The following is a 144,179-nucleotide window of genomic DNA, read 5'->3' on the forward strand; positions in this document are numbered from 1 at the left end:
TTAATTTTTTTTCAATAATAGCAAAAAAAACTTTATAGTAAAATATAACAATAATATGAAAATGAACAAGGGGATCGGTTCGCAGCTGAGTGTGAAGCGACTGGGATGAGAATCAGCACCTCCAAGTCAGAGTCCATGGTTCTCGCCCGGAAAAGGGTGGAGTGCCATCTCCGGGTTGCGGGGGAGACCCTGCCCCAAGTGGAGGAGTTCAAGTACCTTGGAGTCTTGTTCACGAGTGAGGGAAGAGTGGATCGTGAGATCGACAGGCGGATCGGTGCGGCGTCTTCAGTAATGCGGACGCTGTATCGATCCGTTGTGGTGAAGAAGGAGCTGAGCCGGAAGGCAAAGCTCCCAATTTACCGGTCGATCTACATTCCCATCCTCACCTATGGTCATGAGCTTTGGGTCATGACCGAAAGGACAAGATCACGGGTACAAGCGGCCGAAATGAGTTTCCTCCGCCGGGTGGCGGGGCTCTCCCTTAGAGATAGGGTGAGAAGCTCTGCCATCCGGGGGGAGCTCAAAGTAAAGCCGCTGCTCCTCCACATCGAGAGGAGCCAGATGAGGTGGTTCGGGCATCTGGTCAGGATGCCACCCGAATGCCTCCCTAGGGAGGTGTTTAGGGCACGTCCGACCGGTAGGAGGCCACGGGGAAGACCCAGGACACGTTGGGAAGACTATGTCTCCCGGCTGGCCTGGGAACGCCTCGGGATGCCCCGGGAAGAGCTGGACAAAGTGGCTGGGGAGAGGGATGTCTGGGCTTCCCTGCTTAGGCTGCTGCCCCCGCGACCCGACCTCGGATAAGCGGAAGAAGATGGATGGATGGATGGATGAACAAGGGGTAGATTTTACAAAATCTGAGTTTTATCGCCCCAATTTCATCAACTTTCACCAGCAACATAACATTATCTGGCAATTTTCAATGAATGACACACGAGGGTCCCACTGATTACCCTCGCGTAATTTCGTTTTTTAATATTGATTTTATTTAAACGTGGCACTTAACCTAAATCTTTATCTGCGGCCGAACAAAAAGTAGACTTTTAAATTGTCAGTATTGTGGACCGATGTATTTGACTTAAATAAAGCACTAAAAAAGATGGATTTATTTGCATTTTAAAGGCCTACTGAAACCCACTACTACCGACCACGCAGTCTGATTTATAACTGATATATCAGTTTATATATCATTGATGAAATCTTAACATTGCAGCACATGCCAATACGGCCGGGTTAGATTAGTAAAGTGCAATTTTAAATTTCCCGCAAAATATATTGCTGAAAACGTCTCGGTATGATGTTTGCGCGTGACGTCACGGATTGTGCGGACATATTGGGACACCATTGTGGCCAGCTATCAAGTCATCTGTTTTCATCGCAAAATTTCACAGTATTCTGGACATCTGTGTTGGTGAATCTTTTGCAATTTGTTTAATGAACAATGAAGTCAGCAAAGAAGAAAGCTGTAGGTGGGAAGCGGTGTATTAGCGGCTGGCTACAGCAACACGACCAGGAGGACTTTGAGTTGGATAGCAGACGCGCTACCGTGAGTATGCAGCTTTGGCTTCCAAACATTTGATCGCTTGCCCGTACGTGCGTGCCGCTATGTGCATGTCATGTACGTAACTTTGGGGAAATATATGTGCTGTATGAACTTTACAGAGGTGAACGGTACTTTGGGCTTTGGGATTGAGTGTGTTGTGCGGGTGTTTGAGTTGTATTGGTGGGTTATATGGACGGGAGGGGGGAGGTGTTTGTTATGCGGATTAATTTGTGGCATATTAAATACAAGCCTGGTTGTGTTGTGGCTAATAGAGTATATATATGTCTTGTGTTTACAGTTTTAGTCATTCCCAGCTGAATATCAGGTCCCACCCGCCTATCACAGCATCTTCCCTATCTGAATCGCTTCCACTGCCTTCTAATCCTTCACTCACACTTTCCTCATCCACAAATCTTTCATCCTCGCTCAAATTAATGGGGTAATCGTCGCTTTCTCGGTCCGAATCGCTCTCGCTGCTGGTGGGAATGAGTGTAAACAATGTACAGATGTGAGGAGCTCCACAACCTGTGACGTCACGCTACTTCCGGTACAGGCAAGGCTTTTTTTATCAGCGACCAAAAGTTCGAACTTTATCGTCGATGTTCTCTACTAAATCATTTCAGCAAAAATATGGCAATATCGCGAAATGATCAAGTATGATACATAGAATGGACCTGCTATCCCCGTTTATATAAGAAAATGTCATTTCAGTAGGCCTTTAAGGCAGCTGAGCACATTGTTTAGGTTCCTGTATGGATCTGTACGGTTTATAAGTCAACAATGTATCCTTAAATAACGTGTGTTTTATTTTGTATGTAATATTCTATATAACATTATTCTTGAAATAAAGATTCCAACAAAAAAAAAAGAATTAAAAAACCATGATAAACAGTGAATGAACATAACTGCCGTAAAACAAAGTTGACATCGTCTTTGCGCATGCGTAGACCAATCAGGTCTTCTGATACCGGTCGGGTAGTGACAGCCCACACGGACCAGAGCTGAGTAACAGATATTTTTTGTTGGGCCTTTAAGAAGCGCTCACTAAAGTGCCTTATAGTTAAAAAACACTGATTGAGACCACAAGAAAGTGTTTTAAGAATACATTCATCACAGGTCCCGGTTAAAGGAAATGTGCATTTACTTGGTATTATCATGTTAACTTTTACAGCCATAAACCTTTTTTTTTTTTGTAGTGAAAGTTTCGACTGCCAACAGGTAAAAGGAGCACTCACTTTGGCTCCACCTAGTGGTACGCCAAATAATCACTGAATTAAATATTGTAATGAGGTGACTTTAGCCGTTATCACAGTCAAGATGTTTCCATGCACTAAATTAGTCTGATTTATCAAAAAGTTTTTTTTTTTGTATTTTCACACCTACGTGTGAAGTCCAAGTGTCCATGCACTGTGTCAAACTCATTTTAGATCGGGGGCCGCATGGAGAAGAATCTACTCCCAAGTGGGCCGGACTGGTATGGTTACTTAAGAATAAAGACAAATTCAGATTGTTTTCTTTGTTTAAAAATAGAACAAGCACATTCTGAAAATGTACAAATCATTATGTTGTTGTGTTTTTTTACACTTACATGTCACGGTTAATATTATTCTATATTTATCGTTATTTATACTTTGTCAGTCAACTCATTGGTGGTAATTTTCCATCTATCAAGATAAAAAAAATAATATAAAAATCAAACTACAGTATGTTATTTATGTAGTTTGCTCATTTTCCTCGACTGGTGCACTAACATGTCGTATTTTTTTTTTAAACAAATGTAGCATCATCTACAAAGATACAAATAATTGCTATCGGGACATCTAGTGGAAATATTTATAACAGCAGTTAATTTCATTAAAAAAATGTGGCTCATTTTTATACTTAGCAAACTCATCCCGCAGGCCGGATAAAACCTGTTCCGCACGTTTGACACCCTTGCTCTAATGCGACTATTGGTCAAACGCTGTGTCCCTCCCGTACACTGGGGGGCGCTTATTTCCTTTTGGCGCGGATTAATTTATTCATTTTCCGGTTGACCTACGACGTCTGTGGCTTCCAACAAGTTAACAGCCCAACTCTGTTGTGATGTCCGCTGTAATAATGGCACAGATTAGAAATATAATGTTTCTAATAGATGTTAAAATAGCAAACAGCATCAAGAAATGATCCTGGATTGCGCTACGAACATGACCCTACTACCAAGAATGTATCGGAGTGAATGCAGGTCCGAAGGAATTTTTGGACCAGCATTCATGAAAACAAAACTTTTGAATGTCTCGGAGTTCATTCATAAGGGAGAAAAGACTCTTTGGATTGATGGAAGGAGTTTTAAATCCGAAGGAAAAGACTGTTCGTGCCCCATCCGATATTGTTCCAGATTACCTCGGTTGTTATTTTTCTGGACTATCTTGCCAATTGTGTGGAATACAGAGTTATTGTTCATCAGTTTGGAGTGCACAAATGCTGCGTGAAGAGGTTTGCTTATGCTTTATTATTATCTTTGTAATTTGTAATACATGCTTCATTCTCTTTCATATCTATCGTATTCCGTTCGAGAGTTCAAATTAAGCCAGCATTCTACATTTCCTTAGTTACCTTATTAAATAAATCTTGTTTATTTTTTTCTACCAACGATACACTTGAAAATGCAATGAAGCAAATAAACAGTCTCCCCTTCATGCTGTTTTTTTTTTTAATGGTATCTGCTTCCGGGGTATATCCCGGGTATCCCGGGCGTTGAGACTGACGCATGCGTGACACGAAGTGTCCCCTTTAGACCAGGCCTGGGCAATTATTTTGACTCGGGGGCCAAATTTAGAGAAAAAAAGTGTGTCTGGGGGCCGGTATATCAATAATACACAATCGGATTAAGGTGTTTCCATGGGCTGTAGAATGCTTATTTAGAGACTAAATATTCAAGAAATCGGACTCATTTAGTTTATAGACACGTACTGAGTGTTACTGTGTGTAATGTTACAGCGGCCAATAATATTAAATAAAACCATGCCTTGTTTTTAAATAATAATTAGGCCTACTACTGTATTTTTATTTTTATTTTTATTTTTTTTTATAATGTCCTGCCCAGCTTCTCAGGCAAATCATATAGTAGATGCCCATATCGGCTGTTCAGATTTACTTTACAAAAGAGAAGTGTAGGATACTTCTCTTGTTGCCTTATTTGTATTTTGACTTTATTAAATGTATTTATATTATCATTTGGTGCAGCCGGCCCGGAGCAGGAGGGGATAGAAAGAGAGAAAAAAGGAAGACAGAGGGGGTAATTGTGGGGACAAGAGGGGGATTAGACAGAGAGACAAAAACAACAACAGCAAACACAACAACAACAACAACAACAACAGAGCAACATCAGCAAATACGACATGTACAAATATGATGGTAAAAGTAATAGCAAATAAGCAGTTAGCGAAAATAAAAAATAATACAGAAATGACAATGAGCATTATTACACTAAAAATGGAGCAATATGAATACCAATAGAAATAGTGCTATTGAAGAACCTTTATTTAACCAGATAAGAAAACCCATTGAGATCAAGATCTCTTTCACAAGGGTGACCTGGCCAAGAGGTCAACAGCACATGTCACAGAGCAGTTTCAAAAATAATACATTAAGACGTACATTTTAAAATACATAAGAGAACTGTAAAACAACAGAGATTTACATCTTTAAAAACACAGGCACTGTGCAAACGTCTCTCGCTGTTTGTCCCTCAGGACAGAACGGAAAGCTCCAAATGGAAGTAGTTCTGTAAGTTTCAGTTTCGTCTGCAATGCATTCCATGCCATAGGGGCAGCAATGCCAAAAGCTCTTTTGCCAAATTCAGTCCGTACATGAGGAACAGTTAAAACATACAAATTGTTAGAACGCAATGCGTAAGAGCTGCTTTTTCTTTGTAACAGAGTACACAAGTATGGAGGTATTAAACCTAAAAGAGCCTTATAAATGATAGTCAGCCAATGTGTGTATCTGCGTGCACTCAATGAAGATAAGTCTGACTTCATATACAGTTGACAATGGTGGGTGAGACTACGACAGCCAGTAACAAATCTTAGTGCTGAATGAAAAACAGTGTCCAAGGACTGGAGGCATTTAGATGAAGCACTAAAATAATAATAGTGCTATTGATAATAAACAATACTAATACTTTACCTTCATTATCAACAATACAATTGTTCAAATGCAACAATACATATACGTAATGATAACTTGACATACGAAAGAATGCAGAAAAATGGAGGGGAAGAAAGAGAAGCAACCTACATTAACCTTGTAGATTGTTATAGTAACAATAGATTAAGCTTTGTCAGTGTGCCATGTGTTATACCCAGTTTACCCTAGGGCAACAACGTTAATATATGTTTGATGAAACGTGATTATGTGCATGAGTGTATGTGTGTATATGTACTTGTATATGTACAGTATGTGTATATGTGTGCTTGTACAGTCAATCAATCAATCAATGTTTATTTATATAGCCCTAAATCACAAGTGTCTCAAAGGGCTGTACAAGCCACAACGACATCCTCGGTACAGAGCCCACATACGGGCAAGGAAAACTCACCCCAGTGGGACGTCAATGTGAATGACTATGAGAAACCTTGGAGAGGACCGCATATGTGGGTAACCCCCCCCCCCCCCGGGAAACCCCCCCCCCCTCTAGGGGAGACCGAAAGCAATGGATGTCGAGTGGGTCTGACATAATATTGTGAAAGTCCAACACATCAGCGAAAGTCCAGTCCATGGTGGGGCCAGCAGGAACCATCCCGAGCGGAGACGGGTCAGCAGCGTAGAGATGTCCCCATCCGATGAACAGGCTAGCGGTCCACCCCGGAGCAGAGTAGAAAAGAAAAGAAAAGAAACGGCAGATCAACTGGTCTAAAAAGGGAGTCTATTTAAAGGCTAGAGTATACAAATGAGTTTTAAGATGAGACTTAAATGCTTCTACTGAGGTAGCATCTCTAACTTTTACCGGGAGGGCATTCCATAATATTGGAGCCCGAATAGACAACGCTCTATAGCCCGCAGACTTTTTTGGGGCTCTGGGAATCACTAATAAGCCGGAGTTCTTTGAACGCAGATTTCTTGCCGGGACATATGGTACAATACAATCGGCAAGACAGGCAGGAGCTCGACCGTGTAGTATTTTATACGTAAGTAGTAAAACCTTAAAGTCGCATCTTAGGTGCACAGGAAGCCAGTGCAAGTGAGCCAGTATAGGCGTAATATGATCAAACTTTCTTGTTTTTGTCAAAAGTCTAGCAGCCGCATTTTGTACCATCTGTAATCTTTTAATGCTAGACATAGGGAGGCCCGAAAATAAAACGTTACAGTAATCGAGACGAGATGTAACGAACGCATGGATAATGATCTCAGCATCGTTTGTGGACAAAATGGAACGCATTTTAGCGATATTACGGAGATGAAAGAAGGCCGTTTTAGTAACACTCTTAATGTGTGACTCAAACGAGAGAGTTGGGTCGAAGATAATACCCAGATTCTTTACCGAGTCGCCTTGTTTAATTGTTTGGTTGTCAAATGTTAAGGTGGTATTATTAAATAGATGTCGGTGTTGAGCAGGACCGATAATCAGCATTTCCGTTTTCTTAGCGTTGAGTTGCAAAAAGTTATCGGACATCCATTGTTTAATTTCATTAAGACACGCCTCCAGCTGACTACAATCCGGCGTGTTGGTCAGCTTTAGGGGCATGTAGAGTTGGGTGTCATCCGCATAACAGTGAAAGCTAACACCGTATTTGCGTATGATGTCACCTAGCGGCAGCATGTAAATACTAAAGAGTGCAGGGCCAAGAACCGAACCCTGGGGAACTCCGCACGTTACCTTAACGTAGTCCGAGGTCACATTGTTATGGGAGACAGACTGCATCCTGTCAGTAAGATAAGAGTTAAACCAAGACAAGGCTAAGTCTGACATCCCAATACGCGTTTTGATACGCTCTAATAAAATATTATGATCAACAGTATCGAAAACGGCGCTAAGATCAAGAAGCAGCAACATAGATGATGCATCAGAATCCATCGTTAGCAATAGATCATTAGTCATTAGTCATGAATGTATATGTACAGTATGTGTATATGTGTGCTTGTACAGTAAATGTATTTGTACAGTATGTGTATACAGTATGTGTGTTTGTACAGTGAATGTATATGTACAGTATGTGTATATGTGTGTTTGTACAGTGAATGTATATGTACTGTATATGTATGTGTGTGTTTGTACAGTGAATGTGTATGTACAGTATGTGTATGTGTGTGTTTGTACAGTGAGTGTATATGTACAGTATGTGTATATGTATGTTTTTACAGTGAATGTATATGTACAGTATGTGTATACAGTATGTGTGTTTGTACAGTGAATGTATATGTACAGTATGTGTATGTGTGTGTTTGTACAGTGAATGTATATGTACAGTATGTGTATATGTGTGTTTGTACAGTGAGTGTATATGTACAGTATGTGTATATGTATGTTTTTACAGTGAATGTATATGTACAGTATGTGTATACAGTATGTTTGTATAATGAATGTGCGTGTGGATGTACGAACGAAAAGTGTGTCTGGGGGCCGGTATATCAATAATACACAATCGGATTAAGGTGTTTCCATGGGCTGTAGAATGCTTATTTAGAGACAAAATAGTCAAGAAATCGGACTCATTTACTTTATAGACACGTACTGAGTGTTACTGTGTGTAATGTTACAGCGGCCAATAATATTAAATAAAACCATGCCTTGTTTTTAAATAATAATTAGGCCTACTACTGTATTTTAATGTTGATCATGATGGTGATTCTTGAAGAGCCAAGTGTTTTCTGAGGTGGTACGCGGTGAAAACATTTTGAGAACCACTGCACTAGCCACATTCGGCACGTTGACTGATTGATCGATAAATTGATCTAAAACAGGTGTGTCAAACGTACGGCCCGAGGGCAGGATCAGGCCCGTGAACCGGTTTTATCCGGCCCGCGGGATGAGTTTGCTAAGTATGAAAATTAACCTGAAATCTTTGAATGAAAGAAACAGCTGTTCTAAATGGGTCCACTGGATGTCGCAATAGCAATTCTTTGTATCTTTGCAGATTATGCTACATGCTGTATGTACAAAATAAACCGCGTGATGTTGGTACATCAGTCGAGGAAAATTATCAAACTACATAAATAACATCCTGTAATTTGATTTTGATATATTGAAAATGAACACCAACGAGTTGACTGATGAACATTATCCCATAATTTATTCAGAAAATATAAATAACATACCCGTGAAAGAAAGGCACCGCCTGCATGTTGGGAGAACGACCACACAGTAAGATGCGACCCTGACGTGACAACTCCGGACAAAGCTTGCAGGTAGGGGATTATGTATTTGTCATAAATCATATAAGAGATACAAACATGCAGGAAACAAACAAAGGGGATGCGTGCCGATCGCATGCGGAAGCTAAGGTAAAAACTTCACACAGGAATCAAACATAACTGTTGCATATAGCAAACAACTGAGCCAGACAGTGTGTGGCGAGCAATGTGAATAAATAGCTCTCTTATTAGTGCCCGGCAGCAGGTGAGCATCCCGGACACTAATCAGAGGCAGGTGATACTAATTTGCACCCATGGCAACTAAAACAAACCCAGGAGGAGCACAAAACAGGAACTCAGGGAGTCCAAAACTAAACAGAACATGACTAATAGAAACATGATCCAGGCCATGGATCATGACAGAAGTTGTCTTTATTCTTAAATTATGCTGCCGTGATTTTACCAGCCCGGCCCACTTGGGAGTAGATATTTTTCTCCACGTGGCCCCCGATCTAAAATTAGTTTGACACCCCTGATCTAAAGCAAAGATGTTGGTTTTACAAAGATAATACATCTCCGTTGTCAGAAATGCAACAAGGTGTTCAATATTGTGATTTGCTGCACTGCATCACACACAGAGAGAGAGATAGAGAGAGAGAGAGGTGTTTTGAAGGGTGGGATTTAATTTGATCCATTTTAATTTCACATCTGATCCAGCTCTTCACTGGAGTGACCGCATGTTGCGTTCATTGATCTAGTCCCTCATCCTCCAGTGCACATCTTTGTGTGTCTGGAGCAACATCCACCAGCACCACCGGCGTGTTCTTTCTCTTCTCCCCTTTTTTTTTTCTTTCATTCCCTGCCCATGCACTGACACTGCGCGCACATCAGTAAATGCATCACGTAGCATTAGTACAGCCTTCCTCCATGCCATCCGCCGCTCCACCTAGAAGGCGAGATCTGTCACCGCTCACTCATTTGGCTGCAAAAGGAGCACTAAAGTGCGCGCACGTATACGCGCGGGAGTGTGCGGCAAAGGGAGGAGGAGGAGGAAGGAGGGAGCGAGGAAGGGAGGCAGCTTTCAACAGTTGAGGAGGAGACGCGACTCATTCAGATTATCTTCAATCATCTCGCACCTTATTTTCTCTCCGCGACTCGTCTTCTCCGCCGTGCAACAGATAAGCCTGGCCGCTGATGGATGCAAAGAGGAGCGCCTTCAAATCGGACTGGATTATGGGATTAGTGGACTGATTAGTGGACCCCCAAAAAAAGGGAAAAAAAAGTGGCCGCTGTGGATGCTCCTCGGCGGAGAAAGGGCAGGAACACACAAAAGGTTGCGCCGGAGAGAGAGAGCGGGGAGGAGGGGGAGAAGCGAGCCGCTGCAGCCCGGGCTCCATGCACACTTTCCTGGAGGAGGAGAGACGATCAGCCCCCCGTATGCAACAGTGTGCCGCACCGGAGACAAAAGTCACAATGAACGGTAACACGGAGCGATGGTGCATTTTGGAGCTTTGCAGGGTGTAGATGTCGCATGAGGGCAATGCGCCGGTTTTTTCCACCTTTTCCCCTCTCTTTTTCCCATTTAAAAAGCCACGCTCTTAACCTTCACCATGCTTTAACCTTGGACGCAGAGGGGAATATTAATACTTTATTCTCATCGATTATTCATTGTGGGAGCCCCCCCGGAGAGGGAAAACAAAGCATTCCGATGTTGAATTTGATCTTTAATTCATGCACGGGGTGTCGTCGGTCGGTCATCTTTGTTTACAGAAAGAGTTCATCATCGCAAAGCGGCATGTGAGAGAGCTAATGCCCATTAAAGGGGGTCCACAAATCGATTTTCTATCCAATTAGTCCTGCAGCCACAGTCCTGCTTTGGATTTAGTGCTCTAAAGGTTTTGCGGAATAATCAACAGGTTGAAAGTCAAGATTTTTTTCCTCCCTTCTTTCCTGTGTGCCAGTACTGCATATCAAGCTGAAGGGATGCGTCTCTCTGTTCCCATATTCCTTCTGCTGTGGGTTAAAGCCCTGACATTGAAAAACCTCAGTTATTCTGTCCCGGAGGAGCAAGGACCCGGCACAATCATAGGTAATATTGCAAAAGATGGCAGCTACGGGACCCTGGAGAGAGGGAAAAAATCGAACTTTAGAGTCCTGGAAAATTCTGCACCACACCTGGTGGACGTTGACCCGGAGAGTGGACTTATTTTCACCAAACAAAGGATCGATCGGGAGACCTTATGCAGGCGGAACCCAAAGTGCCAGCTCTCCATGGAGGTGTTTGCCAACGACAAGGAAATATGCATGATAAAGATTGACATACAGGACATAAATGACAATTCTCCCAGTTTCCCCTCTGATCACGTTAACATTGATATCTCAGAGAATGCAGCCGCGGGCACACGCTTCCCGCTGACTATTGCACATGACTTGGATACCGGGGAGAACGGGATAAAGACTTATCAGGTCACCAGAGATGATTACAATACATTTTCATTGGATTTAAAAGTAAGGGGGGATGGAACTATTTATCCAGAGCTGGTGGTTCAGAGACCTCTGGATCGGGAGGACCAGAGCCATCACACCCTCCTCCTCACAGCAATTGATGGAGGGGAATATCCGAGATCAGGCTCCATGCAAATAAATGTCAGGGTGACTGATTCCAATGACAATAGCCCTATTTTTGAGAAATCCTCCTATGTACTGGAACTCCCGGAGAATTCCCCGCCTGGAAAAGTACTCCTTGATTTGAACGCCACTGACCACGATGAGGGAAGCAACGGCCAGGTGGTTTACTCCTTTACAGGATATGCGTCTGAGCGAATACAAGATTTGTTTGCTATAGACCCCAACACTGGTGTCATCAAGGTCCAAGGGGAAATTGACTATGAGCAGAATCCAATCATCGAGTTTGATGTGCAGGCGAAAGACCTTGGTCCCAACCCCATACCGGGCCATTGTAAAATTACTGTCAAAGTATTGGACAAAAATGACAACTCGCCAATAATTAGTTTTGTTTCAGTGCGGCAGGGGGCAATCAGCGAGGCGGCGCCCTCCGAATCTGTCATCGCCCTGGTGAGAGTGACGGATAAAGATTCTGGCCGAAACGGTCAGCTCCAGTGCCGCGTGCTGGGAAATGTTCCCTTTAGACTGCAGGAGAACAATGACAATTTCTACACGCTGCTCACCGACAGACCTTTGGACCGGGAATCGAAGGATGAATACAATGTCACCATTGTGGCCAGAGACAATGGTATCCCCTCTTTGAACTACACCAAGTCCTTCACTGTGAAAATCTTGGACGAGAATGACAATGCGCCCCGCTTTACAAAGGCCCTTTATGTGCTACAGGTGCCTGAAAATAACATCCCAGGGGAGTACTTAGGCTCTGTTCTGGCCCACGACCCAGACGTAGGCCGCAACGGAACGGTGACCTACTCCATTATGCCGTCGCACATAGGCGACGTGTCTGTCTATACATACGTGTCTGTTAACCCCACCAATGGAGCCATATACGCGTCACGCTCTTTTAACTACGAGCAGACTAAATCCTTTGAGTTCAAAGTTCAGGCTAAAGATGGAGGCTCCCCTCACATGGAGAGCACCTCCACCGTCAGGGTCAACATCCTTGATGTCAACGACAATCTCCCTGTGATTATTTTGCCTCTTCTGCAAAATGATACAGCGGAAATCCCAGTGCCTCGAAACGTCGGTATAGGGTACATTGTGGCTACGGTGAAAGCGGTCGACCACGATCACGGGGAAAGCGGACATTTGACCTACGAGATTACAGAGGGCAACGAAGACCACCTGTTTGAGATGGATCCGATCGGGGGCGAGGTCCGAACCACCCATGCTCTTTGGGAAGAGGTGTCACCTGTGGTGGAGTTGGTGGTTAAGGTAACGGACCACGGCAAACCGCCGTTATCCGCCGTGGCAAAGCTGGTCATTAAAGCAAACACGGAAACAGTGACAGGTGGTGGGGGCTCCGGCGTGAGCGGCGAGCAGCAACACTGGGACGTATCCCTACCCCTCATCATTACCCTCTGCATTATCTCTGTCTTGCTCTTAGCAGTCATGACCGCCATCGCTGTCAAGTCCAAGCATCAAGATAAGGAGATCGGGAATTATAACTGCCGCATGCCCGAGTACTCCAATCCTCCAACGGGGAAGGGCAAAAAGAAGCGGATCAACAAGAGTGACATCATGCTGGTGCAAAGCGAGATGGAGGAAAGAGATTCGGCCAGCCGCATGAACGTGGTGAGCAGCCCCTCGCTCATCACCTCTCCCATATGCTTCGACTACCAGACCCCCCTGCCGCTCACGCTGCCCAGGTCCGAGGTCATGTACCTGAAAACCACCCCCAACAGCCTGACGGTACCCAGAGCGGGCTGCCACTCCAGCTTTGCCGGGCTGAGCACCGACACTCCTGCAAACAGGATGTCAGTCATACAGGTAAGACATCCTCACTTGTTATTTACTTGCTCTCTATTTGTGCTTATCTTCCCCCCTCTGCTTAGCTGTGGAGCTCTGTGGGGGGAAAAAAAAAAAAAAAAACTGACATCATTATCACCTTTGGTTCCTCGCTTAAGGCAAGTGCTTTCTGCAAATGAAGCATGCTATGACAAGTTCGTTTTAGGATCTACTTGGTGGCATTTTACTAATAAGGTTAATGTTTTATCCACGTTTGTTCTTTCGCAAAGCGCTAGAGCTGCAGGCCAGGTAATGAGGAAGTGCTCTCTCCGTCTCCGTGTGTGGTAAAGGCAAACAGTGCAAGTCTTGAACAAGGCCTGCTGTGACCCCCAGCAGATCCGCAGCTATGGAGAGAAAACAAAACCTGGCCTGAAATGTTGGAGCGGACAGGTGTTTGAGCAGCTTGTCCTATCGTATTACCTAACCGGTGCGCGCCAGACAGCAAGATGCACATGGCGTAACCCTGACAATCGCTCCCCCCCCACTCCCTCTCTCTTCCAAATATGGGTCAGATCCGCCCAGCCGCAACCGAAGTTGGCACAAGGCTGCCCTTGACGGGGTCCATACGATCCTCGCCAGCTAACATGCTAATTGGCCAGCCCGGGCGTGTAGTGCCGCGTGGAAACATGCACTGAACGCGATGTAAATATCTGGGTCAGTCTCACATTTGGAGATGGCAACGCAGATGACAAGGCCTGGCGCTGTCACCAGTCGCCGTGCTACGTGGGTGTGATCAACACAAACACATTATTCTCAAGATGAAGGAAAAGGGCACTAATGAAAGCGGCTAATGCCTTCCTATCCTTTGCCTTGCCAAAGAGGAACATATGGTCACAATGGCGGTGTGTTTTGATTGTACCCCTTCTCTTTGCCAGGTGATGCTGTAGCTTTTACGCAGCCAATCAGCCTCATCAGATCTGTAACAGAACGTACGGCAATTAGGCAAATTACTACGGTAAATATTATTAAATAATTAGCCTACTCAGTGCTCTTGTGGTTGGTTTCCACCCTGAGATCGGTAGGTCGTGAGTTCAAACCCCGTAAGAGTCATACCAAAGACTATACAAATGGGACCCATTACCTCCCTGCTTGGCACTCAGCATCAAGGGTTGGAATTGGGGGTTAAATCACCAAAATGATTCCCGAGCGTGGCCACCGCTGCTGCTCACTGCTCCCTTCACCTCCCACGGGGTGGAACAAGGGGATGGGTCAAATGCAGAGGGTAATTTCACCACACCTAGTGTGTGTGTGACTATCAGTGGTACTTTAACTTTATCACTGCGTGTGCTTTCACCCAGGCGTTAAGTAAATGTATGTTTCATACCGTATATGTTCATTTACAGTATTTGACATGCCAGTTATTGATATATTGAGATAGACAATTCCTGATAATGTTTACATTTCTGCTTTGAGACCATTTTTTTTCTAAAGTCTCGAAAAGCCAACATTAAAATGTTTCACATTATAATGAAAAACTTCCTTATGGAAGAGGACTTTTAGTGATTTTAATCTACAGTACATTTAAAACATGTAACCTGTAAATTTTGCTCCACAGTCATATTTGTAATCCACTTTCTGCTTGGGTCTGCGATTTGTTTGTTTGTGGTGGCACTGTCACATTGCAAATGAAACCACACCCCACCCTCTACCAAAGTATTAAAGTTAAAGTTAAAGTCCCAACGATAGTCACACACACACACACACACACTAGGTGTGGTGAAATTACCCCCTGCATTTGACCCATCCCCATGTTCCACCTCCTGGGAAGTGAGGGGAGCAGTGAGCAGCAGTGGTGGCCGCTCTCGGGAATGATTTTTGGTGATGTATATTTTATATAAATATAATATATAAATATATGTAATATATATAAATATATTTATATGTAATATATAAATATAATATATATATATTTTTATTTATAATTCTGCTTTTGAATATACACTATTAAATATAAAACTTGAAAACAATCTTTTCCCAGACACGGTCAATTAATATAAAAATCATGAACAGTACATAGATTCACCCGGTGACAACGTGAGGTACACCGATCTCCGATCAATACAGTGCTGCATAAAAACAGCTGCTTTTGGCAGCACTTGTCACGGCTTTGTCGCATGTCAGTGTTATTGTGCGCATGCCAGGATTAGAGGAAAACCCTACTTTATCCTTTCTTTGTGTTTTTTCAAACTCCTCGGGTCTCATACAGAGCTCCACCCCCTCTGGCTGATAGATTTACATAACGTCTACCTCACAACGTAGCCAGACTTCAAAACACATCGGTCAGAGGCATTAAAAGAAAAAATGAATGAAAAGGGTGCTATCATACAAAAACAACTTTTCTTACCTATTTGGTAGCTGCTGTTGTGTATCTGGTATCTGCATAAGTTCCAAATATTTGAAATCAAACCACTGATGCATTGCGGAACAATTTATAAAACAATCTCGCCTTACTTCGTATTTCCTCCAAACCAGGGGTGTCAAACTCATTTTAAATCGGGGGCCACATGGAGAAAAATTTACTCCCAAGTGGGCTGTACTGGTGAAATCACGCACGATAACTTAAAAAATAAAGACAACTTCAGATTTTTTCTTTTGTTTAAAAATAGAACAGCACATTCTGAAATTGTACAAAACATGTATATATATATTATTTTTTTTTTAATTACCTGTTGCGGTTAATAGTATATATACTTTATTTGTCGTTATTTATATTTTCTAAGTAAATTATATGATCAACTGAACTCAAAATAAAAAAATGACATCAAAATCAAATTACAGTATGTTATTTATGTACCATATTTTTCGGAGTATAAGTCGCTCCGGAGTATAAGTCGCACTGGCCGAAAATGCATAATAAAGAAGGAAAAAAACATAAGTCGCACTGGAGTATAAGTCGCATTTTTGGGGGAAATTTATTTGATAAAACCCAACACCAAGAATAGACAATCGAAAGGCAATTTAAAATAAATAAAGAATAGTGAACAACAAGCTGAATAAGTGTACGTTATATGACGCATAAATAACCAACTGAGAACGCGCCTGGTATGTTAACGTAACATATTATGGTAAGAGTCATTCAAATAACTATAACATATAGAACATGCTATACGTTTACAATCTGTCACTCCTAATCGCTAAATCCGATTAAATCTTATACGTCTAGTCTCTTACGTGAATGAGCTAAATAATATTATTTGATATTTAACGGTAATGTGTTAATAATTTCACACATAAGTCGCTCCTGAGTATAAGTCGCACCCCTGGCCAAACTATGAAAAAAACTGCGACTTATAGTCCGAAAAATACGGTAGTTTGATCATTTTCCTCGACTGGTGTAATAACATAATGTGGTTTATTTTGTACATATGTAGCACCATCTACAAATATACTAAGAATTGCTACTGCGACATCCAGTGGACACTTTTAGAACAGCAGTTTCTTTCATTGAAAAATTTCAGGTAGATTTTTATACTTGGCAAACTCATCCTGCGGGCCGGATAAAACCTGATTGCGGGCCTGATCGGGCCGTAGGTTTGACACCCCTGTTCTAACCCATTGATGAAGTCAGCAGATTATCCATATATGGATTAAATTTCGTTGTTGTCAATAAGCTCCGGTTTCGATATCCTTTTGTCTTGAGGCAGACTGGCTCGTACATGGACATCCATGCTCTGCTGTTGCCATTTCTAACACAAAGTAGCGTATAGTTCTAACATATCTGTCAGTAGACTCGCTATGGAAGCGTTAAAAGCTTCCATGTGAATGACGGGGAGAAGATGCAGTCAAAGTGGAGGCACATAATAAGGTCTGTAAAACATAACCCATGCAAAAGGTTGACCTAAAAAAACGTTACATATTATGTAGACCAGTGGTCCCCCAACCACCGATTGGTACCGGGGCCGCAAAAGAAAAAAAAAAAAGTTTTTATTTTTTTATTTTTTTTATTAAATCAACATAAAAAACACAATATATACATTATATATCAATATAGATCAATACAGTCTGCAGGGATACAGTCCGTAAGCACACATGATTGTATTTCTTTATGAAAAAAATAAATAAAAAAATAAATAATAATAATACCCCCCCGGTCCGTGGGACAAATTTTCAAGCGTTGACCGGTCCGCAGCTACAAAAAGAGAGAAATGTCATCATAGGTCCCCTGTAAAGCAGTGGTCCCCAACCTTTTTGTAACTGCGGACCGGTCAACGCTTGAAAATGTATCCCACAGACCGGGTGGGGTAGTATGTTTTTTTTTGTTGTTGTCATAAATACAATCATGTGTGCTTATGGACTGTATCCCTGCAGACTGTATTGATCTATATTGATATATAATGTAGGAACCAGAAATATTAATAACAGAAAGAAACAACCCTTTTGTGCGAATGAGTGTGAATGAGTGTAAATGGGAGAGGGAGGTTTTTTGGGTTGGTGCACTAATTGTAAGTGGATCTTGTGTTTTTTATGTTGATTTAAAAAAAATATATATTTTTTTTTATTTTTTTATTTTTGTTTTTTAAATTTCTTGTACCAATCGATCCACGGACCGGTACCGGGCCGCAGCCCGGTGGTTGGGGACCACTGCTGTAAAGTACTTACGGCTCTGTTACTAAAATTTCTCCTTTCTACCCTTATTCCATGTCAGTGCCGTATATAAAGATCAGCAACGAGCAGGAAGGGTGGACATCGCTTCAATTTACACCTTTCACACACAGCCTGTTAAAGTAGGCCTATCATGCTCATTTAGGGGCTTTTAAAATGATATTGGATCCCAGTGGGGCGCTATAGTACGTTTCTTTTATTAGAATACTCCATAAATCTCAAGGTGGTCTACGGGGTAGATTCGCTCTGTTCTCCTCTTGGCCGTAACGGCTTCCTCTACCAACCACGCCTACTCTGTTGGGCTCGGTCAGGGGCCGAGGATCGGCTACAGCCTCTGTGTAAAAAGGGGTATTCCACAATAAAAGGTACTGGGGTGCATAGCCGCCGATTTACATTTCTGCCAGTGGGTGCTCGGATGGGCGGTAAATCTAATGCTACTTTTCTGAGGCTAAGTCTACACAAAGCTGGATAACCCCTTAAACAAATTATTATTTAGCCTAAGCCCCGTTTCAGCCACACTAAACCATCGTTTAAGGTTCCTCTCCTCGGACAAATTTTTACACGGGTAAGTGCGCCGTGTATTTCTTGAATCTCGGGCTCTTAGCTTTGTATGGACTCATTGATCGTTTACAAACTGAGTTCGGAGAGGAAGTGATGCCAGAAAGGCCGCGCCCCACATAGGAAGTGACATCAGAAAGAACGTGCCACAGCCAGCTTCATAATAAAGCGGTTTTGTAACTCGGAGCTAACCACTGGAATTTTGGAGGTGAGTCATCCAGACATGCCCGTGTTTCTCCTTCCGTCTGTACAGATGCTTGTGGAAATCACATATGAATACCTTAAGACAGGGGTGTCCAAATTTTTTCCACTGAGGGCCACACACTGAAAAATCAAAGCAAGCGGGGGCCATTTTGATATTTTTTACATTTAGGCCTCCACTCAAGCCTATAAAAAATGCGTCATTATTCAGTATTATTATTTTTATTATTATTACATTTTTAAATCTCTAGATCAGGGGTCACCAATGCGGTGCCCGCGGGCACCAGGTCGACCGTAAGGACCAGATGAGTCGCCCGCGGGCCTGTTCTAAAAAATAAAAAAATTAAAAAAAATAAATAAATAAAAAAATGTTTTTTTTATTTATTTATTTAAAAAAAAATTAAATCTACATAGAAAAAACACAAGATACACTTTCAATCAGTGCATCAACCCAAACAACCTCCCCCATGCACACTCATCCACACCCACTCACACAAAAGGGGTTATTTCTTTCTGCTACCAATATTCTGGTTCCCACAACATAGACAACACATCTGCAAGGGACACAGTCCCTGAAGCACACATGATTGTATAGGCTGCTGGTCCACTAACATTTTCATTAATTACTATTTTTTATGTAATTATTTTATATTGTTTTACTTTCTTTTTTATCCAAGAAAATGTTTTTTATTTATTTATTTAATTTTATTTCATTTTTTTAAAAAGGGCCTTATCTTCAACAGACCAGGTTGTCAATGAAATTAGATTTGTTTAAAGGGTTTTTTAAACCAGGCCCAGTCCAGATAATGTCCAAGTCGGACTCAGCAACACACACCTTCATTCATGTACACAGAAAAAAATTAGGGAACACAACAGATTGCATATAATTTATAAACAAAATTACATTTTCAAAATAAGCATTTATGTACAGTCCAGATTATGTCCAGGTCACTCAAATTAGGGAACACAACAACAGATATCATATAATCTATAAACATAATTATACTTTCAAAATAAGCCTTTGAAGGACTTCTCATCTTTTTTTTAATGTTTTTTGGCATCATTATCGTTTTCAACCATGTAACTTTCTAAAATTAGAAAATACTGAATAAATGTTTTAAAGAAAGTAATACTAAGTGAATATCTGTTTTTGGCCTTAAAAATAAACATTTTACCGAGTACTATAATTAAATTGACTAAATCATGATTGTCAATGAACTCTCCTAAAATAACAGAAACCACATTAAGCTTCATAAACAAACCAATCCTTAAACACATTTTTTCAACTTCCACCCAAAACAAAGACACAATATGACAATACCAAAACAAATGCAGGGTGGAGTCAGGCTCCTGACAACAAAATTGGCAATCATCTGACTCTGCCATATTCCATAATTTTAACATTTTCCCTGTGGGTAAGAAGTTATAAATAATTTTAATTTGAAAATAACGATTTTGCACATCAATAGTGGTTTTATAGATAAGTTTGAATATGGCATCCCATGGCAACGGGCAGTCAAAAAAGTCCTCCCATTTTCCATTTGTGTTGTATGAGGCAGCCTTCAAAGATTTCTTTATTAAATAAAAATTATATATTTTTCTATTTATTTTAGTTCCTTTTTGCCAACTAGAATTTCTTATTAGAGGTTTACAAACTAATAATTTAGTAGTTCCCTAATTAATTATTTGTTTCCATCTTTTCCCAATTACTCCAGTTAGTTGATAAAATGAAAAGCTTGAGCAAGCATCACCATACATAGCTCTAAATTCATCATACTTCATAATTTTACCATTCTCATCGATATCATTGACAAAAATGATTCCTCTTTCAAACATATTTCTCCAAAAGAAAGGCTTTCCATCTATTACAATATTAGAGTTCATCCATATTAACTGCTGCAAAATATCGTCTCTTTTTTCTGGCACATAAAATTGAAAACACCACTATGAGTGGAGTGTTTCCTTTATGAACCCCGCCATGTTTCCCAGCAGACTCTCTGGGAGGGGATCACTTGTAAAAAAGGATACAATTTCTTTTGATACAGTACATGTTTTTTGTCCAACAGGACATTTGTGTACCACTCAATGTTTAAATACATCTTTGGAACAATTGATGCTTTTAAAGACAGACACATAGCTTCAAGGTTGAGAAGTTTCAGGCCCCCATATTCACACTCTTTGTACAAAACCTTTCTTTTAATCTTTTCTGGTTTGCCGTTCCAGACAAAATCGAAGACCCTCCGCTCATAAATCTTAAAAAAGTTTTGTGATGGAGCTGGTAATGACAAAAACAAATAAATAAATTGAGGAATAATTAACGAGTTGGCAATAGACATTTTACCATACAAGGTTAGGGATTTCCCTTTCCATAATTGCATAATTTTGTCCAGCTTTCTTAGTCAATTATCATAATTTACTGAGCCTAGATCTTCCAGATTTTCTGGGACAACAACACCAAGTATGTTAACGGGTCCATCTGTCCACAAAACAGGCACTTTGCATTCCATTCGAAAGGACGTTCCCTTTAGATTTCCGATCCTTAACATTTTACATTTATCATAATTAAGCTTAAGGCCAGATTGCTGTGAAAATATGTCCAAAAGATTAAGAAGGTTCCGCAAACAATGAGGAAAAATCTTATCTTTGTGAATCAGCCTTTTCTGACATGAACTTCATCAAGAACAAACACAGAACACGCCTCACTGATGCACATCTGCAAGACTCACTCAGAGTTGCAGTGTCAAGTTACACACCAGAGTACAACACACTAGTTAACAGCATGCAATGCCAGGCTTCCCACTAACTGACAAAGAAACAGATAACAGATTTGGTGTCCAGTTCAAAGTGTGACATGATTTACAAATTTGAGAGTTTACTTTTGTATTTTACATGAGTTATTATTTGTACAAACATGGTGCAAAGTAAATCATGATTTGTTAAAAAATGTTAGTGGCTAGCTAGTTAAAATGGGATATTGTGATTTCACAAGACTGTCTTAGAAGTGATCACTTGAAAATGTTCAATTTGGAAAATGTGCACTTAGAGAAAACATAAAAATAAAGTGTTGCATATTGATATTTATCTGTTTCTATATATATTTATTGTGAGAAATCATTAAGATGATCAGTGTTTCCACAAAGATAAATATAATTAATTGTTAATAATAACAGAGTTAAAGGTAAATTGAGCAAATTGGCTACTTCTGGCAATTTATTTAAGTGTGTATCTAACTGGTAGCCCTTCGCATTAATCAGTACCCAAGAAGTAGCCCTTGGTTTCAAAAAGGTTGGTGACCCCTGCTCTAGATCAACAATAGGTATATACTGTATATCTGTCAATATAAAGTTTTTAAAGATTTAAGTTGTATGCTCTTTTTGTCAAAGAAAACTCTGTTTTTTTATGGAAAAAACAAAAAATATGCAATATTTTCACCCAATAAAACTTTTAAGTGGAATATTTGAAATTATATAATAATGGTAGCCTTAAAAAGGTCAATAACTCATAACAACATTGATTTTAATTCATGAGCAATGACACTTAAAAACAAATCACACTAAAATTATTGGGATCCAAAAGGGTTCTACTCATTAAAGTGTTAAAAAATAAATTATAATTTTTTTTTTACTGTTTACTTTTAACACAATAATCTCGAGATCCACTTCAGATCTATATGTCAATTTTTAAGTTGTATTGTTGTTTATGTTTTTTGTTTGTTCGTTTTAGGCCCTTCTTTAAAAGAAAAAAAACAGCTCAGTTTTTTATATGGCAAACACAAAATATTCAACATTTTCCCCAAAAAATATCTCAAAGTGGAATATTTAATGTGACGTAATTGGAGCCTTGAATAGGTCATTAATTCATAATGACACTGATTTTGATTCATATTATTTTTTAAAGAAAGAAACAGCCTGCAAGGCAGCTTTGTGTTATTAGAGTAAACATTGCAACATTTTCTTGTTACATTTCACCTGTTTGCTCTTTTATACCACTTTTTATGTTTTTTTATTTTTTTCCAATCGTATTTTTAAAATGTGCCGTGGGGCCGTTAAAAAATGACTTGCGGGCCGCACTTTGGACACCCCTGCCTTAAGAGAAATCGATTGCAGCTATTTGGGATACAACACTTCTCAGACGGCAAGAGAACTTTCAAATGTCCGGGTCAGCTGTGATTCTACTTACCAAAAAACTTTGTCCATTTGTCAAAGGAGAGACAACGAGAATGCGGGCTCCCGTGGATGTGATAAAAAAGGTAGCGTGTGCTTTGTATTACCTGGCCGTCGAGGGAAGACTACGGAAAACGGCGAATGCTTTTGGACTAGCAGAGCAGACTGTATCAGTTATTGTCCGCCATGTATGTCGCGGACTCAACGTCTAGGTCCAGAGTATATAAAGTCACCAAAAACCAATGGTGAAGGCAAAAGAGTGAGGAGTGTCCTGACCAGATATCTAGATCCCTAGATTGATTGATGTAAAATGTTCTTTGTCACATTGTGTACTTTCAGGTGTTTATTAAAGATTTGATTAATTCATGATGACTCAGGTGTGATTCACTACAATAGGGCCCCACAGCACACTGGATTCAAGTTAATTGAAATACCACAACACTGGATATTGTTCAGATAAGTTACATTTAAGAACTTGCACACAAAGCAACACTGGAGGTGACTATGGCGTGTGCATTTTCCGCACATGCGTACTAGGTCGCGTTGCGCCGGCGGACGGAGGGTGGGGGTGGGGGTCTTAAACGACCATTGTGTGGTGTGGACAAGGATAATGTTAGGTGGGATTTACCCTGGATACGTGTAGAAGAGGCCTGAGCATGCACGGTTTATGCTTGGTGGTGACTAATAATTTGCCATCAATCCCACGTGGGTGCTCGGGCCCTGAAGCATCGGCGCCTATGCTGGGGTGGCCTTGCGCCCTTCATTTCCCCAAATCTGTTGGAGGCGATCGGCGTGGTCAGAGGAGTTATATACACGTCGCACCTTAAAAATGAGGTTATTTGACCGCGCTGAGCGAAAGTAAACACAGTCTGGCGTGTTTTCCGGGCATTCAGTTGCAACTTTGATTCGGCCGTTTTACAGGGTTTCCGTGCGAGAGAGGTTATCAAAAACAGTATGAAGAAGCCCTCTGGATTTGTTTTGTTTTAATAAAAAAAAAACATTTTTCATGTCATTTCCAGACTGAAAACTTCCCCTCGGAGCCCAATTATGCTGGCAGCAGGCAGCCGTTTGTTCAAAGGTAAGAGCTCGCATGCAGACACTTTTTGACCGCATCTTTTGAGCTCCTTCATCCCAGTATCAAGCTCGCCCGGATATCAAACAGTGGCGCTCGCACAGAGAATGGCAACTTATGTTTTTTTTTTTTTTTCGTTTTTTTCCCTCTCCTTCTCCTTTTCTCCTCTTTTCTCTTGCCGCAGCTCTACATTTAAGGATGCAGAGCGAGCGAGCCTGCGAGACAGTGGCCATGGTGATAGCGACCAGGCTGATAGTGACCAGGATACTAATAGAGGCTCCCAGTGTGACACGTCTGCCAGGGAGGCCCTCAAGATGAAAGCCACATCAGTTAATGGGCAGCCTTTTGAGCAGGGTGAGTGGACTCCTCCCGACGTCGTCAAGATGCCTCGGCGGTCTCCTGCGGCGCACGTTGTTTATATTTTATGTGCTGGGCCTCGCCGGCGTTTAAGTGCAGCCTCGTCTGGCTCTGGGCACAGCCAAGGTAGACAAACATTTAACATGCAGGTGGTAAATCGGTGCCGCTTTTTTTATATATTTTTTTGGGGGGTGGGGGGCTGCGGCTGCTGGCTTTACATGTCAGGCGCCCTGAGCTTGTATCGCAGAGTGAAAGGTAAAGGCGTGCTTTAGAGAGGATAAAAGGTCTCCGCCGTGTGAAGACGGAATGTTCAAACACGCTGCACCTCATTTCACCATCAAAAAAACCCTCATATGCATTGCAAAGTGTGCGTCTTTTGATCACGCTTCATGCATGCCTCGACTTAACATGACAGGGACAAGAAAGCAGGATAGACAGCGACAGGTACACTATATTGCCAAAAGTATTTGGCCACCTGCCTTGACTCACATATGAACTTGAAGTGCCATCCCATTCCTAACCCATAGGGTTCAATATGATGTCGGCCCACCTTTTGCAGCTGTTACAGCTTCAACTCTTCCGGGAAGGCTGTCCACAAGGTTGGGGAGTGTGTTCATAGGAATTTTCTGCCATTTTTCCAAAAGCGCATTGGTGGGTTCACGCACTGATGTTGGTCGAAAAGGCCTGGCTCTCTGTCTCCGTTTTAATTCATCCCAAACGTGTTCTATCGGGTTCAGGTCAGGACTCTGTGCAGGCCAGTCAAGTTCTCTGTCATCCATGTCTTTATGGACCTTGCTTTGTGCACTGGTGCACAGTCATGTTGGAAGAGGAAGAGGCCCGCTCCAAACTATTCCCACAAGGTTGGGAGCATGGAATTGTCCAAAATGTTTTGGTATCCTGGAGCATTCAAAGTTCCTTTCACTGGAACTAACTCCTGAAAAACAACTCCACACCATAATTCCTCCTCCACCAAATTTCACACTCGGCACAATGCAGTCCGAAATGTAGCGTTCTCCTGGCAACTTCCAAACCCAGACTCGTCCATCAGATTGCCAGATGGAAAAGCGTGATTCATCACTCCAGAGAAGGCGTCTCCACTGCTCTAGAGTCCAGTGGCGACGTGCTTTACACCACTGCATCCCGCGCTTTGCATTGGACTTGGTGATGTATGGCTTAGATGCAGCTGCTGGGCCGTGGAAACCCATTCCATGAAGCTCTCTGCGTACTGTACGTGGGCTAATTGGAAGGTCACATGAAGTTTGGAGCTCTGTAGCAACTGACTGTGCAGAAAGTCTTTGCACTATGCGCTTCAGCATCCGCTGACCCCTCTCTGTCAGTTTTCATGGCCTAACACTTGGTGGCTGAGTTGCTGTTGTTCCCAAACTCTTCCATTTTCTTATAATAAAGCCGACAGTTGACTTTGGAACATTTAGGAGCGAGGAAATTTCACGACTGGATTTGTTGCTCAAGTGGCATCCTATGACAGTTCCACGCTGGAAATCACTGAGCTCCTGAGAGCGGCCCATTCTTTCACAAATGTATGTAGAAACAGTCTCCATGCCTAAAGTGCTTGATTTTATACACCTGATTCTTATCATTTGGATGGTTGGCCAAATACTTTTGGCAATATAGTGTTTTTCGGGTGCCTGCACCGTTTGCGCCTTAAAGTGCCTGTAAGTTATTATTGGTTTGGTTTACAACTAAAAATAGTAATATTAAAGTTTAATTAGGACTGAAATGACTGCCAAGAGTGTAATCACAAATGATTGCCAAGCTTTTTTGTGACCCGCCCGACCTGCTCGGGATTGATATATTTAGCCGTAGCGCAGACAAACAGCAAATATGAGAGCGAGCCTCGCAGGTGAGATAAAGGATAACGGCGGGCTTGAGTGAGGAGGCGATGGCTTTCATTTGCTTGTACGAGCCTTGGAGGAGAACGGCTCTGGTCATCGAGCCCCAATGCGCTACTTTCCACGCCATTTACATCGCTATGAACTGCCTGTACGCGGCGGGCTCGAGAGGGCACGGACAGAAACACTCTTGAGGCCGCCAGAGAGAGAGAGAGAGAGAGAGAGAGAGAGAGTGTGAATCCCTCCTCTGTCCATGTGCGCGCGCTGTGGGGAATTATGGCAGACCTCGCTTGTCTCCGTGGGAGGTGTAAATTCAATCACAATTTTTTGCAGCACATTTCTTGAAAGTGATTGAGCGCAGGTTCAATCATACAGCGAGATATTGAAAGAGATGTCTTGCACAAGCACGTTGACAGAATATTTACTGTACGTGGCGGCGCCAGTGTGGCGCCTGTAAGATAAGGGTGATGTCGAGTGGTGGCGATTAATAACAGGGGCTGCTTTACTTGGTAGTAGGTTGAAAAGGTCATGTGGTTATATATATATATATATATATATATATATATATATATATATATATATATATATATATATATATATATATATATATATATATATATATATATATATATATATATACACAGCAGTGGCGTGCAGTCACTAGAGGCAGGGGAGGCGGGGCCTCACCTGCCATCATGGAAAGAAAAAAAAAAGGAAAAAGAAAAAAAATTAATTAAATTGTTATATGTATCCAGTGATTATACTAAAGTTATTTTCCATTTAACTTCACCAGTTTTAGATTATTTTTATTTTTATTTTCACATTTGCCGTTCAAATACTGAGAAGAGACGGTGCGGCGATCAGCAGCCAGTTGAGGCACGTCACTGATTTGTGCCTCAACATGGATTGTGCGCAATGACTCGGCTAACTGCTGGCCTGCTGTGCAGTGAGACTGTATTGCTATATGAATTATATTATACATTTCCATAGTTTAGTTAGCTGAGGTATATAATGTACAGTGTATTTTGTCAACAACTGTATGTGTGTAACGTATCTCTTGTGCTGAGCGATCATAAAACTGGAGGCTCGTCTCATAACCCCGCCTCCTGGTGCCAAGCAGCTCCGCCGCAGAATGCACCGCCCGACGGGAGCGCCACACCAACCAAAGCCCACACCCAAACCCTCCACGTGCAAGACCGAATCCACCCAAAAAAAGTCACTTAACAAGAAGCCAAAAAGTGCAAAAACAACAATGCTCGCGCGGCGCACCGGAGGAGCCGTGAACAGGGACACAACATTAGGTACACCTGCAGAATGCAGTGCGGATTTCATATTTCATTCATTTACAACTCCTCCAACACAAACACCACTGCTCCCGCACTTATAAGTAAAGGTAAGACCATAATAACGTTTTTTTAAATTAAATGTGCTTTTTTGTGTGCTACAGTTTGTAAGTGTAAAGTTAAGTATACCAATGATTGTCACACACACACTAGGTGTGGTGAAATGTGTTCTCTGCATTTGACCATCCCCTTGTTCACCCCCTGGGAGGTGAGGGGAGCAGTGGGCAGCAGCGGCGCCGTGCCTGGGAATAATTTTTGGTGATTTAACCCCCAATTCCAAACCTTGATGCTGAGTGCCAAGCAGGGAAGAATGCTGGTATGAGCTTTTAAACATAACCCATTAACTGCTGCCTCACCGCACGCCACTGATATACAGTATATATATATATATATATATATATATATATATATATATATATATATATATATATATATATATATATATATATATATATATATATATATATATATATATATATATATATATATATATATATATATATAAATGAGTGTTGTCCCGATACCAATATTTTGGTACCGGTACCAAAAATTTGCATTATTGGCTTTATTTGAACAAAAAAATCTTAGGGTACATTAAACGTATGTTTCTTATTGCAATGTTGTCCTTAAATAAAATACTGAACATACAAGACAACTTGTCTTTTAGTAGTAAGTAAACAAACAAAGGCTGACATATGCAGTAACATATCATTTCCCATTCTATTATTTTGTCAACGTTATTAAGGACAAGTGGTAGAAAATGAATTATGAATCGACTTGTTCATTTACTGTTAATATCTGCTTACTTTCTCTTTTAACATGTTCTATCGACACTTCTGTTCAAATGTAATAATCACTTATTCTTTTGTTGTTTGGATGCTTTACATTAGTTTTGGATGATACCACAAATTTGGGAATCAATCCGATACAAAGTAGTTACAGGATCATACATTGGTCATATTCAAAGTCCTCATGTGTCCAGGGACATATTTACTGAATCCATAAACATAATATAATTATTTTAAAAACAAAAGAAGATGTTGTGATGCCAAAACATATTGATGTAATCATAGTAGTATCGACTAGATATCCTCTTGTACTTGGTATCATTACAGTGGATGTTAGGTGTAGATCCACCAATGGCGTTTGTTTACATTGTGACGCCGGTGAGCTACGGTGTGTAGTGAAGCATGTTTGACTATTCCTAACAGTAAATGAACAAGTAAATTAATAATTCATTTTCTACCAGTTTTTCTTAATAATGTTAACAAATTAATAGAATGATAAATGACATAATATGTTACAGCATAAGTCAGCAGCTAAATTAGGAGCCTCTGTTAGCTTACTTACTAATAAAAGACAAGTTGTCTCGTAGGTTCACTATTTTATTTAAGGACAAAGTTGCAATAAAAAGATATGTTTAAGGTATTGTAATATTTTTTGTTAAAATAAAGCCAATAATGCAGTTTTTTGTGGTCCCCTTTATTTAGAAAAGTATCAAAGTACCGAAAAGTATCGAAATAATTTTGGTACCGATACCGGTAAGGTCGACAGCCCTAATATCTATCTATCTATCTATGTATAATATATATATATATATATATATATATATATATATATATATATATATATATATATATATATATATATATATATATATATATATATATATATATATATATATATATATATATATATATATATATATATATATAAATAAATACATAAATATATATATATATATATAAATATATATACATATACATATATATATATATATAAATATATATACATATACATATATATATATATATATATATATATATATATATATATATATATATATATATATATATATATATATATATATATATATATATATATATATATTATATATATATATATATATATATAGCCTCTAAAGTCACACCGCATGTTGAGTTTAATTTCTGCTTCTACTGCTACTTTCCAGGTGAGAGACATGATTTATGATCTACAATAACTTTTCACCAGCAAAAGAATCGAGGAAGCATCTTACCAATCAATGATGCCAACATTGGCACATAATCTCTTGATCAGAGTGTCGCTCTAAAAAGTCTGTCTGTGTTAGCGCTTATAACAGCAAGAACACTAATACATGGTTAATATTCAAGTCAAGTTTGGATGTTTTTTTAAATTGTGTTTTATGGGCGGAATTGAAGACCTCCCATTGACTTTTTTTAATGTTTATTTGCGAGTTAGAATGCATGAAAAAATGCATCCGTCGTCATGTCTTTCATATTAATTGTGAGCGATAGATGAACATTAAACAACAAAGTGTAGTTCCCTTTTAAATTAGAAATGACAAATCTACCAACTTGAGGTTGTTTATTGATAGTCTCCACAATTAAATTCCTGTAAACCAGGGGTCGGCAACCAAAATTGTTGAAAAAGCCATATTGGACCAAAAATACAAAAAACACATCTGTCTGGAGCCGCAAAAAATGAAAAGCTGTATATAAGTCTTATAATGTAGGCAACATATGACATAAGTGTCTATATTAGCTATAATAGCCTACTATCAAAATGACTATGCGTCGCAGGCTGAAGCAAATCTTTGTTGACAGAAATGTTGAAATGTAATTTTTATTCTACACATTTTTACTACATTAGAAAACATTAGTAAATCAGAGGCTACTCAGAAGGTGAGATACTGTAACTCCTGGAAATTACTGGCTTTTAATGGCCAAAGGTATAGATGTGTGTGTCCAAGTTAAGGGAAATGGCAGGCTGTCTTCTTCTAATGGATTTATTCCAATCTTTGCTGTGGTCTGGAACAACTATCTGAAATGCAGCCAATATTACATACAGATAAGATGTCATGAGACATGCATAACTAAATGATATACAAAAAGGATAAAAGTAAAGGATATTAAATTAGCTCAAATATACCTACAAATGAGGCACAATGATGCAATATGTACATACAGCTAGCCTAAATAGCATTTTAGCATTGATTAGCTTGCAGTCATGCACTGACCAAATATGCCTGATTAGACCTCCAACAAGTCAATAACATCAACATTCACGCCATGAATTGATTAACGTGGACTTAAACATGTTGAAAAACTTATTCGGGTGTTACCATTTAGTGGTCAATTGTACGGAATATGTACTGTACTGTGCAATGTACTAATAAAAGTTTCAATCAATCAATCAAACGCACAGCATAAAACCTTTGGTGGACAAAATGAGACAAAGGAGGAGTGGAAGATTTGACATGTAAACAAACTGTTGCGTCACAGTCCACACTATGGTGAGTTCAAGAACCGCCGAAATGAGTAGGAAAAAACGATGTTCACCAAATACTCTCATCAGTGACGCATACACACAAACATATTAAACAGTGGGCTTTCTAACATTTGGGAAGGTTTGTGTCATGTTTCTCCTCAAACAAAAACATACTAAAACCAAATAATTATTTTTCCCCTCCCATCTTTTTCCATTTCCAATCCTTTTGTAAAAATGCTCCTGGGAGCCACTGGGGCGGCAATAAAGAGTCGCATGCGGCACGAGAGCCGCGGGTTGCTGACCCCCGCTGTAAACTAAGGACACAAAGGAAAGTACATGAATATATACACATGAAGTGCACATACACGTAATAATCATGTTCAAGCAACAATTCAGTTTGCATAGACTAAAAAAAGCAATGCAAAATTTGGCTCTTACGCCGCTAGCTTAATGCTAACACTAAACGGACAAGCCCTTTGACAGGCTAACGGAAATTAGCATTGCGATCGTTTTGAACTTGTAACAAACGTCAAGCAAATTACACTTTAATGCACCAAAATTGACAAGATGTAAAGCAAATGCATTTCTGCTTACAAGTACTTTCAATCAATCAATCAATCAATCAATGTTTATTTATATAGCCCTAAATCACAAGTGTCTCAAAGGGCTGTACAAGCCACAACGACATCCTCGGTACAGAGCCCACATACGGGCAAGGAAAAACTCACCCCAGTGGGACGTCGGTGAATGACTATGAGAAACCTTGGAGAGGACCGCATATGTGGGTAACCCCCCCCCCTCTAGGGGAGACCGAAAGCAACGGATGTCGAGTGGGTCTGACATAACATTGTGAAAGTCCAGTCCACAGTGGATCCAACACATCAGCGGGAGTCCAGTCCACAGCGGGGCCAACAGGAAACCATCCCGAGCGGAGACGGGTCAGCAGCGCAGAGATGTCCCCAACCGATGCACAGGCTAGTGGTCCACCCGGGGTCCCGGCTCTGGACAGCCAGCACTTCATCCATGGCCACCGGACCTATGCAACTCCCCCTCGCAAGGGACAGGGGAGAAGAGGAGAGAAGAAAAGAAACGGCAGATCAACTGGTCTAAAAAAGGGGGGGTCTATTTAAAGGCTAGATTATACAAATGAGTTTTAAGATGGGACTTAAATGCTTCTACTGAGGTAGCATCTCTAACTGTTACCGGGAGGGCATTCCAGAGTACTGGAGCCCGAATAGAAAACGCTCTATAGCCCGCAGACTTTTTTTTTTGGCTCTGGGAATCACTAATAAGCCGGAGTTCTTTGAACGCAGATTTCTTGTCGGGACATATGGTACTTTGGCACCAAACTCTGCTGCACTGCGTGAGTGTGTGTGTGTGTGTGTGTGTGTGTGTGTGTGTGTGTGTGTGTGTGTGTGTGTGTGTGTGTGTGTGTGTGTGTGTGTGTGTGTGTGTGTGTGTGTGTGTGTGTGTGTGTGTGTGTGTGTGTGTGTGTGTGTGTGTTTATGTTGCATAGCTACAGAAGTCTTTTGCACAAATTTCAAACCACTTGAAGCGTAGTCAGTGTTTTCTGGAACATCAATCACTTATCACCTTAAAGATAAAGGGTTAACTCCCTGCATCGCAAAATATAATGAAAAAAAAAATAATCTAAATTTTCACATGCATGTAAACAAAGGTTTTTGTCCTGAAAAACAAAGCTTTTTTAAAGTTAAAGTTAAAGTACCACTGATAGTCACACACACACACACACACTAGGTGTGGTGAAATTAGCCTCTGCATTTGACCCATCCCCCTGGGAGGTGAGGGGAGCAGTGAGCAGCAGCGGTGGCCGCGCTCGGGAATCATTTTGGTGAATTTGAAAAGGTTTTTCAAAAACTCCACACAAAAACGTTGTCGTAAGAAAAGCATTACATGAAGTCTTGTTTTTAAACCTTATTTAACGATTGAACATGGAATTATTGACTCAAGGGTGTCCATGAAAGGAGCATATAATATACACAGGCGGTTATAAAAAACAACTGTTGTTTCCTGGACTCCCTGTAAATGTGCACTGATTTTAAAAATAATGCTCACATAAATGTAATATATTACTAAATTAATGGACAGAAGGGTTATAATGTGTGACCAAGTTAGTTGTGGCCTCTTTTTTTGGGCTTCTGATTCATGACAGCAGGTGAATATGTTTTGAATGAAATGCATTGCCATCCAAAGCAGGAAGCCTTATACATATCTCAACTTGGAGAGTAAATGCTACGTATTTTGAAGCAGCTTGACCGTAGTATTCAAACAAGTAAGAGTGATGTAGAGTTTGAGCAGAAAATACTGTATTGCTGTTCTGTCCTTGGCTGTTCCAGTCGTTCAAATAGAGAGATAGGAAAGAGCTTTCATATAGTCCCAAAAGAAGTGGTTCATGAAGGTAATAAAGTCAGGGGGGAAAAAAGAAGGTGTCGAAGGAAATGGCTCTTAAAAATATCACTTTCATCATTTTGTGGAATATGATGCTTGTGTCTGCAGGAATCACTTTGTAAAATGTTTGTTCGAACATTAGATTTGTTTGAAAAAACTTTCTATGATGCAATCGAGGTTATTCTCTATATATGTACAGTCGTGGTCAAAAGTTTACATACACTTGTAAAGAACATAAGGTCATGGCTGTCCTGAGCTTCCCATTTTTTCTACAACTCTTATTTTTTTGTGATAGAGTGATTGGAGCACATAGTTGTTGGTCACATTCATGAAGTTTGGTTCTTTGATTAATTTATTATGGGTCTACTGAAAATATGACCAAATCTGCTGCGTCAAAAGTATACATACAACAATGTTAATATTTGGTTACATGTCCCTTGGGAAGTTTCACTGCAATAAGGCGCTTTTGGTAGCCATCCACAAGCTTCTGGTTGAATTTTTGATCACTCCTCTTAACAAAATTGGTGCAGTTCAGCTAAATGTGTTGGTTTTCTGACATTAGACTTAGACTTAGACAAACTTTAATGATCCACAAGGGAAATTGTTCAACACAGTAGCTCAGTTACAATGATGGAAAGTGTAAGGATGGAAAGGACAATGCAGGTATAAATAGACTAAAAAAGCTATAAAAAAAAATCTAGCATATATACGAATATATACATAATATGTGTACAGAATAATTTATATACAGATATATTATATTATGTCTATAACATATATACAATATACACCAATGACCATGTACAATATTACAGTATATACAGTATATATGACAGCAGCAGCATAAAATAGAGAGTAGGTCCAGCAGGAAATAGAAGATAGACATTATAAACATTATAAACAAAGAGAAGTAGCTAACATGTCAGGTGTCAGGTAATAGGAAGATGTCATCTATTGCTGTATGGCGAGTGATTATACAGCTGGATGGAGTACGGAATGAAGGAGTTCTTGAATCGCACAGTGCGGGAAGGAAGTTGAAGGAGCCTGTTGGAGTATGAGCTCCGCTGTCCCTTAATTGTCAGGTGGAGTGGGTGGGCAGGATTGTCCATGATGGCAAGCAGTTTGTCCAGTGTCCTCCTGTCCCTCACTGACAAAAACGCCTCCAACTGCGTGCCAATAGTTTGGCCGGCTTTCCGGATCAGTTTATCAATCCGGTTTGAGTCCCTTTTGCTGGTGCTGCTCCCCCAACCAAACATGGACTTGTTTCTTCAGCATTGTCCACACGTTTAATTCAGGACTTTGGGAAGGCCATTCTAAAACCTTAATTCTAGCCTGATTTAGCCATTCCTTTACCGCTTTTGACGTGTGTGTGGGGTCATTGTCCTGTTGGAACACCCAACTGCGCCCAAGACCCAACCTCCGGGTTGATGATTTTAGGTTGTTCTGAAGAATTTGGAGGTAATCCTCCTTTTTCATTGTCCCATTTACTCTCTGTAAAGCACCAGTTCCATTGGCAGCAAAACAGGCCCAGAGCATAATACTACCACCACCATGCTTGACGGTAGGAGTGGTGTCCCTGGGATTAAAGGTCTCACCAAACCGCTCAATTTTTGTTTCATCTGACCACAGAACTTTCAGAAGGTCTTATCTTCTGACCACAGCTGTAAATGTTTTAGAGCAGAACTAAACATAAAGTAAGGACATCCCATTCATTTGTGTCCTTTTGTGGTTTATATGCCTAAATATAACCACCAAGACCCGGTTGTGCAAATAAACTAACGTTATGTTAAGTCCCAGTAATAAATATTGGGATTGTTGGTCCAATCCACCGTATTTGCGTGTCAATTTTCATAGCAGAAACTAAAAGCTTAGTAGTTGTTGTTTTGCAGGAAAGTAAGCGCTTTATTTGACACGGACGACCACATTATAACATATTTAATGCTTTTTGTTAGTAATAAGAAAATATCTTTAATAGTATTAATAAACTAGATGAAAATAAATCTCTCTTAAGCTCAACAGCATATACTGAATCTTGATATTCCTAGCAAACATTGCTGAACAACAGGGACATATATAGCTAAATAATAAGACTAAATATGAACATCACAGCATAGAAACAACTGAAGACATACACTATATTGCCAAAACTATTTGGCCACCCATCCAAATAATGACAATCAGGTGTCCTAATCACTTGGCCCGGTGTATAAAATCAAGCACTTAGGTATGGAGACTGTTTCTACAAACATTTGTGAAATAATGGGCTGCTCTCAGGAGCTCAGTGATTTCCAGCATGGAACTGTCATAGGATGCCACCTGTGCAACAAATCCAGTCGTGAAATTTCCTCGCTCCTAAATATTCCAAAGTCAACTTTATTATAAGAAAAGTGAAGAGTTTGGGAACAACAGCAAGTCAGCCACCAAGTGGTAGGCCACCTAAACTGACAGAGGGGTCAGCGGATGGTGAAGCGCATAGTGCAAAGAGGTCGCCGACTTTCTGCACAGTCAGTTGCTACAGAGCTCCAAATTTCATGTGACCTTCCAATTAGCCCACGCACAGTACACATAGAGCTAGGTTTCCATGGCCGAGCAGCTATATCTAAGCCATACATCACCAATTCCAATACAAAGCGTGGGATGCAGTGGTGTAAAGCACGTCGCCACTGGACTCTAGAACAGTGGAGACGCGTTTTCTAGAGCAGTGGTCCCCAACCACCGGACCGCGGACCGGTACGATTGGTACCGGGCCGCACAAGAAAATGTTTTTTTAAATTAAATCAACATAAAAAACACAATATACAGATTATATATCAATATAGATCCATACAGTCTGCAGGGATACAGTCCGTAAGCACACATGGTTGTATTTCTTTATGAAAAATAAAAAAATATTTGCCTCTAGACCAGCGTTTCTCAAAGTGTGGGGCGCGCCCCACTGGTGGGGAATAGAGACATGACAGGTGGGGCGCGAGGAACGGGAGGAAATTTAACTTTAATTATTTTATTTTTTTAAATTATATTCTTAGATTATTTTTTTTTATTATGCTTTCATTTTCTATACACACTGTAAATCACTTTGTGATTCTGTCTGGGAAATCCGCTACATAAATAAATGTAAATTACTTATTTTTCCTGTAGGCTTTACATTGCTAGGTAGGAGCGAAAGTTTGGCAGACATAGCAACAGTAAACTAATGGGGGCGGGGCTAAGCGGAAGCTTTGTAAATGGCGAGTCACTGTGCGAGGATTTGCCGTTTTGCAAATACATAAAAAATAGAGCCACTGCTAATGAGCTGTTCAATATAATGGACAGTTTCCTCAAAGAACACGACCTTAAATGGGAAAACTGTGTGGGCTTTTGCTCTGATGGCGCACAGACCATGGCAAAGTCAAGAAGCGGGCTGCAGGCTCTAATAAAGAGGGTTGCGCCAAATGCGCATTGGACACACTGTGTCATTGACCGGGAAGCACTCGCGTCAAGGCAGCTCAGCCCCGAACTCAATGAGGTTTTAACAGCGGCAGTGTCAAGCCTGCAACCCCAATTTGAAAAGCTGTGCAGTGCAAAACAGGCTCATTGCAGCCACTAATGCTGGAGTACTGTAAAACTCATGTTCACTTGCCCTGTCTTGCCAAATGCATTAGCTCCTCCTTTTTTTTTTGCAAAGATTGCAAAGTGGCACTTTTATTTTTATTTATTATTGAACTTGATGCAAGTTATTTGATTTATTATTGAACTTGATGCAAGTTATAACACTTTTATTTGATTTATTATTAAACTTGATGCAAGTTATAACACTTTTATTTATTTATTATTGAACTTGATGCAAGTTATAACACTTTTTTTTATTTATTATTGAACTTGATGCAAGTTATAACACTTTTGTTTTATTTATGATTGAACTTGATGCAAGTTATTTGATTTATAATTGAACTTGATGCAAGTTATAACACTTTTTTTGATTTATTATTGAACTTGATGCAAGTTATAACACTTTTTTTGATTTATTATTGAACTTGATGCAAGTTATAACACCTTTGTTTTATTTATGATTGAACTTGATGCAAGTTATTTGATTTATTATTGAACTTGATGCAAGTTATAACACTTTTTTTGATTTATTATTGAACTTGATGCAAGTTATAACACTTTTTTGATTTATTATTGAACTTGATGCAAGTTATAACACTTTTGTTTTACTTCTTATTGAACTTGATGCAAGTTATTTTATTTGATATTGAACTTGATGCAAGTTATACCACAGCTGCACAGTTATTTTATGTATTATTGAACTTGATGTTATTTTATGTTATTGAGTTTGAATGTATACAACTTGATGTTACTTGATGTTCAATACATTTGAAAATGTTAAGCTTGGCATTAGCGTTCTGTTGGGGCGATGGGGGCAGGTGGGGCTTGAAAACTCCCCCTTGTCCAAAGTGGGGGATGACAAAAAAAGTTTGAGAACCACTGCTCTAGACCTTTCTAAATATGCCAAAATCTGCACTGGTACCGGTAAATAAACAGTAGCCTAATGGGACTCTAGACCAGGGGTGTCCAAACTTCTTGACAGGCCCATATAAATAAATGCTGTGCCATTGCACTTGCAAGTATAATTAATGGCTGAGGTAATTAGGTTGGCCACCAGATGGCAACAATATGGCAGCTATCAGACCCCGGGGTATTGTTATATGATATGAATACACAGCTACACGCCATTGTTTATTGAACTTGTGCCGTCTCGCGGAGGCTCGCATTTGCGTTTGAACCCCCCTGCTCTAGACCATCACCTGAAACCCGGATTGATTGATTGTAACTCAGCAATTGGGGCAAATTCCAAACGACTCGTTTAGAAGAAGTATGAAGGAAGGTAATATTGTTTATAAAAATCCCAGGCATGCCCTTGTGGTTTAATTTCAAATTTTCCGGAATTATTCAGATTCCAAATACAAAAAAATAGTAACACAAATATGATACAGTAACATAATACACAAATAAAAACCTGTGATCAGTTGAAAGCCCCTTTTTTAACCATAGTTTAGAAATTATGACAAAATGCAAGTACATCTCAAAATATTTCAACATCAGGCCAAAGTTAATTTCCTGAGTCACCCTCAGACTAAGAGACAATTTAAAAGCTCAGCAAGCCTTTGCAGTTAATTTTCTGATTATAGTGTAGACACCAGTAGTTTACAATATCGAACACTTTGCAGAGTAATCACATTTGAAGGAGATACTGAACTATTAGCTGCACAATAAGACATTAAGTGATACATTCTCAAACTATTGCACACTGTGTGGGGATTAACTTTTTGAATTGAACGACTGAAATACATGACAAATAAAAAAACTTTTTCCAAATGTTATAATTCATTGAGATGCAAACTCTTAAGTGCAACATATATGCAGTTTTACATCTTGATTATGACATACTATTACGCCACTTATGTGCAGCCTTTTTAGTAAGACAAGAAACAATAATTGGTACAAATGACCAAAATGTCCCTAAAAAGTTTTCATGTATTTTGCTCCTAAAATTAACCAAGTAGTCATTTTCCATAATATCAATTAGTTTTTTAGTAATGGGTAGATAACTAACTTTACTTGGAAAACCCCCTTTACATCACCATATACACTACATTGCCAAAAGTATTTGGCCACCCATCCAAATGATGAGAATCAGGTGTCCTATTCACTTGGCCCGGCCACAGGTTTATAAAATCATGCACATAGGCATGGAGACTGTTTCTACAAACATTTGTGAAAGAATGGGCCGCTCTCAGGAGCTCAGTGATTTCCAGCGTGGAACTGTCATAGGATGCCACCTGTGCAACAAATCCAGTCGTGAAAATTTCCTCGCTTCTAAATATTCCAAAGTCAACTGTCGGCTTTATTATAAGAAAATGGAAGAGTTGGGGAACAACAGCAACTCAGCCACGAAGTGGTAGGCCACGTAAACTGACAGAGAGGGGTCAGCGGATGCTGAAGCGCATAGTGCAAAGAGGTTGCAGACTTTCAGCACAGTCAGTTGCTACAGAGCTACAAACTTCATGTGACCTTCCAATTAGCCCACGTACAGTACGCAGAGAGCTTCATGGAATGGGTTTCCAAGGCCGAGCAGCTTCATCTAAGCCATACATCACCAAGTCCAATGCAGAGCGCCGGATGCAGTGGTGTAAAGCACATCGCCACTGAACTCTAGAGCAGTGGAGACGCCTTCTCTGGAGTGATGAATCACGCTTTTCCATCTGGGAATCTGATGGACGAGTCTGGGTTTGGAGGTTGCCAGGAGAACGCTACATTTCGGACTGCGTTGTGCCGAGTGTAAAATTTGCTGGAGGAGGAATTAGGGTGTGGGGTTGTTTTTCAGGAGTTGGGCTTGGCCCCTTAGTTCCAGTGAAAGGAACTTTGAATGCTACAGGATACCAGAACATTTTGGACAATTCCATGCTCCCAACCTTGTGGGAACAGTTTGGAGCGGGCCTCTTCCTCTTCCAACATGACTGTGCACCAGTGCACAAAGCAAGGTCCATAAAGACAGGGATGACAGAGTGCGGTGTGGATGAACTTGACTGGCCTGCACAGAGTCCTAACCTGAACCTGATTGAACACCTTTGGGATGAATTAGAACGGAGACTGAGAGCCAGGCCTTCTCGACCAACATCAGTGTGTGACCTCACCAATGCGCTTTTGGAAGGATGGTGGAAAATTCCTATAAACTCACGCACCAACCTTGTGGACAGCCTTGCCAGAAGAGTTAAAGCTGTAATAGCTGCAAAAGGTGAACCGACATCATATTAAACCCTATGGGTTAGAAATGGGATGGCACTTCAAGGCAAGTGGCTAAATACTTTTGGCAATATAGTGTTTGTCGCCCCCTCTTGGTGTGACGTCATCTACAAAACTAAAGCAACCATTTCCCCGCATAGACAGTGTGGATAAAGACACTTAATTGTTTCCGATTGTATGCTGCCCTTTTTTTTTTTTTTTTTTTGCTGCAGCTGTTACATATACTGTAGTATTGTACACGATAATTGGGATTTGTTATATATTGTATATATTATATAAAAATATAATATAATATAATAATAAAGTATATCAGTATAGTATAGTATATAATATGTATATATTACATACAGTCGTGGTCAAAACTTAACATTTCTACAACTCTTATTTTTTTGTGATAGAGTGATTGGAGCACATACTTATTGGTCACAAAAACAGCAACATTTTTGTATCATCTGACCACAGAACTTTCCTCCAGAAGGTCTTATCTTTGTCTTTGTGATGTCAGATGAAACAAAAGTTGAGCTGTTTGGCCACAAACATTTGTGGCCTGTTTTGCTGCCAATGGAACTGGTGCTTTAAATGGGACAAAGAAAAAGGAGGATTACCTCCAAATTCTTCAAGACAACCTAAAATCATCAGCCCGGAGGTTGGGTCTTGGGCGCAGTTGGGTGTTCCAACAGGACAATGACCCCAAACACACGTCAAAAGTGGTAAAGGAATGGCTAAATCAGGCTAGAATTAAGGTTTTAGAATGGCCTTCCCAAAGTTCTGACTTAAACGTGTAGACAATGCTGAAGAAACAAGTCCATGTCAGAAAACCAACACATTTAGCTGAACTGCACCAATTTTGTCAAAAGGAGTGGTCAAAAATTCAACCAGAAGCTTGCCAGAAGCTTGTGAGTGGCTACCAAAAGCGCCTTATTGCAGTGAAATTTGCCAAGGGACATGTAACCAAATATTAACATTGCTGTATGTATACTTTTGACCCAGCAGATTTGGTCACATTTTCAGTAGACCCATAATAAATTCATAAGAGAACCAAACTTCATGAATGTTTTTTTGAGTTGTAGAAATTATTGGAAACTCAAGACAGCCATGACAGTATGTTCTTTACAAGTGTATGTAAACTTTTGATCGCAACTGTATATGTTATATTTTATATTGCTACTACGGTCTACAAACCCCGTTTCCATATGAGTTGGGAAATTGTGTTAGATGTAAATATAAACGGAATGCAATGATTTGCAAATCATTTTCAACCCATATTCAGTTGAATATGCTGCAAAGACAACATATTTGATGTTCAAACTGATAAACATTTTTTTTTTGCAAATAATCATTAACTTTAGAATTTGATGCCAGCAACACGTGACAAAGAAGTTGGGAAAGGTGGCAATAAATACTGATAAAGTTGAGGAATGCTCATCAAACACTTATTTGGAACATCCCACAGGTGAACAGGCAAATTGGGAACAGGTGGGTGCCATGATTGGGTATAAAAGTAGATTCCATGAAATGCTCAGTCATTCACAAACAAGGATGGGGTGAGGGTCACCACTTTGTCAACAAATGCGTGAGTAAATTGTTGAACAGTTTAAGAAAAACCTTTCTCAACCAGCTATTGCAAGGAATTTAGGGATTTCACCATCTACGGTCCGTAATATCATCAAAGGGTTCAGAGAATCTGGAGAAATCACTGCACGTAAGCAGCTAAGCCTGTGACCTCCGATCCCTCAGACTGTACTGCATTAACAAGCGACATCAGTGTGTAAAGGATATCACCACATGGGCTCAGGAACACTTCAGAAACCCACTGTCAGTAACTACAGTTGGTCGCTACATCTGTAAGTGCAAGTTAAAACTCTCCTATGCAAGGCAAAAACCGTTTATCAACAACACCCAGAAACGCTGTCGGCTTCGCTGGGCCTGAGCTCATCTAAGATGGACTGATACAAAGTGGAAAAGTGTTCTGTGGTCTGACGAGTCCACATTTCCAATTGTTTTTGGAAACTGTGGATGTCGTGTCCTCCGGAACAAAGAGGAAAAGAACCATCCAATTGTTATAGGCGCAAAGTTGAAAAGCCAGCATGTGTGATGGTATGGGGGTGTATTAGTGCCCAAGACATAGGTAACTTACACATCTGTGAAGGCACCATTAATGCTGAAAGGTACATACAGGTTTTGGAGCAACATATGTTGCCATCCAAGCAACGTTACCATGGACGCCCCTGATTATTTCAGCAAGACAATGCCAAGCCACATGTTACATCAACGTGGCTTCGTAGTAAAAGAGTGCGGGTACTAGACTGGCCTGCCTGTAGTCCAGGGGCCGTACTTATCAAGCTTCATAGAATTACTCCTAAGAAGTCTGCTAAGAGTTGACTTAAGAGTAAATAAATTATTCGCTGAAAGCTGCACTTAAAAGTTAGTTATCAAGCGTCTTACTCACACTTTCAGCGAAGTGTAGGACTGAATCTTAAGTGTCACACTCAGAGCTGAATTACGACATTACTATGTGCCGTAAACGCAATTTTAGGTGACGTAATTTCTGTGTCCATAGAAATGACCAATCACGGAAGGGAATCCTTTGTCTAAGAGTAAATAAATATCTTGGAAATATTTAAGTGGACAATGGGAGTGTATATTTTAACAATAAACTACAAAATAATACAAAACAAACTAGTCCCCGCCGGCACTCACGCTACCGCTCCCTCTCTTCTATCGCCCACACACTCACTGACGTCACTCACCTCACGGCCACACACATACGCTACTGTCATAACATTTTCTTTCCAATTCATTAATTAGGCAACTAATTTGAAACTGGTGTGGGTGGCTCTATATATACTAGCCCACTGCAGACACATGCAGAAATCAACAAGGAATCGAAAAGTATTAAATCTGTGACAAAAATAATATCCGCTCTGTCTAAACGATACCGTTTGATCAGCTGCTCGTCATCAAAAAAAAACCTAACATTGTTCCATTCCCTGAACGTTCGCGCACGTCTCTCTCGCCTCAGTGCCATCCCCTGCTGGCAACTCCTAACCACTTAAGACACCTCTGAAGGTCTCTTAAATATCGTGGAGAGTAGGAGTGATTCTTATACTTAAGAACGTTGATAAAAAGCTTTTATTCTTAAGTTTGAGAGTAGGACTAAATTTCGCAAATTCTCAGGACTTAAGTGTAAAATGGCACTCTAAGAAGCTTGATAAGTACGGCCCCAGACCTGTCTCCCATTGAAAATGTGTGGCGCATTATGAAGGCTAAAATACCACAACGGAGACCCCCGGACTGTTGAACAACTTAAGCTGTACATCAAGCAAGAATGGGAAATAATTTCACCTGAGAAACTTAAAAAATGTGTCTCCTCAGTTCCCAAACGTTTACTGAGTGTTGTTAAAAGGAAAGGCCATGTAACACAGTGGTGAGCATGCCCTTTCCCAACTACTTTGGCACGTGTTGCAGGCATGAAATTCTAAGTTAATTATTATTTGCAAAAAAAAAATAAAGTTTATGAGTTTGAACATCAAGCATCTTGTCTTTGTAGTGCATTCAATTGAATATGGGTTGAAAAGGATTTGCAAATCATTGTATTCCGTTTATATTTACATCTAACACAATTTCCCAACTCATATGGAAACGGGGTTTGTACTTTATACCTGCATTATCCTTTCCATCCTTTGTAACTTAGCTACTGTGTGGAGCAATTTCCCTTGTGGATCATTACAGTTTGTCTAAGTCTAAGTCTAAGGATGGTATCCTTCTAAAAAAACCAACAATGACGTCCCTGTATCGTATCTGCAACCACTCGAATTGAATCGTTGCTGAAACAAATCATTACAGCCCTAATGTTTACATAAAAACTCATTATTCCAGTACTACCATAACTCTAATGGGTTAGAAAGAGCAAACTAGTCCGGCTATGAACATTTTACGATTTCCTACTAAATTCTCACGGGATTATGCCGAACGGCGACACCTCACGATGCAGATGAAAGATTTTCATGACCGCCCCATCCGACTCCATGTGTCTTTTTGCACACTCTTATGCACATTTCATGAGTTATAAAAGCCTCCGTTTTATAGGTTTTGACAAAACAGCGCTGCTGAAAATAGAGACATTGCAAAAACTTTGGCTGCCAACACAAAAAGCTGGTGGGTTAAGTAGTATTGCTTTCATATCTTTTACCTTTGCCATGCCTCCAGTCTGCTGGCTGCTTTGATACAGGTAATATATGCACCTGGAGTGAAGCTTCCACTATCATGCACCCTGAATATTTATTCCCTCTCACAGGCGCCAGATGCACTGTGGGTATGTTGCTAGGCGTTCTCTCATTCTATTTATAATGGGCGTGCACCCTCTTTGTTTTCTTTTCCCCCCCATTTACCCAAATAAGATGTGATAGATTTAACTTTCGCAATTCCCACATTCTTCAACCCATTCAAACCACCTTCAACACATTCCACCATTCTGGAAATTCAAACTATTCTTTTTCCAAGTTCAAAATAATTCCAGGATTTTCCAGAATTTCTGGTTTTCCAAAGCCCTATATCCACCCTATTTTCTAGCGACTACTCCTTCCACATTTTTCAACCCACTTCAACCGTTCCACCATTAAAACATTCCTCTTAATCTGGAAAAAAAAAGAAGTTGTTTTTTGAACTGGAAAAATTCCCGGCTTTACCGAAATTCCAGAAATTCCGTAATACCATTTCTCAATGTAACATGTTACTACTTCAACATTTCTCCACCAATTTGAAAAGTGTCAACACCAACCATTTCAACTCATTCAAACCATTCAAGGTTTTTACCATTTTCAAAAAAATTCCAGCTTTTCCCGAAATTCCCAAATTTTGGGGAAATTCCTATTGAAATGAATGGGACATTCTTAAAAGTTCCACAAATCGCACATTTTTCAACTGATTCAAACTGTTCCAACTTCTAAATATTCAGCCTGTTCAGGAATTGTGTACTCTAATTCACAATTCTAAAAAAAATTCCCGGATTTCAAATAATAACATTTTCTTTGTGCCTTTTCCCCATTCAAAATGAATTGGCCATTTTTCTAAATTTCGCAATTCCCACATTCTTCAACCCATTCAAAAACAATTCCACCTTCAACAAATTCCACCATCCTGGAAATTCAAACTACCCATTTTCCAAGTTAAAAAAAATTCTAGGATTTTCCAGAATTCCTGGTTTTCCAAAGCCCTATATCCACCCTTTTCTCTGGCGACTACTCCTTCCACATTTTTCAACCCACTTCAACCGTGCCACCATGAAAACATTCCTCTTAATCGGAAAAAAACAAAATTGCTTTTTGAACTGGAAAAATTCCCGGCTTTACCGAAATGCCAGGAATTTCGTAATACCAATTTTCAATTCAACATGTTACTACTTCAAAATTTCTCCACCGATTTGAAAAATTTCAACATCAACCATTTCAACTCATTTACACCATTCAAGTTTTTTAACATTTTCAAAAAAATTATTGCTTTTCCCGAAATTCCCACATTTTGGGGAAATTCCCATGGAAATGAATGGGACGTTCTTAAATGTTCCACAATTCCCACATTTTTCATCCGATCCAAACCATTCCGACTCCTAAATATTCAGCCTGTTCAGGAATTTTGTGCTCTACTTCAATAATTCTAAAATGTCCCATTATTCCTTTTTTTTGTGTGCATTTTCCCCATTCAAAATGAATTGGCCATTTGTCAAACTTCCGCAATTCCCACATTCTTCAACCCATTCAAACCATTCCACCTTCAACACATTCCACCGTTCTGGAAATTCAAACTATTCTTTTTCCAAGTAAAAAAAAATTCCAGATTTTCCCGAAATTCCCTAGTACCATTTACTACTTCAACATTTCTTGCCCAATTCAAACAATTCCAACACCGACCAATTCAGCTCATTCAGGACATTCATGCTCCTAATCATTTTCCAAAAATCCCGCTTTTCCCAAAAATTCCCAAATTTCCAGGAAGTTCCCATTGAAATGAATGGGACATTTTTCCAAGTTGCACAATTCCCACATTTTTCAACCTATTCAAACCATTCCAACATCAACACATTCCACTCATCCTGGACATTCAAACTAACACTTTCCCGAGTTAGCATTTCAATTCAGCGTCAGCTCTTCAACATTCAAACCATTCCAACATTCAAACTGTTCTTACATTCTTACTACATTCTGTCAGCATTTCACTTCAACTTCAACATTGGTGCATTCACACGCAATTCCTTCAGGAATTCGCCTCTTCTAGTTTAATGTGAAGTCCGGGTGCGACACTGATATTCAGCTAGGTTTTCTTTTTTTCCGATAAGAGATGAAAAAAAAAGGAGAAAGCAAGCCAATGGCAGGAACAATGGGATGAAAGCATCCTGGTTTCGTCATCAGCCGTCGTCCTCCACTTTTAATCAAAATAAGTAATAGATCTAAGCTGTGATGTATGCCCCCAAAGCATCCCTGATTATTTATTAATGCACTGCAAGACGTGTGAGCATTAAACTCGGTGTTTAAAAAATAACAATCATTAATTTAGGACGGATAAAATACATGCTTGGGCCCCCGAAAAAAATGTATGACACGATTACTTAGAGGGAGTTAGAAACGAACAATCACACGATACCTCAGTGTGATTTTCCGGACTCCCTAAGCACGCACATCTCTTCATCAGTATCATCTGGCAGCTCCTCTTCAGTACTGATGGCTGCCATGGAAATGAGCGCAGCATCTTCCTGCCTCGCTTATCGGTCTCCTCTTGTCTATCTGCGAAGGAAGAAAAAAAGAGAAAAAAAGAATTGCATTTCTCTGTGGAAGAAAAATGGAGAAACAAATGGCAGAGGAGCGTAATCAGGGGTGTGCACGCTTCAAAGCCGAGCACTCCGATATGTACAAGGTGTGCCTTTGCCAAATCAAAGCTGTGGTTTTAGGACATCTCTTTGATGTGGAATGCATTTTGAACTTTTCTCTTGATCTAAGTCACATTATAATGTATATAATGTGACGGGGTGAAAAAATAAATACAACATAAATCAAAGGCTGGTCATTTAGATTTGGATCAAGCTAGCTTAGTAATACAATAGAAGACAATTTTACATCGAAATGTACCAGCTGCAGTTTAGCCCAATGACGCAGCACATTTAGAATGCGGTGCACACACATACTTTAATGAACATGTTCTATTGTGCAAGTTTTTCTCGTTGCTAGTGATGGGTTGATGAGGCGTCATGAAGCGTTTCGACACATTGCAAAACTGTATTGATACTGTGTCGATACTGTGTCACTAAATACTGACATCTGCTGGACATTAAAAATCCCTACAGGCAACCTGTAGACCGACTCATTTTATGACCTAGTACAGGGGTCGGCAACCCGCGGCTCTTTAGCGCCGCCCTAGTGGCTCTCTGGAGCTTTTTCATAAATGTATGAAAAATTGAAAAAGATGAGGGGAAAAACTTTTTTTTTTGTTTTAATATGGTTTCTGTAGGAGGACAAACATGACACAAACCTCCCTAATTGTTATAAAGCACACTGTTTATATTAAACATGCTTCACTGATTCGAGTATTTGGCGAGCACCGTTTTGTCCTACTAATTTTGGCGGTCCTTAAACTCAAGTTCAAGTTTCAAGTTTATTCACAATACCATACAAAAATTGCAATAGTAGTGAATATCATTTAAAGATATTGGTAAGTGAAAGGGTCCCCCAAATAAGCTAAAAGAAGCTTTTGACAGGGGGTCCAGAGGACAGTTTATATATGGAATGATGAAAAAATGGTAGCAAGCACTACAACAACAACAACAACAAAAAAACAAAAAAAAACAACACTATGGATGAACACAAGATGATAGTACTAAAGCATGCATACACATAAACACATACATTCATTCGACCGTGCAAAACCCAACAGTAGTCAACCCCACATGAGGCATTAGAGATAGGTGGTTAATAGGTAAGTTTTCAGTTTCTTTTTGAAGTTGGAGAATGGATACCGTATCTTAAGGCTCTCATTAAGCCGGTTCCAAATCTTAGGTCCCCTGCATACACTTCGATCGGTACAAGCCAGTAGACGATGTTTACCTGATATCAGATCTAAGTTACGAGTGTTGTGGGCATGCTGGGGATGGTAGATAGGAACCAAGCTAAAGAGCCTAGGATTCAGCCTGTGAATGACTTGATAGGTTAAACAAGCATTTTGATGAATATTGAATTCTGTCAGTCTTAAGAGATTATATTTATGAAATAGATGTCGAGTGGGGGCATTAAACTTGGACCATGATAGGGCCCGTATGATTTTCTTTTGCATAGATTCTAATTTGTGAAGGTAGGTAGGGAAGGTGTTACACCAGATGACATTACAGTAGTTTAGATGTGGTTCAAAGAGAGTTTTATATAGGGTAAGTAGAGCATACAGAGGAAGATAATGACGAAGGTGAAAGAACAGGCCAACATATTTAGATAATTTGTTTAACAGATGGCTAATGTGACATTTGAAATTGAGGTATTCGTCAATGATGACCCCCAGGAATTTTGTGGAGTATACTCTCTGTATTTCCTGCCCATTGATATTGACATGGCAGTGCTCAGTATTTGTCCGGTTTTTATTAGAATGAAATAGAATACAATTTGTTTTATTAACATTAAGTGAGAGCTTATTGCATTTGAACCACGAATCCACTTTCACAAGCTCTGAATTGACAGTTTCTTGTAGATTGTGGAGGCTCCTGTGTGAGGTAAACAAATTTGTATCGTCAGCAAAAATTATTATATTAAAAGTTTCGGAGGAGTTTACAAAATCATTTATATATAGGATAAAAAGGAGAGGCCCCAAGATGGATCCCTGGGGAACCCCATAATTTATGGTCATACAGGGTGAATTGTGATCATTGACGAATACACATTGTTGCCTTCCGCATAGGTAGGAACGAAACCAATCGAGAGGTACCCCTCTGACACCATAGTGGTATAGCTTATGTAATAAAATCTCAAAGTCTATTGTGTCAAAGGCCTTGGACAGATCCAAAAAAATACCAATACCACATTTTCCTTCTTCTATACAGTCATTGACCTTTTCCAAGAGGTCGAGTATAGCCATACAGGTGGTACTTTTTTTACGAAAACCATATTGGGAGGGGACACGGATATCTAGTTTTTCCAGAAAGCCATTCAGTCGGTTATAGACCACTTTCTCAAATATTTTTGAAAATGTTGGTAAAATTGAAATTGGCCTATAATTGTTCATATCGTTTTTATCACCTGATTTAAAAATTGGGATTACTTTTGCCACTTTGGACATTTTGGGTACAATGCCAGCACTAAGTGACAGGTTTATACAGTGACAAAGAGGATTTGTGATCACATTTCCTATGGCTTTCAAGATTTTGCTACATATCCCGTCCACTCCAGCTGTATGTGATGACTTTAGGTCCATAATGATCGTATAAAGCTCATTGATGTCGGTTGGTTGCATGAAAAAGGAGCTAGGGTAGTTGCCTGATAAAAATTCTTTAAAGGAATACCCCGGAGGTTGACTTATTTTAATAAATAGTAGTTTGTTTACATGTATAACTTTCTCCGACTTTCTAGGACGTAATTTTATGCCACTTTTTTTTCTGTCTCATTTTGTTCACCAAACTTTTAACGTTGTGCATTAATGCACAAAGGTGAGTTTTGTTGATGTTATTGACTTGTGTGGAGTGCTAATCAGACATATTTGGTCACTGCATGACTGCAAGCTAATCGATGCTAACATGCCATTTAGGCTAGCTATATATACATATTGCATCATTATGCCTCATTTGTAGGTATATTTGAGGTCATTTAGTTTCCTTTAAGTCATCTTAATTCAATTTATATCTCATGACACACTGTCTGTATGTAATATGGCTTTTAACTTTTTGCGGCTCCAGACAGATTTGTTTTTGTATTTTTGGTCCAATATGGCTCTTTCAACATTTTGGGTTGCCGACCCCTGACCTAGTATATACAATAATATAAACCAAGTCATTGTATTTCAATTAGGATTATTTCATATCTTCATTTGAATAAAAATATATTTTTATATTTTTTAGATACAGTCAATAAATAATGTGTCATAAGATGGAAATCTAAGAGAACGTGTTGTGAATGAGAATGCTTGTGGACTGGGAATTAAAAAAAAACAATTTTTTTACACATTTTTATTTAAAAAAAACAGTTTTTCCAACATATTCAATTTTAGACAATTTCTCTTCTTAGTTATTATCCTGGGTGTCTCTGGAACTTCATTTTCATGCCTGGCCCTATAATGCCTCAGCATTGAGGAGATGGATTTGTTAATGTACTACAATTCTGTCGTACAAATGCAACATTTAACCAGCAGAAAATATGAATAGTAAACTAAGAATCATTTTGAAGAGATTTTGAATTCTAATAAATCAAGTGGAAACTTTGAGAGAACAGGATGAAACGACAAGGAAATTAACACAGGTACCTTTTTTTTCCGATATATGATCAAAATATTCCCAAACGGCGGAAATCTTTCTTTTCCCTGAGGCTGCTCCATGATCTCCGACGACGATAAATGACAAATGACCAACGACAGAAGTGCGACGATTCTGTTGGCAGCAGCATCTCGTTGACAGATGCGCTTCCTTATAAACACAGTTTGGCGCGCAGGCGTCAGTGCGACACCGCTCGCGTATCGGTCAAGTGACCCAAACAGCTCATGATATTAAATATTAAAAATTATTCATTCCTCATCATCAGAATCAGAAATACTTTATAAATCCCAGAGGAGAAATTAAGATTTTTAGCACAATCCCATTCAATAGTGTTATGTTTACCGGGGGGAGTATAGACGGCACAGACCACAAGTGGGCGTGGAAGCTCTATGTTTTATTACATATGTAATGACAATATACATATTATAATAATGATAAATAATGAAAGGAAATGGAGTGTGACAAAATCCAAAGGTTTGTATGGTGTGAGACGATGTGTAGGAATTAATGAGGATGTTACCGGGAGTGTTGGGCGAGAGGCGGAAGATCAGGAGGGACAAGACAGAGCTCGGAGGTCCGTTATATGTGCGTGTGGTCCGGGGGCTAGAGAGAGAGGCGTCAAGATCCGTGTCCATGCGAGGGGGTCGAGATCCGGGTAGGCAGTCGAGATCCAGGGGGAGTCCAAGGGAGCGAGACAGTTAGTAGGCTTACTGTACGGGAACAGATCATTACGTTCTTGGCCCGGAACGCAGGGTTGCACTGGCTTAAGAAGGCTGTCTGATCATCAGCTTCAGGTGTGCTGATTGCTGATGGAAAGCAGCTGCTGCTGCTGCTGCTGCTGCTGGCCGGAGTGATGCAAGCAAGGGATGAGCAGCCGTGGGCGTGTCCCGAGGTGCGCTCCGAGGGGCTCAACGAAGAATGCACATGCCCGGGTCGTGACAAAGTGAAGTGAAGTGAATTACATTTATATAGCGCTTTTTTTCTCAAGTGACTCAAAGCGCTTTACATTGTGAAACCCAATATCTAAGTTACATTTAAACCAGTGTGGGTCGCACTGGGAGCACGTGGGTAAAGTGTCTTGCCCAAGGACACAACGGAAGTGACTAGGATGGCGGAAGCGGGGATCGAACCTGCAGCCCTCAAGTTGCTGGCACGGCCACTCTACCAACCGAGCTATACCGCCCCAGACAAACGTTACAGGGAGCCAGAACAGGATTGTGGATTTGTTTGCCACTTCCCAGTATTTAAAATGTTGTTATTTCTAGCAATGTCCCTAGTTTTAAAAGTAATTTACTTATTTTTAGTCATTGACTTTACAACATAATCTTAATTTTAGCATGAATCATTAGATTTGTTCTATTCTAGTTCAAACATGTTAAAAGTGGATTTTTTTTTGCCACTTACCAGTATTTAGAATTTTATTTCCAGAAATGTCCCTAGATTTAAGAGCTATTTACTAATTTTTAGTCATTGATTTTACATCATGATCTTAATTTTAGCATGAATCATTAGATTTGTTCTATTCTAGTTCAAACATGTTAAAAGTGGATTTTTTTTTGCCACTTACCAGTATTTAGAATTTTATTTCCAGAAATGTCCCTAGATTTAAGAGCTATTTACTAATTTTTAGTCATTGATTTTACATCATGATCTTAATTTTAGCATGAATCATTAGATTTGTTCTATTCTAGTTCAAACATGTTAAAAGTGGATTTTTTTTGCCACTTAACAGTATCTAGAATTTTATTTCCAGAAATGTACCTAGTTTTAAGAGCTGTTTACTTATTTTTAGTTATTGACTTTACATCACAGTCTTAATTTTAGTATGAATCATTAGATATTTTCTATTCTAGTTTAAAAATGTCAAAAGTGGATTTGTTTGCCACTTACCAGTGTTTACAATTGTATTTCTAGAAATGTCCCTAGTTTTAAGAGCCGCTTACTTATTTTTAGTCAATGACTTTACATCATAATCTTAATTTTAGCATGAATCATTAGATTGTTTCTATTCTAATTTAAAAATGTTAAAAGTGGATTTGTTTGCCACTTACCAGTGTTTACAATTGTATTTCCTGAAATGTCCCTAGTTTTAAGAGCTATTTACTTATTTTTAGTCATTGAATTTACATCATGATCTTAATTTTAGCATGAATCATTAGATTTGTTATATTCTACTTTAAACATGTTAAAAGTGGATTTTTCTGCCACTTACCAGTATCTAGAATTTTATTTCCAGAAATGTCCCCAGTTTTACGAGCTATTTACTTATTTTTAGTAATTGGTTTTACATCATGATCTTAATTTTAGCATTAATCATATTTGTTCCATTCTAGTTTAAACATGTTAAAAGTGGATTTTTTGCCTCTTGCCAGTATCTAGAATTGTATTTCCAGAAATGTCCCTAGTTTTAAGAGCCGTTTACTTTTTAGTCATTGACTTTACATCCTAATTTTAATTTTAGCATGAATTATTATATTTTTTCTATTCTAGTTTAAAAATGTTAAAAGTGGATTTGCTTGCCACTTACCAGTATTTAGAATTGTATTTCCTGAAATGTCCCTGGTTTTAAAAGCTATTTATTTATTTTTAGTCATTGACTTTACATCATAATCTTAATTTTAGCATGAATCATTAGATGTTTTCTATTCTAGTTTAAAAATGTTATGTGTATCTGTTTGCCACTTACCAGTAATTAAAATAACATTTCTAGAAATGTCCCTAGTTTTAAGAGCAATTTACTTATTTTTAGTCATTGATAATGATTCTGTAACTAAAAATTTAAGAATTGCAAGTTGAATAATGCTTGTTTTTTAGAACTTATTCCTAAAATCTACTCGTTTTATCTCGTATTTTATCTGCTCTTTTTTGTCGTGTAAAACACATGTATAAACCATCCTCAATCAACTCAGACAAGAATTTGAACCAAATAACGTCTGCCTATCAAAACAAAGACTTACGCTGTGCACCACGGGAGCGAGTGTGTCTTTGTGGGAAAATCTGCCATTATGTTCCTATCAGTGACGGAGCAGGACACGGCCAGGAATACGTAGGCTGAAAAAATTCATATAAAGTGCCAAGTCAGTCATTACCTGATATCAACCCCAATGCTGCATCACACATGTTCGGGCTGTTCAAAAGTTCGACTTTTGTTTGTTTTTTTAGTTTCGGGTTGAACTTCAAACGACCACACTTGGGTCGTTCGACTTCAAACGATCCACTGTAGGCTGAAGTGAAGTTTGGTAAACTCACATTAGGTGTTCCAACGAAATCAAAGAACCAAAGAGAATGTGACAACCGACCTCAAATTGAATTCCTTGCGAACATTAAGGCTAACGACCGTGTCAAACTCGTTATCTGGCTAACAACAATGAACTATTGCTTCCCCTTTGCACTTTTTAAGAGTCACACTTGTTTTTGTGTAAAAACCTCGAAAACAAATATTATGGATTTGAATATTTACAAAACACAATGAAGTTGGCACGTTATAATATGTAAATAAAAACAGAATACAATGATTTGCAAATCATTTTCTACTTATATTCAATTGAATAGACTGCAAAGACAAGATACCTAATGTTCAAACTGAGAAACAATTGTTTTATTTTTTTGCAAATAATCATTAACTTCGAATTTAATGGCAGCAACACATTACAAAAAAGTTGGCACAGGGGCATTTTTACCACTGTGTTACATGGCCTTTCCTTTTAACAACACTCAGTAAACGTTTGGGAACTGAGGAGACCAATTTTTGAAGCTTTTCAGGTGGAATTATTTCCCATTCTTGCTTGATGTACAGCTTAAGTTGTTCAACAGTCCAGGGGTCTCCGTTGTGGTATTTTAGGCTTCATAATGCGCCACACATTTTCAATGGGAGACAGGTCTGGACTACAGGCAGGCCAGTCTAGTACCCGCACTCTTTTAATATGAAGCCACGCTGTTGTAACACGTGGCTTGACATTGTCTTGCTGAAATAAGCAGGGGCGTCCATGATAACGTTGCTTGGATGGCAACAATGTTTCTCCAAAACCTGTATGTACCTTTCAGCATTAATGGCGCCTTCACAGATGTGTAAGTTACCCATGTCTTGGGCACTAATACACCCCCAAAAACCATCACAGATGCTGGCTTTTCAACTGTGCGCCTATAACAATCTGGATGGTTATTTTCCTCTTTGTTCCGGAGGACACGACGTCCACAATTTCCAAAATTAATTTTAAATGTGGACTCATCGGACCACAGAACACTTTTCCACTTTGCATCAGTCCATCTTAGATGAGCTTGGGCACAGCGAAGCCGGCGGCGTTTCTGGGTGTTGTTGATAAATGGCTTTCGCTTTGCATAGTACAGTTTTAACTTGCATTTACAGATGTAGCGACGGACTGTAGTTACTGACAGTGGTTTTTGAAGTTTTCCTGAACCCATGTGGTGATATCCTTTACACACTGATGTCGCTTTTTGATGCAGTACCGTCTGAGGGATCGAAGGTCTGTAATATCATCGCTTACATGCAGTGATTTCTCCAGATTATCTGAACCTTTTGATGATATTACGGACCGTAGATGGTGAAATCCCTAAATTCCTTGCAATAGCTGGTTGAGAAATGTTGGACAATTTGCTCACGCATTTGTTCACAAAGTAGCGACCCTCACCCCATCCGTGTTTGTGAATGACTGAGCATTTCATGGAAGCTGCTTTTTAACCCAATCAGGGCACCCACCTGTTCCCAATCAGCCTGTTCACCTGTGGGATGTTCCAAATAAGTGTTTGATGAGCATTCCTCAACTTTCTCAGTCTTTTTTGCCACTTGTGCCAGCTTTTTTGAAACATGTTGCAGGCATCAAATTCTAAATGAGCTAACATTTGCAAAAAATAAAGTTTTCCAGTTCGAACGTTAAAGATTTTTTCTTTGCAGTCTATTCAATTGAATATAGGATGAAAAGGATTTGCAAATCATTGCATTCTGTTTTTATTTACCATTGACACAACCTGCCAACTTCACTGGTTTTGGCTTCTTTTAAAAAGTCTTCTCATCTCAAGTTTACTTGTCTTCCTCCAGAGAAGACTATGTAGGTGAGCTTTGAACATAAGTCCTTAAATTTCCATACGGCAATTCAAGAGACATCCCCCCTCTGGTGGGGGAATTTGTTGTGTTCCCATTCAACCCATGTGGCAACTGATCTCGTTTTATCTTATTTAATTTACATAATTAATGCCAAAAAATGCAAGTCAAAATGCCAAATTGAGATAAGAGTCACTACATCACAGTGTATCATAGCAAAGCCAGATACTAAATATGCTGTACATATTGTTTTATACATTTGTGTTATAAAAAAGGATTACAATGTGATATTTGCTAGACACAGTAGGGATGCAGTGATCCGCTATTGTTTTTGTTGTGATGTAATGGTGCATATCAAAACAATAACAATATGTTTTTATTTATTTTTAACTTTCCAAACCTGTTTCCATTTTCCTGCGCCATAGTTATTGTTGCTGTGTAAGAAGGCTGTCATGAAATCAGCAAAATAAAACGATCGAACCTACAGCCCCGACATATATGGAGCTGACCAACATAATTTTGGCTCCATTTAAGATGTGTAGCAAAGCCTGTGAAACATCATCAAACTTCAAAAGAGACTATTAAAGCGCTTATTTCAAAAGTGGAGTAAAATAGTGAAGAAAATTATACATTGTTATCATGCTTGGTGCTGATAAACTATTAAACAAATTAAAATGTTTTAGTTTTTAACCGATACCGGTGTCAAACTGCTCCTTTTGATGATAGTATTCGAAACGATACTAAAAAAATTAAAAACTGTTTTCTTTCATTTCTTTTTTTTTTTTTACAAAATGTTGTGACATCCAAGTTGAACTGAATAGTGATGTAAAATATTTAAAAAGGGAACTGCACTGGTTTGGTTGATGTTGGTAATCATTCACAATCCTTATGTGAGACAAGGACACATATGTTTTTCATGCATTTTAACTCGTAAATAAACGCTAGCAAATGTGAGCTAACAATAGAGGTAATGGAAGTCACTCAATTGTGCATATAGAGCACTCTAAAAACATCCAAAAACCGATGTATGTACACGTTGTAGTATCAGGCACATTCATAATAATATGTAATATTTACGTATTTTGCTCACTATAAGCATATGGCGGTGTATTAATTTTACAGACGTATCACAATGTTCTCTATTTTCTTCAACAACAACAACACTACTAATCATGACAGACTTCACGAGACAACAAAGACGCCTTTGGGAAAAATGACGATCCAGAATCTTATATTTTTGAGCCTGAATACAAGAAAGATGAGCTACAATTTTAAGAAGCTGAGTGATAAGTAGATCCAACTTTAGTGAAGTACTAAGCATTGTGCTAAGCATTAAGTACAAACTACAAACATAATACAATAATAACTTACTGTACAATGTCTGCTCTCACTATGATGCTGATTACAGTTTTTTTTACTGTCGCCAGGACACATTTCCCAATACTTAGGTCACTTTTTCAAAACTCTTCACACAGTTCTCCACACCAACTTTCAGCTCATCACATCAGTTCATTTCACTTTCAAAATGCACTAAAACTACCAAATCACTTCATACATGTCTCAAATCAACTAATTCTTCCAGAACACTAACAAAGGTTGACAGACAACAAACACACTTTTCCACCCACAAAACAATGACCTAAAAAACACTAACAACAGGGTAGCATCTTACAATGTTTTCTTGTGTAAAACAAGGACATCTCTGTTTATAATTCACAGCAAAATGCATGTTACTGGAATGGATCAGACATAATGCAGAATGCTTCAATGTATTTTATGTCTTTTATTATTTTTTATTTTTTTTGCACGGAGTAATTCCAAAATACAATAATTTGTATACACAACATCCACTGATACAGATACAATAGTAATGCTAATCTACTCAGTCTCCTCCATTTGGCCACAGGTTCTCATCCACATCACATCTTATGTCATTTAGGAAAGAAAAGAAAAGAAAATAAAATATATTTCATTAAAATATTACTGTCAAATTGTAGCAAATTGCGGTCTTATTCAAGTTTGTATTATGTTTTGTTTTTTTAACTTAAGTTTAACATTTTTGAAAACGGTATGTAAGCATGTGCAAACTGGCCTTGCTGCATCTGACCAGTCTCCTTTTCAGGGAATTTTTTAAATCACCGGTCAATCCCAAGTTCTTTAGATGACATATATGCTGAGTAAGAAGGACCATCAAGACAGAATAGGAATATTAACAAGTTTTACTAAAGCTTTAGGAGACCAGTCCAATTGTCCTTTCATATCGGCAGCTCGAATTGGTCTAACATTCAAACGGGAAGAGACAACTTATTGAATATGAAAACAGCCCCCACCCTGTCCAGAAAGGAATACAGCCTCTTTGTTCTAATACAGATAAGATAAAAAAAAAGGGAGTTCTCCAACTCCGACACTCCAACCCCTCAAGACCCTACACAGACATCTGTGGACACAAGTTGTATCTTGTGTCCGCAGATGTATAGAAAGAGTACAAATGGAAAAATACTAGCTGCTTTAAACATGACTATGAATAAAGAAAGAACTATTAAACATATATGCATTCTCCACAGCCAGTAAGTACACAGAGTTTTGGTGGTTGTTGTGTCGAAGTGAGAAAATAATTAATGTAATTTGAAAGATGTAGTCTTTGAATGCATTGTGTGCCAAAGCAATGATAATTGATCCTCAGTTTAGCCCATTTATACTTCTGTTGTGCTCACTGTGTGAAGAGTTTTGAAAAAATGACCCTAAGTATTGGGAAATGTGTCCTAGCGACTGTGAAAAAAAACTGTAATGGGAAGGTTATATATTTTCGTTTAGATGAAGAATCAATCATAATACTTACAAAGGTTAAAAACAAAAGTGACGCAAACGAGCAAATCCCCTTTAACTAAATGAAATGCAATCATAACATAGTTCAATTTAACAATATGAATAGCAAAAGTTACAACAAAAGTATTGAAGCAAAACCGCCAGTGATACAGAGAGTGTGCATAAAATGATTTAATGTTGACACTCAAGATTCCTAAGGTTTGTGAACGCTCCTCACTTGCTGTGAAGGTGATTGGTGCATAATGAGGGAGTGTTGTGTTGCTGCTGTGGTTTGTGCTCTGGTGAAATGTGTGAGAGGTGTACTCAGACACAGATGCTGGCTTGCGTGCATCTGTCAGGATGTTACATTACCCACAAGAGGCAGCGTGGCTCAGATGGTAGAGCGGACGCCCAGAAACTTGAGGGTTCCTGGTAAGGATCCAATCAGAGGCTATGTTAGTCATTTGTGTGTCCTTGGGCAAGATCCTTTAGACTTAGACTTAGACAAACTTTATTCATCCACAAGGGAAATTGTTTGTAGCTCAGTTACAAAGGATGGAAAGGGTAAGGATGGAAAGGATAATTCAGGTATAAAGTAGACTAAAAATGTACCGTAGTAGCAATATAAAATATAACCTATGTAAAATTTTCATATTATAAATACAGTATAAAATATATACTGATATTATATTTGTATATAATATATACAATATATAACAATTACCATGTACAATTTTACAGTATATGTAACAGCTGCAGCAAAACAAAGGGCAGCATAAAAAAAGGTTAATCCAGTAATCAAACAATTAATTATTTCCATTAACAGATTTCATTAACACACTTTATTGGCTCAATGTGTATTTCAGGGAAACTAGTTTAAATATACTATAATTTTTCTGCTCGCCATGAACTTTTATATTTATTTTTTTAATAAATGCACATCAGCATTGAAATTACACTTTTATCATGTGTGCATTGATAACAATTGTTTTAAAAATTTTTCCCCGGCCACCACGTGTTTGTGTATTTAAAAGGTTCAGGCACTCCACGCGATCCGGATTTTAGTAACATTCATTTAAAAAGTAACTGAAGCAAAAACATATAAATCGATGTTTTTTTCCCAAATCCAATTCATCAATTAATTTGTGGCGATGTTTCCATCAGCTGGGGCTAAAATGGTGCTTACCACCATCCACGTGGGAATGTGTAGTGAATGAATGATTCACTACTGTCAAGACTTGGACTATGGTGTGTTTGTTTTCCCCGAGATGCAAGTAAAGTTGGACTGGACATGGCGTGAAGGTAGATACATATTTACTTTAACACTAACAAACTACAAAAAAAGGAAGCAAACAAAAGGCGCGCACAATGGCGGAGAACAAACTTGACTAATGAAACCAAAAACTTACACTTAACGTAGACTAAGGACATGAAACAAAAGAACTGCTAAACGTGACATGAATAAACAAAAACTTACTTGGCATGGAACTATGGTAGCATGAAGGTACAGAAGTAGCATGGCATGAAGTGAGCAGAGTTAATGACCAGCAGAAAATGAAAAGCTTAAATAACACAGACATGATTAACAACAGGTGCGTGGGTGCAAATGAATCAGGTGTGTGACATGAGGACAGGTGAAAACTAATGGGTTGTCATGGAAACAAAACAGGGAGTGAGAAAACAGGAACTGACAACATCCAAAAAGGCACATGGCCAAACAAAACATGATCACACAGACATGACAACTACACACTGACCTAATAATAACCTCTCCACGCAGGAGAGGGGGGCAGAGCAGAAAACAGACGGCAGATCAACTGGTCTAAAAGGGGGGGGGGGGGGGGGGGGGGGTTAAAGCGGGGGTGTCAAACGTACGGCCCGAGAGCCGGATCAGGCCCGTGAACAGGTTTTATCCGGCCCGGATGAGTTTGCTAAGAATAAAAATTAACCTGAATTTTTTTAATAAAAGAAACAGCTGTTTCTAAATGTGTCCACTGGATGTCACAATAGCAATTATTTGTATCTTTGTAGATGATGAAACATACACTATATTGCCAAAAGTATTTGGCCACCCATCCAAATGATCAGAATTATGGTGTGGGGGTGGGGGGGTTCAAGAGTTTGGCTTGGCTCTTTAGTTCCAGTGAAAGGAACTTTGAATGTTCCAGGATATCAAAACATTTTGGACAATTCCATGCTCCCAACCTTGTCCATAAAGGTCCATAAAGACATGGATGACAGAGGCTGGTGTGGATGAACTTGACTGGCCTGCACAGAGTCCTGACCTGAACCCGATAGAACACCTTTGGGATGAATTAGAATGGAGATTGAGAGCCAGGCCTTCTCGACCAACATCAGTGTGTGACCTCACCAATACACTTTTGGATGAATGGTCGAAAGTTCCTATAAACACACTCCGCAACCTTGTGGACAGCCTTCCCAGAAGAGTTGAAGCTGTAATAGCTGCAAAAGATGGACCGACATCATATTGAACTCGATGGGTTAGGATTTGGATGGCACTTCAAGTTCATATGTGAGTCAAGGCTTGTGGCCAAGTACTTTTGGCAATATAGTGTATGCACAAAATACAAAAATTATGAAACTGCATAAATAACATCCTGTAATTTGATTTTGATATAATGTTTTTATCTTGATAGATTGACAATTAACACCAATGAGTTGACTGATGAACATTTTCACATCATTTATTCAGAAAATATAAATAATGACAAATAAATGATCAACCGCAACATGTAAGTGTAAAAAAACAAAACAACAACATTATGATTTGTATATTTTCAAAATGTGCTTGTTCTGTTTTTAAACAAAGAAAACAATCTGAAGTGGTCTTTATTCTTAAGTTATCGTGCCGTGATTTTACCAGTCCGGCCCACTTGGGAGTAGATTTTTCCCCACGTGGCCCCCGATCTAAAATGAGTTTGACACCCCTGATTTAAAGGCCAGCGTATATATACCATGAATTGATTAACGTGGACCCCGACTTAAAACAGGTTTAAAAACATATTCGGGTGTTACCATTTAGTGGTCAATTGTACAGAATATGTACTGTACTGTGCAATCTACTGATAAAAGTTTCAATCAATCAATCAAAAACCAGTGCAAAGATGAGTGAGGACACTCCCGACGGCAAATTTCCCTCCAAAATGCACCCTTGCATCATTTTCTATATATATAATTGCCTGTTAATAGTTTCCTGCATTGTTGAAAAAAATAGTCATTTTTTGAAAAAATAAAAAAAGTCCTATTTTTTTATGCATGCATTTTCAGGCTCCGAAGTAATTGTTGCAGTGTAAACAAAACCTCAAAATGACAGTTTCTTAATGACTTTTCAGTTTAAAAAGAAAGTGTTGTATAAGCAGTCCCTGAGGCTCTACAATGCTACATGTTGACCAGCTCTACATGAAGCCGTTTTTTATTTTTTTTATTTTTTTATTCTTTTTTTAGTTGTTTGTACTTCCAAGCCCAGCAAAGTAGGAAGGAAGATTGCTTTTTGAACCGGGCCGGCACTCTGTATTTCCTTCATCGTCATTGGAGTGTCTCATTCAGTGACGTGCGGTGAGGTTCATGGCTGGTGAGGCACTGACTTCATCACAGTCAGATTTACAAACATATGAACCCTAAAGAGTATCTTATTCACCATTGGATTGGCAGCAGTTAGCGGGTTATGTTTAAAAGCTCATACCAGCATTCTTCCCTGCTTGGCACTCAGCATCAAGGGTTGGAAATGTGGGTTAAATCACCAAAAATGATTCCCGGGCATGGCGCCGCTGCTGCCCACTGCTCCCCTCACCTCCCAGGGGGTGAACAAGGGGATGAGTCAAATGCAGAGGACAAATTTCACCACACCTAGTGTGTGTGTGATAATCATTGCTACTTTAACTTAACTTTAACTTTACACATACAAACTGTAACACACAAAAAAGCACATTTAATAAAAAAAAAAACGTTATTATGGACTTACCTTTACTTATAAATGAAGTCCATGCGCCGCTCCTTCTGAACAAAAGCATCGATAACTTGTTTATAGAAGACGTCCTTATCTTTCTTCAGTTTTAAAAGTCTCTCTGTCTCGATGGAGATCTTCCTTTAATTATTAATTGAAAGTCCAGTTTAGAAAACTGTTTTATTTTAGATATATAATCCTCCATGTTAAAAGTCCACGCGAGAGGAAAAAAAAAATGATCGCTGCTAACTGTTGCTGCTTGTTGTCACTTAACCTGCAGCCGAATAGTCGCAAGAATGATCCCTGGGATCACTAGCGCCCTCTACCACCATGAGGCGGGATTACTGCGAGCCTCACCCAGTGCGTCTTCGCAGCCGTTTTATGATTGCTCAGAACAAGAAATACGTCACACACATACAGTTGTTGACAAAATACACTGTACATTATATACCTCAGCTAACTAAAATACGGAAATGTATAATATAATTCATATAGCAATACGGTCTCACTGCACAACAGGCCAGCAGTTAGCCGAGTCATTGCGCAATCCATGGTGAGGCTCAACTGTGAGGATCACCGCAAGTCTCTTCTCAGTATTTGAACGGCAAATGTGAAAATTCTGCGATTTTGAATACAAATAATCTAAAACTGGTGAAGTTAAATGGAAAATAACTTTATAGTATAATCACTGGATACATATAACAATTAATTTTTTTTTTCTTTTTACATTTTTTTTCTTTCCATGATGGCAGGTGAAGCCGTGCCTCCCCTGCCTCCCCTGACTGCACGTCACTGGTCTCATTTGTATTTTGAGGCGAGCAGGCGGGTCTGGTAGCTGCGCCTTTGTGAGTAAATGACATCATTTGCAGCAATTAATAGATCATCATGACCAAATTAAAGCAGGCAGGTGAACGGCGGGGAGAATAACTTAATGTTTAGCAGTTGGAAGCAAAAAAAGACCAACAACAACAAAATAACCGACTGCTTGTTTTGCCGGGACGTTTGTAGCGTATACCCTCAAACCACTAACACTTATTGCGTCGGCGTCACATAAATGTTGATTGCAGCGTAATTGCTGCAATAACAAGTGGCTCATTCTCTGTGCTTATTTTGTTTGCAACCCGGCAAAGACTTTGCTTGCAGTGACTAATATGGAGATGAACAACATCACTTATCAGTTTGCCGTTAGATTAAATCAGTGTGTTCTCTGCATCGAGAGACATAAACGTTCATTCATTATTCATCCCTTATCTATAGCCTGCTGCTGATACAGTGCGGGCGAGCCTTGCCGAGCTAACGCCGTGCAGGGAAAGGGGCGGGGCCCGTCGCCCGTCAATCCTGGGGTCGACACATCGGCTATGGACGACAATTCAGGCTCCTGCCCCGCGGGGCGTGCTGGAATCACCAATTAACGTGACATGTTTTTGGGTTTTTTTTGGTCAGTAAGAGGATGCGAGAAAATGGGCAGGACAGGAAAACACTCAAAGGCAGCATTTAGAGAGAGAGAAAAAAAAAAAAGCAACACCCGCCATTAAATATGAAATCCTTGCAGTGTTTTGAAGGTAATTGTTTTTCACTCACTGCTAATTTGCACCAATAAGTATTCATCTTCTGAATGGAATAATTGTTTTTTTTTTTCGTCTGACATTTCTCGTTTCCTTGCATGCAAATGAGGTCATTTTGTGGCAAGGACGGGTCATTATATATGACGCATCTAATAAGGAGTGCAATGAAAAATGAGCAGGAAATGCAAATAAGGAGCTGATTACAATGCCATAAACTCTTAAGAGGAAAAAAAAAATAAGCTAGGATTCAAACTCCAATTTGACCTTGATGCTCAATTTTTGGCTGTAAATTGACCAAATTGGAGAGTTATACACTTGCGTACGATGTGTAAATGAGAGTCTTTGCTGATGCAACTCACACAACCGTGTTTTTTGGGGGTTTTTTTCTGCTTCTGCATCAGGAAAAAAATGCTTCCCCTGCATCACAAGCACATTTTCCAGAAAACACCTACGCAGGTTGTGATGGTTTGCAGAGAAGGGGGTAAAAAAAAAGGCATTCATGAATATTATGAATCACTCATCTGTTGCATTAACCAGCAATGAGGGAACATATGTAAATAATGAAATATGATGTTTTGTGGCGTATCATCAGTTTTAAGTTTCAGCGACGATTCGAGTTTTTGCCGGGCTGAAGCTTTTCCAGTACATTTTTTGGTAATGTACCAAATATATTTTGTTACTAATAAATCAGTCCTGCAGGCCAGTGGTCCCCAACCACCGATCTGCGGCCCGGGACCGATTGGTACCGGGCCGCACAAGAAATTAAAAAAAATAAAATAAAATATATCTATATATATATATATATATATATTTTTTTTTTTTAATTAAATCAACATAAAAAACACAATATATACATTATATATCAATATAGACCAATACAGTCTGCAGGGATACAGTCCGTAAGCACACATGATTGTATTTCTTTATAAAAAATTTAAAAAATAAATAAATAAAACATTTTCAAGCATTGACCGGTCCGCAGCTACAAAAAGGTTGGGGACCACTGCTGTAGGCAATATCATTTTGTCTGTCTTGAGTTTCCAATCATTTCTACAACTCTTATTTTTTTGTGATAGAGTGATTGGAGCACATACTTGTTGGTCACAAAAAACATTCATGAAGTTTGGTTCTTTTATGAATTTATTATGGGTCTACTGAAAATGTGACCAAATCTGCTGGGTCAAAAGTTTACATACAGCAATGTTAATATTTGGTTACATGACCCTTGGCAAGTTTCACTGCAATAAGGCGCTTTTGGTAGCCATCCACAAGCTTCTGGTTGAATTTTTGACCACTCCTCTTGACAAAATTGGTGCAGTTCAGCTAAATTTGTTGGTTTTCTGACATGGACTTGTTTCTTCAGCATTGTCCACACGTTTAAGTCAGGACTTTGGGAAGGCCATTCTAAAACCTTAATTATCGCCTGATTTAGCCATTCCTTTACCACTTTTGACACGTGTTTGGAGTCATTGTCCTGTTGGAAAACCCAACTGCGCCCAAGACCCAACCTCCGGGCTGATGATTTTAGGTTGTCCTGAAGAATTTGGAGGTAATCCTCCTTTTTCATTGTCCCATTTACTCTCTGTAAAGCACCAGTTCTATTGGCAGCAAAACAGGCCCAGAGCATAATACTACCACCACCATGCTTGACGGTAGGGATGGTGTTCCTGGGATTAAAGGCCTCACATTTTCTTTTCCAAACATATTGCTGGGTATTGTGGCCACACAGCTCAATTTTTGTTTCATCTGACATCACATGGACAAATATAAGACCTTCTGGAGGAAAGTTCTTTGGTCAGATAAAACAAAAATTGAGCTGTTTGGCCACAATACCCAGCAATATGTTTGGAGAAGAAAGGGTGAGGCCTTTAACATGTGGACAATGCTGAAGAAACAAGTCCATGTCAGAAAACCAACAAATTTAGCTGAACTGCACCGATGTTGTCAAGAGTGGTTAAAAATGAAACCAGAAGTTTGTGGATGGCTACCAAAAGCGCCTTATTTCAGTGAAACTTGCCAAGGGACATGTAACCAAATATTAACATTGCTGTATGTATACTTTTGACCCAGCAGATTTGGTCCCATTTTCAGTAGACCCATAATAAATTCATAAAAGAACCAAACTTCATGAATGTTTTTTGTGACCAACAAGTACACTACCGTTCAAAAGTTTGGGGTGACATTGAAATGTCCTTATTTTTGAAGGAAAAGCACTGTACTTTTCAATGAAGATAACTTTAAACTAGTCTTAACTTTAAAGAAATACACTCTATACATTGCTAATGTGGTAAATGACTATTCTAGCTGCAAATGTCTGGTTTTTGGTGCAATATCTACATAGGTGTATAGAGGCCCATTTCCAGCAACTATCACTCCTGTGTTCTAATGGTACAATGTGTTAGCTCATTGGCTCAGAAGGCTAATTGATGATTAGAAAACCCTTGCGCAATCATGTTCACACATCTGAAAACAGTTTAGCTCGTTACAGAAGCTACAAAACTGACCTTCCTTTGAGCAGATTGAGTTTCTGGAGCATCACATTTGTGGTGTCAATTAAACGCTCAAAATGGCCAGAAAAAGAGAACTTTCATCTGAAGCTCGACAGTCTATTCTTGTTCTTAGAAATGAAGGCTATTCCACAAAGTTGTTTGGGTGACCCCAAACTTTTGAATTGTAGTGTATGTGCTCCAATCACTCTATCACAAAAAAATAAGATAAATTATTGGAAACTCAAGACAGACATGACATTTTGGTCTTTAAAAGTGTATGTAAACTTTTGACCACGACTGTGTATCATTTTCCGTTTTTCCGAACTCTTCTATTGTCAACATGTTCTCTGTTCCCAGCCCAGCGGGGGTCCAGTAACAAATGTTAAACTGTTTTTGCAGAACAAGACAAATCAGTCCACTGCACCGACGAGTGTCGCGCACTGGGACACTCTGACAGATGCTGGATGCCAAAGTTACGGATCGGAAGCCAAGCGGACAGCGCCGATAATCGTACCAACCTTTTCATCCCCGTGGGAATGGACGCCATGGTAGAGACAGAGATTTATGGCACCATCAGCCGCGGCGGCCGGAAAGCCCTCAGCACCTTCGGGAAGGAGCAGCGGGACAGCACCATCCTCGTGGCCAACGTCAAGCCGTACTTAAAATCGCAGCGGGCGCCGTGCCCGCCCCTGCAGGAGAGTCCGCCGGCCCCCGGAAGTCCCACGAAGAGCGGGACGGCTCTGGACTCTGAGGAGCGAGAGGTCAAGGAAGAGAGGGAGGGGGGCTCAGACAGCAGTGCCTACGGCCCGCCAGATGGCCAGTGCTCCCCGCTGCACACCGAATTGGAGGAGCCCTCCTACCTGACCTGCGAGCTCCGCCCTAAGGCGCTGTCCAGCAGCCTCATTCACAGCTCCGTCATTAGCCAGGAGTGCGGCGTGTCTGAATACGAGACGCCAGACTCGGGGAACTGACACGGCTGACCCCGTCCATAACACCCCCCTCCCCCCGCCCACACACACATGCTCTTGGCCGACAAGCGTGTAATTGGGGCGGATTGTTTTTCTTTTGTTGTTGTTTCTTTGGGGTCCGAACATTGTATAACCAAAAATCATCTGCTTTGTGTGTTTCTTTGTTGTTTTTTTTTGTTCATTCAGTGACTTGAAGGGATGGGCTTTTCATTTTTGACAACTACGGGAAAAATGAAGGGTCGATTAATTAAAAATTGATTCTGTTTCAGTATTGGCATCTCTCACTGAATGTTCTGAACTCCTGTTTCCATGTCCGTGTTGTATTAAGCTGAATAACTCGTGCCTGTAGCTCAACGTCCCAAATCATTGATTTTCATTTTGTATCTTGAGGGGGCCTTTGGGATGTTCATTTTTCATAACATTGCACATTTTCCAATGTGATCCACTTGAATTTATATCGCACATTTAACGACCAAAACTAAAATACAGCTCCAATAGGTTCATTGTGTATTATTTGTATTAAAGGGTAGGTATAATAATTGAAGTTTTAAATCCATAAGATGACAAAAAAGTTGACCTTTAATGTATAAAATATGGAGTTTTAGAACTATACTTATACTTTTCTAAAAACTCAAACACACTTTACAGTAAGCAGAATTAATACAATAGAAAAGGGAATGCATATAGAAAATTCAGTCATTCACCTAAAAACAGAAAAAACTAAGCATTGAATAAAATACACATTTTTCAGATAAAACATAGAATACAATTGTAGGTTTAAAGTAAAATGTATCAGGTAAAAAAAACCTAAACTATTATATCTAAAATGGAATAATAGAAAATAAACATATACACTGGAATTAATCCATTTCATTAAAAATACAAATGAAGCATTTAAATAATCAAATTAATAACAAACCATTAATACAAGTAAATATAAAAAAACCCAATGAATTAATTAGGAATAAAAAAATAAATAAGAATAAAAATGCCGCATTGACCCAAGTATAAGACAAGTATTTATTTAGTTTGTTGTATACCTGCACATATAAACACCAAGAACAACATTACGTTCTCTTCAATTGTGTTCTAAAATATATATTTTCGGTGGGTCTTTCAAAAAGAGGGGTTGTCTTATATTCTGGCCAAGGAAAAGACATAATCATATCACTCTCATGGTGGGTTTTTTGAAAATTAATGCACGCATCTCTATTTCATGAAATATCAAGATATGATTAAAAATTATTCGATTCTGAAAATAATCCCAAAAGTAAAGTGAAGAATAAAACTAACATTTTGCATTTTCAGCAGCTGATTCTGTTCAAGAAATGGGTTTTATTAATGGTTATTTTGTATTTATCAGACAACAGCAAGCTGCGCTGAGAATAAATCGGCATTCCAAGTAATTCATCAATTTCAAACCATCCACCAGCCTCTTCACGATCACCTGAGTGAATAGTTGATCATCATGCCCATCCCTATTGACTTGTTGTGTTCCAGTGAACATTGTGTCCTTGCTGTGAAGGTTTGCGGGCCAATCAAGTGCGTTCCTGACTTTCAGAGTGTTTCCATGGTGTACTGTATCTGTCAGTTTAGATGTCTGTAGTTTACACATTTGGAGCGCCAAAACTCCTGTGGCTGTTGGAACAAAAATCGCTACTGTTAAGCTATAGAGTCCTGTCTGCTTTTGTACGGTGAAGCTATCTGTCTCCATTTAGTGTTTGAAGGAGCATCACTTTGAAGAATCAAAAGGCCAACGACATATCACATATCAGTGGTGTTAATTACAAAAAAAAAAAGTGAAGTGTCTTATGAACTGTCAATGGTGGTGCAACAGGGGATGTCCCTTTTCATAAAAAAAAACAAAAAACAAACATTAAAGGTTCCTATGAAATGATTTTTTTAAGAATGTATTTGTAATTTTATTGTCGTCCTATCTGCTGTTTATGTGGAAAATAAGCTGGGCTTACACGTGAATGTGGGCTACTGTACTGTACCTGTGTATTTTATTAAATTTGTATACACTGTGTGCATAGAAGGGTATTTTTTTAACTGACGATGGCTTCCCGAGCTTAGGTGTTCATACACTATATTGCCATATTGACTCACATATGAACTTGAAGTGCCACCCCATTCCTAACCCATAGGGTTAAATATGATGTCGGTCCACCTTTTGCAGCTATTACAGTTTCAAATCTTCTGGGAAGGCTGTCCACGAGGTTGCGGAGTGTGTTTATGGGAATTTTCCACCATTCTTCCAAAAGTGCATTGGTGAGGTCACACACTGATGTTGGTCGAGAAGGCCTGACTCTCAGTCTCCGTTCTAATTCATCCCAAAGGTGTTCTATCGGGTTCAGGTCAGGACTCTGTGCAGGCCAGTTAAGTTCATCCACACCAGACTCTGTCATCCATGTCTTTATGGAACATGCTTTGTGCACTGGTGCACAGTCATGTTGGAAGAGGAAGGGGCCCACTCCAAACTGTTCCTGCAACGTTGGGAGCATGGAATTGTCCAAAATGTTTTGGTATCCTGGAGCATTCAAAGTTCCTTTCACTGGAACTAAGGGGTCAAGCCCAACTCCTGAAAAACAACCCCACACCATAATTCCTCCTCCACCAAATTTCACAATCAGCACAATGTACAGTTCTCCTGGCAAACTCCAAACCCAGACTCGTCCATCAGATTGCCAGATGGAAAAGTGTGATTCATCAGTCCAGAGAAGGCGTCTCCACTGCTCTAGAGTCCAGTGGCGACGTGCTTTACACCACTGTATCCCACGCTTTGCATCTGACGTGGTGATGTATAGTTAAGATGCAGCTGCTCGGCCATGGAAACCCATTCCATGAAGCTCTCTGCGTACTGTACGTGGGCTAATTGGAAGGTCACATGAAGTTTGGAGCTCTGTAGCAACTGACTGTGCAGAAAGTCGGCGATCTCTTTGCACTATGCGCTTTAGCATCCGCTGACCCCTCTCTGTCAGTTTACGTGGCCTACCACTTGATGGCTGAGTTGCTGTTTTTGCCAAACTCTTCCATCCATCCATCCATTTTCTACCGCTTGTCCCGTTCGGGGTCGCGGGGGTGCTGGAGATCTTCCATTTTCTTATAATAAAGCCAACAGTTGACTTTGGAGTATTTAGGAGCGGGGAAATGTCACGACTGGATTTGAAAATGTACTTTTTTTTTTAAAGCTTAGTCTTACCAGGATTTACGAAATCAGTTGGTTAAGGGGTTCTTAAACTTTTGGACCCCAGAACCCAACTTTTCCATGATAGAGGGGCCCCATGTCCCACTCAAATATGATCCCATTTAAATTAAATTAGTATTCCTATAATTGGTTTTAATCTTATTCAATGATTATATCTAACATACTTACAGTTTAACAGAATAACTTTGTCTAATGATATGAAACAAAGTGTTAATCCAAATAGATTATTATTCATTCAACACATAAACCTAAGGATTAGGTTAGGCTGATTAGAAAAATAAATTCACATACAAAGATGTAGTGCTAAAATAAACTAAATGGATAATAAAAATGTTTCCTAGCTAAACCGTCAATAAAATTAAAGTGCAAATAAAAATACAGCTTCAAAACACTGTTGTTGTTTTTGTCTCTCTGTCTAATCCCCCTCTTGTCCCCACAATTCCCCCCTCTGTCTTCCTTTTTTTTACTTTCTATCCCCTCCTGCTCCGGCCCGGCTGCACCAAATGATAATATAAATACATTTAATAAAGTCAAATACAAATAAGGTAACAAGAGAAGTATCCTACACTTCTCTTTTGTAAAGTAAATCATAAAAAAAAAAAAAGAAAAAAAAAAAACAGCTTCACCACTTTAGTCATATTTTTTTTTGCGCTTAACAAACTTTTCTATTACTTAAGCTACAGACTAGGGTTGTACTGTGTACCGGTATTAGTATAGTACCGCAATACTAATGAATCATATTCGGTACTATATCGCCTCTAAAAAGTACCGCGCCCCCCTCGTCGTCACGTCATGACATTGCTGGTTCTACGAGCAGACGAGCATGTTCGGCAGTGCACACTCACAGAGTACTTACAAACAGACAAGGGGTGTAGACAGAAAAAGGAGAACGGACTCATTTTGGCTTAAAAACTAAGTCTGCAGTGTTTTAGTTACTTCTAAATCACTAATCCTAGTACCCCGCCTTCGGCCCGAATGCAGCTGAGATAGGCTCCAGCACCCCCTGCGACCCCAAAAGAGACAAGCGGTAGAAAATGGATGGATGGATGGGACAACACTACTCCAGACTTCATTTATATTGTCATTACTTCCACAAGTGGTGGAAAGGTGTATTACATCTGAGCACCGCTGCGGCCCAAACATGTTTCTCAGCCGCACTCTAACACGCACCCGACGGCGCAATTAACATAAAAAAATACACAGGACTAAAAAAAATTATTATTCTTTATTAGCTTTGGACCAAAGATCACGAAGAAACTGTGACTTTTGTGTAAAGTATGTCAACTGTGGTGTCTGCCTTTGATGTATTTGTAATCACCGTATGTATCACTCATTGTGTATTATTCTAACTGATCTTTCTTTTATGTAACATGGTAAGTGAATCAAAATACATTTGTAGTTTCCCCATATTTCTGCACAATAACTCAGATATGGTAATACTCCTCGCCAGGAAATAATATGGAGTGATTTGGAGTCCAGAATATATTTTGCTTTATTCGTTGACGTATTTTCTTGCCACTTTATGTTGTATATTTTTTATGATTTTCACAATTCATAATGTGATACTATAGTACACCATGGTTGTAATTTGACAAAAAGAAGACACAATTACAGACACCATATCATTATTATCATCCAGCAATTTTTATATAACAACACTTTGCTACCTAGCGCCTTGCTACTACTAAACTGGCCAGCTTGCCACAAGGAGATTCAAGAACCGAGAAAAAGAATAAGTAGACATTCTTAATACTGTATGTCTAGCATCCAGCAAAATATTTAAAAGCACTACACGCTAGTGTGGTCCCGATACCAATATTTTGGTACCGGTAGCAACATTATTTAGGTACTTTTCTAAATAAAGAGGACCACAAAAAATTGCATTATTGGCTTTATTTTAACAAAAAATCTTACGGTACATATGACATTTGTTTCTTATTGTAAGTTTGTCCTTGAATAAAATAGTTAACATACAAGACAACTTGTCTTTTAGTAGTAAGTAAGCAAACAAAGGCTCTTAATTAGTCTGCTGACATATGCAGTAACATATTGTGTCATTTATCATTCTATTATTTTGTCAAAATTATTAAGGACAAGTGGTAAAAATTAATTATTTAATCCACTTGTTCATTTACTGTTAATATCTGCTTACTTTCTGTCACGACCAGAACAGGACTCTGAACACAGATGCAGGATTTTAAGACAATATATTTATTTGGACAAGGGAATGGGTCCAAAACAGGAGAAACAAACAGGCTATAAAATAACACAACTGACCTGAGCTCTAAACTAACAAAAATATCAATAACTCAAAAACGCTCCGTCTCCGGAGGGAAAAAGGGGCTATGAACAAAAAACTACTAAGTATAACAAAAGCCGTTCCAACGGAGGTGATGCTAGGAAGCTATTCTTACCTGAGAAAACTTACAAAACAAAATACTCCCGTGGATCCAAAAAAGGTACAAGAAACGTGGCTGTGGCTGTGGACAATGCTATGGCAAGGGAACGCTGGAGGTACGCACACGAAGTAACGAGACACTATGGCACAAGACCAGAGGAGGACAAGACATTTATACACATGAGGGAGTGTGACACAGGTGGGCACAATCAGGCAATCAGGAGGGACATCAGACCAGTGAAACAGGAGGAAGGGCAAGTGACCTGAAACGAGAGGGAGAGTTGACCTTTCAAAATAAAACAGGAATTGACAAGACAACATGACACCAGACGAAATCCAGACAAAACTTCACCCAGGTGTGACATTTTCTCTTTTAACATGTTCTATCTACACTTCTGTTAAAATGTAATAATCACTTATTCTTCTGTTGTTGGATACTTTATATTAGTTTTGGATGATATCACAAATGTGGGTATCAATCAGATACCAAGTCGTTACAGGATCATAAATTGGTCATATTCAAAGTCCAGGGACATATTTCCTGAGTTTATAAACATAATATAAATTTTTTTTAAAAACGAAAGAATATCGATGTAATCATAGTAGTATCGACTAGATACCTGCCTGTACTTGATATTATTACAGCAGATGTTAGGTGTAGATCCACCAATGGCGTTTGTTTACATTTTGACGCCGGTGAGCTACGGTGTGTAGTGAAGCATGTTTAGCTATTCCTCGTCCTGCAGGGATGATACTAGTAAGAAACGTACTTTATTTGTCGCCATGGAGGCGAGGATTAGTGATTTAGAAGTAGCTAAAACACTGCAGACTGGGGCTGGACTTTAGCCGCTAGCTAGCTAGCCATGTCTTTAAAGCACCACTTCCGTTGGGCGTTTCAGTGTTATAACTTCACCTTTAGCGTTAGTTTTTAAGCCAAAATGCGTCCTTTTTCCCTTTTCTGTCTACACACTGTGTCTGTTTGTAAGTACACCGTGATTGTGCGCTGCCGAACATGCTCGTCTGCTCGTAAACCAGCAATGACATGACGTGACGACGACGGGGGCACGGGGCGGCGGACCGGTACTTTTCAGAGGCGGTATAGTACCGAATATGATTCATTATTATTGCATTACTATACTAATACCGGTATACCGTACAACCCTACTACACACAACTCTGTAATGCGCAACAATAACTGTTGCTGTGTAATGCCAACACACAAAGAACAGATATTATTATTCAATCAACCAAGTGATCATTTAGAGTACAGTCTGGTGATATAGTCAAAAAAGATGATGTCTAGTTTGTTATCTAGCATGTTGGCTTCAACGCCGCCTTGCATAAATTACGACTAAACTGGCTAGGCTGTGGAAAAAAAAATAGCAAGACCAGACGTTGTCAAGACTTGGTCCTTGGGGTTTGTTTTTCCGGAAGGCAACGGTAAGTTGGCGCGGGCAAGACGTGAATGTGAGTACATGATTTTATTTAACACTATCAAAAAAGAACAAACGAAAGGCGCGCACAATGGCGGAGGTACAAAACTTGGCTAATGAAAACTAAAGACTTGCACAAAGGCAAAAAACTATAAACATGAAACAAAAACTTACTTGGCATGGGACTGTGAACATGGCATGAAGCAGAGTGATGATAACGTGTGATGTCGCCAGGCAGACTAACTGAAAACAATGGACTTAAATAACACAGACATGATTGACAACAGGTGTGTGAGACCGAACGTGAAAACAGGTGCAACTAATCGGTCGTCATGGTGACAAAACAAGAGTGCACAAATAGTCCAAAAACAAAACCGAACATAACTAAAACAAAACATGATCACACAGACATGACAGACGTGATCGAAACTAATCTTTTTAAATTACAATCACATATCCCAGTCACTTGTGGTTCTGCCAAAAAGTAGGTCCAATAGCACTAAAGTGCACAATATTGTCGCTTTAACCTTGGAAAAAAAGAGCACAAGTGGCCCTGCTAATGTCAAGGAATGTGCTAGCAATGCTCTAAATCTAGATTCTTGTTGGAGGAGCTGCAGTCCCAATCAGTGCTTTATTTTTTGTCACGCTCTATATTTCCAAATTCAAATAAAAACACACAGTGTACATTAGTAATAACTATAATAACTATAATAGTAATAATTGTAATAACATGCCAGAGGCCGTTCACCTTGGAGACCTGCTGCGGATATGGGTACGGCCTGGCGCGAGATTTACACCTAATAAACCTAATAAAAGACAAGTCCACTCTCTCTCTGTATGGCATCATGTTAACGATGCAAACTCAAGGAACATCGGAGAGTCAGTCGCCAGTTATTTATCCGCAACTCCCCAAACACACATGACGAGACGTGAATAAATAAAATACCACCAAACTTTTACGAGACTGAGAGGATCAAATTAATTTTTTACAATCCCCCGTAGGGCAGAAATATGGGCCACTGCAGCAGCAAACAACAGAACAAATAGTGCACTAAATGTTAACACTTGTAAATACAAAGTTGAGATAATATGAGTCGGAAAGAAAAAAAAAACAAATCTGCATTGAAACATTTCTTATTCAGGAGCCCTCTGTCGATGAATACGTACGATTGAAAAATAAAAATCTAATTATGCTGGAGTTTTCAAAAGTCCCCTCTGATACAAAATTGACCTTTTAGTGATGCTATCGCAGTTATGTGTCCCTACAGCCAGTTTATGACAACCAAACATTGGGAAAATCAATCATCTCCATCACTTTTTTTCTGCTCCAAATTTGAGAGAAGAGGTGATGCTTTTGAAGTTCTGGGTTTTAAGGACGTCAAAAATGGAAAAAAAAAAATCTCCTTCCTCATTGATGTGACGCTGCCTCTGACCCATGCCTACCACCGGCTTCTTAAAACAAACAAAAATGAATAAAACATGTTTCGCTACATATCTTAAAATGTATCGTGGAGCTACACTATATTGCCAAAAGTATTTGGCCAACCATCCAAATGATGAGAATCAGGTGTCCTAATCACTTGACCCGGCCACAGGTGTATAAAATCAAGCACTTAGGCATGGAGACTGTTTCTACAAACATTTGTGAAAGAATGGGCCGCTCTCAGGAGCTCAGTAGTTTCCAGCGGGGAACTGTCATAGGATGCCACCTGTGCAACACATGTTTTTATTTTTTATTTTTCCATAAAGAAATACAATCATGTGTGCTTACAGACTGTATCCCTGCAGACTGTATTGATCTATATTGATATATAATGTATATATTGTGTTTTTTATGTTGATTTAATAAAAAATAAAAAAAAACATTTATTTATTTTTATTTGTTTTAATTTCTTGAGTGGCCCGGTACCAATCGGTCCCGGCCCGGTGGTTAGGGACCACTTCGATAGAACACCTTTGGGATGAATTAGAACGGAGACTGAGAGCCAGGCCTTCTCGACCAACATCAGTGTGTGACCTCACCAATGCGCTTTTGGAAGAATGGCCGGAAATTCCTATAAACACACTCTGCAACCTTGTGGACAGCCTTCCCAGAAGAGTTGAAGCTATAATAGCTGCAAAAGGTGGAGCCACATCATATTGAACTCTATGGGTTAGGAATGGGATGGCACTTGAAGTTCATATGTGAGTCAAGGCAGGTGGCCAAATACTTTTGGCAATATAGTGTATCAGTCAGTAAGTTAGTTACACACGTGGTAGCTGTAAGTCTGGGGCCGTGCTTATCAAGCTTCTTAGAGTGCCATTTTACACTTAAGTCCTGAGAATTTGCGAAATTTAGTCCTACTCTCAAACTTAAGAATAAAAGCTTTTTATCAATGTTCTTAAGTCTAAGAATCACTCCTACTCCCCACGATATTTAAGAGACCTTCAGAGGTGTCTTAAGTGGTTAGGAGTTGCCAGCAGGGGATGGCACTGAGGCGAGAGAGACGTGCGCGAACGTTCAGGGAACGGAACAATGTTTTGTTTTGTTTTGATGACGAGCAGCTGATCAAACGGTATCGTTTAGACAGAGCGGATATTATTTTTGTCACAGATTTAATACTTTTCGATTCCTTGTTGATTTCTGCATGTGGCTGCAGTGGGCTAGTATATATAGAGCCACCCACACCAGTTTCAAATTAGTTGCCTAATTAATGAATTGGAAAGAAAATGTTATGACAGTAGCGTATGTGTGTGGCCGTGAGGTGAGTGACGTCAGTGAGTGTGTGGGCGATAGAAGAGAGGGAGCGGTAGCGTGAGTGCCGGCGGGGACTAGTTTGTTTTGTATTATTTTGTAGTTTATTGTCAAAATATACACTCCCATTGTCCACTTAAATATTTCCAAGATATTTATTTATTCTTAGACAACGGATTCCCTTCCGTGATTGGTCATTTCTATGGACACAGAAATGACGTCACCTAAAATTCCGTTTACGGCACATAGTAATGTCGTAATTCAGCTCTGAGTGTGACACTTAAGATTCAGTCCTACACTTCGCTGAAAGTGTGAGTAAGACGCTTGATAACTAACTTTTAAGTGCAGCTTTCAGCGAATAATTTATTTACTCTTAAGTCAACTCTTAGCAGACTTCTTAGGAGTAATTCTAAGAAGCTTGATAAGTACGGCCCCTGATTATTTTGTTTTCCAAAAGGCTAACCCAGCATGATGTTGTAATGCTGGGGTGTCCAAACTTTTTCCACTGAGGGCCGCACACTGAAAAATCAAAGCAAGCGGGGGCCATTTGGATATTTTTTATTTTAAAAACCAATACAATAACTGTATAAAAAAATATACATTTAGGCCGCCACTCAGGCTTGATCCCGGTGAACCGGTAAAAAAAATATAAAAAATGTGTCATTATTTAGTATTATTATTATTATTCAAAGTTTAAATCTCTAGATCAACATTAGGTCTATCTGTCAAAAAAACGTTTTTAAACATTTAAGTTGTATGCCCTTTTTGTCAAAGAAAACCTAAGTTTTTTATGGAAAAAAACCCACCAAATATGCAAGATTTTCCCCCAATTAAATTTGAAAGTGGAATATTTGAGATTGTAAAATAATTGGAGCCTTAAAAAGGTCAATAACTCATAACAACATTGACATTATTTGAGCAATGACACACGCAAAAAAAAATCCCATTATCCAAAAGGGTTCTACTCAATAAAGTGTTAAAAAATTAATTATACTTTTTTTTTACTGATTACTTTTAGCACAATAATCTCGAGATCAGCTTCAGATCTGTCCGTCAATTCTAAGTTTTATTGTTGTTTATGTTTTTTGTTTGTTCGTTTTAGGCCCTTCTTTTAAAAAACAACAGCTCAGTTTCTTATATGGCAAACACAAAATCTGCAACATTTTCCCCAAAGAATATCTCAAAGTGGAATATTTAATGTGACGTAATTGGAGCCTTGGATAGGTCAATAATTCATAATGACGTTGATTTTGATTAATTATAATTTTTTAAAGAAAGAAACAGCCTACATGGGAGCTTTGTGTAGTAAACATTGCAACATTTTCTTGTTACATTTCACCTTTTTGCTCTTTTATACCATGTTTGTTTGGTTTTTTTAAATCGTATTTTTAGAATGTGTCGTGGGGCCGTTAAAAAATGGCCCCCGGGCCGCACTTTGGACACCCTGTTGTAATGTTAGCACTGTAACCCATATAGCTATTCTAGAGTTGCTAATATTTATGTCCTCCTGTCTAAACCCTTAATGGTGTGTTCTTGTATGCGATGTGTGGCATTTATTATGTTGTATGCATGTAAAGCTAAAGTCTACATGGTAAATATGGATCAAGTGCACAATAGCGCTTCTTCGAGCCACACAACTCTAACAGAGACAGGCGAGGATAAACACAGCTCATTAGTGTCAACGCTACAGATGCACAAAACGGCGTGTTCCCAGTAGAGCTTACTAAAAGCATTTTTAAACTATCTAAATTTCAGAATCAAGGCTATATTGTAGCCAACCTGTGTTAAAATTGTTGCATAATACTATGAGATGGAACTTTTCAACCTAAATATGTAAATGTCTGTACATTGAATATTTTTTTGTGGTTTACTTCTGTGGTGTGCCATAGCACACAGTGCGGGCTTGGTTCACCGCCAAGGCCTCAACACCCGGCCATTAGAGATTCCTTGCAGTGGTCCCAAATCTGAATAAGTTGAAACATGCAATTGATTCCTTGTGGTGACCGCTCAAGGCACAGTTGTCAATTTGAAAATCCTTAAGCATTCGCCCCCTCCCCCATGGCAAATGTTAACAAAGAAGGAGCCCCTAACTAATCTCAACTACACCATCCGCAGTGGTATCACCGTATTTTCCAGACCATAGGGCGCAATGGATTATAAGGCGCACTGCCGATGAATGGTCTATTTTTAATCTTTTTTCATATAATAGGCGCACCGGATTATAAGGCGCATTAAAGGAGTCATATTTTTTTTTTTTTCTGAAATGCAAACACTTCCTTGTGGTCCACATAACATGTAATGGTGGTTCTTTGGTCAAAATGTTGCATAGATGATGTTTTACAGATCATCTTCAAGCCGCTTTCTGACAGTCGCTTCCGGATGCACCGTTTTGTGGGCGGTCTTATTTACGTGGCTCACCTTCGGCAGCGTCTTCTCCCCGTCATCTTTGTTGTAGCGGTGTAGCGTGCAAGGACGGGAGTGGAAGAAGTGTCAAAAGATGGAGCTAACTGTTTTAATGACATTCAGACTTTACTTAAATAAATAACGGAGCAGCATCTACTCAACCGGAAACAACAAGACCGTCCAACCAAAACTCTCTAATAACTAAAGTTCCTTGGGTGAATAATGTAAACTCACTACACCGGTATGTTTTAGCGCTTTCATGGTGAGTTTACTGACAGATATAAGTAAGAACTTAACACTACTTTATATTAGAAATGGCAACAGCGGAGGATGAATGTCACATAAGAAGATAGAGAAAAAGAAGAAGCTTATCGACTATGGCGGATGCGCACAATTTTTCAGGATTTATGCATATCCCAAATACAGATCAGCAGGTACCAGAAGGTAAGAAAAGTTGCTTTTGCACAATATTGCGAAACAAAACGCCAGATAATGTTAAGTTCCACTCTTCTACTCCAAAGAGACACACGGACAACTCATGATTTCCAATTGATCAACTTTTTAATTTTCCAACATGAAGCATTGTTGGTTTCATTTCAGTTGATCTTCAATTAATCATCAGGTTATAAACCTTCAAAATACAGAAACAGAGATGCTATCTATGTAATTACACGGGTATTTTCAAACAATGTTTTACAAATGGTTTTAAACCTCTGAATAATGTTTTAAACTTTCTACTTTTAAATGATTTAAACAAACACATTGCTTGTCAAAATGAATATAGACATTTTCAATTAAATGCATGTAAATGAAATAGCTAATTAATTAACCATTTTAAATGAATTAAAGAATTAAGTTAAAGGCCTACTGAAACCCACTACTACCGACCACGCAGTCTGATAGTTTATATATCAATGATGAAATCTTAACATTGCAACACATGCCAATACGGCCGGGTTAACTTATAAAATGCAATTTTAAATTTCCCGCGAAACTTCCGGTTGAAAACGTCTATGTATGATGACGTTTGCGCGTGACGTCAATGCTTGAAACGGAAGTATTCGGACACATTGTATCTCAATACAAACAGCTCTGTTTTCATTACAAAATTCCACAGTATTCTGGACATCTGTGTTGGTGAATCTTTTGCAATTTGTTTAATGAACAATGGCGACTGCAAAGAAGAAAGCTGTAGGTGGGATCGGTGTATTAGCGGCTGGCTGCAGCAATACAACCAGGAGGATTTTGAGGATAGCAGACGCGCTATCCGACGCTAGCCGCCGACCGCATCTATGATTGGGTGAAGTCCTTCGTCGCGCCGTCGATCGCGGGAACGCAGGTGAGCACGGGTCGGGATGAGCAGATGAGGGCTGGCGTAGGTGGAGAGATAATGTTTTTATCATAGCTCTGATGAGGTCCCGTAGCTAAGTTAGCTTCAATGGCGTCGTTAGCAACAGCATTGCTAGGCTTCGACAGGTGGCACAGTTTTAACCGTGTAGTTACAGGTCCAGTGTTTGGTTCGGTGTCTCCTGATAGTAGTATTGTTGATCTTCTGTCTATCCTTCCAGTCAGGGGCTTATTTCTTTTGATTCTATCTGCATTTAAGCACGATGCTATCACGTTAGCTCCGTAGCTAAAGTGCTTCACCGATGTATTGTCGTGGAGATAAAAGTCACTGTGAATGTCCATTTCGCGTTTTCGACTCTCATTTTCAAGGGGATATAGTATCCCGAGGTGGTTTAAAATACAAATCCGTGATCCACAATAGAAAAACGAGAGAGTGTGGAATCCAATGAACCCTTGTACCTAAGTTACGGTCAGAGCGAAAAAAAGATACGTCCTGCACTGCACTCCAGTCCTTCACTCTCACGTTCCTCATCCACGAATCTTTCATCCTGGCTCAAATTAATGGGGTAATTGTCGCTTTCTCGGTCCGAATCGCTCTCGCTGCTGGTGTAAACAATGGGGAAATGTGAGGAGCCTTTCAACCTGTGACGTCACCCTACTTCCGGTACAGGCAAGGCTTTTTTTATCAGCGACCAAAAGTTGCAAACTTTATCGTCAATGTTCTCTACTAAATCCTTTCAGCAAAATTATGGAAATATCGCGAAATGATCAAGTATGACACATAGAATGGATCTGCTATCCACGTTTAAATAAAAAAAAATCAATTTCAGTAGGCCTTTAAATCAATTGAATGGAACAAGCAGGTTAAATGAACTGAACTAAATCCATTGAACAATTAGAGTAATTAAAGGGAATAAAGAAACTACAAGAATGGCTACGAGCTTGTAGATCGTCTTTTTTCTCGAAGTCTTTTAAACTTTTGACATTCTAAATTCAAGCTTAACTTTTAGCAAGAGTTAAACAAACATGAATTTATCCTTTAACTTTGCATTAATCTTTTGTACTTTTAACTTTAAAACATTAAACCATAAGCTTTGACTTTAAACCTTTTAACTTTAACCATTTAACGTATGCTTTAAACAACTTGCTTTAAACTCGTCAAACACAGTACGCTAATCAATGCTCAAACTGAAGTGCAGTAATGCAGTGGTTCAACTTGAACCCAGCAGTTCAAACAACCAAATAAAGATAGTTGAGTAAGCAAATTAAGAAGCTTGCAGGTACAAGTTAAGCATATCTAAGTAAGCATTTCGATCGTCATCAAATGAACAAGCATTTTCGCCGACCATTGATGTGCTTGGAGAAGCTTGTAGAGTAGATCTTGCGGTTGTGGCTGCTTGCTGTTCTTCCTTGCATGCAGCTTGTTTGGTGAATGAGTCTGACTGAACGTCCATTCCTTTTCAGGTGCCTTCAATCAGTAATTTGGTGGCCATTTCCCCTTGGCATTCTGGGAATTGTAGTTCTCAATGGTTTTGACCATGTAGTTTCCACCATGTAGGGCATGGATTGACACTTGACTGACACTTCTGAGTTTTTAACTCCACAAATAATATGTCTTACCTTATACACACACACCATAATGATACTCATATGTTTAATGCGCCGACAATCCTGCAAGCATTGCGGCTTCATAACTTACTAAAGTCGTACTAAAACATGTTGATAGATTTTTGGGTGGCCGTGTGTAATGTTCTATATTTTCAATGGAACATTTAAAATGTTGGTGTTGTTTACTTGAGACATATTGTCTTTATGTTTGACTGCCATCTACTGGTCACACTTATAATTACACCATGTACCAAATAAAATAGCTTCGAGGTGGGTAAGCTCAACCAAACGTATTCCTTACATTAGGTTATAAAGCGCCTTATAGTCCGGAAAATACGGTAATAGGATGCAAGTACAATAAGCATTCTTACTAAGGGTATCAGACCAAAAAAGCAATTATTTAATTACGCGACTGAAAACGACGCCACTTTAACTATTAAACCCTGTCCACACAAAATAACACATTAAAGATGCATGACAACACAGTCAAAAGTAATCATGTTAACGACAACAAGCATTGCTGGGAAACCTTGTTCCACAGACACATGCTCTCAGACTTGCCAACCTTTCCAAATGTTGCAGAAGACTCCCGGAAATTGCCATTGACTACCAACATCCCCACTGAAATTACAAATCTCCCACATTCTGATGATGTGTATAGGATTTATTGTAACTTTTGTCAGGATGTGAACAGCACAAAAACAAGTAACCTTATTAAAACCAGCCAGGATTATATCCACAGTGTGCGCACAAGCCGCTCTCGCACATGGCATCTCCCCCTCTGACACCCCTGTGGTCATCCAATCACCAGTCATGATGCATTTACGAACTCTCTGGCTGTTGGAAAATGTCATCAACTCTTGGAGTAGAAAAGAACAAACATACTTGATGTCTACACATCTACAAATTCCCCCCAAAACAGACACATAAGTGACTTTAGGCTAGTTTCGTAAGAGTTTCAAAACATTTTAGAATGTTTTAGCTTTTAACTTTTGTTCAAAATCATCCGTTTTTTGCAAAAGCTGACGCAACTTTTTGGTCATTCATTGGGGTAGCGTCACAGTGCATTAAACAGTGTTGAAACTGAGCGTCCATTGATTTTGATTGGGTGGCATAGAGTGGGTTGTTCCAATGCAGCATGACTAGACAAACTTTTAGATATGCAGACGACACCGTTCTCATAGCAACAACCGAAGAAGGCCTCCGGCAACTTCTGAAACAACTAATAACATTGGCGAACCAAAAGGCCTCAGTATCAACTGCAAGAAAAGGAAGTACATGGTCATTTCGAAATCTGAAACACTCCCGACCTGCACTCTGAAGTTAGGAGACACCGTAACTGAACAAGTCAACACCTTCGACTATCTCGGTCAGTCAATGTACAAAGGAGATACGAATTCGGATCTGCTAAGCCAAGGAGGCTTTCAAAAAAACGAAGCCTATCCTTTATGATAGAAAACTTACAATGCCTATCAAAATCCGCGTCCTTCAAACTTTCATCTGGCCAATGCTTCTTTACGGCTTAGAAACATGGACTCTGCACTCTTTAACCCGCAGAAACTTTGAAGCTGCAGAAATGTGGTTTTTAGGCGTATGCTCACGATTTCTTGGGTCGAAAGAGGTACAGATGACGAAGTCCTAAACCGAGTCCTTAAAGAGAGACAGCTCCTCCATTATATTTAACGTGGCCAGAACAAGTTCCTGGGGCACATCATCCGTGAGGAAGCCATATAAGTTCTCTACCTCAACGGGAATATTTCCGGGACAAAGCCAGAAGAGGACAAAGATGACAATTTCTGAAGCAATACAATGCAAACGCCAGAACAATCGTTGACACCGTGCGCCAACGGAAAGACCTCAGCCTGCTCCATTCAAGATCAAATGCTATGTAGTTTGTAGAAACTAGACCAGGGGTGGGCAATTAATTTTCACCGGGGTCCGCATAAGCAACCCGAGCACTGCTGGAGGGCCACACGACAATATTTCAATTACATTTTGCTCAATATTATTTTTGATATACCGTAAGATAAATAATAATGATGATAATAATAATAATAATTAATAATAATAATAATAATTTATTTTAACCTAACTTAACTTTATACAAAAGCAGATTGCTTTTGATGGTCACTTTATCCTGCATTATCCAACATTTTTCCCCGTCAGATTTGGACAACCATCTGTTGTTAAAAATAGTTTTTAATCATATTTATTTTATATTGTTTTTTATATTGGTTTTATATGTAATTGTGTTTTCTTTTTATTCAGTCATTGGTGGAGCTAAGGATAATATTTGAATATTGTTTTTAATATTGTTGTGCAGCACTTTGGAAACATTTTGTTGTTTAAATGTGCTATATAAATAAAGTGGATTGGATTGTCACACCTGCCAGCTTGTCCCATTTCAGTCCTAACATGTCCAAATACGCATTTACCTATGTGAACAAGTATTACCTGTGGTTGTCTCTTTAATTGACTGCATGGCTGCCAGCTACTCCGTGATTTGAAAGTCTGCAGTTATCCCACGTAAGAAGAACAGCAGCTGGGCGGTGTTACGTACATCACAGCTCTCATCCAAAGTTAGCGAACAATAGTCCAAGTCTCCGGGCATACAGCGCAACAAAGTCCAATAAGCACTCCTTAATAAACTCTCCGTCAGAAAACGCCTTACTTTTTCTGGCGCTTTTGTGAGAAATGACGAAACTTGTCCTGACAGCTGCATCTCTGGGGGTGTGAAATATGGCAAAAAGTCCTTGTTGGGTTTGCAGTTTTACCATCAACGCATCGGCCTCCCTTGCGCGCGCTTCATCAGACACATTCCGCTATTTTCCCTCGTGTTTCTTCGTGTAGTGGCGATTAAAATGATATTCTTTAAACACAGCAAGCTGTGTACCACACATTAAGCACACGGCTTTACCATTAATTTATGTAAAGAAATACTTGGCAGTCCATGTCTTGTTAACAACACGGCATTCGTCATCAACTTTTCTTTTTTTAGCGTCTCATCACTTGTCTCTATGCACCTTCACTCACAGGTTCCCACCGGACATACGGCATAAATAACACATTTCAAGATAAAAGCAGCACAGTTGTATTGCGTGCACGACATAGATGTTTTTTAAACTTTATTTTGTCATTTGTGATTGCGCCGTTCAATTCACTCACAATCGCACACGCGCATACGTCCACACGGAAGTAATACAAATAACGCTTTTCAAAACAAAAGCAGCACCGTTGTATTGCACACTCGACATAGATACTTTTTTAAATGTATTTTGTAATTTATGATTGGCCTCACGCGGGCCGGACAGGGATGCGCAAAGGGCCGGATGCGGCCCGCGGGCCGTACAATGCCCAGGTCTGAACTAGACAGTCATTGGATAAATGCTTAACTTTGTCACCCCTCCCGACTCCCCAGAAATTACCTGTTTCTCACCTTTTTTGTAAGGGGCACCGGAAGTTGGCAGACCCGTCAGCGATCCTGTTCTGGATCCCTGTAATGTTTGTCTGCTCTTGAATGGGATTGTGCTGAAAATCTTGATTTTCCCTCGGGGATTATTAAATTAGTTCTGATTCTGATTCTGATAGTTTGGAATAAATCAGCTAACAGCATTAGATTGGGTGCTACATCCGGCATTAGATTGGTTGCTACATCCAGCATTAGATGCACTCTTCAGTGAAGTGGAAAAATAAAGTACACGTGGCAAAAGGCCATGGTCCACATACATAAAACACTCCGACCATCTATCCGGGACTTCCTTCCTTTTCCAGGCTAACCTGCTTTGCTGCAGATTATTCTCTCAGGGACATAAACATCCGCGGGAGTGGAGGAATGTTGCTCTAAAAACTCTGGACCAGAACCAATTCATTTGCTCTACAGAGCCTATAAAGAGCGACTAAATATAAACATAGACGCGTGGTTTACACAGATGGATGATGAAAGTTGGGATGCGGCAAATATAGCAATCATTCCTACTTTTCATCCCTAAAAGAACAACACAGAAAGCTCTTGTTTTGCGGTGTGCTATCTGGAGATTTTCCACACCTAACCTTCAGTTTGAGAACGCCTTGGGTTCCTTTTTGGGCGGATAACAGGATCCTGTCATCTACAGAGCGCCGACTCTCGGCGTCTCGCGGTTTTCTCCTCGGGTGAAACACATTAACTCGGATTTTGATTTGCATTTGTTTTGGTGCGGTTATTGACACAATTCCAGACCTAGATGTCTCATCTCGGCAGGAATGCTCTGATGAGCTCATCTGCATAAATTGAAATAGACTTTGAGAGGGGGGCGATGGGGGGGGATTGCGTGGGTCACAGCAACTCGTTGTGGGAACACGGCGTTATTTTATCCGGATGGGTCCTGAGGTTTCGCAACGTGGGGGGATGTCGACTGACAGGTGAGAGGAATGTCAAGTAGAAGGAGGGCTCAGACATACGCTCGCGTTGTCTTCTTTAACTCTTGTCTCGTTCACAAAAATAGCTAAAGCGGTTTGAACCTCCACTTGAGCCATAATTAAGAAAAATTGGCTTCGGAAGAAACCTTTTCCCTTGATTACACAGCGCTCTCATAGTGGGGGGGGAAGAAGTCCTATGTTGTGGCACTGAATGCAGATTAGGGACTGGCGTTGCAGCGTTGGATGAATGTGACTTGTCTCTGAGATTGATGACAGTCGCAGTGAAAGGGAATTACTGACAATGAAAGCGATCGGCGTAATACCCCTATTCTTCTACATTTTTACATACACAAACCATCTTTTCAAATGAAAAAATGGAACAAAGCGAGCGCCGTTCGCTGGTGCGAAATTGACATGCTCACCCCGCGCACTTAAGCTTTTAATTCAATAATTCTATAACACAGCCGATTAAGAGCTCGTCTCCCACCTCCACCCGACGCCAGGCGAGATGGTTCCACTCGGCTGGGGAAGCGTCAGCGGGGGGAAACAACTGTGAACACAACACACAACACAAGGATATTGAGGGGGTAATTTTCATTTGGACAGAGGGATGTCTCTGAACGCAGCCTGCGGGCCCTTCGGGGGGGGGGGGGGGGGGGGGGGGGGGTATTAAAATGGTTCCAGGCCAAAATAAACAAAGGAGATATGTTCGCCACAGTTTTAAACAGAAACCTACATCATTTCCGGAGTGCTTCTACAAATTAACTTCAATGTGGTCCTGATGGCTTCATCTGGCCAGGATCTCCAGGCCTCACTGGATCGGTTCGCAGCCGAATGTGAAGCGACTGGGATGGGAATCAGCACCTCCAAGTCTGAGTCCATGGTTCTCGCCCGGAAAAAGGTGAAGTGAAGTGAATTATATTTATATAGCGCTTTTCTCTAGTGACTCAAAGCGCTTTACGTTGTAAAACCAATTATCTAAGTTGCATTTTTAAACCAGTGTGGGTGGCACTGGGAGCAAGGCCCAAAGACACAACAGCAGTGACTAGGTTGGCAGAAGCGGGGATCGGACCTGGAAACCTCAAGTTGCTGGCGCGGCAGCCACTCTACCGACCGAGCACGGGGTGGAGTCCCATCTCCGGGTTGGGGAGGAGATTTTGCCCCCAAGTGGAGGAGTTCAAGTACCTCGGAGTCTTGGGAGTTTTTAAAAGACAAGCATTATTGTTTATATCTCAACACAAAACACAATAGTCTGTGAAAACGATTGCGAATTGTTGTACTTTTCAGATGACCTAAAACAATTGACGTACTATATATAAACAACAGATAGACGTATGCAACATTAAATTCTGATTATGACATTATGTTCTTTACAAGTGTATGTAAACTTTTGATCACGACTGTATTTTCATTATTTTACCTTTAATGTACCTTCTAATTACCTTGTTTGACCTTTTATTTACCTCCCTTTAGTTTACATTCTATTTATTTCTTTTACCTTCTAATTACTGTACCTTATTTTACCTTCTTTTGATTTCCCTCTACTTTTATTTACCATCTTTCACATTCTTTTACCTTCTTTGGTCGGGATTTGATAAATTGTAAACCCATAATGGGAAGATTTAAAAGTAGTTCTTAAAAGAAACAAACATATTTTAAATGTATATTATTTAGAATAGAAGAGAATAGAATAGAAAACATTTTATTGATCCCTGGGGGAAATTCAGCACCACAGTTCGCTCACAATAGACAATAAACACTTGGGCAGCACGGTGGCAGAGGGGTTAGTGCGTCTGCCTCACAATACGAAGGTCTTGAGTAGTCGTGAGTTCAATCCCGGGCTCGGGATCTTTCTGTGTGGAGTTTGCATGTCCTCCCCGTGACTGCGTGGGTTCCCTCCGGGTACTCCGGCTTCCTCCCACCTCCAAAGACATGCACCTGGGGATAGGTTGATTGGCAACACTAAATTGGCCCTAGTGTGTGAATGTGAGTGTGAATGTTGTCTGTCTATCTGTGTCCGCCCTGTGATGAGGTGGCGACTTGTCCAGGGTGTACCCCGCCTTCCGCCCGATTGTAGCTGAGATAGGCTCCAGCGCACCCCGCGACCCCGAAGGGAATAAGCGGTAGAAAATGGATGGATGGGCACTTAGGTATTTTTTACATGTGAATAATATAAATACAGTCTATTATACAGCATGATTCACAGGGGCGGGACGTGGCGAAGTTGGTAGAGTGGCCGTGTCCGCAATCGGAGTGTTGCTGGTTACTGGGGTTCAATCCCCATCTTCAACCATCCTAGTCACGTCTGTTGTGTCCTTGGGCAAGACACTTCACCCTTGCTCCTGATGGCTGCTGGTTAGCGCCTTGCATGGCAGCTCCCGCCATCAGTGTGTGAATGTGTGTGTGAATGGGTGAATGTGGAAATACTGTCAAAGCGCTTTGAGTACCTTGAAGGTAGAAAAGCGCTATACAAGTATAACCCATTTATTTATTTATTACATGTGAATAATATAAATACAGTCTATTATACAGCAGGATTCACATGTGAATGATATAAATACATTATACATTTACAGCACATGTCCAGTCATTAACACAAACAGTTATTTATTATCTATTTTTATTTATTATTTTTTTGATACACAGTTTGCAATTTACCTAGTGTGCAATTAACCTATAATGGAAAACGTAACAAAACCGACATATTTTTACTCCTGAAAAACACTTATTTTCTATGAATGTATACATGAGGTTGGACAAATGAAGCCAAGTTTACATAGAATTCCTGCAAATGTGCATACTCTCAATGAAAAAACAATGTATTCAATGTTTAAGTGTTTTATTTGTAGCCAATTTGACAGTAACAAATAAAAACCCTAATGTTAACAGTCCAACTCGGCCAAAGTTTCCATATAAAACACAATGCTTAATGATAAGCAAATACGCATTCTTATGAATTATATCACTGTAATCAATATCATATTGATTATATTTGATTTATATCTAATGTTCAGTGTTGTTGTAATACATATTTTTGTCTCACTAGCTTTAACACGCGAAGTCCCAGAGAAGGGTCAATTGACATTTTTACCTAGAAAACACACAAGAGGGTCATTTGACCCCTAGTCCCCCCTGTGGACACTCCTTTTGTTATGAAAATGTGGCTGTTAGTGGCACACGGCAGGGGGCCACTTGAGCCTGTGTGGGGGAGGGGACCTTACAGCTCAAGCTTTAGTTCTGAGGTAGGTTGTGTGTGTTTTTGCAAGGATCAACAGAATGAAGGGATCAACACTCTGACATTTATTGTTAAAAAAAATACAAAACAAAACATATTTACAAAGAATGAAAAAGCAACTGTTTTCCCAGTTTTGGTGTGGAGGGTTGTTGCAGAAGCAATTGTTATTTTTGTGTGCCAAAAATAGTTTAAAAAAAAAAATTTACAAAGAAAAAAGCATATTTACAAAGAATGAAAAACCATGTCCATGTAAACGTGACTGACATACATTTGAGCAGTCACTCACAATCCTGGCACTGCCATTGCTCCTTTCGGCATTTCCCACATGTATAATTTTTCTGTCTACCTAGACAAACTGCCCCTAACAGCCTCATTACCATAACAAAATGAGTGATTAGTGTATTCGGGAAAAGCGTCGGGCCAAATGACCCCTCTCTGGGTCTTCTAGGTAGACAGAAAAATGCTGGGACTTCTAGTGTTAAAGGCCTACTGAAATGATTTTTTTTTTATTTAAACGGGGATAGCAGATCCATTTTATGTGTCATACTTGATAATTTCGCGATATTGCCATATTTTTGCTGAAAGGATTTAGTATAGAACAACGACGATAAAGTTCGCAACTTTTGGTCTCTGATAAAAAAAAGCCTTGCCCCTACCGGAAGTAGCGTGACGACACCGGAGGAAGGGCTGCTCACATCTGCACATTGTTTACACCAGCAGCGAGAGAGATTCGGACCGAGAAAGTGACGATTACCCCATTAATTTGAGCGAGGATGAAAGATTTGTGGATGAGGTACGAGTAGGTGAAGGACTAGCGTGCAGTGCAGAACGTATCTTTTTTCGCTCTGACCGTAACTTAGGTACAAGGGCTCATTGGATTCCACACTTTCTCCTTTTTCTATTGTGGATCACGGATTTGTATTTTAAACCACGTCGGATACTATATCCTCTTGAAAATGAGAGTCGAAAACGCGAAATGGACATTCACAGTGACTTTTATCTCCACGACAATACATCGGTGAAGCACTTTAGCTACTGAGCTAACGTGATAGCATCGGGCTTTACTGCATATAGAAACAAAACAAATAAGTCCCTGAATGGAAGGATAGACAGAAGATCAACAATACTACCAAACTCTGGACATGTAACTACACGGTTAATGCTTTCCAGCTTGGCGAAGCTTAGCAATGCTGTTGCTAACGACGCCATTGAAGCTAACTTAGCTACGGAACCTCGACAGAGCTATGCTAAAAACATTAGCTCTGCACCTACGCCAGCTCTCATCTGCTCATCACGACCCATGCTCACCTGCGTTCCAGGGATCGACGGTACGACGAAGGACTTCACCCGATCACCGATGCGGTTGGCGGCCCGGAGACGGAGGAAGTCAAGGTGAGGTCGTTTGGCTAGTGTTTCAGCTTGTTCTGTCTTCAATGACTCTACAAACTGGACGGTTGAGCTTTACCCTACTCACAGGGAACTTTTATTCAGCAGTTGTCATACCACATAACCGGCACACTTCTTCCGGTGCGTCACTCTAAACCTTCCCGGGGGGAACAACACACAAACAAGCAATTCCTATTGCTACATCCCTTTTCTTTAAAAAAAAAAAAACAGTATTATTTTCAAATATTGAATACAACCAAATTAACTTTTAAGTTGCTACTAAACAAACTCAAAATAGTATGCATTTTCAAATTGCTACTTATTTAAAACATTCTTAGTGCAAAACAAATATTACACTCAGTTTCACAGTGCATAACTTTTCTTTCTTTTAGTTACCGAACAATGTACCTTAGCTTTAGCTTATTTTCAGAACATAACCATAAGAGCATTTACTCATCATACCTAAACCTCAGGTCACATTTCTTTCTTTTTTTTTTTTTTTTTCTCTCTGAACCTAAGTACACACAAAGTCATTCAAATGTCTTGGACGCTGTACCACACGTCCCGACCGTGTAGTGGTTTGTGAGCTCTCAGTGTTTTGAGATACTGGGTCTCGTCTCGTCTCCGTTTGGGGTTGTTCTGACCTGTCCGGTTGCATATCCACAGCTTTTCTCAGATGGCGACGATTTCTTCTGAGAACACTGCCTGTGTCCAGCTCCACTGCATAGGATCTGTTACCCAGTGGAGTGCTCACTGTAGCCTTTCTCCATAAGGTGTTCGTATCAAAAGGCTGCACTCGCACAACATCACCTGGTTTCAAAAAGTCCATGTCCTTGGCAGTTTGGTTGTAGTATTTTGATTGTCTCTGTTGGTTCTTCACGAGTCCTGACCCATTGTTGGTCACTTTTGGCTCGAGTAGGCTGTCTCTGATCGGTAGAAGGGTCCTTGTTCTCCTGCTTAAGAGTCTTTGTGCAGGGCTCGTATCTAAACCTTGGGTTGGGGTGTTGCGATGATCCAAAATGGCTAGATACGGGTCCTGTCCAGCCAGTTTTGCCTTCCTCATCAGTCGTTTGGCCGTTTTAACAGCTGATTCCGCTTTGCCATTACTTTGCGGATAGCCAGGAGAGAAAGTTTTGTGCATAAATTCCCATTTGCGACTGAAATTTGCAAACTCTGCAGAACTAAATTGCGGTCTGTTGTCTGAAAAAATAACGTCCGGAATGCCTTGTCGTGCCAAGTGAGCTTTCAGCTTTCGAATGACTGTGCTTGACTTTGTATCTGGCAAGTAGTCCACCTCCCAGAAATTGGAGTAGTAGTCCACAGTCACTAGATACTCTTTGTTGTCAAAAGTAAACAAGTCTGTTCCAACTTTAGCCCATGGTCTGGTAGTGATCTCATGTGGCTGTAGTGTCTGTCTTTGTTGTTTTGTGTCCATAGATCGACATGTGTCACATTTAGCAACATGCTTTTTGATATGGTCGTTCATACCGTGCCAATACACGCAGTCTCTTGCCCCTCCTGAGGCATCCCTCTGTTCCCAGGTGAGAAGAGTGAATCCGCTGAGTGATGTCCTTTCGGAGCGAGTTTGGAATCACAACTCTCTCTCCCCTGAAAACCAGTCCATTTTGGGTGCTCAGTTCATCCTGTAACGAGTAAAAGTTAGTTATTTCAACAGGTACACATTTTTTATCTTTTGGCCATCCTTGTTGGATAGTTTTGATCAATGTTTGTAGTTCTGGATCTGATTCTGTTGCTGTGCGTATATTGTCCATTCTTTCAGCTGAGATTGGCACATAATCAACCATGTTAACACATTCGACCTCCAACTCAGTCTGACTTTTGTTGGCGTTTTGCAGGTAGGCCCTACTCAAAGTGTCAGCGAGTAGCATGTCACGTCCAGGCATATACGTGATGTTCAGATCATACTTCTGTAGTCTGAGAAGCATGCGTTGTAGTCTTTCAGGAGCGTTTATCAGTGGTTTTTTGATGATTGTCTCTAGAGGCTTGTGGTCAGATTGCACTCTGACTAGACGACCATATGTGTATTGGTGAAACTTTTCCATGCCAAACACAATAGCCAAACATTCTTTTTCAATTTGTGCATAGCCTCTTTCTGTCATCGTCAAAGCACGACTTGCATATGCCACTGGTTTATCTCCTTGTGTTATAGCTGCTCCGAGTCCTGTTTCACTTGCATCGCACTGTAACGTCAACTCTTGTTGGCTGTAGTATTTCAAAACTGGAACTTGTGTTATCTTGTCTTTGATTCTTCTGAATGCATTTTCCTGCATGTCTGTCCATTCCCATAGACTCTCTTTGTGTGTGAGTTGTCTTAGTATCTCACAATCGTCTGACAGATGCTCGTAAAACTTGGACAAATAGTTCACTAGTCCTACTAGTCTTTGAACACCTTTCACATTTGTCGGTGCAGGCATTTCAGTGACGGCGTGCACTTTCTCCGGGTAAACTTTGAGTCCTTCCACCATGAGCAGATGACCGATGTATGAGACTTCCTGTTTCCTGAGCTTGAATTTTTCCGCATTCAGCTTGATGTTTCTTTCTCTGCACCTTTCTAGAAAAAGTCTCAAGTTCTTGTCATGGTTCTTGACTGCATCCTCTTTTGTGTCTCCTTCTCCTGTAATCAGGAGGTCATCTGCGATGATGTAGTTGCCTGGCAAGTTCTCCAATGCCTGTGTTAGTTTACGTTGGAAAACTTCCGGCGCTGGACTGATGCCCATTGGCATTCTCAGCCACCCAAATCGACCAAAGGGAGTTGCAAATGTCGTCAGATAGGTCGAATCTCCATCTAGTTTCACGTGCCAGAAGCCGTGCTTCACATCACACACAGTGAAAACTTTTGCTTTTGCCAGGTCTGGTAATATGTCATCTATTGTTGGAAGTGGAAAATGGCTTCTCTTTAGAGCTTTGTTGAGTGGTCTTGGGTCGATACAAATTCTGGGCCTGCCATTGGGTTTATGTACCGACACCATGCCACTGATCCATTCTGTGCTGCTTTCCACTGGTGCGATTATCTGTCTGTCTACAAGACTTGTGATTTCCTCTTTAAGTGGTTTCATCATTGCCACTGGAACTCTTCGTTTTGGAAGTTTGACGGGCTGCACAGTTGTGTCGATTTCCAGTTTATATTCACCTTGTAAGCAGCCGTCGCCTGTAAAGACGTCCTGAAACTCAGTCTCTATGTCATCCAGCTGCCAAGTGTCTCCTGTCACCGGCTCTTTTGTCACAATACTATCCAGCGCATAAATGTTGTCGTATTGGACCTGAATGAGTTTCATTGCTTCACTTGCGCTGCGGCCAAGAAGTGCAGTTTTACAGTCTGCTCCTACAACTTGAAACTCAACTTTGTACTTCTTTTGATTTCTTGGATTTGTCATCTTAACTTTGCATTTTCCTAATGGACACAACTTAGACTTATTGTACATTACCAACACCTTGTCCGTGTGTTCCAATTTCACATCTGGATTCAGCAGGTTGATTGGAATGACGTTGCAAGTTGCCCCGCAGTCAATCTGGAAGTTCACAATGTTTTCCTTAATCGTCATTCCCGCAAACAGTTGCTCTGTGTTGCCGTTTTGTTTCTCTATTTGGTTCACTTCTGCTGCTTTTGTTGTTACTGCTGTGACTGTCATTATCTCTTCACATGAATCTGAATCAGTCTCTGCTATTGTGTGAACTTTTTTCTTGTAGTATTCTTTCATACCTGTACTGCTTCTGCATGCCACTGCAAAATGATTGTCCTTGCCACATTTCTTACATTTTTTCCCAAAAGCTGGGCACTTTTGTTTGAACCTTTCATGTGTTTTTCCACAGTATTTGCAAGATATTTCATTAATCCTGACTTTTCTTGTTGCATGTTTTACTGCATGTACATCCTCTACACTATGTCCTTCTATTGCTTTGTTGTACTCTCGTGAAATCTCCATTGACCTGCAAATTAGTAAACATTTGTCCAGATCTAACTTGTAGTTAGTAGTAGTAGTCTTTCTCTCCAACTTGAGCTGTGCGTGCCGCAAACAATCCTGTCTCTTATTAGCGAATCTTTTAATTGCCCAAAGTTGCAGGAACTTGCTAGCGATCTCAAGTCGGTCACATACGTGTCGATTGATTCTCCCGCAGCTTGGTTTCGTGCGAAAAATTTGTATCTTTCCACGGTTTCATTCACTTTGGGGTTGCAATGTCCATCTAGCTTAGTGATCAAACTGGAAACAGTCACTCTTGTGTCTGAGCCTATTAGCGTTCCACATAGCTCTCTGCCGCGTTCTCCAATGAGGTAGTAAAAAAGTTTTACCCGCGCTGTTTCTTCTGCATCCGGCATTGCTAGCTCGATATACAGCATACATTCTTCTTTCCAGGTCTTCCATGACTTGGCAAGATTCACAGAGTCCATACACCATTGTTGAGGGGGTTTTAATCCATCCATCCTCGTACCTCTTGATCTTGTATTCTCCGCCTGCTCAGTGGTCATGACACGCAGCTCACTGTTATGCTAACGGCACTTAGCTTCCTTTAGCTTCGTTCGAAAAAAATCTCCGTTTTTTTCGGTACATGCGCTGTCCTCACCGCTCAAAACGATCCGCTGCCACCATGTTTCAGCTTGTTCTGTCTTCAATGACTCTACAAACTGGACGGTTGAGCTTTACCCTACTAACAGGGAACTTTTATTCAGCAGTTGTCATACCACATAACCGGCACACTTCTTCCGGTGCGTCACTCTAAACCTTCCCGGGGGGAACAACACACAAACAAGCAATTCCTATTGCTACAGCTAGCGCGTCTGCTATCCTCAAAGTCCTCCTGGTTGTGTTGCTGTAGTCCGCCGCTAATACACCGATCCCACCTACAACTTTCTTCTTTGCAATCTCCATTGTTCTTTAAACAAATTGCAAAATATTCACCAACACAGATGTCCAGAATACTGTGGAATTTTGAGATGAAAACAGAGCTTTTTGTATTGGCTTCAGAACTAACCACTCCACTGACACATGCCTTCTCTATCTGACCAACCACATCAAACATGAGGTGGACGCGGGCAAATACTGCGGCATGGTCATGCTGGACCTTCAGGAGGCCTTTGACACCGTTAACCACGCTATACTGATGGATAAGCTCAGAGCAATCGGATTTAACAAAACCTCATGGAGCTGGATGCAATCTTACTTGGAGGGGAGGGAGCAGGTGGTGAACGGCACCGTGTCCCCCCCCCCCCCCTCTCGGTGAGCTGTGGAGTCCCCCAAGGCAGTATATTGGGACCTTTACTGTTCCTAATATACATAAACAACATGTCATCGGCATGCGACTGTGAATTGTTTTTGTTTGCGGATGAATCTGCCCTGCTGGTATCCGACAAGGACAAGTCACAGGTGGAGAAAATCCTCAGTGCTGAGCTGTGCAGAACTTGCACCTGGCTCGCTGACAACAAGCTATCCATACACTTGGGTAAAACAGAATCCATCCTGTTTGGGTCCCACATCAACCTTAAGAAAGTCAATGACTTCACCATAAAAGTGGGTGACATTGTTATCACCAGGAAATATGAGGTCACCTACCTAGGTTCCATTCTAGAGGCTAACCTTTCCTGTGATAAAATGGCAACCAAGGTAATCAGAAAGGTTAACCAACGAACGAGATTTCTCTACAGAATCTCCTCTCTGGTCAACAAAAGCACCATGAGGATTCTGGCGGGAACTCTCGTTCAACCCTTTGTCGATTACGCATGCACCTTCTGGTACCCTAGCACCTCCAAAACCCTCAAATCTAAACTCCAAACATCTCAGAACAAGCTAGTCAGGTTACTTCTAGACCTCCACCCCAGATCCCACCTCACTCCTACCCACTTCTCTAAAGTGGGCTGGCTCAAGGTGGAGGACAGAGTTAAACAACTTGCACTGAGCCTAGTCTATAAAATCCACTACACCTCCCTGATACCGAAGTACATGTCAAACTACTTCCTTAACGTAAAGGACCGCCATAACCACAACACCAGGGGGAGCTCCACTAACCACGTTAAACCCAGATTCCGAACTAACAAAGGTCTTAACTCATTCTCCTTCTATGCCACATCAATGTGGAATGCGCTCCCAACAGGTATAAAAGAAAGGGCAACTCTATCCTCCTTCAAAACCGCAATAAAAGTTCACTTCCAAGCAGCTACAACCCTAAACTAACACCCTACCCGGATTGCTAATAATCAAATGTAAACAATCAAATGCAGATACTTTTTCTTATGCCTTCTGATCTCTCTCTCTCTCTCTCTCTCTCTCTCTCTCTCTCTCTCTCTCTCTCTCTCTCTCTCTCTATGTCCACTACTTGCTGTCCATATCCTACCCCCCCTCCCCCTCCACACCCCTGATTGTAAATAATGTAAATAATTCAATGTGATTATCTTGTGTGATGACTGTATTATGATGATAGTATATATGATAGTATATATCTGTATCATGAATCAATTTAAGTGGACCCCGAGTTAAACAAGTTGAAAAACTTATTCGGGTGTTACCATTTAGTGGTCAATTGTACGGAATATGTACTTCACTGTGCAACCTACTAATAAAAGTCTCAATCAATCAATCAATGTTGGGAGGGACTAGAGGGGATTAGTTACAGGTTTTCGTTCAATATTAATACATGCATGGGAAACACATTGTTTAATAATTTATGACCAAAATAAAATTAACATGAGTAAAAACATATGTATAAGTTCGTTTTTTCAAGATCTTAGGATCATTTAGTTTAATGTTGTTTCGTATATGTTACGTTCTAGCATGCATGACCCCAAGATGCAGAGACAGCAGCGATGTGCAGGCAGAGGGTCCTTTTTGTACCAGCAATGGGAGCACAGCAGTGGCCCACGAGTGAAAATGCAAATTGCAAAAATTAAGACAAGGCAAGAGCAGATCGCTGAAGTGAATCAAAGCAAAAAGAAAATATTGACGTTAACCAACAAATGGACAATAACGAACCAATGTCCTCTGTGAGGCGACACTGGCAAAAAGAACTCTCCGGATTAGTGATCAGAAGCAGGTGAGTCAATTAAACACCAAATAAGAGCAGGTGTGAATAATCAGAGGTGAAGTGGCTTAGGCCCCTTCTATCCAGGGTAAATCTCACCTAACCTTATCCTTGTACACACACACACACAATGGTCGTTGATGGTCGTCACCATCACTCTATAAAGTATTTCCCTCCGTCTGGTCATTCAACAAGACCCACTCCCTCCCTCCGTCCGCCGGCGCGCGCTAGTACGCATGCGTGGAAAATGTGCACGTCATAGTCACCTCCAGTGTTGCTTTGTGTGCAAGTTCTTAACTGTAACTTATCTGAACAATATCCAGTGTTGTGGTATTTCAATTAACTGGAATCCAGTGTGCTGTGGGGCCCTATTGTAGTGAATCACACCTGAGCCATCATAAATTAATCAAATCTTTAATGCAGTGGTCCACAACCACCGGACCGCGGCCCGGTACCGGTCCGTGGATCAATCTAGATATCTGGTCAGGACATTCCTCACTCTTTTGCCTTCACCTTCATTGTCCATTCCTTTTTGGTGACTTTATAAACTCTGGACCTAGACGTTGAGTCCGCGACATACATGGCGGACAATAACTGATACAGTCTGCTTTGCCAGTCCAAATGCATTCACTGTTTTTCGTAGTCTTCACTCGACGGCCAGGTAATACAAACCACACGCTACCTTTTTTATCCTATCCACGGGAGCCTGCATTCTCGTTGTCTCTTCTTCAACAAATAAACGAAGTTTTTCGGTAAGTAGAATCACAGCTGACCCGGACATTCGAAAGTTCTCTTGTCGTCTGAGATGTGTAGTATCCGAAATAGCTGCAATCGTGCGTTTCCTTCACTTAAGGTATTCATGTGTGATTTCCACAAGCGTCTGTACATGTAGAAGAATGAGAAACACGGGCATGTCTGGGTGACTCGCCTCCATCTTTCCAGTAGTTAGCTCCGGTTGTTATGAAGCTGGCTGTGGTGCGTTCTTTCTGACTTCACTTCCTTTCTGAACTCAGTTTGTAAACGATCAATGAGTCCATACAAAGCTAAGAGCCAGAAATTCAAGAAATACACGGCGCACTTACCCATGTAAAATGTTATCCAAGGAGGGTTACCTTAAACCAGGGGTGTCCAAAGTGCGGCCCGCAGCTAATTGTTTACCGGCCCGCCACACATTCTGCAAAAATTGCAAAATTGATAGTATTGCAAAAATTAAAAAAAAACATTTAAAAAAGTGAAATGAGGTGAAATCTAACGAGAACAAGTTTCAATGTTGACACAAAGCTGCCATGCAGGCTATTTTTTTTTCTTTTGTCTTTCTTTCTTTTCTTTTTTTTAGCCATTGCTCCAAAAATAAAAAGACAAAAAATCTATGTTAGAATGAATTATTGACCTATTCAAGGCTCCAATTACTTCAAAAATTTCACTTTAAAAATGTTTTATGTGGAAAAAATATTGCATTAATTGTGTGGTTGCCATATAAAAACATCAAAGTTTTCTTTGACAAAAGAGCATCAAAACAAACAAAATGATAGTTCATACGTAAAATCGACAGATATATCTGAAGTTGATCTCGTAACTTAAGTGTTGAAAGTTTAAAAAAAAACTAATAAAAATGTATCACTTTATGAGTAGGGGACCTTATGGATCCCAAAAATATTTAGTGGGATTTTATTAATATTTTCACTGATTTCTCAAAATATTAAAGAATTAAAATCATGGTGTCCTGCATTATTGATCTTGTAGAGCTCTAATTACTAAATACTGCATATTTCCAGTTTTGCTATAAAAAACAAAGTTGTCTTTGACAGAAAATCAACCTGAAGTTGATATAGAGATTTACTGTAAGCGTTAAATTAAAAAAAATAATAATAATTTGGCTTATTTTTAACGTTTTAATGACTAAGACCTTTTATGGTCCCAGGGAGCCCTAAAGGTTAAACAAAAAAATCCATATATTTTGTTATGGTTTGAAAATGAAAAATATCAAAATGGCCCCCGCATGCTTAAATTTTTCCGTGTGCGGCCCTCAGTGGAAAAAGTTTGGACACCCCTGCCTTAAACGATGCTTGGGATAAATAATTATTTGTTTAAGGGGTTGTCCGCCTTAGAGTAGAGACAAACAGGGAGTGGAATGAAAAATGCTGGACGGGAACTAAATACCAAAACACAGGACGACAACAAACATAAGTCCAACCTGTCAATAGCTATCATGTCCCCCACTCCCAAATCACATCGTTGCTTTTTGGAACTATGACAGCGTTTTTACTAATCCCCGCAATGGTATTTATTTGACATTGTACATGAAATATTTAAAAAACTAATTTTTACTTTTCCCGCAAACAAAGTCTTAAAATGTAAATATCTGACATGTCCTCCTATTAACTCAGCTAAATTTGGCAGAATCTTGTTAGACAAAGCCATTAGATCAGTCTGTCATCGCATTCGACACTCTAACCGGAAAAAAACACCTTTCAACGACAAAGCCGGTTGAATCACAACGTGATGCTAATAGGTATTTTATGAAAGGAATTAGCCGTCAGTTAATCACTTTAGCCCAGGGGAGTTTGACATTTACACAAACACGCCATCTTGCCAAGAGTTACACAAAACAGATAACACTGTGGCTTCCGTGTGACACGAAGCGACAGCCAGAGGCCAGTTATCCAGGTTTTTAGCACAAAGATTACTTGATTAGCAACATGTAGACATGTCACATCGTATATCAAGCCATGTCAAAAATGTTTTTAAGACCCCAAAGGCCTGTGGCTTGAATATGCTCGCCTAAAAAGCCACAAAATGAATAGATACTCCCCTAAATATGCCTGATTTTCTCTGTCTTGAAGGTCATTTTAATCTTTCCCTGGGAATATACACTATATTGCCAAAAGTATTTGGCCACCTATCCAAATGATCAGAATCAGGTGTCTTAAAATCAAGCATTTAGGCATGGAGACTGTTTCTACAAACATTTGTGAAAGAATAAGCTGCAGAAAATGGATGGATGCATGGGCAGCTCTCAGGGGCTCAGTGATTTCCAGCGTGGAACTGTCATAGGATGCCACCTGTGCAACAAATCCAGTCGTGCATTTTCCTCGCTCCTTAATATTCCAAAGTCAACTGTTGGCTTTATTATAAGAAAATGGAAGAGTTTGGGAACAACAGCAACTCAGCCACCAAGTGGTAGGCCACGAAAACTGACAGAGAGGGGTCAGCGGATGCTGAAGCGCATAGTGCAAAGACTTTCTGCACAGTCAGTTGCTACAGAGCTCCAAACTTCATGTGACCTTCCAATTAGCCCACGTACAGTGTGCAGAGAGCTTCATGGAATGGGTTTCCATGGCCGAGCAGCCTTATCTAAGCCATACATCACCAAGTCCAATGTAAAGCGTGGGATGCAGTGGTGTAAAGCACGTCGCCACTGGACTCTAGAGCAGTGGAGACGTGTTCTCTGGAGTGATGAATCACGCTTTTCCATCTGGCAATCTGATGGACGAGTCTGGGTTTGGAGGTTGCCAGGAGATAGGTACATTTCGGACTGCGTTGTGCCGAGTGTGAAATTTGGTGGAGGAGTAATTATGGTGTGGGGTTGTTTTTTCAGGAGTTGGGCTTGGCCCCTTAGTTCCAGTGAAAGTAACTTTGAATGCTCCAGGATACCAAAACATTTTGGACAATTCCATGCTGTCAACTTTGTGGGAACAGTTTGGAGCGGGCCATTTCCTCTTCCAACATGGCTGTGCACCAGTGCACAAAGCAAGGCCCATAAAGACATGGATGACACAGTCTGGTGTGGATGAACTTGACTGGCCTGCACAGAGTCCTGACCTGAACCCGATAGAACACCTTTGGGATGAATTAGAACGGAGACTGAGAGCCAGGCCTCCTCGACCAACATCAGTGTGTGACCTCACCAATGCGCTTTTGGAAGAATGATCGAAAATTCCTATAAACACACTCCGCAACCTTGTTGACAGCCTTCCCAGAAGAGTTGAAGCTGTAATAGCTGCAAAAGTTGGACCGACATCATATTGAACCCTATGGGTTAGGAATGGGATGGCACTTCAAGTTCATATGTGACTCAAGGCAGGTGGCCAAATAATTTTGGCAATATAGTATATCTCCCTACGATCTGTTCTGTACTTTGGATTTGCTCCAAAAAAAAAGCAATGGCTGAAACGTAGTTCAGACAAAAATATGTTGAACGGTTTTATGGGGTGTTTATGTTGACACTGAAAAGGGATCAGTAGTCACACAGTCTCAATACCCACTTGTTTTATGTTTTATCCAGAGACGTGCAGTTAGGTAAGTACCTTGGGCCTCATGTATTAAACATGTTGTACAGCGAAGATTAAATGTGTCGTATCAAGAGTAATATCAACGTGGAAACAAGAGTCAAAGCCTTTCGTTTTGTATGTTTTGTGATATGCTAGCATCAGGGGCGTCACTAGGTCTGAACCAGTGGGGGGGCTTAGCCCCTGGGAGGTCAGTGGTGGGCCATAACCAGAAATCATGATCATAATTAAAGATAAAAGTAATTTTTAATTTACTTCCCCTAAATATGTAAAAGTATTCATATTCGTTTCATATTATGCTCCTTCCAGTGCTGTTGTTTTTAGGTTAGAGTTTTTATCCTATCAGAATTCAGATAGCTTATGTTGCCATGCTGTATCTAATCTGCCCGGTGCCCTCAGAATCAACAATGCAGGCGTCTATGCACTGTAAGTGTTACGTACGCCGGGAGGAGTGAGACGGCACAGACCCAAGGGGGCAGTGTTGCCCTATGATTTATTATATATATAAACAATATATATAATAATCAAACAATAATAATATTAAACAATGGAATGGCGTGTGTGAACAAGATCCAAAAATGTGTGTGTGAGGCAGTGTGTGTGATTAGCTGTAGTGTGTTACCGTAATGTTGAACGAGAGGAGGGACAAGGCAGAGCTTGGAGGTCCGTGATACGTGCGAGTGGTCCGGGGGCTAGAAAGAGAGGCGTCAAGGTCCGTGTCCATGCAAGAGGTCGAGATCCAAGGAGGCAGTCAGAGAACCAGAGAGGACTAACGAGGAAGACGAGATGCACAGCTCGCCACGCAGGAACGGGTAATTGCTGCAGGAACGACAGGACATAGGACAACGCACAATGAAACTTGGAGGGGAAAAACACAAAGAGAGAGAGAGAGAGGTTGCATAGAGCTAGGATATCGCTTACGGTACCAACAGAAAATTACGTTCTGGCCCGGGATAGCAGGTTGAGCAGGCTTATCAAGGCGGGTCTGATCACCAGCTCCAGGTGTGCTGATTGCCGGTGATTGATTGCAGCTGCTTGCTGCCGCAGGTCTGGCGCGTGCTTTCGGAGCTGTGCTCAGCGCAGCGCACAGATGAATGTGATTTTAACACCTCCTAATTTGGTGATCAGAACTAAAACTAAAATGCAGGTGACAATCAAAAAGCCGGTTTGTAATAAATACAATAAATACAGTTTCAACACTGTTGGGTTCAACAATAGAAAATACATGACACATTCAACTTAATAGCAAAGATTACTTCCTGGGTAAGGCAAGACATCTTAGTCTATACACTACAGCCATCTAACATCTTGGAAATGCAATTGCATGCAAAGTACTCTATGTAATACTTGCAAATGAGATACAGAAGTGTAGGAGAACACAGCACCGCTCAGTGTTAAATGTTAAATTAAAAACAAATGCAACATACTAATTTGAACACACACAAAAGTAGCGGGAATTGGTATCTTGAGTATCGGTATTGATTCCCAAAAATCGGTAATTGGTGCCGTTTTGATTTCAACAATACCTGTTTTTTTTTTACCTTACAGTCAAGCCTTTTGTGGAGATGACAGTCACAGGTTCAATATCTGGTCGTTGAAGAAATCCAAGCTTGTTGGTCAAAAATAGCTTATTGTGGTTTCCTTTCCACTTTTTCATGAACTCCAATTAATTATTAATGCTGAAGAATATATTTGTCATATGAGTGTATATAATATGTTTTTACATTTTGGGAATGGAAATATACTGAACAAAAAAAGGTGTATAACACTGAAACATTAGTCATTTTGCATGCAAACGCCACATTCCCTATTGTCTCGGAGAAAATGCAAATGTATTCTCATTTTATTACTATTTCTAACAATACTTTACAGTATAAAATACCGATACAAATGTTAGCCATTAAAGAAAAGTAAGGCTATTTTGGCTTTGCATTTTAAAAACAGGAGCAAAAAGGATGTTATTGTACAATTATAATGATACTAGGGGTGTTAATGTTAATGCATGCGATTAATAATGAGAAAAAAATCATATTAATTACATGGCTAAATAGATTAATCACGTACCGTAAATTCTGGATTATAAACCGCTACTTTTTTTTCTAGGCTTTGAACACTGCGGCTTATAAAATGATGTGGCTAATTTACGAATTGCTCTTTGCTGGGGGCTGGCTATAATGTAAATAGTTAAAAAAACAAAACAAGCAAACACACTGAATAGGTGTATTATTGTTTGTGCTATGGCGCCATCTCTTGGACAAGTTTGCTCACTGCAGCTGCTGCAGTGGTTGCATTGCCCTTCTGTTTAGACTGATGTATGACTCGAGTGGAAGTACAGTCGACTTTCGGTCTAGCCGTCCATAGCGTTTCTCCTCGTATGCATTATTAATTTATCAGTCCAAGCAACATTTGTAAGTTTAACAGTATAACTAAACATTTTTTACTTAATAAACAGTCCCATTTGTGACGTCTGCAGAAATGTTTTATGTCATATACTATATGTCATATTTGAAAGTGCTATAGTAATGTAATGAAGCTAGCGTCCAAAGCATTAGCTACTATGCTAACACATTTACGAGTGTTTTTGTCAGTATTATTAACTTACAATGGCATTCTTTTTGTTTTGTTTCAGTTTCGTAAATTCACCAAAATGTCATTGTGGAGCTATTGAGTCTGTTTAGCCGATTTAAGAGCCATTACCACTTTTGAAGTGTGTGTGTGGTCATTGTCCTGTTAGAACACCAAACTGCGCCCAAGCATGGTGGTGGTAGTATTATGCTCTGGGCCTGTTTTGCTGCCAATGGAACTAGTGCTTTACAGAGAGTAAATGGGACAATGAAAAAGGAGGATTACCTCCAAATTCTTCAGGACAACCTAAATTCATCAGCCCGGAGGTTGGGTCTTGGGCGCAGTTGGGTGTTCCAACAGGACAATGACCCCAAACACACGTCAAAAGTGGTAAAGGAATGGCTAAATCAGGCTAGAATTAAGGTTTTAGAATGGCCTTTCCAAAGTCCTGACTTAAACGTGTGGACAAATCTGAAGAAACAAGTCTATGACAGAAAACCAAAAAATTTAGCTGAACTGCACCAATTTTGTCAAGAGGAGTGGTCAAAAATTCAACCAGAAGCTTGTGGATGGCTACCAAAAGCGCCTTATTGCAGTGAAACTCGCCAAGGGACATGTAACCAAATACTAAGATTGCTGTATGTATACTTTTGACCCAGCAGATTTGGTCACATTTTCAGTAGACCCATAATAAATTCATAAAAGAACCAAACTTCATGATTATTTTTTTGTGACCAACAAGTATGTGCTCCAATCAATCTATCACAAAAAATTAGGAGTTGTAGAAATTATTGGAAACTCGAGACAGCCATGACATTATGTTCTTTACAAGTGTATGTAAACTTTTGACCACGACTGTATGTGGGAGTGTAAGTACCAAATGTATGTATTAAGGAATTAATATACGTATGTTTGTGTGTGTATATATATATATATATATATATATATATATATATATATATATATATATATATATATATATATATATATGATAATAAAGCTTTCTCTTGTGTTAAACTCCACGTTTTCATCATCCTAATGTTAATTTCTTGTTTTTATTTAATTTGCTTGCATAAATTAGTTTAAACTTTTGACCACGACTGTATGTGGGCGTGTAAGTACCAAATGTATGTATTAAGGAATTAATATACGTATGTTTGTGTGTGTATATATATATATATATATATATATATATATATATATATATATATATATATATATATATATATATATATATATATATATATATATATATGATAATAAAGCTTTCTCTTGAGTTAAACTCCACATTTTCATCATCCTAATGTTAATTTCTTGTTTTTATTTAATTTGTTTGCATAAATTAGTTTACAAAGGTGGTAAAAGAAAAAGGTGGTAACAATGCTTAATTACAATTAAAAAACACACATCCTTAGACTGTGAAACAGCTGGCGCTCTTTGCACATGATGTATACACTCCACACACAAACACACACACACACACACGGACACACGCATGCACACACACACGCACAGCTTGCAGTGGTAGCGCAAGATTGTACAAATGGATTTTTTTTTTCTTCCTATGTTACACCTGAAAAGCCAATTGCAAAGAAAGCAAGTTATTTTTATTTTAGTGCAAACTATCAGTGCAATTGACCCTTTCTAGCTTAATGGAAAAAGTCAGTTGTATAATAATGAGCCAGGTTTCTAGCTAACATCATTCCAAATGATCTCTTTGATGGCTTTATTATAGCCAACAACAATTTTACTCCATCACTCGTCCTCACCTCAACACATAGCAATCTAATCACTGCATTGAAATGCTATTGCACTCCGAAGTTAACTTGTGACCTGATGTTGTTCATTGCTTGTATCAATGTCACTTTGCAAAGGCAAGCAAGTTATGTAATTAGCAAGGACATCAAGTATTGCACAAGGTGTTACATAAGCTATTGCGCATCTTCATCATAATCATCATCATCATATAGCTGTATACAATATTGTATAACACCTACATTTGCATTCTGTGGTTTTAAAGTCACATATTAATAACACTGCATCACATTAAAGTGACTGAAATGGGACAGAGTTCTATTTTACACAGACCGTGCCCTTAAAAGTCCACTGACTGTGGGTTTCTATTTTCATTTAGTTTGTCCTGTGGAGTTATGAAGATCCTCCAACACGTTCTGTATTGTCTTAAAGGTCAAAGCAGGCTGCCATGATGCTATAGCCTCTGATTTACCATTAGTGTTGTGCTGTCTAAAACTATTTTATCATTAAAGTCAATATAAAATGAAGTCATCTGTGACATTGGGTGGCTGTCGCCATACAAAAACCCCCACAAAAAAAACCACGTAAACTCAATCAAATATACCATCTGTTGGTACAAAGATTTATATTTACCTTACATATACAGTCGTGGTCAAAAGTTTACATACACTTGTAAAGAACATAATGTCATGGCTGTCTTGAGTTTCCAATCATTTCTACAACTCCTATTTTTTAGTGATAGAGTGATTGGAGCACATACTTGTTGGTCACAAAAAAACATTCATGAAGTTTGGTTATTTAGTGAATTTATTATGGGTCTACTGAAAATGTGACCAAATCTGCTGGGTCAAAAGTATACATACAGCAATGTTAATATCTGGTTACATGTCCCTTGGCAAGTTTCACTGCAATAAGGCACTTTTGGTAGCCATCCACAAGCTTCTGGTTGAATTATTGACCACTCCTCTTGACAAAATGGGTGCAGTTCAGCTAAACTTGTTGTTTTTTCTGACATGGACTTGTTTTTTCAGCATTGTCCACACGTTTAAGTCAGGACTTTGGGAAGGCCATTCTAAAACCTTAATTCTAGCCTGATTTAGCCATTCCTATACCACTTTTGACATGTGTTTGGGGTCATTGTCCTGTTGGAACACCCAACTGCGCCTAAGACCCAACCTCCGGGCTGATGATTTTAGGTTGTCCTGAAGAATTTGTGAGGAAGCCGCACCCCTTGATGGATTGTCGGCCCATTACGGCTACCGTAGTCAGAGATACAAAAATGACTATGGTGTGTGTGTAAGGACCACAAAATGGCACCCATTTGCAGACATATTATCTGGCGTTTTGTTTCGCAATATTATGCTAAACCAACTTGTTTTTACCTTCTGGTACCTGCTGATCTGTATTTGAGATCTGCATAAGTCCTGAAAATGTGCACACGTCTGCCAATGTTGTCCGTGCCGATTCCGTAGTCAATAAGCTTCTTCTTTTTCACTATCTTTTTGTTTTGGGGCATTCACCCTCTGCTGTTGCCATTTCTAATATAAAGTAGCGTAAAGTTCTAACTTATATCTCGCTATTGAAGCGCTAAAAACTACCAGTGTAGTGGGTTTATATAATTCACCCACGGAACTTCATAATATGACCCCTTTAATGTGCCTTATATTTGGTGTGCCTTTTGTATGAAAAAAGACCTCATCGGCAGTGTGCCTTATAATCAGGTGCACCGGCTGGTCCAGAAAATATGGTAATTAGAACATCAGGGCATCAGGGGGTTAGTTTAGAAATGGGTCTAAAACTACCCAACAAATAGGGTGCAATATGTGAAGCTAAGAGAATACACGTCAGCAATCTTAAACATCATTTACGGTGTAGCCCGGGGTTCAATACTGGGACCAAAATTGTTCAGCATCTGTTATGTCACAAAGGACTTTGAGTTAATACTATTTGCAAATGATAATAATTAACTTAGAATGGTGGTTTGATTAAAAAAGAAAATAGACTGTCACTACATTTAAGTAACTACAAAATACATTCAAACACAAATACAAATAGATGGTGTTGACATCGATAGAGTGAAGCTACCGTATTTTCCGGACCATAGGGCGCACCGGATTATAAGGCGCACCGCCGATGAATGGTCTATTTTTGATCTTTTTCAGACCAAAAGATGACATCAAATGTGTAAGTGGGACAGTCATAGTTGCTAAGAATGAAAAGTTCATAGAAGATTCTATTGGAACTGCTTGGGGTCATACTTGACCCCACTTATGGAAGAGTGGGGTAGTGATAGAAAAACAGCGATTTCCTAAAATAAATGAAAAAACTAATACAAATACAAATGGCATCATGTCACAAACATCTTCATGAGGAATACCTGGAGTATGAACATTATACAACTTTTCGTTTTAAAGATTTCGAAGAATAATAACCTGTGTGGTCATCATTGACCCATGTGTGCATCTAAATGTTACAGCTGAATATGTTCTGGACCAAACATATTCTCTACTGTACACTAGTGTTACCATATCTGAGTTATAACTCAAGTAATGTGATAATATGATCTGTTTTAGGAACTTAAAGTGTTTACAAAGTACAAAAAATTATCTTGAACCTTAATAAGACATCAAGTATCCGCAACCATCTACTATTTATGCAGTTATTTATGTGGGCTATAACTCGTTGATAACTTTTTATCAATGTGAATTTATTTTCTATTATCTATGTATGTACAGTATTTGTGTTAGAGATTGGATACAAAAAAAAAAGTGACCAAAAGTACTAGTAGTTGTTGTGAAATGAAGAAGGGGTAAATAAGCTCTTGTTTTTCTTACTCCTTTTTGGACACGTTCGTGATGTATTATGCGTAATCTTGTTAACATGTTGGAAATAAACAGAACATCCTTCTTTTTATTTCCGTGAAGAGCAAGTCCAAGTTTTTTATTGGATTATGTTCAAAGTGTGTGTATGTTTGTGTGTACCGGTACCAGAGAGTTTGTCTTTGATAGTCAACCTTGCTGAGTGACCAACCATATTGACGTGAATATACTGTAAGACGGTGTATTTTTCCCTAGAAAATCTTATATTCTGCGTTAGGGATTTCTTCATGAAAACCAACAGGTACCGGCGAATCACCATTTGGAGCCCTCCAAGTCATAGACTTTATATTCAGGTCAATCCGTTTTATACTTGTAACATTGCTGTCTATGGCCATGCGTTTCAAATTAATTTGTTATGGTTGAGATTATTTTTCCTCTGTCCTGAATCCATTTACAATCGATACTCAAAAAGCGACTTCTCCTTGTAACCCATCAGAGTAGTGATGGCAACAAGCAAACACCATTAGTGACACGCTGGAGCAGTGGGCAGCATTCCAGCACCGACCCATCTACTCCGTCTTTGATGCTGGGAGGTTTTCAATCCACCTTCTATTCATATTTCAGATTCACTTGTTAGCACAGTTTACATTCACACAGTTTAATTGTCATTGATTGCAAATATAGAGTGCGGTTAAATTGAATGAGCAAACTCTGTGACATGGAGATTAACAACCTTGTGTGTTGTTTCGAAGAAATTACTGTAACACCTTTTATTTTGGGAAAGGAGAAACACTTTCATTGTGACCCAAACGGCAAGATCTTAAATTTAACAGGAGAGTATTTGTCAGGCTTGTCAGTGATAGGTTGGTTATGTTTTAGTTTTTCCTCTGTGTTTGTGTTTATTTTCTGTCAGCGCTCTTATTTTGGTTCAGTTTCCTGCTTGGCCGCTGTTTCCCCTCACCTGCGGCTTATTGGCACCCTGGCACACCTGGTGTCAATCAGCCGGCTACTATTTATACCTGCCTCGCCCTCCATTCTGTGCTGGAGTATTGTGTGCTGTTTCCTGTATGCTGGTTCCTGTTAGCTGTTTCCAGTTTGCCGGTTTCCTGGTTCCTGATTCCTCTTTTCCTGCATTTTATTTTTGACATTAAAAGTCATATTTTCCTGCATCAAGCCTGCCATCTATGCATCTTGGGGTTCGTCACCAACACTTCCTGACAGAGTACTCCGGCCAAATACGAACCCCGCAGGGATTTCTATGGCGGAGAGGCTTGACAGGATCCTGCCGCTGATGGCCGAATCGAAGATAAGTTTTGCCACCTTACAAGCTCCCTCCCACCCATCCCTGTCGTCTGTGGGCCTCTTTGGGGACGTCTTGGATCCGTCCCTTGAGAGGGGGGGAGCTATCAGGAGCTGTGCAGCTGGGGAGGAACAGCTATTTGTAACTCCAGTGGATCTGCCGCAGTCGCCGCCATCCAACCCGGTGGGCCTACAGACGCCGCCATCCAGCCCGGTGGGCCCTCCCACGCCAGCAGTTGACCCGCCTGCTCCTCTGGCTCCGCCCAGGCCGGCAGACAAGACACCTGCTCCTCTGGCTCCGCCCACGCCGACGACATCATCTTCCTCATCTCTGACTCCGCCCACGCTGACGACATCAGCTTCTTTGTCTCTGGCAGGCCGTCTCACGGCTTCGCCAGCGTCTCCAGCATCGTCACCTCCAGCTGGCCTGATGCACGGGCGGCCATCAGGCGCCGGCATGGGCAACCGCCTCGCCCATTCCGGCGGCGTTCAACTCGCCATCGCCACCTGACTCTTCCCCGCTGGTCGCGGGGACACTTGGCCTGGCGGCCCACCGCCTTGTCCTCCCTCCGCCCTCCCGTGACTTTGGACTTTTTTGTTTTTCTAGAAACGTCTGGTATCCGTTATCGGAAGGGGGCTTGTCACTGACAGGTTGGTTATGTTTTAGTTGTTCCTCTTTTTTTGTGTTTTATTTCCTGTCAGCACTTTTACTTTGGTGGAGTTTCCTGCTTGTCTTCCTAAGCCCTGTTTCCCCTCACCTGCGGCTGATTGGCAGCCTGGCACACTTGGTGTCAATCAGCCGGCTACTATTTATACCTGCCTTGCCCGCCAGTCAGTGCTGGAGTATTGTATGCTAGTTCCTGTTAGCTGTTTCCAGTTTGCCTGTCTCCTGGTTCCTGATTCCTGTTTTCCTGCATTTTATTTTTGACATTAAAAGTCATGTTTTCCTGCATCAAACCTGCCATCTCTGCATCTTGGGGTTCGTCACCGACACTTCCTGACAGTATTGCTGTCTTTAAGTACTTACGACAAAAACGATGCTCCTAAATATCCTCTGGAGAACCGGCGTCCTTTGCACTGGCACATGTTGACACTGTTTTTGAGGATCTACTACATATGTGACATGTATGTTAAGATCTGCGATAGGACAGGGTCACTGTGTTTTTTTTAGGAATCTTCCGCAAAAACATTTAGGTCAAAGATCCTATACTGTTATATTATGGGAACTTTTTGCTGTTTTTAATCATCACAATCAATCAATCAATCAATCACAATTTATTCATATAGCCCATAATCACAAGTGCCTCAAAGGGTTTCACAAGGACATCCCTTGATCTGAACCCACTTCCGGGCAATGAAAAACTTCAAAAGCCTGAAAAGGACAAAGAAGAAACCCTGAGAAGAGGCAAAAACATGTAGAAAAGCTCTTCTCTATAACGCACATTATGCTATTTTCAAAGACCAACTACAATATCTGAATATCAAAGAAACATGTTGCTGTTTTTTTTAATCTACTGCAAAACCACTGATTGTATATACAGTGCATCCAGACGGTTTTCACTGTGCTTCACTTTTCCACATGTTATGTTACAGCATTATTCCAAAAATCCTCAAAAATCGACGCTCAAGTTAAAGTTAAGTTAAAGTCCCAATGATTGTCACACACACACTAGGTGTGGTGAAATGTGTCCTCTGCATTTGACCCATCCCCTTGTTCACCCCCTGGGAGGTGAGGGGAGCAGTGAGCAGCAGCGTGCGCCGCGCTGGGGAATCATTTGGTGATTTAACCCCCAGTTCCAACCCTTGATGCTGAGTTCCAAGCAGGAACGCAATGGGTCCCATTTTTTGTAGTCTTTGGTATGAACTCACGACCTCCCAGTCTCAGGGTGGACACTCTAACCACAAGGCTACAATACCCCATTTATAGAATCTTTAGCAAATGTATTAAAAATTGATGTTTTTAATCATCACAATTAATCAATTAATCACCAGTTATTTATAAAGCCCTTAACCACAAATGCCTCAAAGGGCTTCACAGACCACAATGACATCCCTTAGGGAAAAATTAAGTAACCCTGGGAAAGGGCAAACACATGAAGAAAAGCTCCTCTCTATAGTGAGTATTATACTATTTTCAAAGATCAACTGCAAAACCGCTGGTCAATGATGTTTTATGACGAAAGCACTGCAGTTTTTAAGGACCTATGGCAAAACACTAGTCAAAGATCTGCGATAAGGCAGAAGTGCTGGGTTTTTTTTAGAATCTAAGGCAAAGATATTCAACAACGATCCTCTAAAGTGTTTGCTGCTGTTTTTAAGGACTTGTGGCAAACTTGACATGTTTTTGTTAAATACAGTATACTATATATATATATATATATATATATATATATATATATATATATATATATATATATATATATATATATATATATATATATATACACATATATATATATATATATATATATATATATATATATATATATATATATATATATATATATATATATATATATATATATATATATATATATATATATATACAAATATATATATATATATATATTAGGAAATTATCGGTACTGCAAAAACACTAGGCAAAGATCTTCTATATGACAAGAATGCTGCTGTTTTTAAGAAAAGTACCTCAAAAACGTGGGCCAAAGATCCTATGTATTAGAGCAATATTTGTATCCTATTTTTAGGATTCTGCTGCAAAAATACCACCCCACCCCAAAAAAACAAAACAAAACAAACTTGTCAAATGTCCTACACTATATATTACAGAAACACTTTCACGTTTTTAGAAATCTACTGCAAAACACCAAACATCTTACACATTTAAAAAAAAACCAACAACAACACTTTGCTGGTTTTAGGAATCTGCTGCTGCAAAAAATAACTCTTAATCAAAAATCTTATTATGTATTTCATGGGCACACTTTGCTATTTTTAATGATATACTGCAAAAAGATAAGGGGAACGAGCTTCTATATGATGAGCACAATGCCATTTTTAAGGACCTAATACAAAACGTTAGTCAGAGATCTTCCATATGGAACATGTGCTTTGCTCTTTCAGAATCAAATGCAAAAGTATTGCATTTGATTGCAATAGCAAAGATCCTATAAATAACAAGAGTGCTCTTCTGTTTTTAAGGACTTACTTCAAATTTGACTTGTTTGCCAAAGATGCTCTATATCCGTGGTTCTCAAACATTTTTCAAAACACCTGGCTATCCAAGAACCACCATAATGACCAACATTAAAATATGGTAGCCTAGTAGGCCTGAGTATTCATTAAAAACAAGGCAGATTTTTTTTATTTAACAATTATATTTAATATTTTTGGCCAATGTAACAATACACAGAGTTTGAACAGTAACACAGTGTTTGAATACAGGGAAATAAAACACTGTAATTAATAACAAATCACATAAAATGTATTATATTTATCTAAGTGATTCTTTGGCGTAGCACTAGATGGAGCCCGCTTACCACTAGTGGTACACGTACCACAGTTTGAGAATCCCTGAGCTCAACGTTGTTGTTTTTAATAAATCTACCCATAAAACACGAGTCAAAGATTCTATATTAAAGCAATATTTGTTCTGTTTTAGGATGAAAAATAAAACATAGTCAAAGAGTATAGTCTGTATGTTAAAGAAAAATGTTGCTCTTTTTAATCATGTACTGCAAAAATGGGAAAAAGCATCTTCTATGAGCACGTTTTTAGGAATCTACTGCAAAATCACTGGTCATAGATCATATTTATTAAAATAAACGCTTAGCTGGTTTTGAGAAAAATAAACGCTTGTCAGAGATCATGTATATCAGTGGTCCCCAACCTTTTTGTAACTGCAGACCGGTCAACGTTTGAAAAGCCTCTCTTAGAAGTTGACGGCAAATGTCTTTAGCGGCAGGAAGGATCAATTCTTCACCAATAGTGAATGGCTTTTTAGCCTTAGCAATACGATTAGCCACTAAGTACGATGCTCTCAGTGCATTCTCGTTTACTGATGTGGTGTCCCTCAGTCATTTCTTCTGTTTTTCATGTTCATGTTTTTTTCTTTCAAAATACTCCGGGGGCTTGTCTTTTAATCCAGGGTGCTTGGTCTCTAAGTGGCGAAGCAGTTTTGAAGGCTTCATTGCCTCATTGGAGAGCTGGTCGCCACATATTATGCAGAGCGGGCTCGGTGTGTGGGAATCACCTGTTGTGATAAATCCATATTTCAAGTAGGACTCCTGGTATTGTCTGTTAAAAGCTTTCTTTTTGTTGGAAGTCATAGGCTGTTCTTCTCTCTCTTCCCTGGTGCCTTTCCCCTTCACAAAGAAACTTTCCAAAGACGTCTGTTTTTTACTCATTTTCCTAGCTGGGTTAAATTTTGCCGCTCAAGTGACCAAGATATAACCGAGAGAATCCAGTAATTTTTCAAAATAAAATTCTAAAAAAAACAAAAAACGTTCGGGCTCAGATAATACATAAAACGGAAATAACTCATTATTTCTTGCGCGGCCCGGTACCAATCGATCCACGGACGGTACCGGGCCATGGCCCGGTGGTTGGAGACCACTGCTGTATATTACAGAAACACTTTTCTATTCTTAATCATCTACTGTTAAACACAAGGAAAATATATTCTAAATGACAAGCACTATGCTATTTTCAAGGAGCTACTAGAAATATGCTAGTCAATGTTTCCTAGACCAGGGGTTTAGCAACAAAAATGTTGAAAGAGCCATATTGGACCAAAAATAAAAAATACAAATCTGTCTGGAGCCGCAAAAAATGTAAAGCCTTGTCTAAGTGTTTAAATGAAGGCAACACATGATGTAAGTGTCTATACTAGCTATATTAGTGTCTATATAATAGATGTATTGCTGGAACAACATGGCACACAAACAACTATGAGAAATTCAGCCAATATTACATAAATATAATTTGTCATGAGACATTCAAATATAAATTAAATACACAGAGGACATAAGTAAAGGAAATTAAATGAGTTCAAATATACCTACAAAGGAGGCACAATGTTGCAATATATACATGCAGCTAGCCTAAATAGAATGTTAGTATCAATTAGCTTGCAGTCATGGATTAACCAAATATGCTTGATTAGCACTCCAGTAAATCAATAAAATCAACAAAGCTCACCTTTGTGCATTCACGCACAGCATAAAACATTTGGTTGACAAACGGAGACAAAGAAGGCGTGGCATAAAAACACGTCTTTCTGTGGCAGTGCCGGAGAAAGTTGTACATGTAAACAAACTACGATGAGTTCAAGGATCGCTGAAATTAGTAGGACAAAACGATGCTCGCCAAATACTCTCATCAGTGAAGCATGTATAACGTAAACAGTGGGATTTCTAACAATTAGGAAGGTTTGTGTCATGTTTTCTCCTCCAGAAAATATGTTAAAACAAAAAAAATATGTTTTTCTTCATTTTTTTCCTTTTTCACACATCTCTGAAAGAAGTCCGGGGAGCCACTAGGGCGGCGCTAAAGAGCTGACCCCCACTCTAAACGAATGGAACACTGCTCTTTTAAAAATAATCTGCTAGAAACCGTTAGTCAAAGATCCTTCATGATAAGAGCTCTGCAAAACACTAGTCAGCGATCTTCTACATGACAGGACTTTTCTGCTGTTTTTGCGGCACAAAAATAAAACATCTCCATAATATCCTTCTGAGAACCAGCGTATGCAGTGGATGTGTGTTTTTAGTTTATTTCTTTCACCAGAATCACACCTTTCTAAGAAAAAAAATAGCCCTGTTATGCAAAAACAAATATCTATTACAGAGGATGTTGTGTAGTTTTTGGCAATCTGCTACAAAAACCTCAGGCACTCCCAACAAGTTTTAAACTGACTATGAAAGCGTATCTGATATCATTTCAGGGCCTAATTTATCCTGTAAGCCTCTAGCCCTCCATCTATATTTTCATCTAGAGTGACTAAGTGATGATCTCAACAATCCCCCTTGCCTTTTGGGCTTTCATAATGTAAGTGAGGCAGTATGGGAACTATATGTTTAATTAATAAGATAGAATTATTGGGCTGCCCGGTGGACGAGCGGTTAGCATGTTGGCCCGAGGGTTCAAATGCTCGTTTTAATACAGTAAAACCTCGGTTTATGAACCCCTCATCGTAGGAATTGTTAGATTACAAACCACAGACCGAATAACAATACGCTTTGGTGTTTGGTAAAGTGGATTTATTTTTTTACTCCTAATCAATGTAGCAACCTGGTTTTAAAGTTAAGTTTTGGAGTTTCAAACTGTGTGCATGTCAGCAGGGCGGCTGTGAATGAGGACAGTTTAGCTTGTTGTTGTTGTTTTGGCTTTGTTATTAAATAGAAAGTTGATCCATCACCAGTTTATTTTTGTTTGCTATACAGTACTGTATAATGTTTTATATTGGGTACAAGTGTTGTCCCGTTACCAATATTTTTACCAAAATTATTTCGATACTTTTTGGTACTTTTCAATACTTTTCTAAATAAAGGGTACCACAAAGAATGGCATTATTGGCTTTATTTTAACAAAAAATCCTACGGTACATTAAACATATGTTTCTTATTGCAAGTTTGTCCTTAAATAAAATAGTGAACATACAAGACAACTTGTCTTTTATTAGTAAGTAAGCAAACAAAGGCTCCTAATTTAGTCTGCTGACATATGCAGTAACATATTGTGTCATTTTCCATTCTATTATTTTGTCAAAATTATTAAGGACAAGTGGAAGAAAATGAATGAATAATCTACTTGTTCATTTACTGTTAATATCTGCTTACTTTCTCTTTTAACATGTTCTATCTACACTTCTGTTAAAATGTAATAATCACTTATTCTTCTGTTGTTTGGATGCTTTACATTAGTTTTGGATGATACCACAAATTTGGGTATCAATCCGATACCAAGTCGTTACAGGATCATACATTGGTCATATTCAAAGTCCTCATGTGTTTAGGGACATATTTCCTGAGTTTATAAACATAATTTAAAAAAAAATTTAAACAAAAGAAGATGTTGTGATGCCAAACTATATCGACGTAATCATAGTAGTATCGACTAGATACACTCCTGTACTTGGCATCATTACAGTGGATGTTAGGTGTAGATCCACCAATGGCGTTTGTTTACATTTTAACGCCGGTGAGCTACGGTGTGTAGTGAAGCATGTTTAGCTATTCCTCGTCCTGCAAGGATGATACTTGTAAGAAACTTACTTTATTTGTTGCCATGGAGGCGAGGATTAGGGATTTAGAAGTAGCTAAAACACTGCAGATGGCGGATGAACGTTAGCCGCTAGCTAGCTAGCCATGTATTAATGCACCTCTTCCTGAGGGTGTTTCAGTGTTAGAACTTCACTTTTATCGTTAGTTTTTAAGCCAAAATGCGTCCGTTCTCCCTTTTCTGTCTACACACTGTGTCTGCTTGTAAGTACTCCATGATTGTGCGCTGCCGAACATGCTCGTCTGCTCATAAACCAGCAATGACACGACGTGACGACGACAGGGGCGCGAGGATGGCGGAGGACCTATACTAATACCGGCATACAACCCTATTGGGTGCAAACTTTCAATAAAACATGGATTTTTGCCGAGGATAGAACCCTTTATTTATGCTTACATTGTTTCTTATGGTAAAATGTGCTTCAATTTTTTTTTTTACTTACAAACTCTGTTTAGGTACTAGTTGAATAGAAGAATAGAATAGAATAGAATGGACTTTATTGTCATTATATTTGCATATAACGAGATTAAGGACTTCAACTTAAGGTGCGGTGGTGGAAACAAATATGGAATAAAAATAAATCACACAAGAAGTAATAAAGATTAAATAAATGATAAATGGGTTATACTTGTATAGCGCTTTTCTACCTTCAAGGTACTCAAAGCGCTTGACAGTTTTTCCACATTCACCCATTCACACACACATTCACACACTGATGGCGGGAGCTGCCATGCAAGGCGCTAACCAGCACCCATCAGGAGCAAGGGTGAAGTGTCTTGCCCAAGGACACAACGGACGTGACTAGGATGGTAGAAGGTGGGGATTGAACCCCAGTAACCAGCAACCCTCCGATTGCTGGCACGGCCACTCTACCAACTTCGCCACGCCGTAATAAAGATTTAAAAAATAAGAATTGAAATATATATATATATATATATAATACTACTATCCAATAAAAACAATAAGCAATTCTGTACAATATACAAAATACTGTACAATATACAGAACAAAACAATGGTACCAGAGTAATAAATTAATAACAATCAGTGTCGGACATATTGCATTTGAAGGGTAATATTGCAATATTCCATCTATCCATCCATCTTCTTCCGCTTATCTGAGGTCGGGTCGCGGGGGCAGCAGCCTAAGCAGGGAAGCCCAGACTTCCCTCTCCCCAGCCATTTCGTCCAGCTCCTCCCGGGGGATCCCGAGGCGTTCCCAGGCCAGCCGGGAGACATAGTCTTCCCAACGTGTCCTGGGTCTTCCCTGTGGCCTCCTACCGGTTGGACGTGCCCGAAACACCTCCCTAGGGAGGCGTTCGGGTGGCATCCTGACCAGATGCCCGAACCACCTCAACTGGCTCCTCTTGATGTGGAGGAGCAGTGACTTTAGTTTGAGCTCCTCCCGGATGGCAGAGCTTCTCACCCTATATCTAAGGGAGAGCCCCGCCACCCAGCGGAGGAAACTCATTTCGGCCGCTTGTACCCGTGATCTTGTCCTTTTGGTCATAACCCAAAGCTCATGACCATAGGTGAGGATGGGAACGTAGATCGACCGGTAAATTGAGAGCTTTGCCTTCCGGCTCAGCTCCTTCTTCACCACAACGGATCCATACAGCGTCCGCATTACTGAAGACCCTGCACCGATCCGCCTGTCGACCTCACGATCTACTCTTCCCTCACTTGTGAACAAGACTCCGAGGTACTTGAACTCCTCAACTTGGGGCAAGATCTCCTCCCCAACCCGGAGATGGCACTCCACCCTTTTCCGGGGGTGAACCATGGACTCTGACTTGGAGGTGCTGATTCTCATCCCAGTCGCTTCACACTCGGCTGCGAACTGATCCAGTGAGAGCTGAAGGACAACATTATCTGCAAAAAGCAGATACCTAATCCTGCAGCCACCAAACCAGATACCCTCAACGCCTTGACTGCACCTTGAAATTATGTCCATAAAAGTTATGAACAGAATCGGTGACAAAGGGCAGCCTTGGTGGAGTCCAACCCTCACTGAAAACGGGTCCGACTTACTGCCGCCAATGCGGACCAAGCTCTGACACTGATCATACAGGGATTGGACCGCCACAATCAGACAGTCCGTTACCCCATAGTCTCTCAGCACTCCCCACAGCACTTCCCGGGGTACATGGTCGAATGCCTTCTCCAAGTCCACAAAGCACATGTAGACTGGTTGGGCAAACTCCCAAGGACCCTGCCGAGAGTATAGAGCTGGTCCACAGTTCACCGACCAGGACAAAAACCACACTGTTCCTCCTGAATCCGAGGTTCGACTTATTGCAATATTGATTATAATAATAATAATAATAATATTGAGTACGTAAATCAAGGTTCCACTATAATTGTACCCAGCTAAAGTATTGAGGCCAAGCGGTATAGAAATTGGATGAATTAAAATTAACACATCTGACAGTGTCAATCAAAAGTACTATTGTCTTTCTAAACGCACAACTTTTGCCACACTTTTGACAGGCCAGGTTGTGATTTTTTTTTTTTGTTCAGTTTATCACAAGTCGTCCCGCACCTATTCTTAGTGAAACCTGTCACTCTCACCCTCAGCGGTTAGCCACCCTCCTATTGACCCGGCGTCTGACAAAAGCCTCCCCGACTACACACGCGTTTTATTTCGAGTTCTCGTTGAAAAGTCGGTGGCGATGACACTCTCCTCTGGGAGAGGTTCAGATGCATGCCAATCTGTCAATCATGCGTAATGTTTCAAGCACTGGGGGAGCAGGACTTCACAAGGTTTTTTTTTTTATTTTTTTTATCGTGTGTTACTAGGTCATGACACACTTTCCTACCGTTTTGATTTGGGCAGAAATAGTCCGCTGCATGCCCGTTTTATTTTAATGACAAAGTGGGCCATTAGACGCATGAAGCCGAGACGCTAGCACGTTCTGTCATGTTTAGATACCCCAGGTCTCCAAAGTGTCACCTTTTAAGTGCTTTGTCTCCCGTCACAAACAGGCTTAAAGGCGAGGAAGACTGATGGTGAAAATGCACACGCAACCTGGGCTTTTATTGCAGCGACATACACATTATTGAATGAATCCCTTCTATTAATAAAAAAAAAAAACCAGAGGGTGTGCTGTTTAAGGTAAAGCGCTTCACCTTAGGGACGCCTTTTGAAGTCATTTTTCACGCCGACATTTTCTGAACAAAACGCTGCAGCATTGCAGTCATGATAAAAAACAAAAAAAAACACTCTGCTTTAGCCGCTCAATTATTCAAGAGCATTGTTTCTCTGAGCGATGTTGTCGGAGACTGAAGCCCCAAAGAAAACAACATGCTATTTATTTTTTAGTTAACTTCTGCAGCCGTACAGCATGAGCATAAATGATGCATGCGTGCACGGTCTCTCTGGTGTATTTGGACTGATTAAAACATATCCTTCCTAATGAATGTTTGTGTGGGAGATGTCAACACACCTAAGTGTAATGCAAAGTGTTTAAAAGCCTGATTATGCATTATCCACAGGCGGGCATCAAATACTTCAACTGTAATGATCCCTCGTTATCCAAAGAGACGGTGTTTACAGTAATGACCAATATCTTTAAATGCATATAATTTATACTAGTAATGTAACAATGCCAATATTTTGGTACCAGTACTAAAATAATTTCGGTACTTTTTTAAATACAGGGGACCACAAAAAAAAATAGCATTATTGGCTTTATTGGAACAAAAAATCTTAGGGTACATTAAACATATGTTTCTTATTGCAGTTAAGTCCTTAAATACACAATAGACAGTTCAGTTTGTTGTTGTTGTTTTGGCTTTGTTATTAAATAGAAAGTTGATCCATCACCAGCTTATGTTTGTTTGCTATACGGTACTGTATAATGTTTTATATTGGGTACTAGTGTTGTCCCGATACCAATATTTTTACCAAAATTATTTCGATACTTTTTTGTACTTTTCGATACTTTTCTAAATAAAGGGTACCACAAAGAATGGCATTGGCTTTATTTTAACAAAAAATCCTACGGTACATTAAACATATGTTTCTTATTGCAAGTTTGTCCTTAAATAAAATAGTGAACATACAAGACAACATGTATTTTATTAGTGAGTAAACAAACAACGATTCCTAATTTAGTCTGCTGACATATGCAGTAACATATTGTGTCATTTTCTTTTCTGTTATTTTGTCAACATTATTAAGGACAAGTGGTAGAAAATGAATTATTAATCTACTTGTTCATTTACTGTTAATATCTGCTTACTTTCTCTTTTAACATGTTCTGTCTACACTTCTGTTAAAATGTAATAATCACTTATTCTTCTGTTGTTTAATACTTTACATTCGTTTTGGATGATACCACACATTTGGGTATAAATCCGATACCTAGTCGTTACAGGATCATACATTGGTCATATTCAAAGTCCTCATGTGTCCAGGGACATATTTCCTGAGTTTATAAACATAATATACATTTAAAAAAAACAAAAGAAGATGTTGTGATGCCAAAAACTATTGACGTAATCATAGTAGCATCGACTAGATACGTGCCTGTACTTGGTATCATTACAGTGGATGTCGGGTATCGATCCACCAATGGCGTTTGTTTACATTGTGACGCCGGTGAGCTACGGTGTGTAGTGAAGCATGTTTAGCTATTCCTCGTCCTGCAGGGATGATACTTGTAATAAACTTACTTTATTTGTCGCCATGGAGGCGAGGATTAGTGATTTAGAAGTAGCTAAAACACTGCAGACTGCGGCTGGACTTTAGCCGCTAGCTATCTAGCCATGTCTTAAAGCACCTCTTCTTGAGAGCGTTTGTTATAACTTTTATATACTTTATAGTTGGTTTTCAAGCCAAAATGCGTCCGTTCTCCCTTTTCTGTCTACACACTGTGTCTGCTTGTTAGTACTTTGTGATTGTGCACTGCCAAACATGCTCCTCTGCTCATAAACCAGCAATGTCACGACATGACGACGATGCGGGTGCGGGACCGGTACTTTTCAGAGGCGGTATAGTACCGAAAATTATTCATTAGTACTGCGGTACTATACTAATACCGGTATACCGTACAACCCTAATTTATACAGTTGAGAAATGATGGCGCGGTCCATGTACCTTCCGTTCATTATTTCCAATTCTGAAACGCAATTCAAAAAACAAAATTAGGGCTGTTTTTTGATTTTTATTACATACGTCAGATTTGAAAACAAACAAAAAAGTTGAAATTTTCATTAAAATATTGCCATAAAATTGAACCGGAAGCAGTATTTTAAGTCTGTGTACATTCCATTCCGTTCATTGTATTTCCAATTCTTAAATGCAAATCAAAAAACACATTTCCGGCCATTTTATCTATGTTCATTTCTGAAACAAAAGTTGGACAACTATTTAATGCGATTTTTTTAAAACGACAATAGGACTCCTGCGGAAAAAAGGTGTTACTGGTCTGTGTACCTTCCGTTCATTCTATTTCCAATTCTGAAACGCAAATCAAAAAACTAAAGCATGGCCGTTTTTCGATTTTTATTATATATGGCAGATTTGAAAACAAGCAAAAAAGGGTTGGTTTTCATTCAAATATTGCAATAAAATTGGATGTTGTTATGTTTTCCTTTTATGGATTTTTATTTTTCCAGATAAACACAAAAATAAAATGTATGTTCATCCAAAATGCAAAAATGCCTGTTTATCTGTGTGATGACAAATTGAACCGGAAGCAGTATTTTAGCTTTCCCTTTGCGTTTAGCATGTTTTTAGCATAATGCTAACATCTTTGTTCAGCAGGAGTCCTATTGTCGTTTCAAAAAAGTCTCATTAAATAGTGTCCAACTTTTCTTTCAGAAATAAAAATAGAAAAAATGGCCCGAAATGTGTTTTTTGATTTGCATTTAAGAATTGAAAATAGAATAAACGGAAGGTGCACAGACTATTACGGATACTGCTTCTGGTTCAATTTGTCATCACACAGATAAACACACATTTTTGCATTTTGGATGAACATGAATTGGATTTTTGTGTTTATCTGGAAAAATAAAAATCCATAAAAAGAAAACAGAACAAAAAACAATTGTATCATCATATTGAACCCTATGGGTTAGGAATGGGATGGCACTTCAAGTTCATATGTGAGTCAAGGCAGGTGGCCAAATACTTTTGGCAAAATGGTGTATATGCACCAATTTTGGCAACAGTTTTTTAAAGTTCTTTCAGGCTGTATTTTGGAGTGAAATTTGACACTCATTTTTGTACTGACGTATGCATTCATCTGATCACGTATAGCTATTAAGGTGAACAAGTTGTACGGTCAAAATAAATGACGTTTTTAAACTAAGTGTGTGCATGATTAACGCGCTATTTTTTTGTAATTAATCACATGAGTTAAGTCGTTATTTTGACAGCCCTAATGTATAACAATTAGGGCTGTGAATCTTTGGGTGTCCCACGATTTGATTCAATATTGATTCTTGGGGTCACGAGTCGATTCAAAATCTATTTTTTTTTCAATTCAACACGATTCTCGATTCAAAAACGATTTTTTCCCGATTCAAAAGGATTCTCTATTCATTCAATACATAGGATTTCAGCAGCATCTACCCCAGTCTGCTGACATGCAAGCAGAGTAGTAGATTTTTGTAAAAAGCTTTTATAATTGTAAAGGACAATGTTTTATCAACTGATTGCAATAATATAAATTTGTTTTAACCAATAAATGAACCAAAAATATGACTTATTTTATCTTTGTGAAAATATTGGACACAGTGTGTTGTCAAGCTTATGAGATGCGATGCAAGTGTAAGCCACTGTGACACTATTGTTCTTTTATTTTTATTTTTTATAAATGTCTAATGATAATGTTAATGAGGGATTTTTAATCACTGCTATGTTGAAATTGTAACTAATATTGATACTGTTGTTGATCATATTCATTTTTGTTTCACTACTTTTGGTTTGTTCTGTGTCGTGTTTGTGTCTCCTCTCAATTGCTCTGTTTATTGCAGTTCTGAGTGTTGCTGGGTCCGGTTTGGTTTTGGAATCGGATTGCATTGTTATGGTATTGCTGTGTATTGTTTTGTTGGATTGATTAATTAAAAAAAAAAAATAATAATATATAATTTTTTTTTAAATAAATTAAAAAAAACAAAAACAATTTTTTAAAAAGGAGAATCGATTCTGAATCGCACAACGTCAGAATTGTGATTCGAATTTGAATCGATTTTTTCCCACACCCCTAATAACAATCATTATTTATTCAAGTGTTAGATATACGTTAGGTCAGGAAACAACACATAGGTAGGTTATTTCATCCCTACAAGCCTGTTTCACAGGTTTCTCTGCTCTTCAGGGGATTTTCAGGGAAATCACAGAGGGATTCTCAGGGGATGTCCCTGAAAATCCCCTGAGAATCCCCGGAAGAGCAGAGAAACCTGCGAAACTGGCTTGTAGGGATGAAATAGCCTCTGGGTTTTTTCCTGACCTAACGTATATATAACACTTGAATAAATAATGATTGTTATACATTAGGGCTGTCAAAATAACAAGTTAACTCATGTGTTTAACTACAAAAAAATAGTGCATTAATCATGCACACACTTAGTTTAATCATGTCATTTATTTTGACCGTACAAGCTCGTTCAGCTTAATAGCTATATGTGATCAGATGAATGCATAAGTCAGTACAAAAATGAGTGTCAAATTTCTCTCCAAAATACAGCCTGAAAGAACTTTAAATAAAACTGTTGCCAAAATTGGTGCATATACACTATTTTACCAAAAGTATTTGGCCACCTGCCTTGACTCACATATGAACTTGAAGTGCCATCCCATTCTTAACCCATAGGGTTCAATATGATGTCGGTCCACCTTTTGCAGCTATTACAGCTTCAACTCTTCTGGGAAGGCTGTCCACAAGGTTGTGGAGTGTGTTTATAGGAATTGTCGACCATTCTTCCAAAGGCGCATTGGTGAGGTCACACACTGATGTTGGTCGAGAAGGCCTGGCTCTCAATCTCTGTTCTAATTCATCCCAGAGTTGTTCTATCGGGTTCAGGTCAGGACTCTGTGCAGGCCAGTCAAGTTCATCCACACCAGACTCTGTCATCCATGTCTTTATGGACTTTGCTTTGTGCACTGGCGCACAGTCATGTTGGAAGAGGAAGGGGCCCGCTCCAAACTGTTCCCACAAGGTTGGGAGCATGGAATTGTCCTAAATGTTTTGGTATTCTGGAGCATTCAAAGTTAATTTCACTGGAACTAAGGGGCCAAGCCCAACTCCTGAAAAACAACCCCTCACCATAATTCTTCCTCCACCAAATGTCACACTCTGCACAATGCAGTCCGAAATGTACCGTTCTCCTGGCAACCTCCAAACCCAGACTCGTCCATCAGATTGCCCGATGGAAAAGTGTGATTCATCACGCCAGAGAACGCGTCTCCACTGCTCTAGAGTCACTGCTGTTGTGTCCTTGGTCAAGACACTAGATAATGGGTTTCAAAATGTAAAGTGCTTTGAGTCTTTAGAGAAAAGCGCTGTACACATATAAATCACTTCACTTCACACATAGTCAATAAAATGTTTTCAAAATGTTCCTGGATGACTTTCTGACTGTAAAATTGCAAATTTTAGGGTCTTTTTAAAGCTAATTTCAATTATGCAAGTGAGTAATCGCTTGTGATTAATCATGATGAATTCAAATTCCAAAATGTGATTAATCAGATTTTTTTTAAAACAATTATTTGGTAGTCATATCATACATAACCATTTAAGAGTAGTATTAGAAAAACAGAAAGTATTAATATATGTTAGTTAATTAATACCTTAGTTATTAATAATAATAACAATACTACAATAATAATAATAAACAATAATAATAATAATGTGACATTCACTTTTATTGGTTAAAAACAGAGATAAAAATAAATGTTAAATATAACATACTAATAACTAAACACATTATTATGTAGACACATATATATTACAAGAGCAGTATTAGAAAACAAATTATTAATACAGGTCAGTTTATAAATACATTAGTTATCATTCTCATTAACTAATATGAATCAGAATGATAATGTGGCTTACACATTGCAGTGGTTAAAAAACAACAAATCAAACAAAAGTTGTGCATACTGTATATTGCCGTATATTGCTATAATTTTATCTTGGGTATAGCCTTAGCAGTGTTGATATTTAAAACAAAATTATCATAACATAAAGTCAATATCTCATATCAGAATCAGAATCACTTTATTAATCCCCAAGGGGAAATTAAGATTTTCAGCCAGAACAGGATCGCTGACGGGTCTGCCAACTTCAGGCGCCCCTCACAAAAAAGGTGAGGAACAGGTAAACGCTGGGGATAAAAATAAAAACAAATATTCAGTCTAAGCCTGGGCTCCTGGAGAGGGGGTCCAGACTGAGGCCAAGAGAGAGAGAGAAAAAACGTATAACTATAGCACACATAAACATGTGTGTAAGAGGGAAACATCACACATCAAAGTCATTAAAAGAGCAGAGCTGATGCAACCAGCCATTACTACATACAGCTACAAAAGTAAAACAACAAATTAAATAAACATATACTCTGTGGAGGCATCTGCGGTGTTCCACGCCATCGTCTGCTGGGGTGGAGGGAGCATGGCCAAAGACAGGAGCAGACCCAACAAAGCAACCAAGAGAGCCAACTCCACCATCGGCCGCCCACTAACTCTCGGCCAGTGTCCAGTCTGCATGGATGATGCGTGGATATCTCATATGTATCTCATATTTGAAGTGAAGTGAAGTGAATTATATTTATATAGCGCTTTTCTCTAGTGACTCAAAACGCTTTTAAATAGTGAAACCAAATATCTAAGTTACATTTAAACCAGTGTGGGTGGCACTGGGAGCAGGTGGGTAAAGTGTCTCGCCCAGGGACACAACGGCAGTGACTAGGATAGAAGTGGGGATCGAACCTGGAACCCTCAAGTTGCTGGCGCGGCCACTCTACCAACCGAGCTATACCGCCCATACATACATTTTTCACACAGTCATTTGGGGTGCCCTGATCCGATTTTGATGTTGGATATCCGTCTGATATCAGCAAAAAACAAGTAACACGTACCGGATGATATCGGCTTGCATCTAATCTCTCTAATGTAAGTGCTCTGATACGAGATAATTGTTATTTTTGTAGAGGCATCATTTTCCATACCTGCTCTTTTGTTGAATCTTATTACATTGTGCATGTGTTTGTACCTAATGAATTGGCCTCAAAAAATGTGGCGTTGTACTATTTGCTTTCCTATAGTTAAATAAAGTAACCTGTAATATATTGTGCAGTTGCAAACTACAACCACAATATTTAACTCAGTGGCAAGTTGATATCGATCGGGTTAGCATTATTATCTTTGCACACTTTTCATCGTGTTCTTGTATTGGACCTCAGTAAATGGCGCAGGTGCATCTGCACCTTTCATGGAACTTTGATAACGCTCACACACGCGTTACACACCAGCATTGAGGACAATCTCCATATCCACCTTATTGTGTTTGAGCTGCAGTTGGCATACAAGTATAAGGAGCAGCTGCCAGATCCTGGCTGCATCGTTTGAATGAGAGAAAGTAGGTTAACCATAACGCAGTGCATGTTGGGTAAACGCCCCAGCATGCCAGGCCTCTTCACCTGACTATAAGCGCATTTGTCTATATGTTGGATTATATAGCGCGCCTCTCAATTACAGATGAACGAACACACGCTCGCGAAATACCTAATTCATCAGTGGAGGTAAACACATGCTAGGCGTCAGGATAATTGGATGCTGATCTATTAAGTCATACAGTCTGTTCTTATGGGTATTTAGTAGGACTTGGGAAAAAAAAACAAAAAAACAATGGCTTGAAATAAGGCAAAAACTGATTTGTAATTTTGGTTTACCTGAAAAACTTTCTTTTTATGTTCTATCACAAGAATATGGTCAAAATATAGTATTAATGGCGCAATAACTTTTTTAACCCTTGTGTAGTGTTCATATTGTTGTTACTCAGCCATTGCATTTTGTGGCTTTTAATGCCTCACAATCAAACACGTTTATGTTAAAATACTGAACAGATGTTTACCTTATCCCAATAAACATTGGTTCAGTATTTTAACATAAAAGTGTTTGATTGTGAGGCATTAAAAGCCACAAAATGCAACGGGTCCATCAGACCCACAAACGCTGGCTGAGTAACAACAATATGAATGTTGCACGGAACATTTCTCTGCCAGTTTCTGCATCCCACGGGGATTCTTCTTTTGTGTTTCTGCACCTGCGGTTCCCACACAAGGTTGCAACATTGTTTGTCAACACTGTCTGCTCTCATTTTCTCGCACATTTGACCCTCTGATGTGCTGTGTACCTACACTCTGTCCTCCTCCTGTCTAGGCCTGCTGCGTGTGTGTGTGTGTGTGTGTGTGTGTGTGTGTGTGTGTGTGTGTGTGTGTGTGTGTGTGTGTGTGTGGGTGTGTGTGTGTGTGTGTGTGTGTGTGTGTGTGTGTGTGTGTGTGTGTGTGTGTGGTACACAGAACATCAATTTTCACATTTCTATTAGCCCCGGGTCCAGTGGACCCCGGACATATTATATGTAATAGAAATGTGTAGGGGGGGTGTATGGTGTATGTGTATTCTGATATATGTTCTTCACAGAAAATGAGCCAAAGTCAGTGAGTCTCAGTTTGAAAAATTCATTAATTGTATCATTTTTATTTTAATAAAAAATTAAAACGGGTCCCACAGAGCCGAACACCACACAAGGGTTAATTCAAAATGTTATTTTTTTATTGCTAATCTGTTCCGCATTGAATCAGCATAGCGAGCAAAACGTTGGTTCACTAAGCATTTAAGTGTTATCTATGTCTGTTTTGCAATACTGATGTAATGCATTACTCCAGGGGTGTCAAACATACGGCCCGAAGGCCGTGATCAGGCCCGTTAACAGGTTTTATCCGGCCCGCGTGATGAGTTTGCTAAGTACAAAAATTAACCTGAAGTTTTTGAATGAAAGAAACAGCTGTTCTAAATGTGTCCACTGGATGTCGCAATAGCAATTATTTGTATCTTTGAAGATGATGCTACATATGTACAAAATAAACCACATGATGTTAGTACATCAGTCGAGGAAAGTTATCAAATGACATATGATAATATAATAATAATGGAAGTATAATTGTTTTTATATAGAATATAATTGGTACAAAAGTTTAACTAACACGTGTACAAGGATATTTCACATGTCTTTACTGAGTATATATTTGAACAGTGTTTATGTTGTGTACAAGGTGTATTTATAATATGTTGTGCAAAGAAAATTTCAGGAAGCTCATCTTGTATTTGAATTTGTTTATAGGGTTAGGCGCAATAAGTGTTCAACTTCAGCCTATACCCTTTCGGTCTGCAACATTTTCAAATGATAAATGTACAACTGTTTGTTTATGTAAAACTGCTTGTTTATTTTGTTTACCACTGACCAAATAATTAATAAACTAAATAACTAACTAACATAAATAACATCCTGCAATTTGATTTTGACATATATTTTTTTATCTTGATAGAATGAAAATTAACACCAATAAGTTGACTGATGAACATTGTCACATAATTTATTCAGAAAATATAAATAATGACAAATAAATTATTAACCGCAACATGTAAGTGTAAAAAAACAACAACAGCATTATGATTTGTACAATTTCAGAATGTGTTTGTTCTATTTTTAAAGAAAGAAAACAAGCTGAAGTTGTCTTTATTTTTAAGTAATCGTGCCGTGATTTTACCAGTCCGGCCCACTTGGGAGTAGATTTTCCTCCATGTGGCCCCCGATCTAAAATGAGTTTGACACCCCTGCATTACTCTATATGACCACGTTATTCCGTAACGAGCACTCTAACGCGTTACCAGGAGAGGGGGGCTTAGCACTCAGAAGGTTCCTGTGATTTTTGCACTTGCAATGTTTGCACTTGCATGATCTTTTCGCCCATTAACGTTTTGGCACTGTATTAAAATCACACAACACTGAATACATCTAAATGGTTGAAAGTGGAAGTGGAAGAAAGACATGAGGACAGTGTTGTAGCATGGAAAAGCTTAGCAGGCAACTTGCAAACAGGGAAACGATGCACAGCACCACAGAGTTGCCCTGAAAACAGGGGAGGTTCTGTGGAAAGAAAGTTTCTTGCCTGGAAAACAGGGGCTGCATGTCCACCCAAAGATATGCTGTCTCTGCACAACCTCTTTGAATCAGAATTTAGTTAGTTTCCTGTTATTACTGTAATGGCAATTTAAGGCGTTTAGACCACATGTGTCAAATTCAAGGCCCACAGGCCACACCTGGCCAGTAGGGATGTGTGATATGGACTATCACAAAAACCTGCCATTTCTGGTGAAAACTATAAAAGTGAAGATAACAAACCCCCATAGAACTATGAGTCTGTCAGTGCATCCAGTCTTCAGAGCCCCCCAAACACTACTCTAAAATAACACTAAGGCCCCTTCTACATTAAGCCTGCTAAGGTTATCCAGGGTAAATCCCACCTAACCTTATCCTTGTCCACACACACACACACAATGGTCGTTTAAGACCCCCCTCAACCCCCCGTCCGCGATGCAACGCAACCTAGTACGCATGCGCGGAAAATGCACACGTCATAGTCACCTCCAGTGTTGCTTTGTGTGCAAGTTCTTAAATTTAACTTATCTGAACAATATCCAGTGTTGTGGTATTTCAATTAACTGGAATCCAGTGTGCTGTGGGGCCCTATTGTAGTGAATCACACCTGAGACATCATAAATTAATCAAATCTTTAAAAAACATGTGAAAGTAAACAATGTGACAAAGAACATTTGACATCAATCAATCTAGGTTTCTAGATATCTGGTCAGGACACTCCTCACTCTTTTTCCTTCACCTTCATTGTCCATTCCTTTTTGGTGACTTTATATCTCTGGACCTAGACGTTGAGTCCGCGACATACATGGCGGACAATAACTGATACAGTCTGCTTTGCCAGTCCGAAATCGTTCGCTGTTTTACATAGTTTTCACTCGTCGGCCAGGTAATACAAAGCACACGCTACCTTTTTTTTTAATCACATACATGGGAGCCTGCATTCTCGTTGTCTCTCCTTCGACAAATGGACAACGTTTTTCGGTAAGTAGAATCACAGCATTTTACAAATTCAGAAAAGATTAAAAAAAACAATAGCCGAAACAACTCACAACTTTATGTACTGGAAAAGGAATGGCCCAAATCCCAGATTGACAGCTAAATCAGCCAATCATTTTGTCCATTTCCACTGTGTCTTTACTTTCTCATTTGATCTTTGCGGACATGAACAAAATGGTGAGTTTAGCTGTCAATCTGGGATTTTTGGGGCATTCCCTTTCCAGTTTATAAAATATTGTAAGTTGTCGTAAAAAAATAAAATAAATAAAGAATTTAAAAAAAGTTGTTTTGGCTTTTGTTTTTGTGTTTTCTGAAATTGTCATTTATTTCATGACATGTTAAAATGTTTTTCAAGTCACGTTTTCAGCACGAGAAGAAAGTGGACCCAGTTAGGAATTTACCATTAGAAGCCACCAAACATAAAAAAAAAAAAAAAAAACACAAATAATGTTTTTTCATACAACTCTTTTTTATTACTTTGGCTTAATTTGTGCGTTTAAAAATACTTCCAAATGCTTAATCAGTCGTGATCGTGTTTTGACAGCTACCTCTCTCCCTTCTCATGCAATGGACCATGTTACTGCACATGCAACCGTACCGTACCGTAATTTACGGGCTGTAGAGGTCATCTGCATTTCAGCTGCACCCGCCAATTCTTTAAATATATAACTATTTTTACATATATTAGCCGCACCGGACCATAAGTTGCAGATATATACCTGTATGAAAGATTTTGCAATTATTTATTTACATACCTTAAATGTTTACAAACAGAGCCTTTAACACAGCAGTAAACAAAACAGAAGCTGCAGAAGCTAGCTCTCCAATCAGCTAAACCGGGGGTCGGCAACTCTTTAGCGCCGCGCTAGTAGCTCTCTGGAACTTTTTCAAATATGTATAAAAAATGGAAAAAGATGAGGGGAAAACATATATTTTTTGTTTTAATATGGTTTCTGTAGGAGGACAACATGACACAAACATCCCTAATTGTTAGAAATCACACTGTTTATATGAAAAATGCTTCAGTGATTAGAGACTATTTGGCAAGCGCCGTTTTGTCCTACTAATTTTGGCGGTCCTTGAACTCACTGTAGTTTCTTTACATGTACAACTTTCTCCGACTTTCTAAGACGTGTTTTATGCCACTCCTTTTTTGTCTCATTTTGTCCACCAAACTTTTCATGTTGTGCGTGAATGCACAAAGGTGAGTTTTGTTGATGTTATTGACTTGTGGGGAGTGCTAACCAGGCATATTTGGCCACTGCATAAATGCAAGCTGACCGATGCTAACATGCTATTTAGGCTAGTTGTATGTACATATTGCATCATTATGCCTCGTTTGTAGATATATTAGAGCTCATTTAATTACAATTAAGTCCTCTTAATTCAATTTATAGACGCATGTCTCATGACACATTATCTGTATGTAATATTGGCTGCATTTTCTGATAGTTGTTTGTGTGCCATGTTGTTACAGACCACAGCAAACATTACCCAGCTTGCAAAGATTGTAATAAATCCATTAGGAGAAGACAGCCTGCCGTTTCCTTTAACTTGGACACACACATCTATACCTTTGGTAATTCTAAGGCAATAATTTCCAGGAATTATCTCACCCTCTGAAAAGCCTCCATTTTACTAATGATTTCGAATGTTGTGAAAATGTGTAGAATAAATATTACATTTCAACATTTCTGTCAACAAATATTTGTGTCAGCTGACACATAGTCATTTTGATAGTAGGCTAGAAGGCCAGTAACGTGGTGGGAGTGGAGCTAGACTCTCTGGCGGTGGTGTCAGAGAGGAGATGTCTAGCAAAACTCCTAGCCATTATGGACAACACCTCCCACCCACTACACTCGGACCTTGCAGAGAGAATGAGCACGTTCAGTGGAAGGCTCAGACTCCCAAAATGCAACACGGAACGACACAGGAGGTCCTTCATACCGACAGCCATCAGACTGTATAATGCATATGTTCCTTGACTGCACTTAAATGTAGAGTATATGTAGAATATATTGATATTATTTATATATTATATATTATATATATAATATGTTGTATATATTATATTATTTATTATTATTATTGTCTATTGTGAGCGAACTGTGGTGCTGAATTTCCCCCAGGGATCAATAAAGTACTTTCAACTAGTGAACAGAAACCTCCTAAAATGGTTGACTAATAAAGCAATTTCTGCTGATTCTAATTACCACAAGTGTCATTTAAACACATTGAAACATTACCGACAACATCAAAAAGCAGTAGAAAGTTGTACTTATCTGTTAGATCTGTAGCTTTAAAGTTACTAGCGCTAGCTTATTAGCATGTAGCATTCTCTTTTTCTACTCTATTTACATTCTAACATAGCTAAACAAGCTGATATAATCACAATTGCCCCCTAGTGTACGAGAGGCGCACTGCGTATGACCAACCGTCACATTAGAGATAAACCCATGGAAACTAGGACTTCATATGAAAAAAGGTGTGAAAATGGAAGAAACTGAATCATTTGACAAATCAGACTAATCTAGTGCACAGAAACGTGTACTGACTGTAAAAAGTGACATGACGTCAGACAAGGCAGCACAAATCTTCAATGATTACTTTCAAAATAACAAAAATGTATCATGTGCTGTCATCTGTATCAGTGCAAATGTTCACTTTTCAGCCTACAAGAATTCCACTTTTAACTAAAGAAAACATGTACTAAATTGTATATGATATGTATACTTTACACTAACACACACATGCACACCAACTACAAGTATAGTCCAAGCACCATTAAAAAAAAAACTACTAAATCAATCAGAAGCTACTCACAAGTTACTTCTAGACCTCCACCCCAGATCCCACCTCACTCCTACCCACTTCTCTAAAGTGGGCTGGCTCAGGGTGGAGGACAGAGTTAAACAACTTGCACTGAGCCTAGTCTATAAAATCCACTACACCTCCCTGATACCGAAGTACATGTCAAACTACTTCCTTAACGTAAATGACCGCCATAACCACAACACCAGGGGGAGCTCCACTAACCACGTTAAACCCAGATTCCGAACTAACAAAGGTCTTAACTCATTCTCTTTCTATGCCACATCAATGTGGAATGCGCTCCCAACAGGTATAAAAGAAAGGGCATCTCTATCCTCCTTCAAAACAGCAATAAAAGTTCACCTCCAGGCAGCTACAACCCTAAACTAACACCTTCCCTGGATTGCTAATAATCAAATGTAAACAATCAAATGCAGATACTTTTTCTTATGCCTTTTGATCTCTCTCTCTCTCTCTCTCTCTCTCTCTCTCTCTCTCTCTCTCTCTCTCTCTCTCTCTCTCTATGTCCACTACTTGCTGTCCATATCCTACCCCCCCCCCCCCCCCCTCCACACCCCTGATTGTAAATAATGTAAATAATTAAATGTGATTATCTTGTGTGATGACTGTATTATGATGATAGTATATATGATAGTATATATCTGTATCATGAATCAATTTAAGTGGACCCCGACTTAAACAAGTTGAAAAACTTATGCGGGTGTTACCATTTAGTGGTCAATTGTACGGAATATGTACTTCACTGTGCAACCTACTAATAAAAGTCTCAATCCATCAATCAATCAATACTCAATACTTGAGTAGTTGTTTTTTTTATGGAATACCTACTTACTCTACGTTTTGCTTTTACTTCAATCATATTATTCTAAAGTAACGGTACTCTTACTTGAGTACAATTTTTTTACCCACATGTCAACCCGCAGCACCTACAGTAAGAAAACTCATCCAAAAGATGGCGCCATGGCACAAATAACACATATTTTCAGTGTCACTGGCGGTCGATCCATCCATTTTGTGGCCCTTGTTCCTTCAGGGGGCTGGAGCCTATCCTTCAGCCACCCCCGCGACCATGAAGACAACAAGCGTTAGAAAATGGATGGATGGATGGATAGATGGATGGTGTGAATGTGAATGGTGTCTGTCTAGTGGAATATGATAACTTTTTGTTGAATACAAGATATCATGGCTGTTAGCAAAGAAAAATCCAAAAATTAACTGCATTGTTTCATAAGCCGCAGGGTTCAAAGTCTTGGAAAAAAAAATACATTGGCTTGTTTTCTGAAAAATACGGTAATTCAAAAATCCCATCTGGCCCCCTGCTGCAACGCATAGTTACTTTTAAAACAGAGTAATTAGTGAGGAAACAAAGTTACTTTTTAAAAAGGTGTCATCAGTAATGACATTACATTTTGAAAGGAACTTTGGCAACACCGTAGGTGTAGGAACCTATGCAAACAGCTGCACTATCACATACAGGAAGATGACTCATTGTGAAGACCTAGTTAAAGGGTAAATTGGGGCTGAGAACACTGTGTAATATTTGAATAAGGACTTGTCACCTTTAATAGTTTTGGCAGCTGCAGAATTGCATGTAAATAGTGTGACCTTACAGCGGGATAAAAATATCATTTGTTTAAGAAGTGCATGACAAGGTGCCATGCTACTTGAATGGATTAGCACAACCCCCCGGGAAATCACCCGTTTTCAGCCCATGCATGGGTTTGAATATAATTGCATGAGATGCTATTATACATCGCTCTACTCCATCGTCTGAAACCAGAATTATACATCTTTTTTTTTCTATAAATGCATGCATGCACTTGAAACCTGTTTAATGGCTTTTATATCAGAGGTGTCTGCTCTTTCCTTTTAATCTCACGTGTTCTTTCATGGTGAGTCCCATCCTTACACAGCTCTTTCATAGGCTCAAAAAATGTTTTGTTTAAAGCCGGCAGCCGAAGAGGGAAAAAAAAGGGAAAAATGGTCAAAAACACTCGGCGGGTCAATTTGCAAAAGAATTATTGACCTCTGTGGTCGTTGCGCAATGATAATAAGAGCCCATAATTAAAGTCAGGAATCTCAGTGCATTCATATTGCTGTAGCCGTGGTGATGAGAGGTTTCAAAAGGTCTCGAAGAGGAGCTGAATATTAATTTAATGTCAGCCAGCCAATGTAGCAAAGTGACAAAACATGTTTAAAAAGCAAGGTGACAGACGTCCTTGTCGCTGGGATGCACAGTCAATATCTAGGATCTGATGCTGTATTAGGAGTGGGGGGCTGGGGGTCGGGGAGGGTGGCTGTACCAGACCAGATGGTGCCATTGTGTCTATCTATTGTTGCTTCAGACCAGTCTTCCTCTCAGGGAATAAAAGACACCGGTCAATCCCAAGTTCTTTTGGATGACTTATATGTCGAGTAAGAAGGACCACCAAGACAAGTTCAATCCTCAACGTGTTGTAGTGGAAAGTCCAGGTTGTCAATGAGAACCAAAGTAGATTTAACACAAGAGTTTTATTTTACTCATACTTGCCTTGTCAATGAGAACCAAAGTAGATTTAACACAAGAGTTTTATTTTACTCATAATCAAATGGTACAATGGTTGGGTTGAGTTGTCTAGCACACAGAAAGTTTCCCCCCGGGCGCGCCCGTCACCATGAAAGAGAAGATGGTGTCCAAAACACTGTCTTCGTTTGGCTTTATCCCTTTCTTATCTCTCTTGTTAGTGCGTCAATGTCTTGTTTTGTTTTCCCTATCTGTTCCATAACAACTCGAATCTTTCAGACAGTCAACACATTCAGTTAGACAGGTTGGCACGACTTAAAGTTCACTTTTGTCCCACAGAAGAGGAAGAGAAATCAAAATGAGCATACATTTTTGACAGACATGAACTATAGGTCAAAGGTCAGAAATTCTACGACATACCCGCCTTCCAGGGTCTTAAGACCCTGGACCAAAACAATTTCTGATATAGACCACTAAATTAAATCTCTACCGCAGATAGAGGCAAAAACCTCAATGTTTTTATACGAGGCAAAAATTCCGTCTATGACCCTCCTTCAGAGCGATCGCTGTTACCAGCCTGCAGTAAAACCATCTCACAGAACACAATTAGTGGCCTACCCTTTGAGTTAGTAACGTAATACCAAAATACTTTGATCATGAACATAATTAGATGAATATATATATGCTTATTCAAGATGTATTTTCACATTAATAATGAATCAAACAAGATCTGGTTTAGAATTAATATAGACTTATGACTGTAAGCTGTTGCATTATTATTTTTCCCGGCATTTGCAATGAATGTAGTTACCAATTGATTTTGTACACACAACTGAATTTCGTATGAGTCCATGTTCGATTAGTGCTCGTATGGATGGCTCGGTGGTGCCTCAGGCTGGTGGCCTGCCGACACCTCGTTGGGCTTTTGGCTGCCTTGGTGAAGAAAGATATCCACTCAAACAGTCTGTCTCTGTCTGTTCTTGGGGTGTGGTTCAGTCCATTGGGCAGACTGTTTAATGGCATGTCCGTGCTGGCCGAAATTGGGGAAAAGTATGGGGCTTTGGGGAAGGCGGGGCAAAGTATGGGGCGTTGGGGCTTTGGTCCAGGCCCTCGGCTTGCTTCAGGCCTCCTCGCTGCTTCGGCACTCCCGACACTTCTTTCCACAGCTGCTGGAGTCCCGGTGGACACATTGGCTGGCAACCTTAGTTGTTCTCGTCATCGCTGGCAAGGTGTTGTCTCTCCTCTCGGTTCCTTCCAGTCAGGTATCGGGTGTTGGTCCTGGATCGGCTTTGACCGTGCCCCTCTTAGCGAGTGCAAGGGAATCTGGAGTGGCTGCTTTCATCCTCAAATCTGCACAGAGGAACTGGCACACAAATTCTACATTTTGCAAACTTACCATTTTGGTCTCATGGTCTTTCCACCTTCCTAGGAAGCTGCTGGTCCTGAGAAGTGCTGATCTTGTGACTGAAGAAGAAATTAACCTGTTTTCTTAAAATAGGTGCCGTTGTTTGACCTAATCTTTTTGGGGAAACCATGTCGGGATATTAGATAATTCACAAAACATTTAATTACTGAATTGGCACCCTCCTTTGAGGTTGGGGTTGCTTCCGCCAACCACTGCAATTGTCAATCTAAATCACTACGTTCCTTTATCCTTGTACCGGATTGATCATATCCATTAAATAAAACCTCAACACGCTCAAACTTGACCCAATCCAAACTCACCTCCCCCCTCTGTCCCTCTCACAGGGACAGTGTTAGTCGTAGTAATAGTAATAGTAGTAGTACTAGTAGTATTAGTAGTTTCAGAAACATCCAAGAAAAAGAAAAGACAGCTGATAGTCAAGCGCAGCAAGAACAGAGGCGGAGGACAGGTCATGTTTGAGGTCACTGTTCGCTTTTGCAATAGTACTTTGATATTTTACAACACCTAGTGAATTATTGTGGCCTCAACAATTCACTAAATAGTTGTATTTAATTTAGTCTATCTATGATGGGACAATGCACAGAAACATTAAGTTCAGAAACAGATATGTACTGTACTAGATTATATCTAAATAGCTACTTTCCATCTGTAGTCCCTGGCTACCTAAATGAAAGGGATCCACAAATCAAGCACTAAAATTATGACACTAATTAATCATAATAAATATATACATTCATAATAATCAATAATTCATCAAAAATAATCATACTGTAGCCTGTATTCAATTATAAGAAAAGTCACCAAATGCCCCTTCATGGACACATACTTAATATACAATACAACCACACCTTATTTACATCATCACACAAAGACAATACATGCTCTTGTTCACATCTGTCATCATTCATAAAAACAACCAAGCTTTTAACAGCCATACCTCACAATTTACAACAAAAATGCTCTCATAGATAAATATAATACTCATTAAATTGATTTGTCAACATAATGCCCCTCTTAGTGACCATCTGAGCAGCCTTGATTGCTCCAAAGCCACTTTTTAATTTCAAATGTTCTATTCCTTTTGTTATAACATGGAGAAAGCTAATTGGTCTGTACATGTTCTGGTCTTCTTTATTTCCTGCTTTATGGATTTAATCATAGTAGCAGTTTCTCCACGTGGTAGGGAAAGTGTTTTCCGTTATTGATTTATTTATCAATCGTTGTTATACGAGCAATAATACAATCCTTATATGTTTTTAGGAAGATAGTGTCCAACCCATATATATATCTCTAGATCGTGAGTCTGATAATGCAGCGAAGATTTTGTTTAACTTTGTTTCATTTGTTAATTACTGGATGAAATGTTCATCAAAATTACCACTTATGTCCAGACTGTCTGCGATAGTAGCGCCATTGATATTTAATGTTATAGTGTTGTTTCTTATTTGCTCTCTTTCCGTAAGTTTGTATCTGGTTTTCTTTCTGTTTTTTTCTATAACTCTCTATTGTTCCTTTTTGCAGCTTTAATTAATTCTAAGTGAAAGTCAGCCTTAGACTTCCGCATAAACATTGTAACTTTTGTTCCTCCAAACTTTTAAATCTTACGATCTGTATTTAGACCTGTTTTTTAATTGCTCTTATGAGAGCTGAGTCCTCATGTCTTTATTAGAATCCAATGGTATTTTTATTTTAACACTCTTCTTTCTGGTTTTGTATTCGTGTATTTACAGATGTTCTCTTTAATTTTTGTCATCCAATTGTAATTCTAGTAGGGCTGCTTTCATTTGTATCATATAGTAGCCGTTTATAATATCCTTAAGTTTCTTTCTACGCGTCTTATTTAACCAGTCCAGATTAACGTCCTCCATGACGTTACTTCTTTCATACTATGCTGTTTGAGGATGTCTGAAAATGAATCAAGAAAAATGTCTTTAGCTGTGGTCGGTCGGTATACTACAATTACCTTGAAATACATTTCTGAGGAAAATGTGATTTTAATTTCAACATACTCAAATTGATCTACTTTTAATGTTTTCCCTTTCATAAATCATAATTCCTCCCCCCTTTGTCACTCGATCTGTCTTTTCTGTAATCTTGTCCCCCGGGACATTAATTAGAACGTAAAGGTGTTGTGGGTTTTAACCATGTCTCTGATAGACAAGGTAATCCGGATTAGAGTCTGACAGTAACTGCTGTATTTGTTCAGTATATTTCCTGTGGTAGAAAGTTTATTAATGCGGACACGTTTGTTACTGAATACTTTCTACAGACTTCTGTCTCTCTGCGACTTTGTGTATGTAATAAACAACTATAAATATTTGATATGCTTAAATTTTGTTTTAGCTCAGCTGTTGTGTAGCTGCTAGCTCTTTGTAGCCTACAGCAGAAATGTCCAAATTGCAACCAATAGCTATGTTTTTAACAGACAACCGAAATAATTGATTTGCGTATCGGTTCAATCAGCGGCAGCTACGCCCTGTTTTATCATTTGACCTACATTTTTTGGTTTCGTAGGCAGGACAGAGGGAACAATGTGGGTCATTAGTTGTCCATCTTATACCATTCTAATTGTTTTAAGGATAGTTCACATGAGCGGCCATACCTTGAGTCCCACCATATATAAGAGTCAAAAGGCTCCTATTATGAGTCGTCTAATTGGTAATCATACACTTTGGCGGTTTGGGTGGCAGGACACACGGACACACCTCAGTCAGCAAGTGCTAGGACAGTTGGAGCAGTCCCCGTCTTCCATTCCTTCCTGGGAGGCGTCCCCAGTAGTTGTCAGCTGATGTCGTGCTGTCAGGCAACATCAGGAAGTTCCTTCTGTGCAGTATTGAATTGTCAGGGCACAGTTCGTAAGCAGGTCATTACAAGGTGTGTGCAGGTTGACCACAAAGGAATGCTTCAAAGATTGTGTTGAACATTGTCCGTTGACACTTATGTCCAGCAGGGGTCTGTTTGTATCCTGCTGTTCGTCCTGCTGTCACACCTGTATTTTTTGTGAGCATGTTCTGGCTACACCTTGGAGCTTGTCTTGTTCAGAGAAGCTGGCAGTCCCCCGGCTGCATATGTTTCTCTCCAGACAGACAACTTTTACACAATAAGCAAAATAGCTTACCTTTTATTAGATGCGCGCGTGCAAGCGTTGTCTGCCTGAGAGAGAAGCCGGGAGCGGATGTTGACTTGCAGAGTTCTGGACCATCCTAGTTCGTGACGCCAATTTTGTAGTGGAAAGTCCAGGTTGTCAATGAGAACCAAAGTAGATTTAACACAAGAGTTTTATTTTACTCATAATCAAATGGTACAATGGTTGGGTTGAGTTGTCTAGCACACAGAAAGTTTCCCCCCGGGCGCGCCCGTCACCATGAAAGAGAAGATGGTGTCCAAAACACTGTCTTCGTTTGGCTTTATCCCTTTCTTATCTCTCTTGTTAGTGCGTCAATGTCTTGTTTTGTTTTCCCTATCTGTTCCATAACAACTCGAATCTTTCAGACAGTCAACACATTCAGTTAGACAGGTTGGCACGACTTAAAGTTCACTTTTGTCCCACAGAAGAGGAAGAGAAATCAAAATGAGCATACATTTTTGACAGACATGAACTATAGGTCAAAGGTCAGAAATTCTACGACAGTGTCATCTCGGACGAAGCCCCCAAATTGTTGGGTCTGACCAGTCTTCCTCTCAGGGAATAAAAGACACTGGTCAATCCCAAATTCTTTCGGATGACATATATGTTGAGTAAGAAGGACCACCAAGACAGAATAGTAATATTACCAAGTTTTACTAAAGCTTTAGAAGACCAGCCCTTACAATGCGGTAATAGCAGCATCATGAAGCGGTCTGAAAATTAAACAGAAAGAGTCAGCTTATTTAGTATGAAAACAGCCCCATCCCGCCCAGAAAGAAGTACAACCTTATTGTTCTAAACTGATAAGGTCTCCTCCACAGAAAGGTAGTACATTATACTCCCAATAGACATTCCCGTGCCTTCAAGGTGAAACACAGAGTTTACTAACAAACATAAGGAAAAAGCACAAAGTGTACACAAGGGAAAATATTAGCCGCTTTAAACATGACTATGGATAAATAAAGAACTCTTAAAAATATATACATTCTCCACACTGCAAATCTACTGTCAAGCTTTGAGCTTCACAGAGTTCCTTTGACTTTCCATTGTCATGAGTAATGTTCGATCCAACGTACTGTCAAACAAACAACCTTGTGTTGAAACTACCAGCTGCAATCATTTGTTAACACTCTATTCATCCATCCAATCCAATATTGTGAAAACAAATTTCACTGCACCAAAGTGGAGACTGTGAAGTATGAAACAATAATGGAGTATAAGAATGCATTTTGCAGACCTAAGGCACAGCAAAGGGGTGAGCTAACAGGTTAGCTGTTTGTGGGTGTTCATATACCTCGTTTTAAATTGTATTCAAGAGGAGAATGAAGACACCAAGAAAAAGTGAAGACGATGGAGTAGTGTTGTCCCAATAACAATATTTTAGTAGCGGTACCAAAATGTATTTTGATACTTTTCGGTACTTTTCTAAATAAGTGGGACCACAGAAAATGGCATTATTGGCTTTATTTTAACAAAATATCTTACGGTGCATTAAACATGTTTCTTATTGCAATCGAAGAACACGTTTGTCCTTAAATAAAATAGTGAACATACTAGACAACTTGTCTTTTAGTAGTAAGTAAACAAACAAAGGCTTCTTATTAGTCTGCTGACTTATGCAGTAACATATTGTGTCATTTTCCATTCTATTTTGTCAAAATTAGCTGTAAAAATG

The 144,179-nt window shown here is 39.5% G+C and overlaps 1 protein-coding gene and 1 long non-coding RNA gene across 2 annotated transcripts in view; one reads left to right on the forward strand and one right to left on the reverse strand.

Moving 5' to 3' along the window:
• The first annotated feature begins 9,902 nt into the window (after window positions 1–9,902).
• On the forward strand, window positions 9,903–69,336 carry LOC133664492 (protocadherin-17-like). The gene is made up of 4 exons (XM_062069158.1): window positions 9,903–13,333; window positions 23,895–23,953; window positions 24,132–24,301; window positions 66,739–69,336. Exons 1-4 carry the CDS (start codon window positions 10,862–10,864, stop codon window positions 67,308–67,310), a joined length of 3,273 nt encoding a protein of 1,090 aa, XP_061925142.1. The 5' UTR covers window positions 9,903–10,861; the 3' UTR covers window positions 67,311–69,336.
• A 68,717-nt stretch (window positions 69,337–138,053) lies between these two features.
• The window catches only part of LOC133665287 (uncharacterized), an 80,077-nt gene continuing 73,951 nt past the window's right edge, over window positions 138,054–144,179 (reverse strand). The window contains exons 4-5 of the long non-coding RNA XR_009828731.1: window positions 142,496–142,580; window positions 138,054–139,415 (exon numbers count right to left, since the gene is read on the reverse strand). This is a non-coding gene — a long non-coding RNA (uncharacterized LOC133665287). The remainder of the gene's footprint in view (window positions 139,416–142,495; window positions 142,581–144,179) is intronic.

The sequence above is a fragment of the Entelurus aequoreus genome, linkage group LG14 (genome assembly GCF_033978785.1).
Source record: "Entelurus aequoreus isolate RoL-2023_Sb linkage group LG14, RoL_Eaeq_v1.1, whole genome shotgun sequence".
In the NCBI taxonomy this organism is placed as follows: Eukaryota; Metazoa; Chordata; class Actinopteri; order Syngnathiformes; family Syngnathidae; genus Entelurus; species Entelurus aequoreus.

Bases quoted from the DNA above. Each gene is read 5' to 3' on its own strand.
- LOC133664492 (XM_062069158.1), top strand. From the start codon at position 10,862: ATGCGTCTCTCTGTTCCCATATTCCTTCTGCTGTGGGTTAAAGCCCTG. The intron at 13,334-23,894 runs GTAAGACATCCT...TGTCATTTCCAG, and splicing joins ACAGGATGTCAGTCATACAG to ACTGAAAACTTCCCCTCGGA. The intron at 24,302-66,738 runs GTGAGTGGACTC...CTGTTTTTGCAG, and splicing joins TGGGCAGCCTTTTGAGCAGG to AACAAGACAAATCAGTCCAC.